This window comes from Pezoporus flaviventris, unplaced genomic scaffold (assembly GCF_033815535.1).
Source record: "Pezoporus flaviventris isolate CSIRO_AGI_PZ_B2104156 unplaced genomic scaffold, CSIRO_AGI_Pfla_v1 ptg000072l, whole genome shotgun sequence".
NCBI lineage: Eukaryota > Metazoa > Chordata > Aves > Psittaciformes > Psittacidae > Pezoporus > Pezoporus flaviventris.
In genome coordinates, this window is record NW_026892620.1 from 7,736,274 (window position 1) to 7,880,452 (window position 144,179).

Here is a 144,179-nt window from a genome sequence, read left to right on the forward strand (position 1 = left end):
ATGTACTTATATTGAGTAGCAGGAGCAGCAGCATGAAGACAAAGTCAGTGGTGACTCAGTTCTGCCTTCTTTCTTACAAAAGTACTTGTTTCCTAAAATGCCGTCCTCCAAAAGACCATAATATCACACAACTCTAGAAATTAAAAATGGAAGAAACACTTGTTTAGAGCAAAATAACAATATGTTGTCTCAGAACTAGAATTTAAGGTTGTTGCTACCCAAAGCTAAAAAATTGCCTAGGAAACCACAGTCATCTCCTCGGCACTTTAGTTCTTTTTTACTCAAAAATTACAAACCACCTTCCCTTAAAGAAAGGCATTTAATCAGCAGTGGCTTGCTCTGATTTTAACAGAAAACATGAAAGACACTAGAAGTAGTGAATCTATCCTCTTAACATTTTACCTATGGAAGTCTGCTAGGCATACACTCATAGCAGTTACACACAGAATCTGTGCAATGTTCAGTAGTTCTGCCTTCTGCCAGTGTATAAGCATAGGATGGGGCCAATTGAAAAAAAAGAAAGCAACAAAATATTTTTAGAAAAAATGTGCAGACCTTTATACAATGTTATTTATTTTTTTTTTAATAGGGAGTTCTGCACTCACAGTAATAAAGCTACCCTAAATAATCAGCAAAGCTGGGGGGGGGGGGGGGGGAACACGACCTCCGCTACAATATTCAGAACCCATTTTTTTCTTTTAGAGATCTGTGTATAATAGCTTCCAAAATATCCTGCCTGAAAGCAGTTTTCTGAAGTCTACTAGTTTCTACTTAAAAATGTTTCACAGAGCTTTAAGAAGCAGCACATAACAGATACCCATTCCAAATTAACTAGCTGCACTTGTATTATACCTGGATGCACAAGTACTCCAGCCCCAGGAAAGGCTGTCTCATGCTGATGGATAAAAATGTTCTGCTGTTGCATGGTCATTTCCCTCTCACAGGTCAAAAGCATATGCACTGTCAAAGGTTAGGCAAAAGGGGAATGAAGACCATGAGGCCACTGATGTGCCTTCCTGTCCCAGCCCATCTGCTGAGAAGAGATGCAAGATTTAGCTGGGGTTATGTCTATTTGCTGTGCTTGTGGCAAAGAAGGAAAAGAAACCGTCAGCACGTATACATAAGTCTGAGTGGTTATAACTTTCAGGTGAAAAGTCAGTAGTCACACAAGATATTCCACTGGTGTGTTTTCATGCAATCCAATGTTACTGGAAGACAAAGGGGTCTTACGTACTAACCCATGGAAAGAGTACACACAGTATACCTTTTTATAGTTCACTTTACTATTTTGTCTACCAAATAACAAAAAATATCTTTCTATTCCATTCTATCTGGCATGCTAAAAAATGCTGTCATGGATAAAAATTATTTGGCACTGAGAATCTTAATTTACCAGCATCAACTCTGCAAGATACTTCTGTCAATGGACCAATTAAAATGACAGCAGGGAATAATTCCACTTCAATTATATATCATTACTGTACTTCACTGTACTGTGTTTCTTTAAATGGTAAAATAAAAACTTCCTCAATGGATCTCCTAACTCACATGCTCTTTTAAGAAACACTTGCGAACATCTAGGCAACAGGATTTACTCAAGATGTCCCATTAGAGCAAGACGTCAGGGTCAGTCATAGCACCTGACTGCTTCCAATGCAGTCCTAGTAACTTTATCCTCAAAACTCCAAACAATGTATCAATTACCAGCTGTCCTGTGGGTTGCTATTATGAAGACTCTTGTTAACCACAGGCCTTGGGAATAGCTATGATGAAACTTCACACTTTCACTTTACAAATTAGCATATGGCTGGAAACATTGGTAGGGATCTTCATAAAATGATTAACATGTTCAGCCTTGTATGACCTGAGAGATTCAGGAAAGCAGGCTAATAGCTATGGATCTGTTGTTTACTGTAGTTTTTAACCATCCCACTCCCACAGCTGACACTCTTTGAATGTTTCCAAACATTATTGTAGTTCATGGTCTCCATCATTATCTCCCTTGTTGTGCTCTGCATATGGACCCAGCTTTACACCTGGACAAATCAGTGTAACTCATGGGAGGCCAACAGATTTAAGCTGATTTAAACCACCTGAGAATCTATTTCTCTCCACAATATCATTTATCTATTTCTAGATGAATGGCATCTTCTCTTGTTTCTACCACTACATCCTACCTTCCTAAAAAAATATAAAATCATCCTAAACCCCCTGACTTTCCAGCATAAGGACCACTTCCTCATTTCACTGTAATTCACATGCAACTATTCAAGACCCTGCAGCAGACTGCACTGTGTGTATAGTTGTTCTAAAATTTTATCATTCTGAACCATATATCCAGTTCTTCCCTCAGTGTATAATAGTACTGGAAAGATTAAATATTGATTTTCCCACATTACTTTAAATTATTTAAGGACAAAATGCATTCTTTTGAAATCATGGCTTTGATATAACATTATAAATTCTATTCATATGTGTTTTGTACTATGCTTTACAGTATGAAAACACTGTGGACACTGAACAGTACAGCCTCAGTACAGGCTTTGCGTTACTGTTGACCATGTAGTAAGAAGAGTCAGAAAAAAATCTGCTAATAAAATTGCATGACTTTCAACCATGGAATTATGTTATTGTGGTTTTTTGTTTTTTGTTTTTTTTTAATTGGATTCTATTGCAAGTTAAAAAAATACTGCACTTAAAGAGCCTAAACGCCCTTCCTTACTAAATGAATCTGTATGACATAGGTTACTCAGTGTAGTCCTACAATGGTCCTTGTGTCCTAGTGTGCTTTAGTTTTATCCAAAGAGTATGCTTTGGAATGAAAGGCTCCTCAACGCTGCAGACCACCACCTCAATTTACCAGTCAGATTTTGGCTGATGCTGACAACAAGGATGTCCATTAATGCCATTTATTATAGAAAATGTATAATGCAGTCAGTCCCACTTCATCATGAGACCATCAAGGAATGAACAACTATACCAGATGGAAACAATTTGCAGATACCTTTGGCCTGGGGTTAGACTGGAAAGGGTTACCTTGAGGTGAAGAGCTCCTGATCCTACTACCCAGCTCTCAGCAACACACTCTTCACGCCCATAATCCAGGACAAATTACAGCCTATGCTGCACTGAGGATTTGCATTCCATAGGATCTATTAATATTTGGTAAGTAGGGTATTTGTCACAAGAACAATCTAAAATAAAATACTGTCACTAATGCTCTATAAAATAAGGCTCAAAGACACAGATACACAATTTAAATCACAAGACAGAACTTCAAATAGCAAAAATACACCCTCAAAATCCCTCTGAATTCTTACCATAAAACTCAGATTTTCCCCCCAAGTAGTTACAGTGACTGTGAAAGGTCCAAAAGGATATTAACTTCCATAAGCAAGGTGTATATTCTATAAATTCATGCAGGTCATGACCTTTAAGATATATTATCACTTTAATGATTTTTTTTCTTCTCCTTTCTTCCAATATTTTATAGGAGTTCTAAATTGCACTACAAAGAATTAAGGGCGAGGTAATGGTGTGTGCTTAAAGTGCTACAAAGAAGAGAGAGGTTGTTAATTTGTAAGATATGGCCATTCCCAAGACCTCCAGCTTTGAGAAAAATAATAGCTATGAAAATCCTGATGGGAGAACTTTTCAGTTATCTGGTTCATTGGGTGCTCAGAGCCACAAACACATGTGTTAAATACACAGTATTTTGGTCACAGCTTTCACAGTCCTTGCTGCTACAGTTCCTGTGCTTACACAGGAAAAGTAAGCATCCATGGCTCTAAAATGAGGAAACCTCTCAGTATAGTGATTGAATGGTTCTCTATTGGAAGGAGAGACATGGGTTCTACCTTACATGTAATGACACCATACAATACTTAAAAAAATTCCAGACTTAATTTGAAATGGTTCTTAAGTACATTTAAATAAGTTTTAATTGTGCTTAAACATGATTCTTTATAAAAGATGATCTAATTAAATATTTAAGTATTCAGAAGACAGTACATCCTTTCCCGCTACAAGGTACTGCATGTTATTCAGTAACATCACCCAGTCAATATTTTCTCATATATAAATTTATTTTCATTCATTTTATTTCTGGAACTTTACTTTTGTACATAAGTACATTGCCTTGTTAGGAAAGGTTTCATTTTTTGTTTTCTTATGGAAATGAGTTATTTTGGTTTTAAATGAATTTTCCAGTACATGATTTAGAATCATAGAATCATAGAATAGTTAGGGTTGGAAAGGACCTTAAGATCATCTAGTTCCAACCCCCCTGCCATGGGCAGGGACACCTCACACTAAACCATGTCACCCAAGACTCCATCCAACCTGGCCTTGTACACTGGCAGGGATGGAGCATTTACAACCTCCCTGGCCAACCCATTCCAGTGCCTCACCACCCTAACAGGAAAGAATTTCCTCCTTATATCCAATCTAAACTTCCCCCGTTTAAGCTTGAACCCGTTACCCCTTGTCCCATCACTACAGTCTCTAATGAACAGTCCCTCTCCAGCATCCCTATAGGCCCCCTTCAGATACTGGAAGGCTGCTCTGAGGTCTCCACACAGACTTCTCTTCTCCAGGCTGAACAGCCCCAACTTTCTCAGCCTGTCTTCCTATGGGAGGTGCTCCAGTCCCCTGATCATCCTCGTGGCCCTTCTCTGGACTTGTTCCAACAGTTCCATGTCCGTTTTATGTTGAGGACACTAGAACTGCACACAATACTCCAGGTAAGGTCTCACAAGAGCAGAGTAGAGGGGCAGGATCACCTCCTTCAATAGGATACGGTTGGCTTTCTGGGCTGCAAGCGCACACTGTCAGCCCATGTTCATTTTCTCATCAGCCAACACCCCCAAGTCCTTCTCCACAGGGCTGCTCTGAATCTCTTCTCTGCCCAACCTGTAACTGTGCCTGGGATTGCTCCAACCCAGGTGTAGGATCTTGCACTTGGCATGGTTAAACTTCATGAGTTTGGCATTAGCCCACCTCACAAGCGTGTAGAGGTCCCTCTGGATGGCATTCCTTCCCTCCAGGGTATCAGCCGAACCACACAGCTTGGTGTCATCAGCAAACTGATTTCCAAGAAGCATGCCTTTCTTCACTTGCTCCCAGTTTCTTCCACTGTACTTTATGTACCCTGCTAAAGTACTTCAATAAAATAATCACTTCAGAGATTTGTCATATTAATTGCAGCAAAATATTCATCATTCACAAAAGGTACCACTCTATTTCCTCTATTTAATTGCAAGGAAAATTTGGGTAATTGTGCTTGTCAGTTCTTAACTCTTAATCCTGCAGTTAAGATGCGTAAAGTTAAGAAAGGTCTACATCTGGCCTTGACAGTTATTTGTAACAGTGCTCACAATGAACTGGGCAGACGCAGGAAGACAAGAGCTGTGTTACTTGTTACTGGAACATCCCTGTGATCACTGCTGAATTGGTCTAGGGCAGTGTAACACAACCACTTTGGATGTCAGGAATGGGAATATCTACAAATCATTTAAACTCTTGGACTCCCAGTAGCCTGACTGCAGCTTTAGGAAAAAGTCTTCAGGATTAAGGAAGGAAAGGGAAATTAAGTTGCTAATAAATGTAGGGAACTGGAAGGAAATAAAAAGTTTAGATTTATTTTGTTTTGTTTTGTTTTTTTATAATTAAAGAAAAGCTAGGTTAGTTAACTTTTTTTTTTTTTTTTTAACTCTGACATGTCTTGACTTTTTGTTTTGGGTCTTCTTTCAGTCAACAGCAGAGTTTTCCATGAAAGTAATTCAGATGTGAAGCAGTATATATATGTAAATAATATGTAAATAAATATGTTCTTAATTTTACATGGCCTGGAAACACCAACAAATATTTTCTGGGTTTTGTTATATACTCTTTTTCATGAGAATAGTTTAATGAAATTTTTTTACAAAACAACTTCAGATTTCATGGCCAGTGTACTGCAATGATCACAACAGAGCTTATTCCTGTGTTAAGCTTGAACAATGCATTGCAAAATATGGCTTAAGTATCTTAACACATCAATACAAATAATAATGAAGAGCAAAGCCACACAACTAGTAGATGGACACATGTCCTAAAGCTGAGGAAACCTTTACTCAGAAGCATGGCAACACTTTTTTTAAAGTTGTCACTTTCTTTTGCTGGTTTGTGGAATCCTTGAAACAATTTCTATTTCAAATGAACTGTGACCAACTACAGGAGTTTAAAATCATAGCGCCTGTCTATTTAAAGTTGTCACAACACTTTAACACCAGGTGCAATATGAGAAACAGTTATTTTTTGTTTGTTTGTTTTTCCCACAGTTACCAGTTCAATTCAGCAAGAATTTAAGCACAGAAGAGATTGCACCAAAAAGGAAGAATTTTGGGCAAAACTGACTAGTGATTAGCTCAGTTAAAATACTTCAAAACAGAAAAAGCTTCTATTTATTAAATATGCTAATTTGAAATTCAGTAACAGAAACACCAGGAGATATAGTTACTGAGCTGTAGAAGCGGCCAAATGAATATTTACATTCTTCACTCTTTCACTGCTACTTTTGCTGCTGAGACCGCAATGTATGGGCTGAACTCTGCCTGGAATACTTTGCAGAAGGGAAACCAACCTCTCCATATCCAGATGGAGCTTTAAAAGATTTATGTCCTCACAGTTTCCAACCTCCCCACCTGTGGGCAAAGCCTCAAAGGCATGAGAGTGTAAATCTGAGTTAGGATTATTAAGATTAAAAAACTGTTTCAATGGAGATGAGGGTGCAACCTCTGAGTGACCCCGAGGAGTGTGAACGCCCTGCATGAGGCTGCTCTGAAGCCACCTTCTCCATAAGCACTCTGTGTACTGGCGATCTATGCACACATGACAGTTCATATGGTCTAACATAATAGTTACTTTTGTTAACTGGAATTATTAGTAAAAGGAAATAAATTTCTCTGATCAACTGATGCCAAGTTCTGAGGTCTTTAAAGGGTCATTGAGGCTAGAACAAGCAAATTTTGCCACACAGTCTAGAGGCCAGGAAGACCTACATTGCTATTGCTTTTAACCCAGGAAAGTATAGGCTACCTATTTTTCTTGTGATCTATTCAGAAAGAACCTGGTTTAGGAGAGAAGACATACAGTTCTGCAGCAACATTAACAGCAGTGTCTACATACTGATATTCGTACCAGTCTGCCAGATTTTATAGGAGCTAATAAAACTGCCTGTCTTCAGGATTTAATTTCCAAATGACATTAGGTTCAGCGATGACATTTTTCATCTTTATTTTTCTTTTGTCTGTCTTCTCATATGCTATTCTGCTTTCATCTTCAAGCACCCGTATTCAAAGTTAGCTTCCATTTCATGGACAAGAGTCTATGAATTCCAGTATTCATCCCTTTTTAGATTCTGTCTTGCAACAGCCATTCCATAGCAACAAACAGGTAAGGAAAAAAGGCCTTATAAAACACCTCATGCCAGTAGATGTCTCCTGTGTCGAAAATGACAGATACATCAATGTCAACATTTCAGACATTAGTATTCACAGGTAAATCTGGGACATTCTACTGAGATTAAGCTTCAGACAAAGTAAAACCAAGGTTTTACAAGACGCTCCTAAGCCAACAGCTCACACTGCCAAAAGAGATAAAGACATAGCAGTTTAGATGGGGCAGAAGGGCAACAGAAGGAACCTTCTAGTGTTTTAATATCCTTTTCAGGAAACAAAAAAAAAAAACAAAAACAAATAAACAAAAAAAAATACCTTAAAAATAAAAAAAAAACAAACATGCCTGCATAAGCCTGAGAAATTCACAGCTGCAATAAGTTTCTAGGGCTTTATGAGCACTGGAAGATCATCTGTATACTCACACACATGCTTGAATAAGGCTAGAGCTTCCCACTGCAGAGGGAGCATTTTAATCCCAGAAAGCAAGGCTGCCTGTGGTACTGTCCTGGGTTCAGCAGTAGCAGTCATGTTTCTCCTCCTTGGTAGCTGGTGCAGTGCAGTGTTTTGACTTTCGGCTCAGGAACAGAGCTGATAGAGATGTTTTGGTTTGGCCAAGGACTTTGTGAGCCTCATGCTCTGCCAGGGGGGAGGGGAAGCCGGGAGGAAGCAGAGACAGGACACCTGACCCAAACTGACCAAAGAGGTATTCCATACCACAGCACGTCATGCCCAGGGATGGAACTGGGAGTTAGCCGGAAGGGCTGGGAGACTGCAGGGTTGGAGGAGGTATCGGTCAGAGCTTGGTCGGGCTGGGGGGGGCGAGTTATCGGTCGGCTGGTGGTGAGATGATGTATTCTCTTCCCTTGTTATTTCCTTTATCATCATTATCATTGGTGGTAGCAGTAGTGATTTGTGTTATACCTTAGTTACTAAACTGTTCTTATCTCAACCCGTGGGAGTTGCATTCTTTTCGATTCTCCTCTCCGTCCCTCCGAGAGCAGGGGGAGGGCAAGAAAAGGGGGGGAAGTGAGCAAACAAATTACCTGACTGGGTTTAAACCACGACAGGTACCCTGAGTGCAGCAATTGACAAGACTTTAGGTGAAAGCAAGCACACAGGAACAACCAATAAATGAGTGCCAAGAGAATGTTAAAATAGAAACTTCTATATAGTTTAAACTCTAGGGAGGTATGGCTGGTAGGAAGAGGTAATATCTTTTATTAAACCAGCTGACATGGTTGAAAAAGCAGGCAAACTTTCAGTCTCAGAGTCCTTTCATCAATCCCTACTGGTCCTCCTATAATTCACAGTTTTTATCATCCACTCACATGAAAACAGTTGAACCTTCTTGAATGTCAATGAGGCATTGTTTTTCCTTTTCACCACGTTCAGGCTTCGGTTTTTAACCTTGAAAGAAAGGAAATTATAAAGTAGAGGAGCACAAAGGGTGTAATCAAAATATACTATAAATGAATTGAAACTTTGAAACTCAAGGTATTTCAGTTTTGCTTTTGGACTATATCCATTGACAGTTATATTTGAAACATACTGACCCAAAGCACACTGGTTAATAACATAGAAAAAGAAAATCAGCACACTGACTTGAGAAATTTTCACAAACATATGTGAGAAATGCATAACTGATTTGGAAAATAAAACTAGGGCAAAAAATGACCTCATCATTTTAACAGGTTTTTCCCAGGATTTATTGTAAGACTTGGCAACTTGTGCTGACAAAAACTTGGAGCACCTATGCATATATATATTCACACATCTATGCCTACTCCTATCAGTATTCAGTACTGCCTGGGAAATGGCTTGTTTTAGTTCACATTTAATCTTTGTTTAGAAACAAAAAGCCCCAGCTGTAACACAAACCAGAAATAATCCCTCTTGCAAAAGTGCCCATTTCAGCAAAAAACTGAAATATGAAAAACTCATTTGCATTTGAAGAAATAGCCAAGATTTAGTTTTTTTTCTACATCTGGGAACTTTAATGAAAGTGCATAGAAAATCAATGAATTTTCCTTATTAAAAGAAAAAGAAGCTTAATTAAAGGTTTGAACTTTTCTGAAGGTTTCTGGATAAGTGGAAAATTTAATGGGTTTTGTTTGTTTTCAAAAACAGACAAGTCACAAAACTGCAAACGATGGAGAACTATCTTGAGAGAGCTGAAGACGGAACATCTCAATGTAGATAGCAGACATGAAGTCAGAAAGACTTGGATAGGTAGCATTGCTGATGTTCACGGCAATTTTGGGGGTAATGATGTGCTTCTTATCAATATCCGCTGCACATAGCTGATTAGCCATTTTCTTATCACATTACTACCACAGCCCTGCTGCGTCATCACCCAAAGACAGCTTGAGAGTAACTGCATATTACTTTGTGTGACAACTGCCTAAGAGACATCAGCAACAGATTTGAACAAAAAAGTCATCTGAGAGGTCTGTTTTTCAGGACATGGCCTGTGTATATGTGTGTGGGGAAGATCTGGGCAAGTATGTGGAAAACACAATCAGTGTTTGTGTAAGCAGACAAATTCTTCAGTCTGAATGAAGGTGGACAGACTTACAGAAGAATTAAGTCCTGAAAAAGATTTCTCAGAACAAGTTTTGGAGAAGTAAGGAAATTTTGTGCAGGAATAAAAATAAATAAATAAATAAATGAAAACCCAAACATGGAAATAAAATAATTCAGCAGGTTACAGCAACTTTTTTCTTGTTCTGATGGAACACCTAGCCCCATCTGAGATGATAGTGAGCAGTGCTGTGCAAACTTTAAAAGGGCTTTGAAAGCTTTTGCTATTCATCCAGCTGCTGCAGGCCAGACCGTTATGATAAGGAAAGCTCAACATAAACGAAGTAGTTCTTCTAACTTAAAAAAAAAAACAAAACAAACTTTTAGAGCTTTAAATAGAATATGAAGGGCATCTTATGACAATTATACATCTGAAAAATGTAAAGAATTCAGAGCTATCTTTATATGGCTAGAAATCACTGCAACCATCTCAAAAGTAATCTTGCCTTACATTTATGTCATAATGGAGACAAAAACATTCTTGCAACGTGGTTGAAAGTCGTTCAAAGAGATATTTAGAATTATCATCCAATTTCATCTGCACCTTCAAAGATCTTTCTCTTTAGCCTACTGATAATAAATGTCATGCATCTTTCACATTCATGTCAGAAAGAAAAAGCATCTCTGCAGCAGACTTAACGTTCTTTCATCCCTTAAAAATGATAGGCATCCACAGCAGGAGACTACAGGATCAACGACAGAAACGTTAATCCATCTGGCTTCGAAAAACTTCTTTTAACACCTGAACAACTACTTCTTGCAAAGAGCAAAGCCATCCATGGACAACTTTTCATAATGTAATAACCATGTGCCTCTACTAAAGACAGCTGTACCAGTTTTCAGCATTGCTTTGGCGATACCCGTGATTCTGTTTAACAATTGTTGGAAATAACTGAGTTTTCTGTTGTTAACTGTATTTTTTTACCCTCAGCGGCTGTGGGGAGAGCTGATATTTTACCATACTCTGCGAGGTTCTCAGGAGAAACCACGGGCCCTCCAGAGGTTGAAAAGCGAAACAACAATTGATTTGATCGTAAACTTCCCTAAAACTGTGCCAGGAGGAACAAAAATCCTTGGCAGAGTCTTGGTCTTCTAAAAGATACGAAGCAGAAGGAGAAAAAGAGAAAGGAAAAAGAAGGAAAGAAAACAGAGAAATAGGCTCACCACCCCGTGCATCCAGAGACGTCTTCTCAGACAGAGTGGAAATCCTTTCAGTTGTTGCCCTTTTTAGTCCTTGTTCTGGGGTCGAGTGTGAATGGTCGCGCACCACACGGCTGAAGGACTGCTGCCTTTTTATGATATTAGGAGCTCTTGGAACCCTCCTACGGGTGCAGACTCATCTGCAGAGGATCTGGTTAGCCCCAGAGCCAGTTCGCGTTGTGCTCTGGCAGGCCCCGCAGTGTCTGCGCTGCTGTCTGTGGGCAGGTTATTGCCGGGGCAGTTGATGTTCGCAGCCTCAGGGCAGACAACAGAGGGAAGCATTTCACATCTTCCCCGAGCACTGTCCCAGCTGTGCCGCCCTGTCTTTTGCGCAAGCGATAACGAGCTGCCAGTTCCTTCTAATGTTTGAGTTGTTTTGAGACAAACACAAAAAAGGGTCTCCATCACAGCACCCATTATACCATGTCAGTCACTTAAGACAGAAAGATCCATCAGGAATTACTCATCAAGGATTCAAACTCTGAAAGATATTTTTAGACAGAAATTGAAAGAAATAAAAGATGCTGTTTATCATCTGCTGTTTCATTCTAACTACACTATTAGCAAAGAAGAAACACTGACACTCACCAGACAGGGTAGGAAGGAAAAACAGACTCAACTTAGTCCTCTGCCCGGTCTCGAGGACATTAAATGGCCGAAACGTGTTTGACTCTTAGTTGAAACAAGAAACTCAACAAGAAAAAGGAAACATAACAGAGGCAAAGTTGTTAACAGAACAGTCAATTTGCACATGCATCTATCTCTCCTGAGACCAAGACCAGTGTCTTCCCATATAACCCGATCGGCAGAGTGTGGGCAATGCTGCCCTGTTTCTCCCTGTCTCCCTGTTTCCAAAGAATCATTTTTTTACCCACCTCTAAGTTCATGAGCCTGTCCTCTGTCTTTTCAACTTGCTAAATTTTTTTAGATCCACAACACCTCCAGAGAATCTGCAAGGGGGACTTGGAGGCCTCACTTCACTAAGGTAAAATTTCCAAATGACTGGGCTTAGAGTGGCTGAAAGCAGAGCAACCTGAACATACTGTCCATCTCCAGGCTGCATGCTGCTTGCACTTTTTAGAATTAGTCCCTTGTACCCACAGAGCAAGCCACAACTAGATGAGTGCATAGTAATCATGACTTATTATAGCCATCGTCTGCATCCTTCTCTGATAGCCACAAAATTAAAGTAGTGTATGATGCTTACAGTCTGGCTGTGGATGTGACTTTCTGTTTACTGGTAGAGAAGAGTGCTGTAAAAATGTACAGCAGAGAGTAAAAAGTACAATAAATTGAAAAGCTAGAATTACACTGAGTTACCTAAGTACTGCTCAGTATCTAAACATTCCACATTCATGATGATTTTACTCTGTGAGCAGATGAGGTGCTCAGAACACTGTGCTTCCAAGCAGAAAAAAAAAATATCTTTTCAGCTCCTTGATACTACATATTATTTTCAAATTTCTTGTTTAGATGATCCTGAGGTTTGGTTTTTATCTCCATCACTTTAACTGAAGCTGAGCACTCCAACTTTTCCCACTGCAGTCACCTTGGCATTTTCTTTCCCCCGGGGACACCTTGGTTGGCAAATCTGTGCAACTTTCCTGCTATTTTAACAAGCTTTTCTATAGTCAAAGCTGTCATATGATCCAGGTTTTGATTTTATTTCTCAGAGTTTCAGAAAACGTCTGCCCTTCCCTGTTTCAGTTTGCAAATGAATACTGAAAACCCAGCCTCACAGAAGATGCTCTCTAGTCTTTGTAAAGGAATAAATTGACCCTCTGACCAGCTGCCTATTACAGGCAGTTTTTTGTCCTCCATCTCCACTCAGTGACCTGATCTATGCTTAGTACTGTGATTCTGCTACACTTCACCAAGCACTCAGGAATTAACACTGGAAAATACAATACTCATTTTTCTGAAACACTCATGGCAGCTTACCTCTGGCATGGCTCCTTCCCCCAACATGTATCAGACTGGCCACAAAATTTATGTTGAATCATCTATTGTTTCCCTATAAAATACCAAAAATTGCATTTTACTTATCTGTAAGAAAAAGAGCTGCTCCTACAGTGGATGCTGGGAGCACAAATTGCTTCAAAAGAAGCTTCCCATTCAGTGCCAGCTCTGTCTTGCTTATGGCAGCCAACTGGAGGAAGTGACATCCTCAATGTCCATTTCACTATTGTTCTTAGTCTGGAAATGAATAACTATAATCCCAGCCCATGACTATTGTTTCTCAATGGTATAATGTATTTAGTTGATTATAACAAATGTTTTTCAGTCTGGGCAAGTTCCTTATTGCATTATCTCTTTTCCTCTTGATCTTGAAAAATTTTGAACAAAAATGGATCATTAAAAAAGGGCAGACTAAAATTAAAATTCTAAATAAGACTGTCACTGATGCTAAAGACTTTCAGTTTGCACGTCTTTGCTTTCTTCTTTCTTTTCTGATGCATTTCAGCTGCTTAGCATTTTGTTATTAATATCCGTAAATGTTTACCTTCAGAGAGCATGCACACTGAGTAGCCTTTTTCGCTGTATTTCTCCCAGTGAAGCTACTGGTACTCCTTGTAGCATAAGCTGCAGCATGACATCCAGCTACAGCTACTCACCTTAGAATCATAGAACCATAGAATGGTGTGGGCTGGAAGAGACCTTTAAAGATCACCTAGTCAACCTTCCTGCCACGGACAGGGATATCTTCCACTAGACCAGGTTGCTCAAAGCCCTGTCCAACCTGACCTTGAACACTTCCAATGACTGAGCATCCACAATTTCTCTGAGCAATCTGTTCAAGTATCTCATCACTCATCATGACAAAATTATTCTTTATGTGCAGTCTAAGTTTCCCCTCTTTCAGCTTAAAGCCATTGTCCCTTGTTCTGTCACTACAGGCCTTGGTAAAAAAAGCCTTTCTCTGTCTTTCTTGTAAGACTTCTTTGTACATCCCAGTGCCTCAAGAAGATATCCCCAGAGCCTCCCTTCTCCAGGCTAAACAACTGCAACTCTCTCAGCCTTTCTCCGTAAGAGAGGTATTCCAGCTCTCTGACCGTTTCCGTGGCCCTGGAATTGCTCTGAGAGGTTTATGTCCTTCTTACACCAGCAACCCCAGAACTGGATGCAGTAGTCAAGGTGGGGTCTTCTGACAGTGGAGTAAACATAAACATACTGCATAAAAATACTGTCTGAATTCCAGATAGCAGGAATTGATCATGTCTATGATGCCCCTAGCAATCTACATTTAGTAGTTGCATGTGTATGATAACATGTGAGAGCAAAACAAGAAAACGGATTTTCTTTTCTGCGTGTATTCTTGTAAGAAATGACCCCAGTTACCAATTAATCTGTTTATTCTGCTTTTTTGAAGTTAGACCATTTATTTAGCACAGAAAATATATATTACTGACTCTCTGCTGTTTGCATGATTAGATTTTAACAGATATGTTCAGCTCTCCGTTTTTTTTTATTAATAGTTTATACAAAGATATTTACTTCTGGGGTTGGCCACAAGCTATCTAACTAATTTGTTGGTTTTCATATTTGCTCTGTGTAAACTTGAGTTTTCAAGTTTTGTTTCAGCCTGCAAACAGCTGTACAGTGGTGAATAGGAAAGTAGGAGTACACATCTCTTTCATAACCTGCCTAGGTCTGAATATTTCATTCTCACTGTATAATAAAATGAGTGTTTATTGCTGCCACCAGTGCAGTCTTCAAAGAAGGGGGAATATTTCAGAATTCAAAGAATAATGGGTCCTTCTTTATGAGCAACCAAGATGCAGTGTACTCTTTGCAGAACTCAATAACAGAAAGTGAATACCCTGAAGACCTATACTGAACTTATGAAAGGAGGCAAGAGAATGCAGTTTCTGTTTCATCCACCTTTCACAATGAATTTCCTGTTAGGCAATATAAAGTTCTTAAGCAACCAGAAATTCAGTATATTTATTATTTGGTATATATATTATTTCAGTATATTTATTATTTATTATTATATTATAATATCAATTTCAGAGTAGAGAAAAAATTATGTACGCTGTTGAGCATTTGTGTAATTAATTAGCTCAATCCAGAATCACAATTGGCATAATTAAGTATGCACCACCTTAGAAACTTACAAAGATATTTTCCCTTTCTTGGCCTTTATACTATGGAAATCTATACAGATTTCTCTTTAATACCTTCATAATTTTGTAAACAGAAGTAGACTGAACAGAGGAAGCATATAGTCTATTTTGCCTACAAAAGAGCTGTAATGTCTTAGAATGTAAAGGTGGTTCAGTGGTTGGTAGTGGTTCAGACAATGCATTATGCAGGTCAGTGTCTAATTCTGGAAAAAACTATACACGTCAAATGTTTCTACTTTTTCTGGGTTTCCTTTCTACTAAATTATTTTTCAGTTGTCAAGGGATATGTTGCATTAGTAGAAACAGAAGAAAAATGGCTTCACAGTAAAGAATTTTTACATCTGATAAGTAAGAAAATTACATTTTAGATCTTTAAAATCTAAATGTTGTCAATTTATATCATAGACAGCAAGTGACAGAAATATTATGCAGCTACAAACATAAAGTTCCCATGAAACTTAAGCAGATACTTCAGATTTAGAGTAAATTTAATTCCTCATGATCATCATCCGTGTTAACATGCATGTAATAGAACTGAAAACGCCTTCAGATCCTCCAAGATTAACTGTTGAAAAGATAGAATTTCCTTGCTCTAGTGAGAGGTGTTTAATGTTTTGCTGACAATGAAGATTCATGCCTCCATCATAACTTTTCAACAGTTAAATATTTAAACTTAATTGAAGAAATAAGGGGGAAAACAAGTTTGTGTAAATCTATTATTAACTGTTATAACTGCTCAATTTTGAGTTTAGATGCGTTAGAAGTCACTAGAATATTTGCATTTGACAGACATTATCTTAGTGGGGTTTCCATTCAGAGCAGTATTTATTACAGATTAGAAATACTTCCCCCTCTAAGAATATTATATAGTACTGGGTATAATCTAGCACAATAATCCCATAAATAAAGTGAATGTATTTTTTTTTTCTTTTACAGCATGATGTTTGGATACAAAGATTTTTGTAACTGGTAATGGAATATCAAATAATTTACAGCTCACCAGTATGAAGAATTTTTTACTTAGTCACATTCATTACCAAGTAGCCAACCAGTAATGCCCTTTTTGTAGGAAAAGTTTGGTGTAGTTCTATGAAATTTTAAGACCACTGTTTCAGACCTTGCAAATGAAAATCAACAAAAGAAAGAAGAAAACAAAAAAGTTTGATTTTTTTTTTCCCCATTGAGAGATGACAAAAACAGATATCTTACAACAAAGCTAGATTCTCTTTCCTTCCCTCATTCTTCAAACTAGTTGCAACCAGTTCAATTTTTAGGTAATCAGAAACTAAATAAACTTACAGTTATGAAATTATTATGGTAGTATCCATAATGTAAGAATCCTCAGAAATTTTGAATAACAGGTGAACAATTTGAACTCTTTATGGATTTCCTACTCTTTCTGAAAGGATATAAGAATAATCCACATAAATTCTTTTGCATTTAAGCATTCTAACCAGAGATTTATTTGAGAAAATCATACAATTTTTTTACTTGCATTAAGTTACTGAAATTGAAAATAAGTAGGGAGGCATTTCTGAGAAATGTTTACAAAACTAACAAGAGCAAAAGAGGGCTTTTTTTTCAGTTCTGGTGACAAAGAGCAGACAGAAAAAGCTTTACAGTTTAAGTACCTAATCACATCTGGAAATACCTAGCAGAATTCTTTCTTTAAAGAAAAGAGGTAATTTTAATAGAACATAGCGCTAATTATCAAATGCACATATGGAACTGATCACTCTATAATAGAAATAAACACACTGCAAATCTCATTTTTCTTTACTTTGGAAAATGCTGCATAGCACTGCTCCCAACTTAAAACTCTGTGAAAGAATTAAATGTTGGACTGGGACAATTGGGACTCAACTCACTAGTGGGTGGTTTTGTCAGGAAATATAACTTCTAAAGATTCATATCATAATCAAAGGGATAACTTTTGCCCTGTGTAATTTATGGTCAGTAAGATTTAATTTATCATTATCACAAAACTCTGTAGACTGCAAGACTTTTTTTCTTTTTTTTTTTAATTATTTCAGACTGTGGAAACAAAAGTTAACATTAGACCCAGGGATTCATTCCTACTTTAAAAATATTATTTATTGCAGCCTTGTTCTTTGGTGAATGTAACATCTATTTCTATAAAAGCAAATTACTTTATCATTAATTAATACTGCTAGAGAATTTAAAGCAGCTTATCCATATAATTTGAGAAGAAACTTGAGAACCTTTTTCATAGGATCAGTATTTGCTGTTCCCTGGTCATGATGGATAATAACTTTCTTCATCTGGTATTGGTTGTGTTGCTGAACACCTATACCTGATTTGTGCGCAGTTGGCATAATAGAAAAGGGACTGCTTGCAATATTTATTAATTTACATGCTGGATTGTTTTTTATGGCTGTCAAGAATTCCCAAAGCCCAGGAGAGCTAATTGAAAAAAATGCTCTTTATAAGTATAAATAAATGCTCAGAACAGTGTTTTGACCTCCCTCTTGGAAGTCTGTGTTGGCATCAACACATGCAGGTTTTGGTGCAGCATTTTTTGGAAGAGCAGAAATGGTAACAGGAGGACTATTGGCATGAATAGACTGTAACGGGTTACTTCTCTTGTGCTGTGAAACCAGTCCGTCTTTCACTCTAATATTCAAGGGGTAGGCCATTTTAAAATTATGATGCTATAAGATCTTCTAAAGTTGCCATCAAATTGAAGGACCTGCAGGTCGGCATATTTAGACAAGTCTTACTACTTATTTAGACTACTTACTACTTATTTAGACAATACTTACTACTATTGCATTGGAGATGAAAAAACAAGAGCTTTTTTGCCCCTATTTGAAATACTTCTGAAGGTATGGTCACAGCTTGGCCACATTTTGACAAGCTGCTACTATGGAATACCATATTTTGAGATCTGTTTATGATGAATGAAAAGTCATCAATCCACTCATCTGGATACACAGTGAAATTGTATGAAAAGAAGGACTCTTTCTCCTACAAAGTTTCTTGGTTTGTTTATTGAAACCAAAAGTAAACGGAAGCTAGGGAACGTTTGATTTGCTAGATATTTTTCTCTCTTTGCATTGTGCTGATCTGGTAGCCTAGGAAAATAAGTAGAAACTAGGTGGAGTAACATCATTACTTATGAATGTTGATGAGGCAGATTCGTATCAATTAGAGATGGTATATATTGTGGTATGGCATTTGTTCTAAGTAGACTGTCTCTCTAGAGTAAACCAAGTAGCATATTTAGAGAGTTACATATGGAAAAAAACAAGCTACTAAATTTTTGTTATTATTAATCATTCTTGCTAATTAACCTAGTTCAGAAAAGCAGCTGAAACAGCACCATTCCCATCTTCCAAACCACATGAATACTTCTTTCTGTTTCAAGGACTTGCATACAGCAGACAAAACAGCAGCGTGTGAATCAGGGGAAGAGCAGGGCAGTGAAAATGATATATACTCAGGCTCCTTGTCTCGCCCTGCAGACTTAACTCGGCAAAGATAATAAACATCAGGACATTGTGTCTTTTAGGGATTGGTCCTGGTGAAAGCTACTGTGACACTTCATAGCAGTTGCCATGGAGCAAACTGACTGCTTAGAGGTTGCTATGGTGGAAACTGGATGTTTAGATTATATTAACTACTTAGGCAGCAATTTGAATATGTGTGTTGGTCACAGGTACAGGAATCTTCATGAGAAGAAAGGCCTAATTCATAATACACCAACTGCTTCTCATGGTTCCTTCTGTTATCACAAAACATTGTTTCCAGGATGAGCACTGTCTGTTGGAAGCTTTAAGAACAAGATTCCCTTAGCAGGTTTGAAATTATTTTTCATTTAATTTTGTAGATTTTTTCCCCAAATAATTTTATTTTCTTCATTGCAGAAAAAAAGGACTGAACTGTATAACTTCAGAAAAAAGAAGCCCTCGTGAGAGTTACAGAGCTGCTAGATTTTTTCTTTCCCTTCAAATTGACACATACAAATGAACTTATTTTTCCTGTCTTTTTCCATTTTTTGCTTCTGCTTTCACTTTCTCCAGAATACAATACCTCCATAAATTAAACTGAAGTCCAAAATAGACTGCAGATGACAGTTAATTCCTTACTCAGCACATGATAAACATGCTTCTGAAAAGCAGTTCCAGAAGATGCTAATGACAGTTATTGAGATGTATGTTTTACAAATGAAAGACAACTTATTTTTTTTAAATCTACCATCAGTCATTTTTCAGTTTTCTAAACGCATGAGGGCAGTGGATAATAAACATCTGATTGGCCTGAGTATTTTAAAGACTGGAAAGACCTTTGATTTAGCTAATCATGTTATGTTCAAGAGGTTACATTTACAGTCTAGACTGCTTCCAAACTAAACAACTGAAAAAAAATGTAGTGGTTCTTTACATTGTTTAACTGTGAGACCAGCCCTCCCATGTCTCAGATTCCACAGTTTGCATGTGAACTCTGTTTTTAAATCCAATCAGCAATGTCAAACAATTATTTATTTGATACATTATAGCACTTATATATAGTTCTGAGTGAAAGAAACATAGGAAAGACAAGGAGTCAGAAGAATATAGTGTGTATTTTTCTACAAAATACACGTATGCAGCAAAATAAACAATCCAGCTTCACTATGTCTTCATTGCAACTGACTCTTTGTACTCTGAATAACTGGAAATAATTGGTGTAGAGGAAAGGAAGAGAGTCCTAAAATTGAGTTGTGAATTAGCAGCATTTGCTTCTATACCTATTTGTGATAACAGGTATCTTTTCCTTGCTTCATGTAAGTGTATATTCATACACAAGAAAATTCTCAAGACAGCAATGGTGCCTTCCTTTGCTTACAAGGAGAGGATGAATTGAAGCGAGAGTCTCTCAAACAGGAACAAAGAACCACAGATTCCTTACTTTTATGGTCTCATTATTTTGTTTCTCTGAAGATAAAAAGAGGCCCTTGAGTGCAGGGCAGCCAGATGAAGTCCTTTGCATAAATAATGGGAAATGAACAGAACAACGCCAGAAGATGGTGTATGAAGAAACCCATGAGATTATATTTGCAAGCTATAGAGGAGTAGCTTAAAGGCAAACATTCTTCCTTACTTTGCACTTTGCTTTTTACATTTATAAGGCACTTTGGAAGTGCATTATACATTGCACTGTACTACTGTCAATGGTTGATTTGTGGTGCTGTATTGAGACTCTTTTGCCTTTAGGATACAAGCCCTCCAAAGCACTGATCTGAACGTCTGGCACAGTTTAACTATCGTAAAAGCATTGTGTACATGTAATGATAAAGTTATAACAAAATAATGTGCTCGTTTACTCCTAGCTCTGAGCTCTAGACTGACTCAATAAAAATGTATTTTACCCACGTTCAAGTGAAAAATACAATAATATACACACTGAACATGTAGTAATACAAGACTACTTAGCCTGATTTCAGGCTTTTCTAGGATACTGAAATACAATTTTAAGAGAGAATTTATTAAGAGTGTGATGTTAATATTTCCACTAAATCACCTGGATATATTCCATTTATACTGAAGAAGTTCCAGAATATAAATCAGAGCATTCTTGGCACTAGAAAAATATTTCTCTTACCTAGATGAGTAGAAGGCATAGGCTGTGATTTTTCATTGCTTTTTGATGGTCCATTAAGAAGCTATTCTATCTATAACAAAGATATGTTGAGGTTCAACCCAAAATTATAGGTACAGTGCAGGAATCATGGTAAGGTGCTTTGATCTATATTGCATCAGAGATCACACTACAGAAATATTACTGGCCTTTTGTCCCAGACACACATAAGGAGCAATGAGATGTGAAGAGATAGCCTAAACCAGTCACAACTCTATGAATTAAACTCATCCTGCAATTTTCAGTCCTTTCTTCATATAACAGAGGCAATCATTTCCTTTTTATCCACCTCTCTGAGAATGACTGATGATAATTCCTCACATCCCTCTCCCCCAAGCCCTGCTTCAGAGCTAGTCCTTTGTCCTCTGCTAGGACTGTTTCTCCCCTCCTTTCTGTGCCAGCCCTCAGGGTCTAGAGCAATATTAACCTTAAAACCTCATCTGAAGTACCAAAATTAGGTGCCTGGGCTCCATGTCTAGCCAAAGGAGAGAAACTCTCACTGTTAAGTCATCTCTTAGAAGAACTGAAAGTGCCACCTAAGATGGCCACACATAAACACCTCAGCTAGAGTTATTGTCTGGAGGTATGAGCCCAAGACCAGGAGCTGTGTTGCATCATATTAATGGGCACCTTTTTATAAGGCTCTTATTCAGGGGGTATCTCAGACTATGAACACACTTGGAAAAAACATTTTCATAAAAAACCAGTCACAGGACCTTATGATTTAGCTTGTGACTCCAATTTTCTTGTCCATTTCTTCCCCTTCCCCATTTCTACCAGCCAGGGAGTGAAACCTTTCCCAATCTTCAAAACGGCATCAGGTGCAGTACCCAAAGCAAAGTAAAACCTGACTTTTATTCAAGCCACAGGTAAGAGATGAGGAACAAGATCATTTGGGTGGAAAAAAACCCAAACAACTACCAAATCTGTATATGCACTCTGGTGTTTGGATACCAATACCTCCTGCAAGGAGGTTTTTGTCCTGTCTCCGCTCCTCATCTGAGCTCATAAGAGAACAAGCCTTGAGGGAAACATAACCTCCCCTATGTACAAGTCATTTTTTTTCACTTTGAACTTTCCAGGTAGTATATTCTGGCTTTCATGCCTCTGAATCCCTCCCTTTCTCTCATTCATCCTATGCTGATTCAGAAGTGATTCAATATAGCATGTATGCAAATAACACACGCATGGAAGTCATATTTGTTAAGCATATAGGTTTTTCATGCATTTGCTTTATCTCAGAAAATTCTGCAATCTAAACTGAGCTCCTCTCCAAAAGATCCCATTTCTGAAAGATCCACCTTTTGATTAGGCCTTCACCACTGGCAACAACAGCACAGACAGTCTACAAAAACTTTAGGATGTGCGTTATGTCTGGTAGTGTTAACGTGATGCTTACAGCCTTCTCATATTCTCCATACCTCATCTTGTCTCCATCGTATAAACCTGCAGGGAAAGGCAGAAAATGTTATCTTTGATCATTTTAGGCATTTCCTGCATCTCTGAAAGCAAAATCTGTTCCTTTCTGTGTAGAGTGTACACCAACAAATTGTTCACTTTTCAGAAAAAAAACGAAGAGTTGATGACAGAAGAAAACCCCAGCTAAAGCACAAATTAAATTATATAGTGAGATTTCAAATATTTTCTTTCAGGCTTTTCAAAATTTGTAAGCAGCAAGGGAAAAAAGATAATATTAGCTCAACAATTTTGCATCCCCAGGACATATTTTCTATTTTCACCAGTTTCATAGAATCACAGAATGGTTTCGGATAGAAGGGACCATGAAGGTCATCTAGCTTCAACTCCCCTGCCATGGGCAGGGACACCTTCTGCTAGACCAGGTTGCTCAAAGCCCCATCCAACCTGGCCTTGAACACTTCCAGGGATGGGGCATCCACGGCTTCTCTGGGCAACCTGTGCCAGTGCCTCTTCTTCCCAATATCTGATATAAATCTCCCCTCTTTCAGTTTAAAGCCATTACCTCCTGTTCCATCACTACATGCCCTTATAAAAAAATCCCTCTTAAGATTTCTTCTGGGCTCCCTTTATGCGCTGGAAGCTGCTCTAAGGTCTTCCCAGAGCCTTCTCTTTTTGAGGGTCAACAAGCCCAGCTCTTTCAGCCAGTTTATTTTTCTCTACTGTTCTTCTATTTTGTGTGGGTTCTGTACTTAATATCATGAACATATCTGTAATATGCATTGTCATTCCAGTCAGGGGGTAAGTACTGTAGCTAACATCCGACACGTATAGTTTGTTCTCCCACCTCCGATTCTCTCAGGTACATCACATTTAAAAGAAAAAAAATGGAAAAATCCACTAGATAGTTTTATGGTTTTACAAAGAATTATAATGTATACATTGACTTCTTTGGATGACGTAGGAAGATTTTGAAATCCATCTTCTGTCTTTTCTTGTTTCCTGAATTTCCATTATGCATGTTATAAAATTTAAAATAGCTTTCTAATCTCAAGATTTGCAACTTCAGGTTAAATAAACCTTGTTAGGCACTAATAGACCAGAAATAGTTTACGCGACATCATGTCAGACATTTGTTTTCATATTGTAATTCATACTGAGTAACATCTAGAGAGACAGGATAGCATTTCATAGGTGAATATCAGTAGCATGCTCAAAGTCCTTTGTTTCTTTAAACATGAACTATTTAAGGAAAATACAAGTCCCAGATATGAATTCCTCTCAAATTGCTTTGGCTTTGAAGCCCACTTATCCATACCTTGGTTTATAATGCATTGCAGTACATCTGTCTACTTAAGGAGGACTGGGAAAACCTATAACCTGCTCAAGTCCCTAAGATGCAAAAAAGGTATGATTTACATGAATAGACTTGTAAAAAATCTTAAAGTCAAAAGCAAAATTTAAAATGATGCATGCGAGGGTTGGTAGACTGCCATAATTTCTCATAGGGATTGCATTTGTCAGCCAAATGATGTAACGCTCTGCATCCCAAAGTTAGAGCACTACTTTGCCATGAAGGAAAAACAGCAAAACCCATAAAATTCCATTCCAGAGCCTGACATAAGGTGCTGTCAAGCACTGAGCTTGCAACTGTGACAATGGCAGCTGTTCCCTTTGGCAAAAAAACATCTGGGAAAACTTTGCAGAATGAGAGTTGTTATCTTTGTCACACACCACGATCTGAATGGAACGATGCCCAAAACATTAGCCATGTGAATGAAAGAAGCTTCTAGAGCTGGTAACCAGTTTAAGTCTGTGCTGTTTGCTCAGCCTGTACTTGTAAAATGGAGAATGTTGTCAATCTGAGAAGGAAAAACAAAATTTTCTATGAGGAAAAATTATCTCCGCATTATTTATTACAAATGCACAAATGTGTTTCATAGACTCAGCTTGCCTAGTACAAGAGCAGCCTGACCTAAGGAGGTTAGATAGGTCTCTGAAAGGGTTTCACTCATATAAGCAATCTGGTGTCTCCTGAAGAAACATCAACTAACATTGGGCTGTAAGAGTTAAAAGGGTTTTTTTTCCACAGGCAAGTACAGTGTCTCTTCAAGACTGGGGGTATTGCATGGGGAGTTAAGCCCCTGAACAGCTCAGCAGTGCAAGCACAGGTGTTACCAGACTGCACTGTGAATAAGCACAGACATCTCTCTGTCAGGATTGGTACTAAAAGTAAAGGGGTTGTTGGATTTCCAAACCAATTGTGGGTTTTTTGTTAAGCTTAGATCTTCTACTCATTTATCACAGCCATCATGGATCTACAGCTTTCAGTCATTACCAGCAGAAATATGATCTGGGGAATTGAAATGAAGGTGAAAGGCTCCATAGCTATATGCTAATTTTTAAGGCATTCATTGTGCCAGATTAAACATCCTCAATTTAGAATTTTCATATTCTTGTTCTTTGACAAAACAATTAAAAATTAATAACCTGAACTCCTGTCTAAAGTTAGTCTCTCTACAAAACTGGCTACTCAGAAATCCTTCAGGATATAATTTAACAGGAAAGTTAAACTGACACTGTTGAAGTTATCAAAAAACTCAGCATCTGTTCCCCTGTTTCATACCCTTACTAGTATCACTTATTTCTGCCCCATGCTAGTCCCTTAGTTAAATAACTACAGACATTTGTTAACTGGACTGCTCTGCAAAAGCATCACAGGCAGCTCAGCCCCACCGCCTGGCTCACTGAACAGCCTGCACTATGCAAAGAAAAACAGAACATGAAGCCAAGGACATTGGAGAAGTGGTGCAGTGCCCCACCTTGCAGTAATAGCACCTTGCAATGTACCTCTAACTAGAGTTTAGCTTTAAAGTTCACCTATGATATAATTCTTTATTGGGGAGGAACAAAACAAGGTAGGGACCAATCATCATGATGTATTCAACATCTTACATAGCATGTCTCTAGTTTGCAAGAGTATTTTGAATTTGTACACAAAATAGGCTCCTCAAAATACCCATCACAACCTAAGGAAAATTCATTTCAGAGCTTAGAGAAAAAAAAAAAGAAAAGTGTACTTTCAGGGCACAGAAAATCAGGGGTAGTAATATAACCTTGGGAAAACACCACCAGAAACTCTGCCCATAACATGCATACATGCAACAAACTGGTTAGCTTGGCGGATTTTTCACAAGAGAACAGGCTGTGCACTTTTGGAAGTGCAACTTTGACTGCCATTTTGTTCTGCCTATTCTGGCTGTTTCTGGTGTGCATGTATATCATAAGATCAATAATGTATGGATCATGTAAAACAAATATGGCAACATAACACTTGGTAATAATAAACAAGTCCAATCAGAGTGTGGGTATAAATAAATCAAATCTATTCTTGATATGTAAAACATTTGCTGTAAGAACTAATGTATGGATATGTTATTTCATTTTTCATGTTTAATATAAATTCTATTGAGTTGAGTTATGGAACTTATGAATATTACAAATTCCAGATGAATTTTAATAATTATCAACTAAAATATTAAAAATTAAAATGTATAGCAAAATAAGTAGAAGGAATAGGGTTTTTTTGACCTTGTAGCTTTCTTTATGCTGGTTGACTGAATGCTCCATCCCTCCCTGCAGTTCCACAAACAGGCTGTGGTCTGTAAATAGCCTTAAACAGTCAGCCAAATGATGCAGCAGTGCAAAGATTAAAGCAGTCCAATTCTCAGTTACTCCATTTATGAAATTCAAGAGTTTTTCACATTAAAACTGCTTAGCCTGATGGAAAGAGAAAAAAGTCTAAAAAGAACATTAAACTGTCATTTATAAATCACCGTTCAGGATAATAATTGCAGAAAGACTAAGAAATAGTTCCAATATCACCAATGTTTGTTTTGATCCTAAAACTGTCATCCCATGATCTTTAAAAAAATACATAGAAAATTAGAAGTACCTGAAAATGGTCACTAAAGTCTAAAACAAATCTACAATTTCAAATGAAGAAATAAATATGTTTGTTATTACAAATACCCTAGATTTGTTGCAATTTAAAAAACAGAAAAAAAAAAAACCAGGATACGAATATACCTAGAGTATGAATAAATTGTCCATCATATCCTCATCTAGAGATTGCCAGGATAGCCTTATAGAAATTTTGGAAAAGGACTGCTTTTAGAAACCTACATCTCTGTTAGCAACTTATACTGGCTGATAAGTTTGTTAGTTTAATAGAAGTAGAAAGATAGGGCAAGCATGTTACACTGGGAGCTATATTCCAATAACTTCTTTCCTGGCAGTTATTTTTAGCCTGCCTTGCAGAAGTCAATGCAATCTGAAAAAAAGAAATAACACACTTTGATTAAAGTTATCAGAAATCAGTTCCCAAATGTTACATCTGAAAAAAAATTGTCATAGAATGGTAAGCAAGTTATCTTTTGACCAGACCTTGGAGAAGCATCTGAGAGACTCTTGCATACACATGTTCAGCTTGTTATGCAAAAAACAGATCCAGAAAAAATATCTGAAAATAAAAAATCTGGAACTATGTTTTATAGTTTAAAACATTCTGTACCCAAAAAGCATCTAACATCAGGATATATTAGAAATTTTTCTTGCAGTCTTTTCAGGGTGTCCTGGGTTCAGCAGTAGCAGTCATGTTTCTCCTCCTTGGTAGCTGGTGCAGTGCAGTGTTTTGACTTTCGGCTCAGGAACAGAGCTGATAGAGATGTTTTGGTTTGGCCAAGGACTTTGTGAGCCTCATGCTCTGCCATGGGGGAGGGGAAGCCAGGAGGAAGCAGAGACAGGACACCTGACCCAAACTGACCAAAGAGGTATTCCATACCAAAGCACGTCATGCCCAGGATGTAACTGGGAGTTAGCCAGAAGGGCTGGGAGACTGCAGGGTTGGAGGAGGTATCGGTCGGAGCTTGGTCGGGCTTGGGGGGCGAGTGATCGGTCGGCTGGTGCTGAGGTGTTGTATTCTCTTCCCTTGTTATTTCCTTTATCATTATTATTATTGGTGGTAGCAGTAGTGATCTGTGTTATACCTTAGTTACTAAACTGTTCTTATCTCAACCCGTGGGAGTTGCATTCTTTTCGATTCTCCTCTCCGTGCCTCCGGGAGTAGGGGGAGGGAAAGAAGGGGGGGGGGGTGAGTGAACGAATTACCTGACTGGGTTTAAACCACGACACAGGGGTTGTCACATTCTTCACAAATTAGAACCAAACAATAATGGCAACAATTAGTGGAAGGAGAAAACCTAGACACTACTTCCATAATGCAAAACAGAACCAGATCCTTCATTTAGATATTGCTTCTTTTTCCAAGATCATGAAGAATTAAAAAAAGCCAATCATAAGATAAAACTATCATAGTAGACCCAGGTCTCTGTAACTCTGGAGTACTGAGAAATCTCTAGCCATCAAGATCAATGAGAGAACAAGGTTAAAGGAAAGAAGAGATACTTTAAATTAATATCCAGATTTAACTTTCACAAAATTTCTATTGACCATAAATTACATATAATCTGCCCTTCAGCGTGTACAGCATTTATCTGAAGAATAAAAAGAGTTGTCAGCCTTAATAAACTATCCCGTGATCCCTTCCAATTTATTTCCACAGTGCTGACTATGTTTACTGCATTGAAAATCATTCCACATTAAAGGCCATACCAAGGGAAAAGTTAACAAGGACTTCTGCACAGTACAAATGACTAGCTCTGTGAAATATTTCTCAGATCATTTCCCTTGGTAGTAGACAAACTAAAATAAGAGACGGGAACAACTGGTTACGTTTTGAAATAAGAAAATGAAGTAAACCTACCCTGTTCAATTATTATCACACCCCAGCTTTTCTTCCTTTTTGTCATTTTTAAAGCCTATTCAAGTAGAAACAATACTAGATTAAGGTGTAGAAACCTCAATCTTTTTATTTCATATATGTTCACATATATGAAGAATCTCCAAGAGTCAAAATTAAACTCAGCCTATCCCAAAAACTGCAAGTTCCAAACCCTGACTTCTTTTTCTTTGGATTTAATTGTTATAAATGCAACATATGCAGCATCAATTTTTCCCTAATTCACACTCCTAAAAATTAGATATTTAACTCTAATCTGAATCCTTCTATAATGGACAAACCAGATAAAGTAAAAAGTGCTTTATCCAAAAATAGACAAAAATAACTCAGATGTTAAACTTAGACTTAGACTTCTGAGTGTTACATGGTGAAAGCTGAGCAAAATACATCCAGCCCAAGGTGACATCAGAAGCCTAATTAGATAAAATGGGTTGCACTTGGGCCTAATCAAATTTGTGGGAATTCTGTGTACACAATAACTAAACCTATTACAAATGCATCTTTCTGTAGAGACCTGATTTTAAAAATGTTTGTTTTAAAGGATATTTCAGTGTCCCTGATGTTCCCAAATGTACTCCATGAGCTGCAGAATTTACCTCCAACTTAGTATTTAGCAATTTCACATGTTTAAAATTTCATCAGGGATGCTGCCAAAGCAGCCAACTTTGGCAGATTTTGACTATAGAGAATCATAAGGAGCAGGGAGTTTCAAACATTTCTCAAGTATGAATTGTGCATTACCAGAAAAGTTAGGTCTTTGAACATATTCATTTGCTTTATTAGCTCAAGAGACTTTCTAAGATTACATCAGGTATAAGATTATGTATATGACATATTTAATTATCTTAAAATGCAGTTTTCCATCTGGAAAAAAGAAGGTAATTTATTACCTAGGCAACATTAAATTTTCTGTGGTCCAGCAGCAAAAATTTCACAAAATTATCAGTGGTAAACAGGTTATAAGTCAAGAGCTATGTAGGTAGTACAAAGCTACTCATCTCAAGGGGTGATTTGGCCCAGTTAAAATCTAAATCACCCTTTGGAGATTTTATTTCTCTCTTCACCATAACGGGAAACTAGAGCAAACAACCTCCTAAAGAATTCTCTTCACCATAATGGTAAATAAGGCAAACAACCTCCTAAAGAATGACCAAGGTTAAAGGCTTGAAGTCTAGGCTCAGAAACTAGTTTTGAAGGAAATGTTTTGATTATGAGATTATTCCTGAAAAAATGATGAATAGCTACTGTTACGTGCAGAGAACTAAATGAGAAGTAAGGAAAATACTGGCAAGATCAAAGAAACCCACCATATCTATTAAACAAGAGACACCAGAAGAAAATGAAGAATCATTCTGTGTGCTGTAGGAATTTTTTAATAACTCAAACCAGTTTGTTATGGTACTGAAAAAATTTATTGCACCATTAGTTTATACAAAATAATAACTTACTCTACAAAAATTGCTTTCATAAAAAATCGTCACCATGAACTAGCAATCAAGGACAAATGAATGCATATATTCACTATGCTCACTAAAATACATTGAAATTGCATTAATATCTTCAAATAGTCTGTCCAAAATATTATTTTTCATTCTGACTAATCCATTAATTTTGCATCAGCTGTAAAACAGAGATTCGCTTTGTTACATTAAAACTGTTCTAAAATATGACACCTCTTTAGAAGTTTTTCCTCAAAAAAGAATACTTTGAATTTTAATGTACTCTTACAAATTGATTTGCACTTTGCTATATTAACAGTTAATCAGAACAAATTAAAAAAAAAATAAAGGCAGTTTATGGCCACCTTAGTCTTGGCAACTTGGTTAAAAGCATAGAATTGTAATTGTATTTTTACAGCTCTTTTCTTAGGTTGTTTTGCTAAATTTTGAATTTTTATTCAAATAAAATTCTACTTACATTTGGTAAGAAATGCTTCTCCATGTTTCCTGGATATGTGAGACAACAGTGTTTCAAGATGTATGTCACTAATAAAATTCACTATTTCAATAGGATCCAACACAACTGACCATGAATATATTACTTTATCCCCTCTACAAAATTTGCTAGACCAAAACCAAATTACTGCTTAGTTTACACAGAGATGGGGGGAATATGTTACCTCTTATTTTGCATATGCTGTATTATATTTAGACAAAGTTCAGACACTCAGTGGGATAAAGACTTTTAGCTAGAAGTGAATTTCCATAGGATTACAATTCATAAAGAAGAATGCCTTTTCCATTCCTGCTCTTCAAGAAATTTGCAAACATAAGTTTGGCATGAAAGAAGAGAGATCACAAGGAATACAACCATTTTATGTCAGAACTACTTCAGAACTACAAGGCAGTGGCACTCCATTTAGCAGGAAGAATAAGCTAAAATATCTCCAGTCACCTCAGTCACAGAATCACAGAATCCTAAGGGTTGGAAGGGACCTCAAAAGATCATCTAGTCCAACCCTCCTGCAAGAGCAGGGTAACCTAGAGAACATCACAGGAACTTGTCCAGGCGGGCCTTGAATATCTCCAGTGTAGGAGACTCCACAACCCCCCTGGGCAACCTGTTCCAGTGCTCTGTCACTCTCACAGTAAAGAAATTTTTCCTGATGCTCACATGGAACCTCCTATGCTCCAGCTTACACCCATTGCCCTTTGTCCTATCACTGGGCATCACTGAAAAAAAACTAGCTCCATCATCCTGACACTCACCCTTTACATATTTGTAAACACTGATGAGGTCACCCTTCAGTCTCCTCTTCTCCAAGCTAAAGAGTGCCAGCTCCCTCAGCCTCTCCTCATAAGAGAGATGTTCCACTCCCTTAATCATCTCTGTGGCTCTGCGCTGGACTCTCTCCAGCAGGTCCCTGTCCTTCTTGAACTGAGGGGCCCAGAACTGGACACAGTATTCCAGATGTGGCCTCACCAAGGCAGAGTAGAGGGGGAGGAGAACCTCTCTCGACCTACTAACCACACCCTTTCTGATGCACCCTAGGATGCCATTGGCCTTCATGGCCACAAGGGCACATTTCTGGCTCATGGTCATCCTCCTATCCACCAGGACCCCCAGGTCCCTTTCCCCTTCACTACTGTCCAGCAGGTCAGCCCCCAACCTGTACTGGTACATGGGGTTGTTCTTCCCCAGATGCAAGACTCTACACTTGCCCTTGTTGAATTTCATCAAGTTCCTCTCCGCCCAACTCTCCAGCCTGTCCAGGTCTCGCTGAATGGCAACACAGCCCTCTGGTGTGTCAGCCACTCCTCCCAGTTTAGTATCATCAGCAAACTTGCTGAGGGTACATTCAGTTCCCTCATCCAGGTTGTTGATGAAAATATTAAACAGCACCTGTCCCAGCACCGACCCCTGAAGGACTCCACTAGTCACAGACCACCAGCTAGATTCTGCCCCATTGACCACAACTCTCTGCCTTCTTCCTTCCAACCATTCTTAATCCACCTCACTACCTGATCAAGCCCACACTTCCTTAGCTTATCTATGAGGATGCTGTGGGAGACAGTATCAAATGCCTTACTGAAATCAAGAAAAACCACATCTACCACTCTACCATCATCCAGCCACCTAGTTACTTGCTCATAGAAGACTATAAGGTTGCTCAAACATGACTTCCCCTTGGTAAAGCCACGTTGGCTGCTCTTAATGACCTTGATATGTCTAGAGATGGTGTCAAGAATAAGTTGTTCCATCACCTTTCCAGGGATCGAGGTAAGGCTGGCCGGTCTATAATTACCCGGGTCCTCCTTCTTGCCCTTCTTATAGACCAGCGTGACATTTGCCATCCTCCAATCCTCAGGCACCTCACCTGTTTCCCACGACTTACCAAAGATGATGGAGAGTGGCTCAGCAATGACCTCCGCCAGCTCCCTCAGCACCCGCGGGTGTATTCCATCTGGACCCATCGATTTATAGATGTCCACATTACTTAACTGATCCCTAACCCAATCCTCATCTACCAAAGCAAACTCCTCCTTTATCCTGACTCCTTCTGGGGTTATAGGAGTCTGGGTCCCCCAGGGAGAGTCTGCAGGAGTAAAGACAGAGGCAAAGAAGGCATTCATCACCTCTGCCTTCTTTATATCCTCTGTCTCCAGGGCACCCACCTCATTCAGCAGCAGGCCTGTACTGCTTCTTGTGTTAGTTTTATTCGCCATGTATTTGAAGAAGCCCTTTCTATTGTCCTTGACCTGACTTGCCAGATTAAGTTCCAAGGAGGCCTTAGTTGTCCTAATTGCTTCCCTACATCCTCTAACAGCTGTCCTATATTCCTCCCAAGTGGTCAGCCCCTCCCTTCCATACTCCATAGATTTTCTTTTTCCGTATGAGTTTGCCCAGCAGTTCCTTGTTTAACCGTGATGGTCTCCTGGCTCCCCTACTTGACTTCCTACTCAGTGGGACACTCTGATCCTGAGCTTTGAAGAAGTGGTCCTTGAATGCTGGCCAACTATCTTGAGCCCCTTTACCACCTAATACCCTTTGCCATGATACTTCCCTTAGCAATTGATTGAAGAGGCCAAAGTTTGCCCTTCGGAAATCCAGAAATGTGGCCTTGCTAGGTATTCTATTCCTCCCACACAAGATCCTAAACTCCACCATCTCATGGTCACTGCAGCCCAGGCTGCCATTGACCGTCACTACTTCAACCAGACCCTCCTTGTTGGTGAGTACCAGATCCAGCAGCGCTCCTCTCCTAGTTGGTTCGTCCACCATTTGCATTAAGAAGTTATCATCAATGCACTGGAGGAACCTCCTAGACTGTGAATGACTGGCTGTGTAAGTCTTCCAGCAAATATCGGGGTGGTTAAAATCCCCCATAAGGACCAAGGCATGTAGTCGTGAGGCTGCTTTCAATTGCCTGTAGAAAGCCTCATCAACTCCTTCGTCCTGATCAGGAGGTCTATAATAGACCCCCACAACTGTGCCACCCGTACCAGCCTGTCCCTTAATTCACACCCACAGACTTTCCACTTGCTCCTCCTCTGCCCCTGCCCCTGGACAGAACTCAATACATTCTAGTTGCTCTTTCACATAAAGAGCACCTCCACCACCTCGCTTTGCTGATCTATCTTTCCTAAAAAGGACATAGCCATCCATAACCACATTCCAGTCATGTGAGCTGTCCCACCATGTCTCTGTAATTGCCACCGGGTCATAACCTTTAGACCGCACACAGACTTCTAACTCCTCCTGTTTATTCCCCATGCTGCGTGCACTGGTGTACAGGCATTTCAGGGAGTGAGCTGAGCACGCTAGTGGCACCCTTGGAAGGCAGGAGGCCTTCTGGTCTTCATTCATACTAGAACATTGCCCCACTAGTTCAAACCCAGCTACAACCCCCTCGCACTTCGAATCTAACCTAGAGCTCTGTGAGTGAGCTCTACTAACTCTTGCCCAGGTACCCTTTTTCCCCTGCAGGACAGGGTTTAAACAACTACCCTTTCCTTCAAATGAAAGAATAGATTGAGAGTTCTCCCTAGTCTGCCATTCTTCAAGCCCTAGCATGTTTCTCTTGGGCTTGTCCCCAACAGGCCCAGTTATCTCCCCTTCCCCCTTCCTACCTAGTTTAAAGCCCTGTCAATGAGCCCTGCTAACTCCTGCCCCAGAAACCTTCTCCCCCTCTGGGACTGATGTATCCCACCTGCCACCAGCAAACCAGGTGTCTCATGTAGCAGCCTATGATTGAAAAACCCAAACCCCTGCCTTTGGCACCAGTCCCGTAGCCATATATTAATCTGCAGTCCCTTCCTATTTATCTCTTCACCTTTGCTTGTAACAGGTATGGAGGCAAACACCACTTGCGCTCCAGACCCTCTAACCAGCCGTCCCAGGGCCCTGAAGTCTCTCTTCATTGCCCTTGCCCTGCTTGTAATAATTTCATCGCTGCCAACCTGAAAAACCAGCAGCGGATAGTAGTCAGTCTCCTGAAAGAGGAATGAAAGAAAGAATGTGAAGCCCTTGCCTAGTGCCTTTTGCATGTGCCATTCACAATTTACACAATGTGCTTAGCAACACCCAGCCCCTACATCTAATAGACTTCCTTTAACAATTGTAGTCAAATAATCAAATAATAACTAACAGCCACCTGCAACAATAAATGAGCAAAATAAATAATGAATAAATAATTATGTAACAATGCATATTAATGAAGAGGAATAACAATACATTACGTGTGGAGACAGTGTTCTCATGGGAGAATGGATAATTGGTACATGAATTCTGAATGTACCCGAAAGATACAGCAAAGCCATGAGAGGCCCGAGGAAGCTTAAGCAAGCAAGATAAGAAGAAGCTGGAATTCACTGAGTTATGAGAACTGTGGACTATTGGCAGGTTTTTGAGGTCAAGTTCTCACACCTGTGTTTAGCCAATTATATGTTAGTCACTAAGGGTCTTCAAGACATGTATCCAATCATAATATGCCACATCACTGTAACTGCATGTAAGAAATAGTATATAAGGAGTTAAAGCTTTGCAATAAATGGCTTTTATCTGATCATATTGATCTCTGAGTCCACATATTTTTTCTGCGGCAATTATGGACTATCACAAATTCAGATGTGACCCAAATAGCTTGATAATTATCTTCACACAATATGAAACATCAGAGTGCTGGTTCATATGAAAATAGGGTTGTAGCTTTATCATCCTGAGGCAGAAAACACAGTCAAAGTATCAAAACATTTATTCAAGCTTACCCATTGTCACATGTCTGTGCTGCTGCATGTATAAATACATACCTGTCATTTAAAAGAAAATTTTATCCCTTTGCACAATGATGCTACTGCTTGTGGGCTGGAACCATCCTGGTTCTTGCCTGGCATAAGAATTTTTTTCTTCTTACGCGCATATGAATAAAACTGTAATGTTCTTGAGCAGTGAAAACTAAAACCTCCAAACTCTGGTTCTTATAACTTCATAGTTAAAGAATAACTTCATAGTACAAGAAATTGTTTGTCCTAGTGTGTGGGACTATAGGTTAGATGTCTGAATTTAGAATAGTCATGTACACCTCCTTGGAATTATTATTACTGTACTTTTTATTACTGGAGGGAAAAAGACACCTCTGGAAAACATTCATTCCCATCTGAAAATAGATATCTAAGATGAGAAAAAACAGTAGACTTCCACTGACTATAGGGAGTTTCAGTGATTGGCTTAGATTTAACAATGAAGTTTAGACAACTAAAATTAGAGAAGATAAATCCCACCTCACTAAATAAGCCTAAATAAACAGTTGAATATTTCCGGATCAAAATGCTTTAAGTAGTCAATATGTAAGCTTTAAGTAACAAAAATGTTCTGAGGTATATATGTATGAAGCCCTGAACCTGCTTCATACATTACCTCTGCAGTCAAGAGGGAAAGTGTAGGTACCATCGAAGGTCTACGGAGGGTTATTCAGGAAACTGTACGGAGACAGAATGATCCTCTGAAGGCCTGAAGAGCCCCAACATGACACCATGCATAGAAGCATGTACTTCCCTTCATAGAGGGCTTCATAAGGAGCTAAATTAGGAAGAGCACCCCAACAGTGCTCAGCTGAGTTAGTCTTCACTTTATTGTATCCACCCTTGATTACACTACTGTGACATAAATATTTTTTAGCTGAATTATCAACCCCTTAAAATCCAATCCCTGTTTTAGTAATGGGATTGGTGACAGCACCTCAACCATAATAGCATAACAGTGACATTATAATTATCATTATAGAAACAGATCTTACAGAGAGGCAGAGTGGTACACTAATTAATTTCATTGCCTGATGCAGCCAAGGATTCAGATACAGCTCCAAGTCTAAAGGTCAGAAGTCATATCAATTAGCTCCATAAATGTTGATTTTAGCAAGATGCAATGTCGTAAGGGGATGGCAACAAAAAGCTTGTGTGTTCATACAGTGACCCTAAAGCAACAAATTGAAAATGTAAATATGTATTTAGATTAACTTTCTATGGCTTTTTTTTTTTTTTTTTGCATAATGGTGATCAAAAACTATGAGGAAAATTCATACATTAACACCAGATTAACAGATTTAGGAGTGGATTTGTTACTGCATTTAGAAAGCTTGTTTGTAGGAGGGTGCCGTAGGTACTAAAACTTGCTATTATTTACAAACCTGGTTATGTTTCGATATCTTAACTTTAGATTTCAGTGTCAATATGCAAGGACCTTGTAAGATTTAACTTGCAATTCCCTTGCTTCAAAGATTTAGGTTTTCTGAAAGCTTTTGAGCAAACTGAGACAGCTCATATGCTTTGGATATCAATGAATTTTTTGCTGGCTGTGTTTCTTAAGCAATGATTATGCACCATAATTTATCTTTCTTTTCTTTTTCTTTTTTTTTTTTTTTATATGATGGTAGCAAATGATGAAACAGCCAAACACCAGCTTCGAATTACAGGATGGTTTGGGCTGGAAGGCACCTAAAAAATCGTCTAGTTCCAAACCTCCTCCCAGGTTGCTCAAAGCCACATCCAACCTGGCCTTGAATTGCCAGGGTTGGGGGGCAGCCACAGCTTCACCGGGCAACCTCTGCCCGGAGTCTCACCACCCTCATTCTGAAGAATTCCTTCCTAATATCTAATCTAAATAGATTCCTTCCCTTATTCCTTCCTAATATCTAATCTAAATCTGTTCCAGTTTAAAACCATTCCCCCTTGTCCTGTCAGTACACACCTTTAGAAATAGTCCCTCTCCAGATTTCCTGTAGGCCTTTTTAGACACTGGGAGCTGCTCTAAGATCTCCCCGGAGCTTTTTCTTCTCCAGCCTGCATAAGCACAGCTTTCTCAGCCTGTTTTCATAGAAGATGTGATATAACATCATACTGTTTGAAGATACACATTGGAAAACTAGTGAAGATTAAACAGCAGTAGGAAACATGACAACCAAACTTCATCCATATATAAATTTAGTTCTTTTTCTTATCTTCTGTGTCTGTGTTTTTTCCAGTTGCCTAGAGCAACTGTAGTTAAATTTTACTAGACCACCACTGTCTAACTAACTAACTAGAGTTCACAAACTTGATTAAGGGTGAAATCCAGTTGAAAGCTGTAGTCATTTATAGAATCATTTATTTATTTATGAAGGCTATTGTTCTTGGGAGAACTGGAAATACCCTTCATTAATTATTCTTGCTTTTCCTGTTCCAGTATGTTTATATCTTAACATACATATAACAGCAATTTATAAAGTTGACTCTAGATGGTCTTTCAGTGATTTCTGTCATCACCTCCTATGTGCTAACAAAGTTTGGAAGTTGAAATGTATATAAATCCACAAAGACCATTCTGGCATGTTTTTTTTACTGGGTCAGGTTTATCTTTTGACAGATGATGTTATATATAAAAGTTTAGTCAGAAAATAACCCAAAACACATAGTGTACACAGACATGAGACTCAATCAGCACAAACCTTAAAGGGTGCTTGAGTATTTTCTTTTAATATATTACTAACAAAGCAACTACTGCTTTCCTACATGAAGCAATGCAATACCCCTGTTCTGCCTCCACTTGTGACCCTGCTCTGCACAGTAAGCCCATTATGCACATCTCAAAAGCTGGAAACCCTTCAGGAGACCTGAAAAACAAAACGCTTTGCTCTGTTTCTCTAGGACAAAACACTGGTGAGATCATGGAAGGGTCACAAGCTGAGAGGTTGATTATTGTTGCCTGTCTTTCAGTGGAAGCTGGATTAGAGGCAGCGTAGATGGTTTTGGCCACTGACTTGAATGACCTTAGACATTAATCATCCCTGGCCCGTGATCCAGCCTAGCTTAGCTGCTTGGATCAGCTCTTGGACAGGTAGCAGGGAGGCAATCAAGACACAGTGAAACATGAAATAATGATCATTACAGAAAATTAATGGGGGAAAGAGAGAATATCCGTCATATGTAAATCTGATAACATCATTAAACGATTAATGTTGGATAGTTTGTTCATTTTGTTTTCTTTCAGAGATGTCAGCACTTGCAACTGGGAACCAAACAATAACAAATCAATCCCATTGTTCCTGAGTGTCATTAGGCACTAATATTTAGAAAAGACTGATATCGTGTTTTCTAAAAATAACACTATTCACTGTCATATTTTCAATACTTTTTGCAGAAAACTCAAGGACCTTAGAATGCAAAGACTGCATATGTCAAATTTAATCTGAAACACACTGAGTACATTGGAGATTAGAAAACAGAAGTGCAGACTTTTTTTTAATTTTTACATGGGCAAAAGCATTCTTCATCTTTCACACTCTCCTTGCTCTCTGAACTGAAAATGTTTTTGATGCTTTTAATTAACAATTAATGGTAAAGAGTCAATCACTATGTACCCATTCCACAGACATAAAACTTCCACCCACAACAGCGATGTCGAAGAGAAGCAACATTGTCATTAGGTAAGTATGTCCTTAAATGTCAGGAATGGAGTCCGGAAAATTAAATTACAGATAAACACTACGAGAAGACAGAATGAAGTCTCTCAGAACAAAGGACAGGAAAAATGTAGAGTCAAATCACTGTAATTAATATCTAGTTCTGCTATAAGAAAAATAAAATAAATTCCATAATTCAGAAGTATTTCATGAGCAGAAAAAGTGTGGTGTGCTTGGTAAGAAATAATAATAATAATAATAAAAAGGCATCTATACTTTAGAAGGATTTCTAGTTGCAAATTCTTTTTCTGGCATTAATGTAAAAATTCTGAAATTGGGTGCCAAGGTCAGTATGGTACTGCTGGTTAATATACAGAGAAATAGAAACTGATTTCCCCATATTAAACACCTCAGAAGAGAAAATTATGAGTTATTATAGAACTGCAATTGTTTTTTCTATTTTTTTGACTAAATTAAATGGGTTGCTGAGATTCCTTCAGTTACAATGAAATGATGTGGAAATTAAAAATCACTTTCTCCATTATGAGTGAAGAATAGCAGATATGAAAGAATGATGACAATACATGCAGACAAACCATGTGTACAAAAGTGAACTGTAGAGTGGTGGTCAAATATTTAAAAAAAAACCAACAAAACTAAACTGTAATATAGCCAGAAAGCACTTAATGAATTAACCACTTCCAAGCAAGAATTTCAACCAGATATCTTCCTATGCAATAAACGGAATAATAATGGCCCCTTAGTTATCCAGTAAAATAACAAAAGTTAAAATAAATTTAACAATTCTTGTTTTAATTATTCCAATTTTATACACTTTTGGCATGGAAAACTTAAATTTTGAAGAACAATTATTTCATCATACCAAACCTTCATTATGATGACCCTTTACTTACATTAAAATATCCAGAACCCAAGTAACACTGAGTCAGCCTGCTGACCATGGTTTTAGCTAGGCTCCATTAAGTTCAAGTAAAGAAAAATGTATTGAGTTTTATGAGTATCTATAACACCTTAAATAAATTCATGCTACACATAGAGTTCTACATTGTTATATGTCTATAGCTATATACATAGATGGAAATATGTCAGACCCCATATGTTCCTAACTGTATAATACCCAACATAACTATATACTTATCTAACAAAAATACTTACTTTGCATTAATGGGAGATTTATAAGATTTTATTTATACACACACTTTATTGCTAATGCATGTGTACCCCTTGGAAGAGAGGTTAATGATTTAAGGCCAGTAGTATACTTTCTGTGCACATGCATGCAAAATCTTTATATTTGGTGGAAAGACTTACGATGGCTCATAGTAACCACACTCCAGTTGCCCACTAGACATGGAACCATGCAAGGCTATAAGGCAGGAATGGATACTGGATTAGCTGTGTGATGTAAATAAAGCCAGCGTGCCTAAGAGAACTCCCATTACTCTCAGATGAGTAGCTTTTTCTCTTTTGACGACCATTTATATGTGCACATCGCAATCAGTGGAGCATTTCAATTGGTGGTGTAACATCAGAATGCCAGAAAAGTAAGCAAAACACCACAGTCCTAGAGGTGGACATTTCACAGAGGACCATGTGATGACCGGACAACATGAATACATGTCTTTATGTTTGTTTCTTGCCTACATTTAGAGCGGCTGCTGTTCCATCATATCCATACAAGGACCAGCTAAACTTAAAAATGTAGCCAAAGCACTGAAAGAAATCTTTTGTTCTTCTTTATCTCAGTTAAGCATCTGAGTAAGCTCTTGGTGTATTGAGGGGCAGGCTTAGGCGACTTTCCTCAGTGTTCTGAATTCTTTGGGGTCCATTCACTGAAGACAATATAAAATAAAAACCTCCGTTTTGACAAGCTCTGTGGAGCCTCTCCTATATGTGACAGAAAAGCAGCCTCCGGTCTTGTTTGCCTCTGTTGGTGTGAAGGAATGGCTCCAAATAAGTGCCTCCTGCACTTTTCGAACAGAAGTTTCTTAGGAAAGGTGTGGCTCTCCGCATCTCTTGGGTAGTTTCTCCTACAGCAGGCGACGCAGTTCACAGTTAGAGCTTTGCAGACCCCTTATTTTTGTTTGCCTTTTTGCCAAAAGCATATCCCAGCTGGGCTGCAGGGGTTGGGAGCCAGTTTGCAAATTTAGTCTCGCTGCAGTCATCATGCAGGTAAGCTCAAACGCTGAAGCACATCAAGCTAAACTAGTCCCCAGATATATTCTTTCCTTAATTATTTTTTTCCTTTATTTTTTTTCCCCTCAAAACTCTCATTGTGCTTCCATTACTTTCAGAGAGTAATACAAAGAGTTCTCTTGTGACCAATTTCGGCCCTATAAAATTTGCTCAATTACTGCAAAGCACCATGTAGGAGAGCGGAAAATGTGTCTATATTCAAAGGCATTTGGTTCAAATCCTACCAAAGTTCTATTATTCATTTAGAAACGCTATAACCTCTCCATCAGTTATATTGCCAGTTCTGCCTTTTTAAGGCAAGAAGCGGATACACAGAAGAAAGAAAAGTCCAGAAAACCTGACTTCTTGGTCAGATTCACCAACTGTATCGTCAACTGTAATCCCCAGAAAATCTTTCTGCTATTGTCACTGCTATTTAAAGATAAATATGGGCTGTGGGAAGGATGTGTTTTCTTCAGACTGATGCAGTCTCCACTAGCTATCTCTGACCCCCAAAGACAAGTTGGACATGAACTGTGAAATGCTAAGAACACTTCAGAATTTTTCTTACAAGGCATTGTTGCATTTAGAACAGACACTACAGCAGACCAGTAATGCATAATTAATTCAAAGTCAGAGGGAAACTTACTGCGTAAGGACAGCAGGATTTGCACATTATGAACCAGATAGCTACAAAACATTTTTTGACGTCTTTGTGACCAAAAATGTGAGAAACAGAAAGAAAGCTCAGAAAATCTGACCAGTGATTAAAAAAATTACAAAAATAAATTGTCTTTAAGTTTGGTTTTGTTGTCTTTAAAAATTGCTTCTATTCTACCTCAAGGCAAATTGTATAGACTGATTATAGAACCAACGGAAATACTGTGCTGACACAATGTCAACTTTAAAGTGATAATTGCACTGCTATAACAATCTGCTTAATTGTTGTTTATTGTAATTAAAATCTCATGGCACACCAGAGTTGTAATTTTCTTTTCCATGTCAGCAAGGTTTTCTTGTATAAAACAGTTTGCCCACAGCAACCGGTGATGTTACTAGACAGTTATTAATCAAAGGACCTTACAAAGCTACACCTGGTCTCCTTGAGGCAAAATGTTCGCCAGCACACAAACCCCACGTAAATTGGCTCACAGTGGTTGTGGCAGCATTGTTATGCTTGAAAGCAAAAATTTTACAATTAATTTTTAAGTATCTATTCCATGATGGAATATTCATGAGCCAATATTATTCACTTAACAACCAAAATACCTCTCATTGAGAAGACTGACAGCTAATTATAATTAACAAGACCAATAATTTTCCCATATCCATTTTCCAGATGTTAATGTAAACTAGATTGACAACACCAATAGACATAACAGAGAAATCTAAGAGAATTCATTTGCACCTGCTCAATACCAAAACATTACAGAGGTCAGCAGAAAACTCAGAGTTAATTTTAAGATTTTGATAAGTTGAAATGACATCTGGCCTCAGTGGAACATTGAGGGCAAACTCAATGAAAATCTATACCACCAAAGAAATCAGGATTAAAAAAAAAAAAGAAAACAAGACCAACAAAACCCAAACAACCTAAAGATAATTAATATCACTTTTACACAGTGCATCAGTAATGCTGAAAGCTTAATGTGAAATGAACACTTGAGTCAAGTTAATCTGATGCTAAGATGATTGGGCAATTTATTACAGCTTAAGAAGGACATTGCTACCAGAACAGGAAATAAAGGGTTTAAAACTTGGGGTAATTATTTTCAATCAAAGCTGCTTTCAAGGTCAAATGTTTAATACTAACCATTATTTTCTCTCTGCTGACTTTGGCAGGTGTTTCACATGTCTCATCCATAAATAATTAAAAGAAGTAACTGCTGTATCAGCTTAACTTTTGGAGAAAAACTTGAGTGTCCAAGGCAAAGATTTTATTCAGTTTTTAGTTTCCCTAAAAGACAGCAGTACACAGTTTATCTGTCCTAACAAATACCATGTACTGCACTCTAATTCAACAATATAAACATTTCCTAATAAGCTTTCTTTGTGATTTATTTTCTCAATTGGACCATACTCAGCTACTTCAGAAATTGAGACAAATAACAAAAGCAAAAGCTATCTGTAAATTCAACCTGCTAACACAAAAGAAATTAAATGGAATTTAAGCTGCTGGCAGGCAAGGATGAAGTAATATTTGATGTGGTTTTTATTCTACTCATAATGTAACTATTTGAAATGAAACAACACTGGGAAGAGAGTCGACGTGCTAAGTTTGCTTTCAATCTGCTCATTGTTATACAAAGGTCTATATCTAGTAATTCTTTCATATTAGTCTGATATTTATATCAGGCTATACACCATAGGCTGAAATATTGATGTCAAAGATCAAAAATAAGTGAGGGAAACAACTAGGTTATAAGACGCTGTACTGTTAAATTCTGAAATGAACACTACTTGCTGAGCATCAGCATCTTACACTAGAGTGTTGATGTCCTTTGTATTAATCATATTGAGCTTTTTAGACCACAATTTAAGTAGAGATTCTACACAACTAAGTACTTTCACTGCAATTCAGTAAATATCGAAGTACATGCTTCGCACTTTCCTTAAAATAAAACAAGAGGGGGGAAAAAAAGAATTATATGCTTGTTCTAACAGTAAGAAAACTTTTAAATCATTTTGGTTTTGGCTTTTGTTTTTTGTGAGTTTACTTGTATTCAAGTAAATTTCTTTGGGGGATAAATATAATTTGCAGGGTTAACCAAGGAATCAGTATTTTAGAAGTGCTTAAATGTAAGTTGAGGCTGATTTTTTACACATCAAAACTTCAACACAAAGAAGTTATAAACCAAAAGGAAGCCTTGGGAATAGTAAAAGAAGTCACCCTAAATTAGAAGAAGAAATCAAGCACAATATTTAGATACATGCATGTAAATAGCGCTTTAAAACAAGAGGGGGTTGGTGTTGGAAAGGAATTCTCTTCAGCATGGGTGAGAATATATGGCATTTAATGACAAAAGAGCAAATTCTGTGAAACTAAATATCCACATCCATTTAAAACATGGGTTTGAAAATTTTGCACAGTAGTGTTTTTACTGAGGCCATGAGCCAGCAAAACAAGTAAACAACTGCCTAATTTAAGCACATGTATTCCTTACTGAAATGTAAGAAAATTACAGCTGAATCTCTCCCAGGAGACCTCAGCCTTAAAATTCTATTCATTCTTTTTCTTTTGATTATTTTAAAATTACCCAGATTTTTAAAAAAATATGCTATTTTTTATACACACAAAAGCGGATATCCAGTCAAAGTCTCCTTGCATTAATTTGAATTGTATATTATTTTCTAATGTTTCTCAAGTTCAGCAATTCTCATTTTAATGCATTTATGTGAGATTTGCCTACTCATAAAGCAACTATATCACTGCCTACAACAATAAAAAAGAATGGAGAAGGTGTATCTAATAAAACATTCCAACCTAAACAAACTTGCCTAAGTGCCTTCTGCTAAAAATAAAGCAGAAAAGTTGTTGAAACCTTTCTCTTGCCTGTGGTCACAAATGAACAATATTCACACTTACAGATGTTCTAATGGACGTAATAGCTTCTTCACTGCACCACAGTAGTCAGTTATTATTAACTATTAAAAAAATTACTGAGTATTGACTTTTGAAACCTAACTCTTATACATGGTACTCTAAAACCAAATGCCTACTGGTTCACATTACAGCAGCCATTGGGGAATACATGTTGGCATACCACTGTCTAGATTTATAAAAAGAAACTCACATTAACATGGTGTCTGTTGAGTAATTTTGTGGGATGCATTACAATTCCAGCCTTCAGGACAGGGTCAAGTGCAGAACCTTATTTTCCCATCTGTCCTCTCTGGGACATGATAATTTAGAAAGCAGCTTGCTTTGCCCCAGGAAAAAAAATCATGCTCAGTTTTCCATATGTCATTCCTTAAAAATGCTTTCTTAGTTTAGAATTAAGTCCTCAAATTAAACTGAAAGCTGTATTTTGGTAGCAACATCTATAAGGATGTGGGCTCCCTGGAGGAACTGCTCCCATGTGAAAGACCTAAATTTTTTCTTCAAATCCTTTAGAATTCCTCTGTAACCTGAAAGCATATAACACTTTCAGCTTTCAAGACTTGCACAATGCAGAGGCAAAATATGCTAAGAAACTTAAGAGAGTAATATTTTATCTTTCTATTGAGGAGTTGATAGTCACAGATGATGTATTTGTTATCTTTTTTTTTGCCGCATCAACAAATAATAGACTAGAAAACATATCAGCCACTATGAACAGACCTACCTATGTAGATCTTAAATTTTGTCGATAAAACACCATATCTCAGCAGACTGGACAGACAGAGAAAGAAGTTCTATCATCAGCTGTATGGCATACCTATTCATTCTCAGGCAAATTCAGTTCCTGAATTCAAGGAATTTCAAATTCCTTGAAAAATAGGATCCTTAGAGCCTCTATTGTGATATATTTGCAATAGTCCATCAAAATAGAAACTACCTGTTTTATTGTAAGCAAAGCAGTGCAAAGCCTCTTGGCTTTCCCTTGCTCACTTGTTTCCAGGCTTTCTTATTCTTCCAGCTCCGCTGGGAAACCACAAGATGAACATCAGTAAACTGCTGAATGCCAGGTAATACGGAATTTCTTGCCCACATAAAAGTCCTAAACTTTTATGTGCATAGACAGGTGATTCCTTTGCCATAAATCTACTTAATAACTACAGTTGATGGTAGAGGGACATTGGAGAATAAGGCTGAACTCAGTGTTTTAACTTTTGAATTAACATTAACTTCAGAAAAAACTTATCTGCAAACAGATAAACCCTAGTTATAGGCCCACCCTCAGTGACAGCTGTTCAGGTCCTCAGAAGAGAAATTTTGTCTGTCCTTCCAGTTTCAAGCTTTATTTTGTCTAATCCCAGATGCCATATCTTTCCAGTGCCGTGGAAGAGCAGAATATTTTTACATAATATTTTAGCAGATGGAATTCATTCCAGCCAAATCTATCACTGCCAGATGGCTGACCCTTATTTACTGATAAAAAGTTAGACACGGAGATAAACTTTAGTCAGTTAAAACATTCAAATTTTCTGCATTAAAATGGCAGGTTAGCTTTTCTTTCATAATTTTAATCAACACAAGCAGATCATCAGCTTCCACCAAGTCAGTCTCCAGCAGTAAATCAATGGACCTTCACGTGAAATTGTAACATCATCTGAATAGAAATGCAAAATTAGCCAGCAAAGGATTAAGACCTTTGATACAAGGAATATTCTAAGCTATCTTTCAATGACACTAATTCTATATTTGAAAAAAATCAATTTTTCAGTGTTTGAGAGATAAAAGCCCCATGTACAACAGGGCAAAGGTGTTCTGGAGGTTCAAAGGGTTTGCAGGTGATAGAAACACAAGTAATACATTACATGCATGATTTGTTGTCTACTTTCTTAGTTGAAGAATAAGAATGTGGAATGAAAATTTCAGTATCCAGGTAAAGATGAAGACCAACAGCGCCTTACCAAAGGATTAAAAAAAAAAAAAGCTAAGCTTGTCTACTGAATTTATAGGCTTTGATTTCACCCCAGAGCAGTTCTATACCATGTTCTGTCTTTTAACATTTTAGTAGTTGGGTTCTGCTTTTGAAAACGGTCTGAAATGGTGCACAGAAAGAGATTTAGAGAAGTAGAAAGGAAAAGGAAAGTTGCAATGCACAAAAGACCCCAGGAAAGTAGGTAACCCTGAGCTGATGATTCATGGGCCTGAATTAGATAGCAAACAGGAACTCCCACAAGAGATGTGATTCTGCAAGCAATTTGTAAACTCTGCTGGGTAGAGCAATGTTGCATTAGAGTTCTCTGAAATAGCTCTGACTGAAAAATAACAAACCAATGACAAAAAAGTTGTTACATCAATGCAAGCATCATTACTCTCTCCATCTTGTGCCTGTAAAAAAAAAGTAGGATCTTCTTTTGCAATTCTTTTCCTGTCTATAGGCAGGAAATACATCCTACCACTCATTCACCTATCATGTGTCCCATTTCACAGAAAGATGTTTCTCTGAATCTCATATTGTATCTAATGTAGTTTTTAGAAAGCCCAGCTCCTCTCCCCAACTAATGAGAGCAAATGCAGATAGTATAATTACTTGTTTGCTGTCATTTTTCATTAATGTATTTTAAATGACAACATAAATTTATCTCCCAGAATGAAACTAGAATCCAGTGTTTCAATTTCCAGTTTGTCAAAAATATGTCTTTATGTTAGAAAGGATTCAGATTTATAGGGGGACTAAACCTTCATGCTTCCACAGTAAAGCACTACTATCTGCCTGGGAGGTAAGAAGCTTCCCCCATGGTCGTAGATATTTAATGGTTGTCCACTGCTGAAACATCTGGCATTGGAAACTGACTGGGACAATGTGCTGGCATAGTGGAACTGGCACAGTATGCAACATCAGTATTACTCATGGCTTAAAAGAGGAGTGTGTTATCCTAAACCACATGGTATGCATCTAGCACAAAGGAAAACAGCACTGTGAGCATTTCATGAGAATTTGATACCTTTTCCAGAAGTTTACTATAACAATCCCTGTCATAATAAAAAAATAATAAAAATTAGGATCAAACACCTGATCTATTAGGGCCGTTTCTACCTTCAAATTGCAAAATCAGAAACAACATGCGATGTTATATATGAAATATATATAAGAGAAAAATGTGTTTCATCTTTGTTGAAATATATATATATTTCATCCTCACTGCAAACAACCAAACCAACCAAAGACTAAACAAAAGGGACAATAAATGAAACATAGTGCAAATCATAATTATTATTATTTGTTTCCAGCATCTTTAACATTTAGCCACTATTTTAAAAGTAAAACATCTCTCTGTTTTCTTTAGCTACATTTTAGTCATTCTTTCTTCTGCAAAATGCCAGTTACAGAATCATAGAATCATAGAATATTTAGGGTTGGAAAGGACCATAAGATCATCTAGTTCCAACCATAGCAGGGACACCTCACACTAAATCATGCCACCCAAGGCTTCATCCAACCTGGCCTTGAACACTACCAGGGATGGAGAATTCACAGCCTCCCTGAGCAACCCATTCCAGTGCCTCACCACCCTGACAGGAAAGAATTTCCTCCTTATATCCAATCTAAACTTCCCCTGTTTAAGTTTTAACCCGTTACCCCTCGTCCTATCACTACAGTGACAAAAAAGAGAAATAAAATTTTACAACATATTATAGGCACACATGCTTCAAATTTAACATGTGTATAGGCAAAAGGTTAAGGTGATACTTTCGGTTCTATTGATAAAGAAGCATTTGCAGTTAAAGATGTAGACCACTGCAGAATTACAGGTATTTCCCTCTTCCTGCACACATTCCCACACCCAATGCATAAAATTTACATGCATGTACTTTCTGCGTAGAAAAAGATCCATCAGAGCAGTCCAGGAGGGAATTCAGCACTATTTCATTGAAGTCTTAATTCAAGTTTTCATTTTACTTGTTTCTCCCTCGATTACCCTCCAACAGATAACAAGCTTTGAACCTGCAGCACCATGAACAGACTTCTGTGATTTAATGTGCAGGGTCAATTTAATTCCTTGGGAAGTTTCCAGGAAAAAGGTGCATCAAATAGGACAGGAGATCTAAGCAAGGTAGCTAGCATATGGAGCCCATCCTTGCTTCCTCCAGACCTTCAGTCACAAATGGTACCTCGGGTATTAGCTCTAGACTGTGTCAAGTAAAGGAAATAATGTCTTCTGTAAAAGCTGCAGAGGTCTCTTATAATGAATAGTATCAGGCTACCTACATATGGTACCACTCTTTGACTTACAGTTATGTCTTAATATATTTTCCCCTATTAAATGGTTCAAGGTTAAATCTGAAAGCTAATATCAGTATCTAATACTTAAACTGGATGGTTCAAGAAATACTTCAGTAAACCTGGATATCCTCGTATGGTGACATAAAGCACACATGATCAGAGACACTGTCTTAAAATTCTGAAAGAATGCCTTCAAGAGAAATTTTCTTGTTCACTTTCCTTTGACTTTAGCAAGTAAAATTAATTCAGCCTAATTCAGCCATATGCTGAAATGTAAGGAATACTGGAATACTAACATACTGGAAGAATGGCGCTTTATGTGTATGATGTTGCATCAGCAGTGTATATTTCTTACCTCAGGTACACAAAAAGGTTGCATTTGCCCCATAACTCTCTCCATATCTGTTTAGCTGGAAGTTCTTCAAGTGAGATAATAAAGAACTGCATAATCAAAACATTCACCTGTGCTACAGACAATGCTTTAATTATCAGACATATTTCAAACCTTGATTTAAAACTGAAGTGGATGTTTAGGGCAGGATTAGACAGTGTAAAATAAACCACTTTAATTTCTATTCTAGGCACAGCTACATAGAACTAAGACATTCAATATTATTCAAAATGAAATGACACGTAATATTCTTTTTTGCTTTCTGCCTATGAAACCCCAAACTGTAAAATTTAAGTAATAACAATGAATCTTTTTTTTTTTTTAATGGTATCTGTAACTGCACTGAGAAATTCAACCCCAACTTTAGCTTAAATAAATACAGGCTTTCAATAAGGAAATGTCTGCTACACACAACAAATAATAGCAGTGAGCTCAAACACAAGCCTAAGGGTAACTTATTTCTTGAAAAAGTAGTTTAAGCTGAAATTTCAATTTCGTTGCTTATTTTATCAGATAGCTTTTTATTACAACACTTTAATGCTCTGCGGAATGCATTTTCACAGTAAAGGATTGCTAGAACAAGCTTATGTTTAACACAGACTTTTCAAGATGCATATTTATCAAAATAAATGTTGAAATAGAATGCATTTACGAACTTTAGTAAACAATTCACTCTGGAAAGAGGGAAAGTACATGCAAAACCACATTCCTAAAATGAAGTCTGCAAGGCCAGAAAGAATTATTTTAAACTGATCATCAAATAAGATTCTGAAAATTGCAAATTGCCCTTACCCATTATTTTTATCTGCATTAGTAAAGGTGTGCCAGTGCTATATAGGCAATTAATACAGCAGCACCGACTTGCAAGAATTTCTTCAGGCAAGCAGGTCTACACTTTTTTCTTTAGTATTTAACCCACACTTTTCCACAGGTTCATTTTCTCCTTCCTATTGAGGAGCCACAGATCGCATAATTTATTCTTCCAGCAAAATAAAAAAGAATACCTTCCTTACAGAGCAGAAGGAGCTCCACAATTCTTCATTCCCCCTTTAAATTACTCTTTGGCTATATCTTCATTAACAAGAGTGTCAAAGTAGGAATTGATCTGTAGAGCAAAATATTTAGTTCTGAGAATCAATATCTTTAATGAACCATTTCTGATTCAAGATTCTTTGTAACTGATATTTCTACTTCTGAGTTACCTATTTCAGTGTACTTTCTTCTCAAGTTCTCTCTCCTAAAGATTCTAGACTAACTCCCCATTTTATGATATTAATCTCCCTAGAATATACAGTGCTCCCCACATCCTTCCTCCATTACTCCACGGTATGTCCATCACAGTTCACTCCCACATTCTTAACAGAACATTTAATATTTAAGCATTCATTCTTCCTGCAAACTATACTATCCTCACTGTTTTTCAAAGCTGAGATCAAGAGCAATATAGCATCCTGCCATACTAACTTACCATTTCCAGATATGTAGTTCTTCAGGGAAAAACTTCAGAACTACACCATTTCTATCAGATTTTGGCTTTGCTCAAATTCAGTGAAAATGTCATGCTTGCTGTGGGGTACTTCACACATGCATGCATACAGAAGAGATAATTCACTCTTAAAATCTACACAATTTTAAAGTCACTTCTACATATACTTATTATATTTCTATTGAATTTTATAGGTTAAATCCTTATTATGAAATCCCACTGTGGTCTTGTGTTCTAGGCAATAAAGCATAATGCATGGCATGTGTAAGTTTTGTGTTTATTAGCCTGAAAGAAACAGAACTGCTTGTAGAAATCTTTAACACAACTTCCGCATCTTTCCATCTTTCTTCCTACTATAACAACAGGCTGCTAAATTATGGCACACTATAACAAAAATCAAACAAACAAACAAAAAAAAAAAACCCAAACATGAAATGCATAAATTCTCTAGCCATCCACCACTCTTTGTTTCCCAATCTTCTTCTGCGCTAGTCAGTTTTGTCCAGTCACTACCAGTCACAGGCTTTTGCCAGCGACTGCTAAGCTGCCTCTGCTTTGGGCATCCTTGTCCACTGAGGTGTCATGCTTTTAAAGCATACTCAAATTTTTTAACATTAACTCTTCAGTTCACATGGGAACAATCATGTTGAGCATGTTAGAGACCCTACAGAATCTTTAAAGCATACGAATGCAAAATTGTAATCTCCTTCTCCTTTTAACAGAGGCAGTGTTGGACTGTCTATATTCTTACAATATGTACCACAGTGCTGAATACCTGCTTAAATTCATTAGACTAGCATATTTCTGATAGTATGACAGAAAAGAAAACATGCAGGTTTTTTTTTAAAAGTTACAGCCATATCTGCCCACAGCAGAAAACTGAATCTAATTGATTTTGTCATGAAAGATCTTCTAAGGAGAAAGGAATCAAAGAGTTAAAAATAAGGATGTTTTCTGTCAAAAGCATAAACACTGATTCATATTTCCAAAAGTAACATGTGGTGGAGAAAAACATAAATCTTGGAAAAAATAAAACCATGTAGAAAAAATAAATACTTCAGCACATTTTAGATCATGTGCGTGATAAAGCTGTTTTCCTAGACAGACAAAGTGTGAAATTCTCGTCACGGTTCTTAGTCTAAATAATTTCAGTAGGTCACCATTCAGCATGTAGCCTGGAGCAGAGCTCTTACTGAAGTGTTTACCATGTTCTACTACACAGAAAATGTTTCCTGTTGTCCAGCATTTTCCCCTGATGAAGCAAAAGATTAATAGGATTAGATGTCTTCCCTTGGATCAGTTTGGCAGTTGTTCAACCTCTTTGCAGCTTGTGAGCATTTTACTGTTTTTCAAACATTTCTCCTTTCATTATCCCACATTTGATTGGCTTTATGTCTCTCAGTGGACCTCCCCCATCTTTGCCCCTTTAAAGAATGACATTGCTTTGAAAACACCTCAAGACATTCTGAATGCTGTATGTCTCACACTGGCTTCTGCTTGAGGGCAAAAGCTTAAATACCTACTCAAATGACAACTCCCTCTCTGTAAAAACATATTTTAAGAGAGTTCTCTCACAGATATGACATTTTTCCATATTTCTGATTTCTTCCTACATTATTTCCGTTCCTCAGTTAATGCATGAGTACACATAAGAATTCATTTTCATAGTGCAATGCTAGGGCACGTCAAATAAAGATAAAATATAAGACCACTTTCACTTACAAAGCATATAACAATTTTACTGACTATAAGGAGACTACCTCATTAAGACTACCAAGTATATAGAACAGGCACCAAGTTTTCTGGACTGTGCTCCTGGAGACTGAAGATAAGGGAGCCAGCTCCTACCAATCAGTCTCACAGCTGTGAGAGCACAACCCTGTAACTTAACTAATATTCTCTTTTCCTGGAAGCAAAGGTAGAGCTAACACCCATGTTCACAGACACACTTTGAGTGTTCTGAACTTCTAACCTGGAATAGACTCTCTCAGACACAATTGCTTCAAAACAAAGAGACATGATCTCCAGGCTTAACTATAGATGTACTGTGCAAAGTCTTGCCTGACCTATGTGGACTCAGGCAACCATTAATCCTCACTCCTCTTATGTAGCCTGTACCATGTAGGTACAGTGTGTGTCCTGCAGTCATGGGCAACCAGAACATTCACCAGTCCAGTCTGCACTCTTTTGTGGGCATCTAATCTAAATTCCAAAATGCCCAGATGAAGCCCTGACCTCTGGTAAGACCAACTATGTAACCTTGACAGTGCCTAACTGTAGTTCATACTCCCATGTCCAACCATGCACAATGTCAGGATGATTTCAGGCATTTCTATTACCCAGATTTTGTATGGGTCTTGAAGGTATTCAGATGAAGAGTGCTGTGCCACGCAGTGCTTCACACAGTGAAAGTACTGTGCAAATAACAATTAAAAGTATGTTTTTATTTCATTTGGCCATGCTGTTGTCTATTTGAATTGGATTTACTTAGGAGAGCTAATTGCTTTTATGCATGGGAGGACATACATACACATTTATAAAATGTAAGTAATTGAAACTGTCTTCTCTCTATTTCTCCTTTCTATCTACATACTGTGCTCTTCTGTGTGATTAATGGTATAAAAGAAAGTGTTTCTCTGTGTGTAAATTCCCTGCTATTGTACCTGAATCATAATGCTGTTGTAGCCTTGCATCTTGTCTCTACTGTACCATAGAGACATGTTGTGGGCAAGCCCAGTTTTACAAAGGCACTCTTACGTTTGAATCCAGTTCAAAATGAAAATAATAAGTTGTAAAATTTTCAGTGAAAAGAGGACTGAGTCCTAATTATAGAGTCCTAATTCATCATCTGGGTCATCTGTCCAGCAGCCAGGAAGGCTCTGCAAATTCCAGCCCTCCACTGGCCACCCACCATGCTGGTTGGGCAGGGAAGAAGTTGAGATCTCTGCTTCCAGACAAACTATGATCTCTCAGCAAAGTGTTTGCAGTTATGATTTTGCGCTTTTAAACCACCAAAGGATATTGCGTCAGCATCATTAAAAAATCTTCTCATTGGTTAGACTTTATCTTGGTCTGACAGCTAGGTCCATATGCTAAGAATAGTCTGTTGGTAACAATAAGAAACCTGTAGTGACCATTTCCCAGAACAAACACTCCAGAGACAGATAACCTAAAACTTTTCCAACCTTTTCTCTGTATTTCATGTATGAGTGTAGCCCACGATGGACAGTTTCCCTGTGTATTCCTGCTGGCACGTGGTTCATTTAACCAGCTCTGGTGCACACCATAGCCCCAGTAAATTTGGTTCCTGTAGTATGATTCACATCCATAAGATTGTGCCAGAGCCTAATTCCTTTTAAATGATTTATTTCAGCAGCCTCTTAGGTGTCTGTATTAGAGCTAATGACCAAGAGGGCTTAATGTATGTGTTGTTTAATGTCTTTTTTTTCATCAGACACAAGCATGAACCTGACTGTAATCAGTGAGGTAGGAAACCACTGTACTCTCTTACTTGCACATTGTGAGAAGGCATCACATACTGCCAGATATCAAAGGTATGAAAAAAGCAGTTTTACAAATGAGACTATTGGTTACACATGCAGAACCTTTTCTGCTACCTGGCTAGGCAGGAATAGCCAGTCTCTAGCTTAGTTCCTTTATCTTCATTTGCACAAATAGCAGCCATTAACCAAGGAGTGAATTCAATCAGCTTGTCTCCAATGGGAGATAAAGTTGAAACCATCTGCTAGTTCTTAAAAGCAATGAGGCAAATTTTATTACTGAGTGATTTGGTTACTGATGCCTTTCTTTCAGCTTGCACATTGAAGGCTTTCTCTTCTGAGAATTCCTGCCAAAGGTCCAGAATGAGACTGGGTTGTCCAATGTACTGATTGTAAATACCAGAAAAAAAGCCCAACATGGAACTACTGGAAGTTGCTGTTCAAAAGTGGAATACCAGTCTTGTGGGTCAGGATTAACATTTATGAATAAAGTCTCCAGAAGAGTCTTATGATGTATGCATTTTCTTTAGAATGTTTTACTCCTGTTATTGTTCCATCTTGTTTCTATGCCAATTTTCTTGAAGTATAAGAAGTTTTTTTAACTAAAAATTGACATGAAAATTGCAAATGGTCTTCTAGGCTGGATTCTATTACAAAAACCACAGCATAGTCAATGTTATGTATAACAGGATTTAGACATCTTCACTGCATTCACCAAAGCTAATTATATTTTAAATAAATCCACATGTTGATACTAACTCAAAACTCCCAGACATTGATACTGGCATCAGTATGAACATCCTTATTAATTCTGCATTTTGAAATAGTCCAAAGTGGTCTGGACTTCCTTATTTCAGCAGTAAATATATGGGCAGAGCCATATGCTCTCTGAATTCTCATAAAAATCTTCAAATTCATTTCCAAATCACACTTCAAATGATTGGATGTACATAGTCTGTTAACTATGGTAGATATACAACATCTATGTGTAGTGTATATATGGTATGATATATACAGAAAATACATACCTTATATGATGATGATATACAAAACCTTCATTGCTCTTAGGCAGATTAGATAATGAAAGTTTATCAAATTGGAAATAATGCAAAAAAATCACATTATCATTCACATCCTCATTCAATAACGGGTTAGAGAGGTTGGAGTAGAAGTGGTGTTTCTACTTGAGTGTCAAGAGGTCTACAGTTCCTTCTTCTCTTTAATGTGAAATTGAAATTTCAGATTATTCTTCCCAGAGCTACCAAAACTGCAAGTTTTTAAGCAGTTTTCCAGTTCCTGGCTTCATGGGCTGGAAAGGACTGAGGGGTGACAAGTAGATGAGCTATACTGAAGATAAACATTTGAACTAGACTAAGCAAGAATCACACCTGAAAGAATTAGAAACCTGAATGTACTGCATGGACTTGAAAACTGCCACCTTGTTCTGCTAAAATCCTCTGACATAAACTGAAGAGTGAGCACACCGCTGGTGCTTAAATGCCTTCTGCTTATAACTATGTACTTCTTTCTCTTTTAGGATTTTCTTCAGCAACAGATAAGATTAAGCCTAAGATCAAACATTTAATTTGTTTCACCTCCTTTATTCTCCCTGTCAAACTCAGGTGGGAAATAAAAGATGCTTTTGTATTAAACTCACTGAGCACAACATCTGTTCACTCTCTTTTCTGAGTGACGTTGTGTTAGATCATGATCAATTCTTATTTTTCACAGTGACACTACTGTGATAGGAAGCATTACTGCCTATTTAGAAATTTTGTCCTAATGATACCAGCAAAGAAACATATTTCAAACTCCTATCTGCTACCTCTACTGTAATGTTATGACATTTAGATATACAGAAACTGTCTGCATACAGTAATTAGCTGGACATCTTAGGGCGGTGTTCTTCTTTCTTTTCAATGTATACATGCTGTAAGTAATTACAATTTTGAGGCAACTGCTCTTGAGAACAGATTTCTTAGTCTGAACCTCATTTACATTTTACATCATACTATTTTCTTTTTCTCTATCTTCACCAGTTCTGAGGTTAAGAAGTAATAAAAGTCTACTGAAAAAAAAGGCAGAGTAAATTTAAGCAGTTTAAGAAGTTATTTGATAGTAATGGAACATTTCCATCCTTTTTTTTTTTTTCTGGACCAAGTGAAAATAAGAGCAATGCAGTTACATTTGTTAGACTGAATCAAAATTACTGGGATTTTAAATAATATAGCAATGCCTATACAAATTAAAAAAATAAAAACTTCAAATTTATTCATGGGAAGAGAATCTCCTGGGTAAAGAATTAAGCAATTTGGGGAGGATGGAGCTTATAGAGTAAAGTCAGGTCCAAAATAAGCATCTCCTGTAATAAAATGGCATCTGTTTTATAGATGAAAATATGGCTCCAATACACTGTTGGCAAAATGTTGAATGCCTATAAAATATGGGAGGTAGAATAAACTTGTTATTTAAATATGGATTAACAAAGGCCCCCAGTTTTGAATGTTTATAGAACAATTTGATATTTCTAATAATCAAAGAAGATTGCATACAGCAGTCTCAATCTAGGCAAAAAAAAAATAGTCAACAATTACTATTTCACTTGAGAAGCACGAAATGCTCTGTTTTGTTTCCTCAGGAGTGATGGGCAAAAGAAGGAGGCACACATGTAGTGCTGAGTAAAAAAAAGAGCTAAGAATAAAGTTTTAGTCATTCAAAAACTATGAAATCAGAGGAAGTTAATTTTATGTAGAACAGGAATTCAACAGATGTGGCCGTTAAGAATACATAAAGGGGTGAATGTATATTTTAAGATTCCGGGATAGCACATTTTGGAAGGCAAATTAATCATTCTACCCTGAGGGATGAATTAGGTGCTTAATAATCTTAGCAACCTCTGACTACATGGTGCATGTAGGGCACAAAGGTAGTGATAATGTCTATGGAGCCAGAAGCCTCTTCAGGTTTCAAGTTTAAATAAACAATTCCAGGCAATCATCTGTAGTAAAAAAGTCTTGAGTTATTACCGAGCACTGCATTAGCGTGTCTGGCTGATGTTGCAGCAATATCAAATATCTTTCAAGAAATGCTTGTCTGGAATAGTTTTTCCTCCCTACTAATGAAAAAAAAAATCAAAGTTGAGCTAAAATACCCCACTGACTTCTGCGATCTTTCATTCCCACTGACAAATATTTGTCATACATTGCATGCTATTGTGCCATAAAGGTTGTGGATCATCTGTAAAGATGTGGAGTGTAGCTAGGGACCGATGTTTTTCACTCTGCATTTGCAGAATAGTTCCTGTACATGAGTGGATTCTAACTTCAGATTTTTCCACACCTAAAGAACAGTGCATATTATGAATTGATTTTTAGACAGTATTTATTATATGTACTTTTAATGATTTCAGACCTTTCTTAATATGCAGGTTCCATTACAAGTATTCTGATTTTTGAAAGAGAATCGCAAGATCACAATTAAAGAGGAAATACTTACAAGAAAAGTTGCGTTAAAGGATACTGTGTGTATATTATACACTTAACTCTTTAGCAAAACAACACATTTCCACTTTACTTCCCTGCTTCTGAAGTTTATGTACTTATGCCATTTTTTTAAATCCCATTACATTCCTCATTGCCCACAGAATGGAGCCTTAACCTCCATTTAGTACATCTAAGCCTGCTGCTCTACTAAATTCCAGTGTCACCAGTAGTTTGTTTTACAGCTACTTCAGGCGAGATTATTAGAGAGAAAAACAGAAATGGGACAAGCCTGGCTTCCACCTAGACCACACATGGGCTTTCTGTCTGTGCCCATGGTATGTCTTTATCTGCCAAGAGTTTAACGTATTCCCCCAACCCCCTCGGCTATCAGGCTAGCTCAGAAATGTTTAAGGAGTCTAAATACCACAGCTAGAATTTCTGGAGTTGTATATGATAAATAATCAAATAATTTCAAACATTTATGAGGAACTCAAATAGCCATGTTCAAAACACTGAGTTATGGCAGTAACAGCAGCCTAAATTAATGCTAACAGAAACTGTGTTAGACCCATAGGAATAAACAGGACCTTAAAAGTCAGCTTATCCCTTCTGATACAAAAATGTAGGATTAGTTATGCATGTCATATTTATGGAAGACGTGTGGCTAAGCCATCCTAAAGAAATCCCTTAAATTGTCATAGTAATGTTTTTTTATCTTTCTTAATTACAGAAATCTAAACCGAGGAGACAATAATCTTACTGTTACCACTGAGAATGAAACCTTGGTCTAAATTTTTGAGACAGGAACAGCCCAACTCACTTTACAGGGAAAGAAATCTTTCCCTTTTCTGTCAAACATCTGCCACAAAACCACTTTGCAAAAGCTTTGCAGAAGCTTAAGGAAACATCACTTAAATGAATATGGAGACTCAAAGAGAAGATGCATCAAGGTGAGCAAAATGTTTGGAAGCAGCAGATCTTGTGGGTTTGCTGGAATTATATAGTGCTCAAGCACTGTTCTCTTCCAGCTGCTCAATTACCTCCCCAAGAAGCAGCTACCTATTGCTTGAATGAATAATCAGGATTTCTCCTCTGAAAAAACAGTATTTTTAGAATGCAACAAGGTAGGAACTGCATGTGATAGACTAATTCTTGAAATAAACCCTTAGCACCTGCATCAGAAAACCATTATTCAATCCTCCGTTCATTAAACTGTACTAATGATATATGCAAAGAAACATTAAACCAGGTCTTTCCACATACCTGCTGAATACAAATTAGTTTTCCTGAAATGGCAATACTTATTTGTATAATACATTACTTCAACTTTCTATACAGAGTAACTTCAGGTGAGGTTCATTACAAAGCTAAATCCCACCCAGTCACCTCAGGCTCTTTCTAAAGACAGTGAATCAACAGATACCTCATTTTGAAAGTCATTCAAGATCCCTCATCAGAGTTGTTCATTTGATCTACTTCTTTCTAAGCGCCATATAGAGAGCTCACCATGCTTTGCTCACATTTAGACCCATAGATGCCTAAAGTGACAGTAGAAGCAATCTGATCAACTGAGTAGGTAACTTAGAAGTTGGGCTTGCATGTGGCCAGCGTCTTACTAGGAGAGGTGAGTGCAGTCTTCCAGCATTCACACTGTCCAAGTCAGGCAGGCCCCAGAACTCATGGCAGGGGCTTAAGCATCAGGAGATGATAGGTATATCATGTAACACATGACAAAGTAAACAAGCACTGGCTCAATGCAGTAATCACCCTGCATACAAACTCCTTAGCTTTTGGGTGGGTACAGGTACTATCAAGAAGAATGAGAATTTTTCTGGTGTAGACTTTGTAAATTCTTTTTGTAGGATTTTGCAGGGTTTTTTTTCTAGGATTTTACCTTCCATGAATTGATATAGTTACTGTTACACTACTAAAATCAAACTGCTGGTGACACAGTCAGCAGTTTATGATTTGTAACTGAGTAGGCTGTTGCATTTTAACACTAACTAAAATTCCTACCAACTGAAAGCCTGGCATCTTTATTGCAGGACAGATGTGTAGGCTAATAGGAAAAAAGGAAGTTTTTTCTTCACATCAAACAGAAATTTATTTGGCTATCAGAGAAGCAAAATATCACAAAGCTGCAGATTGTTACAATATGTGCTATCTGAATGTTTTAACGTGGCAAAATTCTGAAACTGTGATGCTAACGTAGAAGTAATTTCTAGTGTGTAATTGCTCTTACATTATTCCTAAGTAGTTTCATTTCTGAGAACCTATATCTGTATATATTCTACAGAAAACTTTAAGAAGTGAATTATGAAGGAAAGCAACTTTACAAAGAAGCCTGATATCATTCTAATTTTTTTACCTTTATCCAGTAAATTAAATAGATGTATCACAAAACAAACTTTGTAAGGTCTAGCCCTCCAAAATCTTTCTGCTAAACACAAGAGGGGAAAAAACTGCAAAAGACAGACAGCATCCAGGCTAACAATAACCAATCAGATTCTCATAATGGATGTCAATTACTTGAAAATCCTTTTGATTTTTATTAACTATTACTTCAACTTACTACATAAAGTCCTGATGCCAAGACTAAGTAAGTGCTTGCCAATTTGCAATCACTGGCCTGTGTGCAGCACATGACTGAAGTCCAGTATGTGCATATTTACTACATCATAGACTTATATGAACCACTGATGCCAGAAACTAGTTCAGAAAGCTGATGCACTTAATGCTTGAGGATTCTTTTTTACTTGTTGATGAACTTTTGAGAAGAGAGAAGTTACAATACATGTCAATGTAAAAAAGACTCTGGAATGAAAATCACTTGAATTATGGTCTTCATTGAAAACAAAACAAAAAGCTTGTTAATAAGCGTTTAGGAAGGTTCTCGTCCCCAAACAGCACAAGTGAAATTAAACAATCCTCCCAAGAAAAGATATGCCATCACAGGAATCTTTGTATTACTGCATAGGCTCTGTGAGCCTTTTCAAGTGTGCAATGAACAGATGGAGATTGTTACAAGCTTTTCAAACCAGTGTTTACTGCAAACTTTCAGCAATCTGTCATGGTTTTTGTATTCCCAGGGACTTTTTAAGTTCTTGAAAGGGGACCAAAATCATAAGTGGTCCTTACTAATCCATATGTACCTAATTCACAAGCAAACTTTCATCCTCTGTATCAAAAACATGTATAAAAGGTGAAGGAAATTATATGATTTTCTCAAACACATCATATCACTTTTGAAGATGCAGCTATATTCATTGTTGTGGTCAGAGAAAGAAGACATTGTATAATAAAAAGACGGTCTCTTCTCCTAGAGAATGAGCTATATTTTTTCTTCCAATTAATGACAAGACAATGCAGCAGTTGAATCCTATAAGAAACTACGTTTGGTTCTCTGCTCTTCAGTCAGTGGAGAGTGTATTCTGAAACAGCTGAGACCTGCATTAGTTTTAAATTGTTCAAGCTAAAGAGCAAAAATTGTTGTGCACTTATTACCAATATATTCATCTTAACTCTACCTAACCTTTCCTACGGGGTTAGATAGTAGCCTTTCATCTGCATATCCATGCAATTTTTCTCCTGACGTTCTTCATAGCTACCAACAAGCAAGAAATTCAGTATCTTCCTTGGATGCACTCACAGAAATGTATATTCTTCTAACCCTTATTATTTCCTGCAAATAAAAAGAACTGCCACACTTTTTTTTTTTAATATTAAAAAATATGTTCATAAATTATATCACTTCTATAGAATTAGATCGTGATGCAAAAGCTGGAAAAGTATGGCGTGAACACTAACAGATTTGTCTTCCAAATTTCATAAAAAGGAGAAAATACAGCTTAAACTTATGTTCAGATGACAGTTGTGAAATTTGTGAATTTTTTTTCTCCAAATGATTTTACTAATGAATCACTACATCTGCCAGCACACAGTGCCAGTTGTAAATTGCTGACAAGCAACTAAGACAATTTGAGAGGATTCTGTCACAGGGTTTCCTACTCTTACCATCATCATTGATATTCCCAATTGTCTCTTGCACCTGAAAGGAGAAAAGGGTCATCAGTTGAATATTTTAATTTGTCTAATCAGCAACAAAGAGAAACCACCTAATGGCTAAGGGTACCCTGACAGATAACTTTAAAAAACACAATTGGTAGATTATAATTCATAAAAACAACAGAAGTGCCCATGACACACTTGAGGCCAGTACCTTCAATCAACAGAATGGTTTGACAAATGAAAGCAAGAGCTGCCAACCTTGAAACCCACAGTAATATGTTATTAACTGCGTATCTCATGAAGTCAGAAAAACATTTATGAGCTTAAGATCGCTGCTGTAAGTTACCTGGTGTCTCACAAATTGGAAATCCTGGGGTTTTTTATTAATTCATACTTACATGACCATTTAAAACCCCCCAACCTATGTTTCTTTTCATCATACTCCATCTTATGCCCAAGGACAATCTAATCTGGTTTGTGAAGCTGCAAAATAAAAATAGAGCCAGCTCACACACAGAGCAGGTGATGAAAGTCAAACTTCCTCATCAATTATTTCTAATGCTCACAGTGATACAGTGGGCTTTGTTGCTAGTGACAGAATGTCATCTGGCCAAATCTGTCCTACTGGCCCAAGGGTAAACTCACTAAAATAGCCAAGCAACCAAAAACATAAGAAAACAACATGTGTGGTCTTGACAGTCTTTCAATTCACCAGTCCCAAATGGCTAAGTGATTGACTACCCAAAATCTTTGAAATTTCCCAGGTAATTCAACATGAATGATGCAGCTCAGCCTCAGAAATCATACTGATTCATCCTGGGAAGCAACTAACAGATATTCAGAGCACTCTCACACTGAGACGGCATGACTGCAGCGAGGAGTAAGGAGCAGTGATAGCTGTCCAGCAAGACCTGCAGAGCTTACTTCAGAGATTTTGCTTTTTCATGGGATCAATAAAAATCACTAATAATGCAGTAAGTTATACAGTAAATTGATAGAATTCATATTTTAATGTACGGCTTTTATAGGTCTAGGAGTATTAACCGATCTAGCATGTAAAGGCCAGGGAAAAGGTTGGCAGCCTGATAGTATTTCTGTTGGCATTACACTGTTAAGGGGGTTTTAAACTTCAGTGCAACTATATTGTTACCCGAAGCATGTAAACCTATTTAGAAATAATTTCAAAAGTCAACCATCTGTAGACTTTGCAGCTATGAGAGTGCCATAGGCAGCTGAGGATTTCTAGTGCTTGTTAATGTGCATCATGATAAATTTCAAAGGGACACTTCCAAATGGTAAAAAGCACAAGTATGGTTAAAGTTATCAAATACCTGGTGCCTCACAAGGTTATTACAGCCATTTGGTGACCAAAGAGTCTTTTCTGGAGCTGAGGTTCACAACACAATTAGCTACCTGACCAAATAAAATCTCTCAGCTGCCTCACAGCGTCTGCCTGAGATGGTCCAACTAAAGCTCTGTGTGTAGGCTGGTAACACTGCAAAGAGGCTGCAGAAGCTCACCAGTGACTGCTTGTGCCAACAGAAGCAGCAGAGCATTACTTGCCTGCAGGCACTCAGCACAGCAGACGGAGAGTACAAAGCATGCAGAGCATTTCAGCCAGGCCATCTTCGGGTATATATAGGCATTACACACACGCCTATCCGTTACGGCATTTATATCCATAATTTGTGGAGCAACAGGTACCTCTAGCTGTATTTCAGATGCTGTTTCTGCTGAATATCTTCTTAGGTATTACAGCAGTTTGTTCACTTAAGTTACTCATTTATTATAAAACCCTTTCTGATGCTATCTATTAACCACAGAGTACTCCAGTCAGAAATAATCTACCTAGCCACTCCACAGAGCATCAATAAAGAGGCGCATTGTAAAGAATATTTAAGAGTTAGGCATTGACAAAAAAAAAAAGGAAATAATAAAGCTATAATGTATTTTAACACATTAATAAAAAGGCATTTGGTTCTGGCCATATACTAAAGACTCAATAAAGAAGAAAAAAAATCACCTTTCAGTGTACTGCATGACTATGGTTTTATACTCTTTCATCAGTTTAGGCTTAATTTTCAAATACCATGCAATGACTCATGGAAACAAAGTGCCCACAAAAAACCCACAGAGAGGTTATGGAAGACTTTTTCTACTAGCTACTTAGGAATATCAGTACCCAGTCCTGCAAAAGCAATCTCAACCAGAAGCTAGCAGAAACATCTGCATTGATCCAAAATTGAAATGGTTTATTCAGAAAAAAAAGAAATATGGTAATATGACAGCAGTTCTGATACATAAGCCTACTATGTGCACAATTTTCACAGCAAAGATCATGTCTAGGGAAGCATAGAGCTGTTCTGGAATCACTACACTTGAAAATTCCTAAAAATAACCCAGTCAACAGAAAATATAAATAATAAGGCTTTTAGGCTTTTAACACTAGTACAGTCATACCGAGTCATTTTATATACAACATATATTTACATCCTCCTTCAGCTAGTGTGTGAACCTTCTTTAGGAAGCCTTAGATATTTAGTCATTTTATACATTCATCTTTTCTCTTCTCAGTTCCACAATAGCTGAATTCTCTTGACTCATTTACTATTTATTGGAATAAATCAATTTGTTATCTCTTGATGAGGCTTTATATTCACTCTATTGTTTTACAGTTAAATATATACACTAGTTTTTCTCTGTAAGGTGATTTCAAGCATTACAGTTAAGGTCAGAATGTAAATAAAGAAATTGATTAAATGTCAGTTTACCTATATTAGCTAGGCCTTAAAGGATTCTTAAGATATTGAAAAAAGTTTTCATGCATCCTAAAAATAAATAAAAGTAACACCTTTAGAAGAGTGAGTAGAAATAATACAGTGTATGAGGTTTAAACTGAAATCTCCATTTGATATACAAATATAAAGAAAGTATAAGGGATGTTCAAAGAATTTGGGTATCTGGGAAGTAAAAACAACCCACTTACAAAACTGGAAAATTTAAACTATTCAAGTTTGGGGTTTGACATGAAATAATTTTCCTCATGACAAAGCCATCTTTTTTTGCAACATTATTCTCAAACAAAAGGGGGATCTGGAGTAGAGCAAAATCAAATGTTGGGGAAAATAATTTGTGCTACAGTGTAATAAGTCAGATCTTTCTACATGCAAAAATCAAGGAGACCAATTTGAAACACGCCTCTGTATTAAGAGCGTATTTTCTACAAGGTAGAAGAGAAGTCACCTACCACATTTGTTTCTGTGCAGAAATAATAGGTCCATTAGAAACTTTCTCTGGTTAAGCACCATTGTGAAGGAAGAGAGAGGTGATTAGCAAATACAGTTTAGAGATATCTGGCATTTTTGAAATGACACAGGTCCTGAGAAGCACGAAAATCGCAACCTGACTTGTTTTCAGAACAAGACTCTGTTTTGCCTTAATTGATTAACCACTCATAGCTACAAAAATTACATAGATTTTTAGCAAAAATACCTTCTACAATTCATGCCAAACATTGTTTAGAAGGAATGAGAGAGTTAACCACAGCCTGACCACTGAAAAACAGATCTCTGCTTATATTATGAATGCTGCTTGAATAATAACAGGAGCTGGAAAGAAGCATGAAGGATTGTCTACTTCATACCCATCAACATGCTAATAAAACCAAGAAAAACTAATTGATGTATGTATTGTTTGTAAATGCATATGTATGTTATTAATGTTGCTTGTCTGGAATTTTTAGCAAGGCCTGGGAGACAGGGCACAGCTGATCAAATGTGCAGGAAGACAAACTGAGCACACTTTTAATTGGTGGAAATATGGGAACTATAAATGAACAGTCCTTTCCCTGTCAAGGACACTTGAATTCATGCGGCAAACATCAGAACAAGATTCTGCTTGGTAATGTACATTCTAAAACAATAAAACTCAAAACAAATATCTTTGTGTTATTAAATGAAGCATAAGCACTCTTGACAGTGTCATGGCAGGACTAGTCAATTATCTCTGTAGTGCTAACCCAAAAAGCTAAAAGACTTACAGGATAAAAACAATGAAAGTAAAACTACTCAAATTCCAACTATCCCTACTTCTTTAAATATCTGTAGTTTATGACCATCTGAATAATTACACCTCTTTCTACCTCTTCCATCTGCTTGGAATAGATATTGCATCTACCTTATATGACAGTCAACCATATGAACATTATTAACTGTAGTCTTATAAACCAGTTCTTTTTTCTTCTTTACACTGTGGAAATGAAAGAAAAAAAAAAGAAGAAACTTGGCAACAGACACAAAGTCTTGTGCCATAAGATATTTTTAACACAAAACTATTTACCATTGAACTGCATTACAAAAGTAAAGCAGTCAGAGATTTGTAGTACCTAATTATGTAACAGGAAAATGTGCACCATGACCTTACAAGAAGTGCCCAGAAACAGGTAGTTTTACATTAAGTTTAGAACTTAATCCCTGAATGTGCTACTTATCTGCCCACGTAGTTCCTAAGAAGATATTCCCACTGGGACTTGTTAAACAAGTTGAAATTATTTGTATAAATTATGGTAGCAAAATCAGGCTCTTGGGGAGCAATATAATACCGATTGCTGTTAGTACGGCTTTTGACGTGATGAAAGGGAAAAGAAATAAAATCCCCTCCAAAAAAGGACATAAATAAAGATCTAACAAAGAAGACTTTCCTGAATCTTGAATCAGGAGCTTTCAGCCGCTGCACATAAAGTAAGCACCTTCACCCAACAGAAACACATGAATAGCATGTGATTCTCACATCAGTACCCCATTTGGGGTTTACACCAAAGCTGTATTTTACAGTACTGTTTTCCAGCAGCAATCGAATTACTCATCTCAAGGTAGTTCTAACCCATATGCCACATTACTGCTTCTTATAGGAGCTGCTTCATATTGTAGTTGAGCTGATCAAGCACTTACACCTACACTGACCCCATTGTGAGCCAGCCAAGTATTCCAAACCAACACAGAAGGCTGTGCTTTGCGCTGGTTGTTTAGGGTGTTATTTTTCGTGCTGGTCTGTCTTCCAGAATCAGTTATTTGGTCTTCACAAATGCAAAAGTAGAGGCAAACCAACAAGTTCATTTGTTTAGCAGTAGGTTTAGTTAGGCTGGACAGTAGCAAGCAACCTAATCCTTCATCATGGGATTTAATTTGTTGTGGGGTATGCTGTCAACCAGATCAGTGAAAAAGGATTTAGGATTAAAACCAGGAAGAGGGTATGAGCTCTAGTTAATTTGAGTCATACTTCTCAGAGAAAAAAACCCTGTATGAACAGTTGCATTGGCACAACAAAGGAGACAGTGATTTATGAGAGGAAAGCAGCTGCAAACAGAAGGGACTAAGACCTTCTTAAACTATGTTTGCGATCAGAGAAATCATAATGTGAAGCATCAATTAAATGTTTTTTCAAGTGTTATCTTTCCGTTACTTATTACAGAAGTGTCATATATACCATTCTGAGCCTTTTTATCAGGAGATTTGCCTCATGTTCATGCTTGCCTTACACACACACACATCAAGTGAAAAACAGGATTTTCAGTGAAAATTTGTATGCACATAGAAGGTCTGATTGCCTGTTATCTCCAAGTCTATACTTTTCTCTCCTTCTCCTTGTGCCCAAAGTGCTGTAAGCTAATAGCTTGCTGTCACTACCAATGCTTTGTGCAAGGGCACAGTTCTGAGCTGACTAGTTAATAGCAGAGAGTGAACAACAACAAAAAAATCTGTACAGCTGCATCACATTTTTTCCTGCTCTCACCACCTGGATGGAGCTCAGAATTGAAGCTTCCACTTCACCCTAAGTTTTAAACTAATGTAAGAAAAGGGGAATTTAGGATTAATACCATACCTTCCCAGAAACATAAATAAGGACACCATGAATATATGATATACTGTTTTTGAATCTGCACTGAAGCTATAGCATATTTCAGCATTGCACTGAGACCTGGTAAAAAACTATTCTCCCACTGCCCTCTGTCTCTTTTGTGCATCCCTGTATTTTCTTGGAGAAGAGTCCACCTGTACTCTGAAAGGTCCCTGAGAGCAGATAATGTAGGAGATAGAACAGTGGTTTACACCATTGAGTGCACCCACCTGAAGCACAAACACAGCCATCTGGTGTCAGTAGACTTTAAGCTGGGTGTTTTCTAAACCATTTCCTTGTATACCTACCAGTTCCAACAAAAGGAATAGAACTGAACCTAGTCTGCATTTACATTGGAAGTACAGGAAAGACCATCCCAGCAATATTCCCTATGTTCATAAGAAAATAAGCACAAGCAAATTGTATACAAGAAGGCAATGTCAAACATGAAAAGGGCTTTTCTCTTGAATTATGTTCCTATTAAGAACCTGGGCATTAGTGGAAATTACAGCTGCAGAAATGCCATCATAGGTGTTTAGACCTGTTCCAAGTTTTGTAATTAATTGCAGAATGTTTTACCCTACAGAATCCTCCTATGATTTTTAAGGTCTTTCAAGGATTTTTCTTAATTTCCTGTATCACTTAAAGTATTTCTACTTTACAAATCATGAGGGGAAAAGAAGATGAGAAGTCTCTGTTTCAGTGTAGCTGGGATTCCTATGTGAGCTTCCAAAAAGCCCATTATGTCTCTGAAACTTCACAATAATTATTTATTGTTTTGCTTGTTAAGTATGCAAAAACCCTGGAAATAAATCAGGAGGAAGAGTGTCATAGCAATATTAATTCCTCATAAGAAATCTGTACAGATTTAAATACAGTGGTTCTAGTCCTAACATTTGCTTCCCCTCCACTGCTTAAGCCCTTGTAAACTAGGGGTTTTAAATGCATCAGTTTCTAGTATCATCATAAGAGCGGGGTAAACTTTTTGAAAGATCTCTAGAGGGAGAACCCCTCCATCTCACTTGGGAGAACTGGCTTTGTATGCAGGAAGAGTTCAGAATGAGCAGGATCTCAACCTACCTCCTACTGCCAAACTAAGATGGAGTAGCCCTAAACCTCTTTAGCACACACACTCTCAAAATTCAGCATAGCAAATTGATGACATGTTTGCATATATCTAAGCAGACCTAAAAGCTCACTGCTACTGGAAAAAAAGTCTTTCTGCTCTCACGTCTTCCAGTCTGCAGGGTCAGAAAATTACCTGATCCTTCAGTGAGTCACTTTAGCTCACTAAGCAGGCAAAAGTATCTTTACATTTTTATAGGTCAATCTCCTATAGTTTAATATTTTGCTCAAATTTGGGCTGTTCTCTCTCCCAGGGTTTTTCTTTCTTTCTAATGTATATATTTACAGTTTTAATTTCAAAAGTAGAGTCAATTTAATTATAGAAATCCTGACATCGTTATTTGTAAATGTTGGTTGTGCAGCACCAATGACTTCTATATTTGTATATAAATATGCTGTTAAAAAAAAGTAAGTCTGTCTTCTGTGTGGCTGATTTAGTTCTACAAAGTAGTGTTTTCTAGTCAAATATCTGGCCAGATACATTCATAACCTGCTAAGTCATTAGATATTCTTCAGGGATTTGTCCTGATTCCCAGCTCAAGCAAACCTTTTCAGTGTCATTTTGTGCTTGTTGTTTCTTTGCAGACAAAGAACCAAACCAAACCAAATAACAACAACAACAAAAACCTGTTTTTTTTCTAGGGCAACACTAAACCTAATACTTAAGTGTCATTTTTCAAACCATGCAGGTTACGTAAACACACAGCAACTCATATGTCACACAGACCAATACAAAATGTCAGCTACTTAATACCCCAAAGCTTTGAAATTGATAACAGCAATTATATACACATTGAAAAGAACTGTTCTCCTTTGATAACTGATATCTTCTATAAGCAGGTACTTCACGCTTCCTAAGCAAAGCTAAATGCCTACCTTCACCACTGATACTGGTTAGAGCCTGTCTATGAACACATAACTAAATATCAAGTCATTAGCAGAGCTGTGTTTTGGGAGGACTTCATTTTTATGTGCATTTAACTGCTTTCTTTGAGTCCACTAATTTACAACTACATTCCCTCCAGATGGAAACATTTAAGCTAATCTATGCCCCATTTTCTACACTGCTCATGACAAGTCTTTCAAGGCATTTAAGAGAGAGGAGGGGGGAAAAAGCATTCTGGAAGAGTTTGGGAATGATTAAAGTCTCTGCAACTCCAGAAGGAGCAGGGGGATGTTTGGCATGCTACTTACGCTTTTTATTACAAAGTAAACAGTAGAAATAAGCTCCTTTCTTTTGCACTAGTGTGAGTCCAGGAGTGTTCACACGAAAGCCCTGTGGGCAGTGACAGCAGGGATATGCTCAATACCTTGTGCGCTGTGTTTGCAAGTCTCTGCTCTTTTGCCCTGTGTTCCACCACCAAGACCAGAGCACACAAACTGAAACAACAGGGTTACCTCCCTCCCCTTTGTTTGACTACAGGTTCGCAGGTTGAAAAGGAGATCCTTGTGTCATCTACCATCATCAGCGTTTTTAGGGAGAAAGGAGCTTGGAACAATCTGGGAATATAGGGAGGAAATACCAAAATGCCAGTTCTGGCTTCAAGATATTGATCTAATCCATAAAGACTCTATCTTCCTTCACTTGTACCTTCTGCTGGTGAAGTGTCAGTATGCTGCCTATTGCAAACCTCATTTTGAGGCACCCACACCTTGCTACGTACTACACAGGTTGATAAGCACCTGTGTCTGGTGTTCAGCTTGGGACTCAGGCTCCCAGGCAAGGGCTAGGTGTAGTAGTGTTAAGTATCCCTGTGCTTGACTTCCAGGGCACCTTGCTGGTCAAAGAATAATGCAGCTTTTAAAAAAATTATTGTTTTCAAAGCACAGTTTTAAGTGACCTAATCATTAGCATAACATTATCCCAGTCACGCTCAAGAAAATCCATACTTTGAACTACCAGAATCCTATATAGAAGATTAAATCAATAGTTAAGAACTGAGGATTAAATCAGTTAACCGTTACTATGGGCAGTTTCAGCCTCCACATCTCTGATAGGACTGTTGTTGCAAAGGGCACAGAGAAGTACAACAAAAATGATTGCGGAGATGGAGCAGCTGTTTTGTGCGAAAAGGTTAAGCAGGTTTGAGTTAGAGGAGAGATGCCTGAGGGGAGACCACAAAAAGATTTATGAAATCCTGAAGAGGGCAGGTAAGGTGGGTGAAGGACTATTCTTCCCCAATTCTTATATATAGGGAACTTCTACAACCACTTTGAGATGCAGGGCTCCTTCCAAAAAACAGCTAAAGCCTGAAAATCGACGCATTCACAGAGAGAAAAGGTGGGATCAGAAGCATGTGACATCTCTGAAAAAAACTGTAAGTCGAAATATAGTCAGATATCTAAAAAAACATTTTTGCTTTAAAATCCAATGTAAAAAAAGGCATGTTACAAAGAAAAGCAATGCTTACCAAAAGCAATATTGTGTTTTGATAACTAAGGTATAATGCATGAATTACAAAGTAAGCATTACCCAAAAGAAAGATCATTTGAGGCTACTGGGAAGTTCACAGCTTCTTGGTGGTTGCAAAAAAGAGTAAGAAAACTGAGCTAAGAAAAGGCAAAAGGAAAAAAATACTGATACCTGCTCTTTTTTTAAGCAGTCAGTGACTTTTCTGATCTTTCATTTCTGAAGGTTTTCACTTTGATCCTAACAAAGAGAATAATCAGTACTCTAACCTGACAGGTAATGTACTAAGCTGTGCATTTAGTTCTTCTCTTTCCTGTTAGCCAAACCCTACAGAAGCCAATTATATTGTCTATAGCAGCATCAAAGACAACATGGCCCATGGTTTGGTGTGCTAGCGATTATAAACACCAATCTATACTTTGAATAAGGACTGTGCTGTGAAGTTACGTTTCCACTTTACTTGAACTGGTTTAGAGTAGAAACACATTGTAACTTGCAATGTAGGTACTTTCTCAGGAGTATTACTGCTAACTACTAAAAGACACCTGTGTTGTGCTTCCTTCTCTAATTACAAAAGGTCAAATACTTCACCATATATGAGTTTTTTTTATTTCTTGTCCTTTTTTGACATCATGATTAAGTATGATCCATGGTTCATTCATTAAAACCATTATATAAATAATAAATATAGCACTTTGTCAATGTTTGGTAAAGCTGCTTAAAAATTCTGTTTGGAAAAATTAAAAACAGAGCACACTGCTCTTGGGCAAAATATATTGACTTTACATCCATATTTGAAAACTTTATAATCATACTGTTTAACAAATGCATTTCAGGCAATTTCAATGTTAAAACGAATTCAGTTTTTGAGCAAAGACAGAAGCACCACAAGAACAGAGAACAGGAAATTGAATGCTTCAGTGAAGAACAATTAAGGTTAAAGAGACATCCTTGATAGCATATTAGGGGTAGTGATAAATGAACAGTCTTATATTTTTTACACATGACATTTCTTTTCATAGTAAGAGAGTTATAGAAATTAAAGCAATGTTTTAAAATTAACCCACTTGACTTTTATTGTACTAGTTATTGTTAGTTTTTTTCATGAAATACGCATGACATTTTAAAAATGAGACTGAAGGTTAAAGTCTTTCAATAAGAAAAGGAGGGTATTTCTAAGAATATTTTAAATGCTAGCTGAGCTAAATTGTTTTGGAAAACTTTTGTTTATCTGAACTTCCTTACTTGACTCATTCCTAAAAAACCATAGATATCAAAATTGGTTTAATGCAGCATGTTTGTGTAACAGTGGACAGGGAATTTGGAAACTGTCTTTAGGAAGAGTGACTGGTAAAGCCTGAGCAAATAAAAGCCTATGTGCTCTACAGTTCCCAATGAGAGAAATTTTCCCCTAGTGTACAACTGGAATCTCCCTGTGAGTAACTTGTACCCATTACCTCTCATCTTTTCCATGCCACTTCTTGTAGAAAGGGAATCTTCATTTTCTTTGTAAGGTAAACAATGTCCCTTCAATTGCTAAAATGAATACTGTAAAATTTTATTTCATGTTTGGAGGTACACAAGAGGGGCTGGGGGGCCCAGAAGCCTTGCAGTGCTGAAGGTTTCAAAGTGACTAGCTAAAAATGCTCAAGTGCCATGTTCAATGGAAAAATTCACCCTTGTAGCAGTGCAGATGCATTTGCTAACATTTTGAGTCCAGCCTAGAAAACAAGCCTTTGTGCAAACACTCCTCTTTCCCCTTGTCCAAAAGCAAAATAGCTAATGTCACCCTGTGCTAAAAATATACAAGAAATGGTAAAAAACTTTGAATTACTTTAGCCAGCCTAGTATGAAAAGACTTTCACAATGGAAGGATGCTGTGAGTCCTGCTTTCTGCTTTTGTCTTTATTCATGTCCTTAAACAACAAAAGATAATTAAATACTGAACACAAGGTGCAAGAGAGTGAAGCATCTACCAACTGGGTTGAAAGATTTATTACAAGGACTTGCAGAGAAAGATCTTTGATTACAGTCATCCTTGAGAATCCTTGCAGAGTGCAAAAGGGCAAGATGCTAAGCCATAAATCCCAAATGACTATTATATTCTGCTAAAAGGGACACTTACTAACATAGTTTGACTAAAGTAAGCTTTTGGTGGCCTTCACAAAGATAAGCAACCCAATCAAGGATTGTCTGTAAACACACTTGCAATTTCTTTATGGAGATTGTCACGTTGAGAGAAACGGAAATTTGTAGATAAAGGCAGGTGAGCACAGTCAAGCAGGAGCCCTCTTGTCCTGCCCAAGTTGCTCTGGAAGATAACAGTGTGAATTCAGACTTTGTGACTCCTGGGCAAGGATTTCTTCATACTTTGTGTCCCATAGATGTACGAATTCACTACATAAAGCATGTAATTGTAATTGACCCACACATATGCAGTAGGTTTTCAGACACACTGCAGATCAGGCACTTGCAGTGCTCTCCCCAGAAGGGTCACACCCAGTGTCTGTGGCAGATTAAGACCAATAAAAGACCAGCTCAGCAATGGGAAAAGAGCTGTGGCAAACAGTTCTCGAGCACTTTCATCTGTGTCTCATCGCTGCATTGCATTGCACTTAGTTATGGGATTTCTGGGTCCCCAATTACTTTCAGTTCCAGTCCTTCTTTTATTTCAATTCACTGAGCTCTTGCCTTTCATCCTTCCTCCTTTCCCTGAGCTGTTTTCCCTTTGATATGCCTTCAACATCTACCCTTCTTCACCACAGGAGGTGTTCTCAGAATGAGCTGGGTCTGATTATGTGACACTTAGATCTCTCCTTGCTCCCACCAGCTCTTAAAAAGATAGGTGGTTAATTGCAGCCAGCTGCTTGGTGTTTTTTCTACCTATGTGGTAGTTCAGTCTGTCACAATGGGAGATGACAGTGGGAATAGGCCATAAAAATCCTTGGAAGTGAAGACAAGCAGCTTACATTTGATATACAGAAGCGAAAGCATGTGGGGGGAATCAAAAAGAGGGGCTGCATGGTCAGTGCAAGAGATGCAGAGAAAAATCTTTGCTGCAGTGCTGGGGCAAGACTGCTTTTGTCAAGGGAAGAGGAGGCTGCAGCAATTGAGAGGGGAGGTGATCAAGGCCCTGTGATGTGGTTTAGCTCTGGAATGAATAAGAAAACCCAAAGCTGAGAAACATTATTTAGGAAGGATCAGCAAAATTTAAAGAGCGTGTTGGCGTTAAGGACCAAAAAAAAGGGTATTAATGTGCATTTGCCAAATATGACTAAAAATTTAGCAGAAATAATAATAATACTGCTTATCCACAGACTGATGGTGTTGTGAACATAAAGGATCAATCTTTTTCTCCTCCCTTTTTTTATCCACCTGTTTAACACCCTCTCTTCATTTTATTCTCTGTTTCTAAAGTCTACAGTCTGTAGTCAAGCAGTAAGATCAAAATGAGAAATAGACTTATTCTTTATTTTAGGTATAAAAATCCATTACTTAACACTGCGGATTCATCAGTCTTTCTTTAGAGTTTCAATAATAAATGTTAGATCAAAAGTACATACACATCCTATCTTTTTTACAATTTTGCTTATGCAAAGGGTATACTTTATCATATTAGAATAGCATGACAATGTACAGTCAAAGTGCTTTATTTTTGATAACTATAGTATAAAATCATGTATGCTTCTTGTCAATCCAGCATTATCATAATACAGTTTTCAAACGAAAGAGAAAGAGAAAGTAAAAGAAAAAGAAAAGAAATAAAAGAAGAAAATAGAAGGAGAAGGGGAAGAGGGAAAAGAAACAGGAAAAGGAAAGAGAAAGCTCTTCCCAGTCAGCTATATGTGGGAGGTTTCATATGTTCAGATGTTACTGCATCTTATTTACTGAGGGTAAGTAGTACAGCCCATACAGAAATTTGTTTTTACTGCTACATAATAAGTTTTTTTTTTCAGAGTTGGATGTAGCTTAATCAAATTACAGTCACTGCATTAAAGTATCAGTTTTTATGCATCCTGTTTATTGTACACTTGCCAATTAGAGACTTGCCTAGTAGAGACAAGTGAGATTCAAATGAATAACTCATAGAGTTAAAATAGGAATCACTCAAATTAGCAAAACTGTGGCCAGATCACGATGCCAAAGATGTCAAATGGAGCTTTGTTTAATAAGCCAGTGTGTTTAAGATTGAGCAAATGAATGTTTCCTAAATAAAAGCGGAAATCACTAAGGAGCTTATTTAAATCTTGGTTTTGTTTAAGTCAAAAGGATTTTCTGTCTTTTCACCACAGCAAGCCCAGGTTGCTACACATCTGGTTTTTGTTTTTCTCTGAATATATCTGAAATGCGTAACACATTCTGTAACTTTGCATCTTGTCTGGAAGAATACACACAATGTACATGTAAATACACCCATGTGTTTCCCTGGGCCACCTGGCCTGGAGCTTTCTGAGATTTTACAAAGTGAGCGAGATTTAGGCAAGGTCAGTGAGCTTCCTCAGTTGGATCACCTCAAGATCCGTGGGTTATTTTTGCAGCACTAGTATCCCTCCCAGATGAAATAGGAACCTAGAATGTTCCTGATACTTATTAAAATTTCTGTAGCACTTCTCCTTAGATTAGGATTGTTAACTTCAGCATTAATTCTTATCTCCTGGCTAAAGTCCCATTAAAGTGAGATGGCTTTTTAGATTCCTTTTCCACTTCATGGTGCAAATTGCTGAGCAAGCTGCTTTGCACCACTAAGCAGCTGCTGAGATTCATTTATGGTGGCTGCACGTTAATGTCAATAGAAGTCCTTTTACATACTACTAATCTCTGCCACAGTTTCCCTGTTCAGGGGCTTAATAAAGGTATGTAGATTTTTTACTTGTTTGGGAAGGAAGATAAGGAAACATATGAAAAGCATTTGGACCCCACTGAAAGTCAACAAGGCTGAAGTTCCAACCTGTGCTTCATTTTGATGCTTTCAAACATATCAGCAACCTACTAGTGTAAATTTAAAGCTATGTGTGTATTAGCAAGTAATACAGAACAATACAGGAGAAGTAGTATATGAGGAATGGGTAACAGCTCAGGAGTGTTACTATACAACAGGTATAACCCAGCTGCTCAGGCTGAGCAGCCTAGTGCACACACAGCATAATGCTGTCTACCAGAACAGCCATCAGGTTGGATGTTGGGACGTCATTGAGGTTTGGAGGTTGTTCTGGGTTCAGCAGTAGCAGTAATTTTTCTCCTTCTTAGTAGCTGGTGCAGCGCTGTGTTTTTTGACTTTTGGCCTGGGAACAGAGTTGATAACACCAATGTTTTTGGTTGTTGTTCAGTAATGTTTAGTCTGACCAAGGACTTTCTGAGCCTCATGCTCTGCCAGAGAGGAGGGGAAGCCAGGAGGAAGCAGAGACAGAACACCTGCCTCAAACTGACCAAAGAGGTATTCCATACCACAGCACGTCATGCCCAGGACATAGAACTGAAGTTACCTGGAAGGGCTAGATCACTGCTCCGGTCGGGCTGGGTATCGGTCGGCGGGTGGTGTGCAGTTGTATTCTCTTCCCCTGTTATTTCCCTTATCATTATTATTATTGGTGGCAGCAGCAGTGGTTTGTGCTATACCTTAGTTACGGGACTGTTCTTATCTCAAACTGTGGGAGTTATTCTTTCAATTCTTCTCCCCATCCCTCCTGGGGGGGAAGGGGGGGGGGGGGAGGGAAGGGGAAGGAAGAGAGGGCAGTGAGCAAGCAGCTGCAGCCCTGACTGAGCTTAAACCAGGACAGAGGCACTTAGCACACAATGGGGTGGCAACTTCCAGTGTAGCCTCTCCAGAAAGAATGTTGCTAACTCAAACCTCCCTGAAAACCAAACCAAAGCATGTTAAAATGGGACATCTGGGGGATCCACTTCAACAGTGCATGTTTGGCCCAAACCCAAATGCCAGAGTACCTGCAGCCTGTCAGCCAGGACTCTGCATTCACAGAACTAATACAGCCTGTCTTCTTTTTTTGTTGGATGTAAAAAGGTACTGAGCTCCATTTCTATTTCTGTCTCTCTGTGGTGATGCCTTGGCAAATGCCTTTGTGTAAAGTTCTTAATTACAATAAGTCTTAAGTTAGTTACATTAAGTCTCTGGCTTTCAAATAACTTATTCTGTTTTGAGCGAGATGAGAATGGGATTTTTTAAAGTAGGTGTTCTATTTTCTGTAGTGTTACAAACTGTTATGAGATTTAGCTACTATTATACCAGAATTATGAAGTATAATTACAGAAACTATTTGATCCCATCGCTCTATAGATATATCAAAGGCTGACAGCTCAAGCTGAAAAGCATACTGATTTCTGGTAACTATTACTTCAGCCAAAAGTTTCAGCCAAACATAAATATTCCTCATTCTTTTCATTATTTCTGTCACAGTTTAATATCTAAAAGCAGAACTATAAATAGCAAGTAAGAATGTCTTTGTAAAAGTGCCTTAAAAAATGAATATCGATTTCTTACTCTTTTCCATCTGTGAAGATATGGAATAGAAATTCTGAACTTTATTATATGGTGTAAGTCCAGAGTAATTCTGTTAAAGGAACTCCCTTAGAGTAATTCTGCTTTGACACTAATATAATGAAGACTCTCTCTTTGATTGTTAATGAAATCAGAAAAATTAGGAACTGGTATAAAAAGCAGAGTGCAGCACTCTGTTTCTGCAGGCAAGCATGCATTTACACAAGCACTTGCATCTACGCATTTAACCTTTTAATCTACTTTAAAAATTCTAGGAATAAAAATCCACTGCGCATCAAGGCGGGTAAAAAGCTGATGTTGACTTCTTAATAAGGAAAATATCTGAGTGAAAGACAGGTAAGTATCTCTGTGAAGAAGCAAAAGGACTCCAGAAACCACAAAAGTGAGCTTTTATTCTTCAGGTCAGAAAAGGAGTTAATATATCCATGGGAGAAAAGCACCACAGTTTGTGTCAGTCAGAGGGGAAGAACTGAAAGGCAGAGCATGCAACAGGGCCAGGGTCCTATTTGGAAGTGTTGTGCCTCACTGATTTTATCCAAGGACTATGGGTGCTGATCAGCTTGGCGAGTCTCACACTGTTCACTGGTAAAAAGTTTTTGCCTCCAAATCAGAGTAAACAGCTGAATGGCTTTTAGCATCCTGTAAAATGGGCAACACCTGAACTGTTTCCTCTAAACACCACTGAGTTAAAAAACTTGCTGGCAGCTTGCTGCATATAGATGTTATGACAGAATAAAATACATTTTAAAATGTATTGTTTATAAACAACACTACAGTCATTTCTTAACAAGTTCATATTTGTATTTTTTATAGCTGGTTTAGTGATAAGTTATTGCTTTCTTTTACTGGCACAATACCTAGTCCTGATTTCAAGCCGTGTAAATGTGCCATTAGCTTCTGCGATAATCAGGTGACTCCAGTGTCCTACAGAGATACCAAATCAAGTAATTAAAGCAGCTAGTTTTAAAAAAGAGAAATAATAATAATAATACAGTTGTAATATCTCTGATAACAGATTTTTTCTTGTTATTTTTATTATAGGTATCTTTTCAAAGCAACCCATTACATTTAAAAATCCTTTAAAACAAAGTGTGAATGCATTCATGAAAATGAAAAGCTTTTTAGTAATTTTTACAATAATTTTGTTCTAACCAAGAAATACTACACCACTATCGAGCTTCTGTCATTTCAAGGAGAGAAATTAAATTCTGCTGCGTGCAAGGCTTCTTTCATATAAATACTTCAGCTTTTGAGTAGCTTTTTATGTATACCTTTACAGGATAATGTATACCAGATCATGTTTCATTTTAATAGAACCCTGCAATTTAGCTGTTATTAAATTCTACAAGCTCTTTCCATTCAGGGAAGAAAAACAGCAGCTCTTGAGACTTTCAGTTCATTAGCAGCCCAATTAAAACCAAGTAAGGTCAGTCCTGACCCCCTAAGTTTCTATATGAGGGAATCTGTTGGAGCCCACAAAGGCATTCTTTGTGCTGGTGATTCTGGGCATTCTCCTGCAGGCAGACCTGGCACAGGGAGCGTGGCAGGAGAAGGTAAGAACCCAGATGGAATGGGTCTCACAGTTTAGACAGTCTGGTAAGAACTTCACTCCATGGTCAGGCAACCACAGTGAAGGCAACATGGCCATGTTGCCTTCTTTGCAGCACATGCCCAGACATTTACTTTGAATAGCAGGGACAAGCTCACAATCTGAAGAAAGCAGAGACACTGCAGTTAGGATTGCCTTCAGTCATGGCCCACAAAGGCAGTTCAATAATTTTTGGACTCCCCCACCCTTGAAAAGCCATGAAAATCATAAATATATTATGGCTTAAGATCTCTTTTAATGTGCCTTCCCTAGAAAAGTATAGGTAGGATTATCCCAGTTTTCCAAAGCTTACTTAAAATAATGGGCTCCTTTCTACCCAGAAAGCTACCATGTCCCATCCAGAGACAAGGAATGGCATAATAATTATATTCACATGTGAAAAGCTGGATGATCAGCAAAAGTACAAAATGAGGCCATGCTTAAAAAGAGAAGGACATATTCTGCCAGAAATCCTGGATAGACTGCTGTGAGTTTCCCCAGTCATGTGTTACCCTCCAGAGCATTTATTGGCTTGTTACAGCACAGCTCCAGGACATCCCTCTTTCCCTACATGAGCTTCTCTGGTGGAATCTCATCTCTGCTCTCCTGCTCTCTTTCTGCCTTTCTGCTAAATCAGTGATCATGTCTTTCACCTTATTCCTAGGGAAGAAGCTCACATTCCCGCTCCAAATGTGAATCATTATTTTCCCTACTTCCATTTCATAAGTGTTGCCACTTTCAGAGTGACAAACCTGCCAGGATGAGGCCATGCCCAACTCAGCAAACCTGAGACCTAGCCTTTTAAGAAACACCTTGACCATTTTGCATCTCCCTCACAAACTTAAACTTCTGGACTATGCCATCATATTTCATTGCCAAAAAACCAAAATATAGTCTATGAGCTAAAATGACTTTCCAGTTTGCACAGACCACATAAGGATTATACCTTTTGAGCTATTTCTGGAAATAAATAAACATTAAAATGATAAAATTAATAAAATGTCAAACACAACAAATTCAGAAGCAGCCAAGACCAGATGCAGACCATCATGGCACTGATACTGAATGCACCCACCCGACCAACAGCTCTGCCTTGCAGGTGCTGTGTACCTTTTCTGACAGCCTTGACACACATCATCTCAAAGCTGACATGAAACCAGAATGCAGCTGAGCTCTAAAAGAAACAGGGAGAAAAATCTGTAATAATAGTATTTTCATTTTATTGCCTAGCAGTTAAAATAACCACCTTCTCTGTTTGGTACCCCATTGCCAACAGAGCAGTAAAGATTCAGTGTAACTGCATGCTGTAAAATCTAATTGACTGTTGTCCAAACACTGGATGTAAAGTGACATGTTACAGACTTGTCTCTTGTCCATTTACTGCAGTGCTTGGGAAGTGCTGTAGTGATTTACTGAACAAGATGCTCTGCTTATTGTCTATGATTTACCCTGCAGTCATGCAGAAAATGGCAGGACTGACAGATTTCAGGAAAAGTTTGTCATCCGTTACCCACATGGGTTAGTCAGCAAAATCTTCTGGTTAGTGATAAGCTATTTTGTTTTTATTCTCTATTTTATTATTTTCCAGTGCTTCTAAAAATGTTCTTCTTAAGATTTTGAATGAAATCTTTATTGGCTGACATGGTGTGTAATTCACATTCTCCATAAAAATGCTGAATGCTATCCAGAAGTATTAGATAAGAATTTTAAAAAGCTATATTTAAAATAACCTACTGAGGCATTCAGGAACACAGCAAAAGAATGAATACTGAGAAAAGCAAAAAAAAACCGACGGCAAATATATAGTGTGCTATAAATGTCAGCTTTTAGTGGTGCTGCTCAAAAACTTAATTGTCATTTGCATAGAATTACAGAATTATCTACTGCAGGGGAACAAAGTAAAATATTATTATTTGGCTTTGAGCTAAGCTGCTTTCCCACACAAGGGCAAGGTTAGTATGACATTACTTTATCACTCAGGTGCAAGGATTAACTGGGGTCTCTATATGAGCTCTTCTGGAGACTGTAGTTGGTAGCACCCATTTTCAGGAAAGAGATGAGAAAAGCATTTAAAAGTTGTCAGTGCTTCAAGCTCAATGACCTAAAGAGCCAGCATACCATGTCAGATCCAAGGTCTGTCTACAGACCAGTGTCATGAATCAGACAGGGATATGTATATGATAGGGCAATATATCATGATCACCACAATACAGGTTTCCAGCTTCTCATAAGCACTATTTTAAGAAGACATCATTGCCCAGGATTCTTACAGAAATGTATCTACTATATTTCCATAAGAAACAGACTACCAAAGTCGCAACTTTGTCCTTTGTTAGAATAGTAATAGCAATTCACCTTTCAGGCGTTCTCAGAAATGCTAGACCCCTTGGGCTATGCACTGCCCAGGAGATGCAACTGTTGCCCAAAAGAGTCTCCAGCCCCTACAGGAAGGTGAAACCCATATGGGAGAACACTATGTACTAGCAGCACTCTCTGAAAGGCATACAGATACCACAATTATAAAACAATATTGTTATGTAGATATTAGAATATTCAGCTTTATTAGATCTTACATTGTATTACATTAAATACAAAATAAGGACAAAGCCTGGGGAAGAAAAAAAGCATTAGGGAAAACCCATCATAAAGAAAGAAAAGAAAAGCAAAGAAACTAAAGCTTGAGCAAAGCTGTAGGAAGACACCAAAGAACAGGATGTGCTCACAGACCTGTGAAGTCTTAAGTCTGAAAATGAATTAAAATGAGCTTTAATAAGACAAGTTCCAAGTGGATTCCAACAGTTCACAAAATGTTAGCTTAGAACAATCTATCTAGGCAGAGAAGAAGAGCTGGAGAGCTTGGATTTATTAGAAACTGATAGCTGTGGAAATTTGAAATGCAAATCCTCAGATTTACAAACATTAGGACTGAGGCAGCAGTAATGCTGAAAGTGACCCACCAGCACTAGGTGACAAAAATAAGAGAAATAAGTCAGCTCTGTGATACAGCCAGACATAAATCTATGGAGAGCATAAAGATATTCTGCCAGTTATAAGTTAATTGTTTATAACTTCATTTTTTCTGCCTTGCGTTATGCTGTTTATGAAGAAGCAGTGAATTCAGGCCACGTCTAGGGTTGAGGGACATGGCGAATAAAGAACTCTGATTCTTTGCCTTTCATAGCCATTCAGAAATAAAGGAGGCAATCCACACAAGTGAGGCATGAAACCCAGGGGAAGAAAGATATATCCCTCAGCTGTGGACTTCTAACAGTGAACCTCTCCCAAATATGCATCAAAGTCACAATGCCACCAAAAATTTGTTATGAGACACAAAGTGATGAAATAAGAAAGGAATTTCAGGTAATGTTAGTCATGTAAAGGCTAAGATGCCACAGCAATCAGAGTTTATTCAGAGATGGTGCCTGAAGTAACTGGAATAACTTTAAGTCAGTAAGAGTACATAAACTGAAAAAAATTTGAGGAGGTCAAGTCTGGGAAAGACACGAACACTTTATTTTTTTTTAATAGTTTTATTCTAATTGCTACCATTACTTTCTAAAAGGAAAGGAGATATGAACAAGAATGGAAAATAATGACTTAATAATTATCTGAGCAAAATATTTCAGAACTGTATTTCAACATCTTCTAAGAATACTAATACTGGAAAAGATTCTGTGAGGGTGGCATATTCAGGGAAAAAGGGAAAAAAGAAACAAGTCCAGGAACAATTTTGATTAAAACTAAAGTACAGGTGAATCTAAGTATGAAAGGTTTAAGTTAATCAGGAATTATTATTTTAATTTCTACTCATTGTTTTCCAATTGCCCTTCCAGAAATAATACTTTTTTTGAAGGACTGAAGGTAAAGGAAGCCAGAAAGACCATGTCTTTTACTGGAATGATTTTACTGGAATGATTTCTTTAGAAAATTTTAAGTCATGTTTATGGAAAAATCATAAAAGAGGGCTGAATATGAAAAGTAGGAAACAATATTTATTTTAAAATATAACATTAGCAACAATGGAATAAAGAATGTTGGAATTACTGGGAGTATTTTAGGCAGAACTGAACTCATCAGGTGTAGAGAGATACATTTGCAAGTGCCTGACACTGAGAAACACAAGCTGAATAAACCCAACAAGAAATATATCTGTTTAAGGCTACTCTCTTAATTGAAAATGTAAATTATTTGCAGCTACCTCTGTCTGCAGCTGCTGCTGCCTTACTCATTTCATTGGTAGCCACTGCATATAAAAAAAAAATTAAAAAAAAAATCAAAAAAAAAAAAACCACAAAGAAAAAATACAAACAAAAAGCACCCCAAAACCAGAATAAAACATGTTATGTGTTTGTTAAAAATAGATTATGACTGGTTAGATCATGTTATGTGATAATTCAGGGCAAACAATGTGGATTCCAACTGCTGAAAGATTTCTCCAGATCTTCTTCTGCACATTTTACTGCTTCTTACTAACAGGTCAGGTTTTATAAACTGCTTTCTGTTTATATACTTCTCTCAGTGCTGTTACCGATGTGAGCACACCTTATTACCTTTTATTGTGCCATTTAAGGGCCACTTTTCCCTTTTCCCTTCTTATGCTCAATATAGGTATAGGTACCCACCTAGAGATAGTAATAGTCCCAAATGACCAGAGACTTATGAATAAAGTGCAGTTTGTGAATAACTTCTGATAAGTCAAGAACTAATTTATAAAATTATCTGGATACAGCAATTAGAAATCATATGACAGAGAAGCTGGAATTATATTTTCAAAACTTCCTACCTACCTAGAATGACAATCACACAAATTGTACATTTTGCCTATGCAGATGTGTAGGGATAAATTGAAGGGCGGGAGGAACCATTAATTTTCTGGGCCACTCCTACTGTAGTGCAGCAATGCCCCTGGCCTGCACCAAACTACACACATATATATATATATATATATATATATATATATTAATTATAAAAGTGAAATATAACAGGAAATTTCAAAATGCATGGCCAGGAAAATCCATCTTTACATATTTTGATTCCTGGATTTAATGTTAGTACTTTATTTTATTTTGCTCAGATTATATTAAACTCACACAGCCAAAGTGACTTCAGATGATGTAGATCAATTGTATTTTCACTTCTACAGTTTTGTAGGAAAATGATTTCCTATTTGGTAAGAAAAATATTTTTTAAAATAAATCCTGTAATTCAGAAGCAGAACAAGAGGTGGCTTCACAGGTTCTTGAAGTCAATGTAAAATAACTTGTTGATTTTGCAGGAGTTAGGATTTCGGATAAAAATTTTTAACTGAAGGACTAATATTTTATCTCTCATCTCTCAGTTTCAAGTATTTTGCAGTACTGTATCAATCAGACATCAGTGAGTGCCACCATGTTTGCTGGAGCTTGTCCCTGGTCCTGTGTTTTTCCATATCAGAAGAATATGCTATTGCTCCTCCTCAGACCACATGCCTGGGTGCCACAGGTGATGGAGGAAAGAGAATTACGTGTGCATAGCTAAACTGTGCCTCGGAATAGTATTGGGGTATTGCTAGAATGGTCACCAGGACATTGGCCTTCAAAGTTCTCCAGGACTTGTCAATGTATGCAAGTCCACTAGAACTATGTGTGCTAAAACACCAGTCTGCAAGAACAAGGGCATCTGACCTTACAGGACAGTGACCTTGCCCAGAGTTATGCCTACTAGAATACCGTATTTTTTCTATGTTAGCCAGGCTGACATTTTTCTCCCTGCTTCTTTACTTCCTATTTGAAAAATTCTTCTCAGCAAATCAGTCAAAAGGGGCTTAAGAAGGGGACTGACCTCCAACAAATCAATTAGATCTTAAATGAAAGCCCTTTTGCAATCTTCTTTTAAAAAAAAAAAAAAACCTGAATAGGGTTTACCTTTAATAAAACTACCACAAAGTAATTGTATTGTATAACAAAGGCTATATCAATGACCATAGTTACGGATTTTCTATAACACCTAAAGTCACAATGATCCATGTGCTTTCACCCAGGTTAGTTATTTCCTATTTTAGAAGAATAAAAAGAATAATTTAAATTTAATTACCCTTTTAAACTGTCATAAAATAGGGGTTTAGCCTTCCAAGAAATCATCTTTAAACTCACCTATGAACAGGGTGATAACGCTGCTACAAGACAGGAAAATATTTCAGAGCATGGTATCTAGTATGGGATAGTGTGTTCAGTAATTAGCCCATCAATGTGTAGAGCTTATGGAGTTAGACCCATTTGAGGGACATATGCCTGTGTATTAAATCCCTACCTCCACTATTGCCAGTCATAGCTGCTGGTTCACTCTGTACCGAGTTCCAGGTTATGAATTCCCAGACTCTAATTACTAAACAACCTTCAGGATGAACCACTAACAAGTAGTGTGGATAAGGAAGTTCAAATAAAATGAGATCCACTAAGAGCATTTGCTCCAAATCCAAACTAAACTTATACAACAGCCCGAGGGTTCAAAGCCTTTGGCTAGCTTTGCTTTGAATTATTTTGGTATGTTTCAGCTCTTTGAGCACTGGAGATGAAAGTGTCAAAATATCCCGAGTCAGCTTCATCATATGAGATTTTCCATGAAATTCTGCAGACACAGGAGGTTCACAAAGTTTAGGAAAGTGCAATTAAGAGTCCATACCTTGCCTGTACTCGCCCTACAGCACTTGTTATACATGAACAATGCACACATGCACACACATAGGCACACACAGACACCTACACAGACTTGTTAGGTATTTAGTGACACCAAAGATGTTCCTTGTCTCAGTTCAATGAGAAATGGAGATTTACACTACCTGAAAGAAAAAAAAATCAGCACCAACAATGGTCAATATCTGAAGAAAACAGTTAAATAGAATCTGGTCTAAAATGCATTGCGATACATTCCTTTGGTTTCTTTAAGCCCCAGTTTGAGAAAGCAAAATGTCCTTGTGCTAAAGATCTGTCTAACTAGAATGAAAATATAATGTAGTATGAATGTCAAGAACCCTTTTCTAACACAAAGCTGACAGAACATATGGTTCCCTCAGTGATAAGACAAAGAAATAATTGAATAAATATAAATACCTGAACAGAGGCCCATTAAATAACTTACATTGAAAAAACCTTTATAATGGTTAAGAATTCACTTGGAAGTAATGAATAATTGCTTGGCTTCAGCACAATGACAAAATCTTCAGTAAAGCCAGAATTTAAAATTTAAATATATATCTAGTGAGTATAATTAAGGCCTGTACTCCTCTTGCTTTTCCTACCTCAAAACTGGCTTATTCATTTGTAGTTCACCGATACCCTGGCTTCAGTTGTCCCCTCCTTAAGCCAAAAAACATGTTCCTGGGTTTTAACCCAACTATTGCTAATACTTTTCACATACTAAAATGTCACTGGATTGATTATGAAAAGGATGGTATGAAGTGCCTGCCTGAAATACGGGTGGGCTGCATTTGATGATTAGGGAGCTCCCTGTCAGTTGCTAGTAGTTAATGAAACAGGTATTCATCATCCAGAGACAATAAATCATACATTTTATAGATTTCTGTACTTTTCCATATTTCCAGCACAGTAAGTAGAGTAAGACTGCTGAAATTATTTTTTTCCCATTCTTTTAAAGAGGATGGTCAAGCTTTTAGATTATGCAGGTGCATGTAGACACATTCATGTATAATTTCTGGTTTGCTGTTGCAGCTTAGTCACAACCTTTCTCTGTGAATGTCCTTCTACCTTGGTTGTCCACCTGTAAAATGGAAATAACAATTCCTTACTTAATAAAGCTACTGAAAATATCAATTAGTGTCTGAAATGCATGATGCTACGATGATTACAATTGTATGGAAAGTAGAGAGGAAATGTTTTTACAGTTCTTTCAGTTGATATTGCAGGCAGAAAGACTAATGGAGAACGAAAAGTTAAATCTAAATTCTCTGGTCTATACATCACTTTTAGCTATGAACTTAGGGTCCACAAACAAAGGGACCATAGCAGGAGATACCTGTATCTTGCAAGATATAAGCCCTCCTGGCTATCAGAGCAGTCCTTGTGTCTGAAGTGCTGTCTTCAGTGTCAGTGCAGATTTGTGGGATTACGCATCTGTTTTCAGAGCTATTTCTTTCTCTGAAACTGAGTTCTAAACCACCAAGTGTTATGCAAGAGAATTTTTCCTACATTAGTTTACTAATACACTCCTAAGTACTAAACAGTCTGGAAAGACAAAGCAAGAAAGCTGGAGGACTTTTTACAATAGAATGCAGTGACAGGATGTGGTTAATGCTTTAAACTGAAATAAGGTAAATTTAGATATAAGGAAGAAAGTCTTTATTTTGAGGGTGGAGAGAAGCTGCAACAGGTTACCCAAAGAAGTTGGGGATGCCGCATCCCTGGCAGTGTTCAAGGATGTGTCTTTGAGTAACCTAGTCTAGTGTGAGGGTTTTTTCAGACATTTTTAATTCTTCTATTTTCTAAGCATAAAATGTGACTTTCCCATAAGGATGCCTTAGAATTGTCCTAGCAAATTATAAAGTCTCATTTTAGGGATTCTGCCACTGTTAAAGGTCACAAAGCATTCACAGAAATGTAATTTGAAAAACAAAAATTTTCTTTTAAAGTAAACTAAAAGCAACAGCTAAAAGAAAACAGCATTATGGAATATTTTCAGCCAGCTCCTGCCAACACCTGTTTACATATCTGAGTTACATGTCTGTATGTACTGGCAAAATTAAACGGACTGCAGGTAGAATACTTTCATTTCCAGTTACAATGGCATACTGATATGAACTTCTATGGCATCATGTACGGTCTCAGTGGAAAGGTAGTAATAAGTTGTATATAGTTAAAACTTTTGGCTTTCCATGTATATATTAAAGTAACAGTTGATAATAAAGTCTAGAAAAATTATTTGTTGAAGAATTAAAAGTACTCATCAAAGGAAAGAAGACAGTTATACACTTCATTGAAGCAAATTGCTGTTTACTAGTCAATTAGGAGCAGAGGATGAGTCCCAGTAGACAAAAAAAAAATAAAAATGTAAAACCATGGAAAGGAAATAATCTGTCTTTTTTTTTGCTCTTAAATTTGGTGGGAAGCCAGACCATCTCTCCTAGAAGGATAAAACAGAAGTCGCTGCAGAGGGAAAAAACAAAACAAAACAAAACCAAAAATACTTTGTCTGGACCCCTGGAACATTTGATAGAAAAAATGGATAAAAAAGCTTCAATATTCCACCACAGGAGAGGGGTTGCAGCATAAAGCCTGAAACTCTAACATGATTTTAACAAGAGGAAAAACAATTCTGTTTAGAGAGGGAAAGGGAGACCTTTCTGACCTAATCTTAGTGAAATAAGCTAAACATAGCTTTTCTTTTTATTTCTTGAACTATTTCTGCTATGAACATCTGTGACTGTGCTGTTTCTGACATTTATTTATAATTTATAAATAATTGCCTATTTTTTAACCTGTTTTGAATTAAGTATAATTAAAAAAAAAAAAAAAAAGAAAACCTGGATAAAAACGACTCAGTTCTCAATAAGTTTCACAGGTCTGTAGCAAATTTTATCCAAATGGTGACAAATTAGGTTCTTATGTGAGCTTCAAAAGCAGAGTAGAGAATAGGCAACAGAGGTGTCAGGAGGTTCCCAGCCATCTTCAGGTGATGGCCGGTGGGAGGCTGCAAGGTCTCTAGCAATCAGTAAGATACTGAGATACATGCTTGAATGTTAAAGCTCAATGGGAAAATGTGACAAAACACCAATCCTAAATACTCTAACATCAATACATCCAAGGTTTAAGATGCAGATACTAAACAATGTCTGACAGGCAGAAATAAGAACAAATATGTTTTTTCAAGCATGTAACAGCAGTGGCAATTTTGTGCGTGTTAATTACAGATTTCAATTAGTTCCTAGAAAAAGAAGACATTGGATTTTCCATTATAACACATGGCTTTTGAACTGAAGAATTTTAAGACCAGGGAAAAAAAATAGAAGAAGAAAAAGATACCATAGCCAGGAGATTTCGGGGAGAAAGATTTCATGGAGAAACTGCATTTGCTGCAATTCTAGTACATGTTTCTTAGCTTGCTTCCCTTCAGATGCTAGAGAACTACAGAAATATTTTGTTTTATAGTGCTAACAACCCCAAGGATTCAAGAATCATAAATTATGAGTTTGACTTAAAAAACACTGAGATTTTTTTAAAACATTTGAGTATCTTTATTTGCTTTTTCTTTATGAAGGCATTAAGCTTCACCTGGGCCATACAAACTCTTTGGCACGCCCAGAAGGCATGTTGCTTTGTGAGGTGAAATCCGAGCATTTCAAATAAACACAGGAGCTGGCTTTCCACAGATTCCACCAAGCATCACAAGACACATTGTGAAAATCACAGGCACAGCAACTGTGGTTTTTAAAGCAGTTGTTTTTCACAAAGACTCCAAGGAATGATGAATTCCCTCCTTCCCTTGATAGTCTGTTCCAGTGGCTAATTGCTCTTGTAAAAATTGGATTTTCTTTCCACTTTTCATCTCAGTTCTTTTCCTAACTTAGCTGCCAGCCAAGGAGGGTCTTGTTATTGCTCCATCACATTAAGTCCCTAAAATATTGAAAACAACTTCTATTTTGAAGACAAAAGGCCCAGACTTTACAAATGTGCTTTGTGGTTTTGTGAGGTTTTTACTTCTGTTTGCCAGACTAGCTTTTCTTGTAACAGACTGGGAGATGCTGTGTGCAGACCCTGAGGCAGCCTTGCCAATTCTTTTCTCCTGGTGAATCACACAGGTGCAGAGCACAAGTCTGACCGCAGTGCACCCAAAAGAAGTCATCAAAAGAAGTCACCCACATGCATAAGCAACATCTGCACCTCTGAACTGCAAGTCTTCTGAGCGCTGAGTAGACATTATTCAGCATGATTTGCGATATGTATAACAAAAGCAGTTGCAATAATTTCTGTTTCATATAAATGAGAATTTAACCTAACACTTCTGGAAAGCAAGACACACAACCCTCAGAAAACCAAATATGGCTATCCCAGTTTACATGACATTCAGAGATTAACATAAAATGTAAGTCAACCAACCATAAACCAAGTTGCTATCATGCAAATCTGATTTTGAAATAACTTATTAGTATAATTTCTTCCATATGTCGAGAGGATATAGAGGAAGACAGTAGAACAGACAAAAAATCCTCTATGACTCACCCAAATGATTGTATAAAATAGTTATTCTCATTTTTCACTCTGTTCCAACACATAGGAACAGGTTCAGAGGACTGTCTTGCCTGAAAGCATTTAGAAAGGATGGGGGTGTTATTATTATTATTATTATTATTATTATTATTATTATTAGCCCAGACATCTGCTTAAGGATTTAGAAAATACCATGGTGTATTTTGGGTTGAACTCTTTTCTATCACTATTCCTTCAGGACTTCAAATATGCCAATGAAAGACAAAGTTATTTGTCAAGAAGGCTGAAGGAACAGCATGAACAGGAACCCAATAAAAGTCTATTACTAGCACATTCTGTTTCATCCAGGAAAAAATATCTGAACACCAAATATTCCAGTTTGTTTATTGGAAGGATAACAGTTTTGCAGCTATGGATCCTCAAAAGGCACATGCAGTTCCTAAAATATTTGCAGCATACAAAGTAAGAAGATTGATTAATGCAGAGGATAGTGTTTGAGTTTCAGTTTTTGGTTTTTGAGGGGCTTCTTTTGCCAAAAAGTCTTCATATAAGGAGGTCTTAAAAGCTCAAAGACATTTTGATGCTTACATGTCAGGAATATAAAGTCTGACCTACAAGAACAACAAAACAAAAAATCCCCAACTTTCAGTGCTTATGATAAATTTTAGGAGAAAAGGAAAAGCCATGAATCTGAGAAAAAAACTAAATGTGTTTACAATAGCTTTTCCTTTGCTTTTCAGAGGTAGAAATATACTATAGAACTAAGACAAACATTTTACAGGGGATTAAACAGTAACTAGTAAAAAAGCAAGCCAATTATAATAAATAATACAAAGAATCTTGAAAATATAATTCAGCATATAATCAGCTAAGTAGAAATATTTTCTGGGATAAATAAATTTAACTACTGCTTTGGTCTCTTTCATCTGCCACATTTGTTATTTGGAACATTGAGATTAAAGGACAAAATTTCTAACACAGTTTGTAGAGAATAAGTTTGTTGCTTCTGGTTCTATTTTAATTAGGTCATAGATGTATAGCGTTTATGACCATGATACGTTTTTCCACAAAGCCACAAAAACCAAAGCCATAAAAAGTAAAGGAGTTGAATCCTTTGATCCATTAAAATCTAGCACATTGACATTTGTCATCTTGAATAGTTAATGTCTTATGAAACCGGCTAATTTTTATCTCAGCTACTATATTCAGATTTGTCAGGTTCATCAGTCTATTAAACTGTCTGCTCAAGAGATATCTAATATGGAAGTTCAGCTCCTGAGCAGGAGTTGTGTGCTCATCAGTGGGCCCCAATGACACAAAGTTTAAATATAGCTAAATGAACAACTCATCCAGTAGCAGATAAAAAAGAATAGAATGAAAAGGAACTGGTAACATCACAGTTAAGTATAAACAGATCATTCAGTGTCACCAGTTTCAGCTTTCTTTCCACAGGCCACCACACATTCTTCTATAATTATGAAAACATTATTATGGCAGGTTTAAATTCTGTATGATTTGGCAGTGATACTGTTTATTTACTATTGTGGCAGTTCATAACACTGTCATTACATGTACAAACATCTGACAATACAAAAAGGAATTCCAAAATTTGTTTTCCTTCAATGCAGTGACCCCTTCAAGCCTTTCAAAAAGTTACTGTAGACTGCATTCTCTGGAGAAACATACAATAATTACTTCACAGATAGGAAATAAACTATTATTCTCTTCCTTCAACTGCTATTTTGGCAATACCTCTCCTTTTTAAAAAGGCATATATTAGAAATTAAATTCAAAAGAAAACTTGCCATGTTTAGATTTTACAGGAGGAAAGAACATGCTGATGATCTCTGGATATTTTTATGCATTTTAACTCAAAACTGTTGAAAAATCTAATTTTGTGAAACTTTTATTTAACATTCTTGCCTCAGAAAATGTAACATGAAAAAACAGAGAGGCTTACATAACATGTTATATACGGCTATCTGTCCTTTTTTTTGCTGTATCTTTTCTAGATTGTGGTCAAACAGCCCATCAGGCTTGCACTTCTGAGATCTATATTAGCTTGTAATCTTAATAGCTGTCAGGAATTTGTGCACTGTTGAGCTGTTTTACTATTACAAAGGCTACATACGTCTTCATATGGATAACTTATTGGGATATAGCAAAATGTGCAAAGACATACTTATATTTCATCCTACAGGAACACTGAAAAAATTATCTAATTGGGGCATATAACCAGTCTCCCTGTCCTTTTTAAGGGCTTTATTTTGGACTAGGACACAATCACTCAGGCAATGTAGTGACAGGACAAGGGGTAATGGGTTAAAACTTAAAACAGGGGAAGCTGAGATTGGATATAAGGAGGAAATTCTTTCCTGTCAGGGTGGTGAGGCACTGGAATGGGTTGCCCAGGGAGGTTGTGAATGCTCCTGGTAGTGTTCAAGGCCAGGTTGGACGAAGACTTGGGTGACAGGGTTTAGTGTGAGGTGTCCCTGCCCATGGCAGGGGGGTTGGAATTAGATGATCTTAAGGTCCTTTCCAACCCTAACTATTCTATGATTCTATAATTGGGTATATTTCTGTCTATATAAACAGTCATAATGGCTACATGTACAGGGAAAGGGGATAAGTCTGTATTCTTCAGTGCAGCCCTATGTGAAGCTACCAAAACCTGCTTTGAAAATACTGGCATGTCTACACCAGGCTGGCTTACTGTGAATTCTTCTCTGCCAGCTAAAGGCATGGACCAGTTCAAGGAGAAGCCAGATGAGGTTGTATTGCAATGTAAAAAGGTTATGATGACACCACAAAAACACCACTAGAAATACACTTTGCCAGTTCTGTTGCCGTTTCACTCAAACCAATGCCAGACAAACTTGAATGTTACTTACTGCTCTTGTCTGTAAAGGTCTTGAGCTTCTCTGCCTCCTCTCAAGAATTCTTCTGGTGCATTGATCAATTTCTTTCTATTTTGTAATTGGGGTGGTAGTGTCTCTGATGGCATCTTTAGTATTCAGTGTGGTCAGTACTGGTTCTGCCCAACCATAAATCCTGTTTGGTTCAGGCAGCAGCATGCCGTTCATAGTGAAGAAACCTCTAGGTTTCAAGAAGGTAAAAATACCACAATGTGCTTTTTGTAGGTATGTCACTGTTCTCTTTCTGGCCACTGCATTATTGACCACAATAAGGTACCTAGAAAACCCCACACATTGCTTAATCAAACTTTTTTAGTTCAGTAGCGACTCCATTTTATTGAGCCTGAAATTTGCCTGGAAAGTAAGATCTGTAATAGATCTCACTATTTGTGCCCTCCCTTCACTGATTATGATTTGGGACTGACTTGAATCACAGCAAAGCTGGCAATCACCCTGGGCAGTTGAACAGGACAGCAAAATCATGACACCTGAGGCATGGTGAGGGTAGGCTCCCACACTTTGGCTGTCAGTTTTGTGCCCAGCTCCTTCTGCTGGTTGCTAGGACCCAGCAGAGGCCCATGAGCCCAGTTTCAGTACTCCAACAACACACATTGTCTAGGGAAAGACAGACAAACCCCTCAACCCAAAGCCTCCACTGTTACATGAGCAATCATACAGAGAAGGCAGATCATTGAGGTGGCCCTAGAGGAGAAGGTCTTCCTCCTAACTCTGTGGCTGACTGGGCTATCAGAGGCTGGCACAGGCACAGGAGGTCACAGACTGGAGTGAGGTGCAGAGGCAGGGCAATAAATATCCCCTAGCAGGGCTGAGCTACTCATTTAATACTTGCACATGGAGTGACAAGGGAATATTGTCTCACAGTGCAACTACAGGCTGGACACGGAGCCATGTTTTATAGATCTCTGCTATAAACCTGAATCTTATTTAAAAATCCCCAATGACACTATTATTTTACCTCATCCTAAGAGCGACAAAATTGAATTTCATTATACTCCGGCAATGTCTTAGGCTGATCTTGGCTGGTCATATCTGGATTAACTGATCACAACCAGATTTATCCCACTTAACTTCAAGCACTCCACTGTGGCATGTAATTTGAGGGTAGTATGACCCCACTAAATTTCCTCCATATCAATAGAAAGAAAAATGGGCTAAAATTGCCTTCTGGAAGCAATGCTATCTTTGCTGACTGCAAATTGAGTTTGACCCCAAATTATACACCCTCATCTTGTATCTGAAGTTAAGGGAGAATGAATCACTCAGGTTTGATTGAGACTGTAGTCCTAAAATCTTAACATTTATCCAAGGTAGGTGCTGCATCAGTGCTGCATTGAACAAAGTCTGGAGTTTACTGCATGGGTTGATCTGCTGCTGCAAGCTGGGAGAGTTTCATAAAGGTCATGTAATTAATTCCTATTACCACAGGCAGATTCACAGAGTGGGTTTCAATTCATATATGCCTCCATCTCTTGAGTGAGTGCCATCAAACTCTCTTTTAGAAACTCACAGCAATTCTGATGGAAAAGTACTTCCTGAAAACCTGTTTCTGCCCTTCAACTCCCATAGCTCTATTCCCTGGGGAACTTTCCCTTTCGATACTCTATACTATATTTGTATTCAGAGCTTTTGCTGTACACCCAGCAGAATGAATATATTCACAATTCCTTTTTGCATCAGTGGAACTCTGAGCAGAAAGTGCTTTTCAGGCTGGTTAGGAAAATCATCACTTCTGTTTGCTATGCTGCTTTAGTGTGGGGCATACAGCTTCTCTTCATCCCAGAGTGGTAATACCCAGAGTAAACAGATGATAAAGAAAAATCACTGAGTTGGAGTAAAGCACAAGATAGAACAAATTACATCAACTGGTTCAAATCCAAGGGTTGATTCTGTGTATCAATGTAATTCTACTCATTTGTTAGTACTGCAATGCAAAGGAGCTTGGTTATCCACAAAGTAGTATTAAATAAACCTTATTTTTCTCATTGCTTCCTAGTACCCGACTTCCCAATATGTGCAGTAGGGGCTTGCAATACAAGAGTCATAATTCTTAAATATGAAGACAAATAATGTACTTTAACTACAAGTTCTGATGTATATTTTACATACTAGTTCTGATGTATACATGCTTTTGGCAGGAATATAACCTTCTGAGATAAGTAAAATATTATGTAAAGAAGAATTCATAATTATATTCTTTCAGGAAAACAAAATTTTACCTTGTTTTACTGGCTTATCCAATCACTGATAGCAATTTTTTTTAAGAACAGATTGCTCAAAAGGTATGAAGAATATGTTTGAAAGCATGTTGTCAACCTTGGATAAACACAACTCATGCCTCAGGTAGAATTTTATTAAAATGGGAGGGTGAAGGGAGGGGTGGAGGCTGGGGAAATGAGCTTACCTTGGGTTTCCTTGCCACTTATAAAGGACTGTTTCTAAAAGGCTTGCTTGATCCTAAGCTAAAGAAAATGTGAACTTAATGCAGGAAAAGAATGAAGTTCTATAGTCCGAATAATCCAGAAGGTCAGGTTAGTTGATAAGAAAGGTTCTTTATTGATCTATTTAAGTAGATTATCAGTAGTGATCACCAGTGATTAAATCTAGTTTTGTTCTTTATCTTAGAGACAAATTTGCTGGTTTTGGCTAAAAGCTTAAGATACCTCTTAAAGAAAAAGCAGCTTCTGTGAATTAACTCTGACGTATTTCCGTTTCTCTGGAGCTTCCAATCCACGTATCACCTTCTTTAGCTCATGTACAATTCCTAGATCTTTTCCATCTTCTAATAATACTATCTATAGTGGAAAACATCCATCTTTCTCCAACGTAGATAAATGACTCAGATATTGCATTTAGAAAATGTACCAATTTTCATGTAACACAAATACAGGATATGATTCTAGTTTAATTTGCAGGGAGCCAATAAATGTATTCTCTCCATCTGTAGCCCAGACATAAAATTTAGAAAGATGAAAGTCTGTGGCAAGAAGAAATGATTTCTGAAAATGCTGTGGTTACATATCAGAAATAGTATGCAATTTAAGGGAATATGGTATAAATAGGAAGCAAGCTTATATGCATTATTACTGTTCCGTAATTAAAAATTTATGTGATAGCGTGGTGGTGAGACTTTTAGTATATTGGAACAATAAATTTAACAATTTCAGGTATTGATCATTAAATTCTACCTAGGACACTGCTTGCAATCTTACAAACTGTGAAAGCAATAAAACCAGTCTTGCTATCTTACCCCAAGACACAGTCAGATGGCATCTTGTCAGACTTCAGTTGAAAAGCCATTAACAATGGCAGGCACTTTCTTCTTCACAATGTTTGTCACAACACATTTATATCTGGAAAGAGATGGATAATGTTTCTTCTGGAGCTATTCAAAGTATTCTGCCGAATTCACTCCAACATAATTCCAAAAAAACATATTTAAGGTTTGTCAAAGATAAATTCTGTGTAATAGGAAGCATAATATTTTATCTATTTAAAGGTCTCTGTTCAGAAACATTTACAGTTCACTAAAAAAAAATAAAGATCACATTAAACACAAGCTTCACCTTCCACAATTTCAGATCAATACTACTCAGAAGTCACACATTAAAAACTTCCTTATTAGCATTGTGAGATTTGAGGAAAAAGATTCTGCAGTGAGAGGTACCTATTTCTATATTAGAAATTGTCATGTTATTAACCCATAGGAGGAAGAAGGCAGGCACATGCTACTTTAAAACTCAGTGTTTTGTTATTAACTGTTAAATATGGGAAATTTTAGCATTTTTCTTTTAAATACACTTGTTGTCAAGCTGTGACAAAACTCCCTATGCACTCTGCCTACACAGCTTTCACAATTTACTGGTAGAATATATTTAGGTTAGCTAGTTTAAATGCAGGAAGAGCAAATTGCATGGCTCTTTCTGGGATAATATCTATATCATTTACTTGTGGACATGTTCTCCTCTTCAGCCACACAAAAAAAAATGCTTAAGCTACAAGAAGAAAACATTCAAAACTGTATAAACAACTTTGAAGGTCTAACTTGCAATTTTTAAATAATTCAGGCTCTAGGACTCTTAAGTTCTATGGTGGCACCACTGACTTTGGCTTTTCTGCAGCTGGGTGGTTTCTACATACAATATAGTATCTTTTAAAAGATACAGTGTAGTAAACTTTAAAACATAGGAGGTAGCAGGTCAGAAAGCAACTTCAGGCAGAAGTTTAGTGCCATCATTTAACAACTGAGCATTTTGTGTGAGTGCCAATTAGGATTATGCAGTTGAAACCCAAAATAAACAATTCTAAAATCAAAACAGTTGCAGCAAACTTATATGCTATAGATTTTAGATACCATACCCTACCCTGTCTTCTACATCTGGGTGTCCAAGTTATAAAGTGATCAAAACTAGTCTACTTTTAAGGGCATATGATCAAAAACTAGCCTATTTTTAAAGGCATGTATAGCACAGATATAGAGACAGAGTCAGGAGGAAGTATTTTACTTGCTGATCCTTTTGGCTATATGACTTTCTACCCAGATACAGGTTTCTGGTTGTGATGGGTTTACCCAGGCTGCGAAGGCAACTGCCTGGTGTAAAACATGGACTCTGAGTCATATAAGATGGTATTGGCAAACGATGTGTTTCCACACTCTTGGCAATCCTACCTCCTTCTCACTAGAGTGAATCAGGGGCCCTGACCTCAGAGCTGGGCTTGCTATGAAGATCACAGAGAACTTGCTGTTGTGGGTTATGGTCCAGACATGTTGAGAACAGAACAAACCATATTGAAAGCTGATGGGTCTATGTTACACAGTCCACAGAAAGTGGCTCTAAAAAATATATATCCGTAATCTGAAATCTTTATGTATTTTCCCTTATTAAACTTATTGATTCTGCTCAGAGTTCAGGATGTGAAATGTGAGTAAATATGCCCAAATATCCTATATAGATGAACATTTTATGCCATGGGAACAGCTTATGGTTTTGTTTGAGAGCAAACTATATTTTGTATGAGAGCTGCTGTACATATTTATTATGAATGCCTAGAACTGGAATTCTTACCCCAAGACTACAACCTACATGTCACAGGATCACAGAATGGCTGAGGTTTCAAGTCACCTTGGAGGTCATCTGGTCCTACCATTCTGCTCCAGTAGGACCACCTAAACCTGGTTGCCTAGGACCATGTCCAGGTGGCTTTTGAATATCTGCAAAGATGGAGAGTCCACAACCTCCCTGAGTAACCTGTGCTAGTGACTGGTCATCTTCACAGTAAAAAAGTGTTTCCTGATGTTCAGAGGAAACATCCTGAGATTCTGTCTGCAGCCATTGCCTCTTGTCCCGTCACTAGGCACCACTGAAAAGCTCCAGATTTTCCCCCTGGTCTCTGGGAACTGTGATTCCAGAAGGCTGGTCCTGCTATTAAAGATTAAGGCAAAGAAGGCATTCAGTACCTCAGCCTTTTCCAAGTCCTGTGTAACCAGGTCACCCATCTCATTGAGCAGTGGGCCCACATTTTGCTTAGTTCCTTTTGTCACCTTCATACTTACAGAAGCTCTTGTGTTTTTTAACACCTCTTGCCAGGTTCAGTTTCATTTGGGCTTTGACTTTTCTTAACCTTTTCACTGTGTGCTCAGTTCCTCCCAGGTTATCCATCTTTGCTTCCACCTTCTGTATGCCTCCTTTTTGTCTGAGTTTGGCCAGGAGCAACTTATTCATCTGCAAAGGGCTCTTGACATTTCTGCCTGACTTCCTACTGGTTACTTGAAGAGGGAATTCCTTAAATACTAACCAGCTTTCTTGAATCCATCTTTCCTCCAGATCCTTATCCAATGGGACTCTTCCAAGCAGATCTTTGAAGAGTCCGAGGTCTGCTATCCTGAAATCCAGAGATTTCATTTTTACTTTCTTTGCTCCCCTCAGGATCCTGAACTCAAGCATCTTTTGGTCACGGCAATCAGAGTAGCCTTTGACATTCACATCAACAAGCTTCTTTTTGTTGGTGAATCTGAGGTTCAGTAGATCACCTGTCCTTGTTGGCTTCTCTATCACTTGGGTCAGGAATTGCTCACTGGACTAACTTTGCTTTACTACCTTTCATTGTTGATACATCTTCCCAGCATATATGACAACTGAAAAGGAAAGAATTGTTCTGAACGAATAAACATTTACTATAATGATGAGGTCACCACGCAGCCTGGAGTACAGAAGGTTTTCTAATACCTGAAAGGGGGCCTACAGGGATGCCAAAGAGGGACTCTTCATCAGGAACCATAGCAATAGGAAAAGAGGAAATGGGTTTAGGTTTAAACAGGGGAAGATCGGGTTGGATAGAAGGAAGATGTTCTTTACTGTAAGGGTGGTGAGGCAGTGGAATGGGTTGCCCAAAGAAGTGGTAAGTGCTCCACCCCTGACAGTGTTCAAGGCCAGGCTGGACAGAGTCTGTTGTGAGGCCTCCTTGCCCATGGCAGGGGGTTGGAACTAGATGATCTTAAGGTCCCTTCCAATCCTAACCATCCTACGATTCTATGATTCTGTGATAGTATTTCACAAGTTGGAGAAGAAACATCCAGCTTTTGTGGCCCACAAGAAAGCTTTATAATAGTAAGTGGGGAAGAAAAGGACAATGAAGACCAAGTGTTACCAAAGGAAATTTACTAGCAAGTAAAAGAAAAAATTATCAGAGGAGTAACACCACTCCAAACTGTAAATGAAGAGTAAAACTTAAGCAGAATTCCTTCAAGAGATGAGCTCTGAAATGTTTACCATACAGTGTGACAGTTACAATACACTATTTTTTCTGAAATGTGCAGGCATTAATTGCTATAGAAAGGGCCTGTAAAGGCTCATGCTTCTATACATTATTTTAAAATCAAGGTTTCAGATTTTAACATGATTCTTCTCAAAACGCCATCGTTCATAAAAGAGATATCTGCTTTCAGCACTTAGTTTTCATTTCCTTACAGCTAATGCCAGCAATAACTAGTGCTTCAGCAGCTTATTATTCATTAAATACTTATTTAAAACACCTTTGCTTCTGTATACTTTGGATTCTAAATAATGTTTTGATACCTAGAGCCTTTTACAGTATAAGGTGGAGTGTTTTTTTCCCCAAATACAATCTAGCTTGATTTTTTTAAACAAGATTTTTTTATATACTTTATTTTATTTGTCAAATTTCCAGGCTGAGTTTTAGTTAAAACACTTAATGGAAAATATAAAAATACTGCTCCCAAATCTAACAAAAGTAGGGAACAAAATGATCCTATAAAACCAACCTTATAAATATAGTATTCCAGTACATTTTTACTAGGCACTCCAAGTCTGCCAGAAATAAAACCCAAAACATTTCTGATTTGAAGTTGTAAATCTGAGTCCCTAAAATCTTGCAGATGAACCCGATGTATGATCACACTACCTTTAAAAATAAAATATCAGTTCACTTTCATAATCTGCTTCATTTCAACATGATACAAAGTTGGATTCATCAACCACCCGGCTTTAAGCATCTATCTGCATTGTCAGTGTTAAGTAGAGTTTCTGCTCAACATTTCTTTATACTGGAGAGGCTTTTCCAAAGGATAATTCAGAGCAGGTTCCTCTCTCTAGAAAGACAGTGAAAATTCTGCCTGCATAATTAGCTCACAGACTTACTTACCTAAACATGAAATCCAAATTCCACTTTTTCCTCTCACTATGTTTTTCTACCACAGACAGAAAAATAAACAGAAGTACATTTTACTCCTGAGAATCCTGGTGGACAGCAGGTTGAACATGAACCAGCAAAGCACCCTTTGCAGCAGCAAAGGGCCACAGTCTTCTAGGCTGCATTAGCAGTTGTGTATTGTTGTATGCCACTACCTGATGGGAGTATACGAAGAGACAGACTCTTCCAGGAAATGCGCAGTGACATGACATGGGGCAGCAGACGCAAGCTGCAACCACAGAAATTCTTATTAGCTGTTAGAAAAAAAATTCACCCCCTGAGAATGATGAAGCCCTGGAACAGGTTGCATAGAGATGCTCTGGGACCTCCATCCTTGAAAATATTTAAATTTTGCCTAGACAAAAGCCCTGAGCAGCCTGATCTAACTTCAGAATCAGCCCTGTTTTCACAAGGAGGTTAGACTAGTTTACTTTCAGAGGCTATTTCCATTTAAATTATTCCATGATTCTGTCAAAACAACAAAAATCGTAAATCAAACAATTGCTGCATCAGCTGCATTTTCTTGTCAAGCTACTACCAAAGCAGAAGCTAAAAACATTCATAGAAAAAAAAAAAAACCTTAAACAAAACACTACTAAATTCTTCTTTTTCTAAAATTCTTTTGATCACAAAAAAGAAAGAATTCTACTCAGTTTAGGGAATAATAATGGTTCTAAGAACTGGTCAAAGCTGCCTAGAGACCTGTTGCTGTTCCTTTTTTAATTTTTAGCCATGTTACATTGCCAACCAAAACTCCAATGTGTGTATTAGACAAATATGAGACAAACTGAACAGACCAGTAAAGGTTTCCCAGTGAATACATTCTTGTGGCCAGGGGAATGTGTCTCTGGGTGTGGTACATCATCAGTTAAATCAGTCTTGCTTTAACTTGTTTAAAAAGTGTCTTAGTCACTAACTCACTTCAGAATGATAGGCATAACATGCTAATTTGTACCCTGTAACACATGTTGCTGGTGATTAAAAAACATAGTACAGCAACTAATGTTAATGAATTTTGCATACCATAAATAGTGAATTACCCTTGCCAGTACAAACATCCACAGAGGCAAACCTCGATAGAAAAGAACATCAAAGAGAAACAATTAGGATCTCCTTTCTAAAGGGGCATTACAAAAGGTTGCTCACACAAATCTGTCAGCTACTCTTGACTTTTAATGGCACTCCATTATACCAGTCGGTGTTTGAGATACCAGCTCCTGTCCATAGTCTGAAATTTACAGCACTCAGGGAAGGATCACCAGTTTTAGATGAATGATGCCTTCCACACGCTTGTTCATTTGTGTGGGCTCATAACCTGAAGCACTCCAGACATGGTTTGGATTCCTAAGGCTTGAATCTGTCATTCAAATCTTCTAAAAAGCATTCAACCTTTCATCAATGTAACACCCCCTAATGCAACAGATGAGCCTTCAGCATTTAAGTGTTTGCAGCCATTTTGTTGCATGCAGAACGCAGCAAAACTACCGTTCTCCTTGAAAACATTTATATATTCAATCACCTTAATTTGTGTATTGTTACTGACTTCACTAAGCCTGTAACTGCAAAATAAGGGACTTGGGGTTTTTTTAATGCATTTAACCACAGTCCCACGTTTAGAAGATCCTGTTGAAGTTTGACTGTTGCTGCTATCCATTCAAACTTTTTGAATGTTTGTATCAACATTTGAAAACATAAATATTCCTTTTTTTTTTTTCATTTTAATTAAATGATCACAAAGGCTGGGATTTTCAAAGAAAATTCAAAGGAACTTGGTGCCCAGCATTAACTGAAGAACATTTTGGTGAGACATATGTTTAAATTCTTCTGCTTTTCATCAAAATGCAGACAAAATATGAGAAATATCTGAACAGGTTCTTAACATCACATCTAAAATTATATGCTCAAGAGCAAAAGAGTAAGGTTAGTGTTACATATCCACTATACAGACCTAATTACAGTACTAAAATCTCACTACAAATGCGATGACAGACTTCTCCAAAGTTCATGCATCCTGGATACTTAAACATCAGCTATATATGATGACTTGTGATCTGTACACACTCTGATTTTAGCAAAATTGTCAAGAAAGAAAAAACAACCCTGGGAAGCGGTTCTAAATAGTGCATAAAGTTCTGTTTAAAACAACCCAAAACACTAAGAATCATTTTAATTGCATTTGGAGGATCTTTATGCTGTCACAAGACATAGCATCCTTTACAGACATCTCAGACAAGTGTTGGCATAAAAGAGCTAGGGAATAATATGCATATGTTCTCATAATGTATTTACAAAAATGTAGGGAAAACATATGGTACACACTATCACATTACAGGAAAAAAAAGGGCTGTGTACCCCATTCTCCATTCCTGATGAGAACTGCAAATCATAGCAACACGGAAAGTGTAATGCTCTAAGTGACAAACCAGGTATTGACAGATCAGAAAATGGCAAGACACCTACCATTCACCAAGTTGTTTTTGAGAACTATTATTATACGATGGTTATGAAAGACAAAATGGACCTCAGCTACTGCAATTTTTACAGAGAAACCTTTATCTATTTTACGCAAGCAGAATAATAACTTTTTTAAAAATAGACATTTGGCTGAGTTAAGAATATCTGTCCTTTATTCCATCGTACTTCAAGAAACAGAAATTAAAAACTATTTTCATTGCTCTTTAATTTTAATTACATCCTCAGTTTCAATGAGAAAATTCAATGACATTATTCCAGCTCTATGCAATGCTCAATGGGAACAAAATTTGACTGCACATTTTTAGTTATTAATTATCCACTAAACACTGGACATAATTACGAGTGTAGTGTAAATATATTAGTATTGCAATTTTTGCCATTAATTTTTTCAAGAGTTTTCATTAGGAGAAATCTGAGGTGATTACATGAAGATTTCTTTCCATTTTTTCAACCAAAATATTTAAACAAAAAAAAAAATTACATGTATTTTCTTTGTGTTAAAAGTGAAATTTTGACAAGAAACATTCAGTTTAAAATTATTTTGGATATTGAATGTCAGGGAAGAGAAAACCAGGAGTTTTGACCAAAAAAAAGACACAGCTTTGATTCTTGGACACAGTAGTCTGGATTTAGAGGAGGAAGGAGGACAGGACTGCAAGAGACGATGGGAGAAAAGTCCTTGTCTTTTTCCCTGACAGAATCCTAAAAGAGTTTTAAGTGCATTTTAAGAAAAAGAAGCTTTTTTCCTTTTGCTGTGATTGTTCATGGGTGTACATTTTACAATTTTTTCATTGTAAGTGCTGCAAGAACTGGATTTCACATGAGTTTTCATAAACCTCTACTTAGAAGACACTCTGGAAATTAAATTCTAGCTAAAAGGCAAAAATGGTGTACAAGAGTATTCTAGCAGAAAAATGGATGGAGGAAAATAGTTTTTTAAGACTACTGCTATAAACCCAATATAAAGGATTTTATAGCACATGGTCTGAGAGAGTCAGTCTATTAAGAGTCTCCTAGAGTGGGATTCATTTGATTCATCACAGAGGTCTGAAACAGGACTGCAAAAATGTGAAGGTGACAAAGGCTGCCTAGTTACTGGAGAGAACAGTCATTCTCAGGCACAATCCATCTCATCCTAATTTCAGCACATAAAATACAAATGCCTCAGCTGGTAGTGGGAGGTGCTGCTGAGGATCCTCTGCCAGAGCTATCAAACAGCTGCCTACGGTTTATACATTTTCAGCATCTCAAATGCTCATTGCAGTTTCCAGGATGCTCCTCTTCCTACAAGCCACCCTCTGCAACCTTCTAAAAAGACTGGTGGCTGAGGTTAGAGAGAGCAGTTTCCACTTCTGGTGGTTCACCGATAACTGACAGCAAAGTGAGTTGACTTTTCTGCTCACTACAGGTCACCATGGCCACTACTGACAGCCCTGCATGGTTCCAAATTAAGAATTGTGTCCTTTATATCAGGAATATGTGAAATACCTGATTTATTGTACATCAGAAAAACATCTCTGCAGCTCAATGAATTTCTGTATGAAAAATCTCTCTTATAAGCGGCTGGTCATGTATTATGACATTTAAAAATGTGGGTTTTTATCATCTAAGCTACAATAACTTGGAAAAGAACAGCATTGGGTGCAACCATTACACAGTGTAAGGATAATATTTTATACGATACTTTTCCTGTCCATAGCCACTTTTTAAAATACCGGCGCCTTTTTTCATGCTAAAAATTTAACAAGCCTTTTTCCGTAAATTAATTATTTTATCTTACTAGGATAAACAAATCAAAAGTACTTGAGACAGCACATGAACCAAAAGAAAATAAAACTCAAACTACAGATCTTGACATTTTTAATGTGAAATATGACTGTTCCATATTGAAGAAAAGAAAAACAACCATTAAACAATTACACAGTCTTTTAGGTTGACCAGAGCTACAAAACTACATGTACTGTTATGTCAGCCTTATTGTGAAATATGTATTTCTGCCTATATGAACAGAATCTGCTTTTAGAAACCTTTGAATGTAGTATAGTCATAACTAACAACCACACAAAATTATGTATGTCTTTCCCCTAGGGAAATACTTCTTGGTCCAGTTTTTTAAGAGGCTGCACAGGGTACTGATCAACTGTGATAACCAAGGCTCGTTTTATTCCTTAGGATTCTGTTTCCATTGTCATATGAAATAAAATTATTTGCCCCATTGGTGACAGCAAAATAAAGGTATGAGATTATCTGTTTATAAGCAATATAATTTACTACAATGAAATTAGGAAAATGCAAAGGGGGAGAACAAACAGATGCACTTTTTTGTCCAAATCAGATGCTTTTGATTCCAAAGAAGCCATTCTCACCAGACAACAGCATCACAAGCAAAGCTTGGACCTTAACAGAAGGGTTGCATCAGAAACTGAGGTTTTTCTAGTTGAGAGATATGTTATATAGCATTTTTTTACCTCATTGCAAGAGTATGAAGAAAGTTAAGAAATACCTTCGTAAATACACACTGCTGCAGAATAAATGAAGTCTGCAGTCTTAAATTTAATATACTGCAAACTCATTCATTGGAACAGTTGAACTAAATGGATGTTTCCATGTGTGTCTCTTTAACACACACATGCTCAGCACAACAAAACATATATGGCAATAAGCAAACCTTATTCATGTTGGATGCAAAGTCCCAGATGTTTATTCCTGAGCATCAGCTCAAGCTTCTAACATTTGAGGCCAACTAGAGTTTTGTTTGCCCCTTGGAGAGGCATCTAGCCTGCTTCACAGGCTTGAACTCAAAGCCAAAGTGACTGTGAAGGATAGGAGCCATGCATCAGACAGGCAGCTGTGTGCCTTCTCATCCTACAGCTAGTCTAAACATCGAGTGAGGATCTGTATGTCAATGCAGACACTGGTTTGAAAAGATACCATGTGCAGCTTTCCCTCAAATGCCCCAGAAATCAGATCTCAGCGGAAGGAGCTTGCGCTGATGAAGCAACACACACCAATTGGCATCTCTGGTGGTCTCTTCTACCTTGTCTTTCTATGGCTATCTTTGAAGAATAAAAGGCTGTTTAAAAGCCATTATGACCTAAAAAGGGGATGGTTATTAGCTTTCACATTCCCTCCTCAGGCTATCCTGCTCAACATTTCCGCTGTGGCTGTCCAGGAAAATAGCACCGTTTTCATCTGTTATACTTTCTTGCCCTCTGCTGGAAGAACTATCACCTGAATGTGCCGAACTGAACCTTTTAAAATTGATCCTCCAAACGATCATGAAAATAACTTTCTTCAAACAGTGTTCACCCACATCCTCACAAGAAATGCTAAAAAATGAAAATTCCAACCAAACCACCTGATTCTTAACAACTAACCCTGACCCTACTTCAGAATCAGACCAATGCACTGAAAGTATCATTTTGTCTCTAAAATGTACTTGCTTCAAAATACAAGGTGAAACTGGGGAGAAGTAGAGGCCAAACATACAAGACAAAGTTGGGGAATTAGCAACATGCTTGCATTTTTTTTTTGGAAACACAAATGAAATGCAGGTGATGGTGTTATTTAGGAATACAGGGGAAAAGTTATTTTAATAAATCATAATGGGCTTGTGATGTTTTAAGGGAATAAGTGGGTAGAAAGTGTTATTCCACTGTCAATAAATAACATGAATATGTTTTTTTCTACTCACAACCAAAGAAGAATTATCCATAACAGGAAAAAAATTGTGTCTCTGCTACTATACTATTATTATGTGGACAGATTTGGGAACATTTTGGAACTTCTGGGAGAGAATTTTACCTCTGGGCTTTATGCCTTCAAAACCTCGGGCCTCTGACTTTCTCCAGACACATGCAGTTTCTCCTGAATAGCAGTTGGAAAAGCATTCACTATTCTCCTTTGCATCAAAGAGCAGTTATGGTGGATTAAAGAAGTGAAGTCACCATGTCACAAAGAAGGAAGGATAGCTCTTTGTTAAGTATGCCACTGGGAAGGACCTCTCTGACTTTTAATGCCTCTTCAGGCCTTTCAGGCAATTGGTAGTTCCCTCCTGTGAGCCATGAACCTTTGCAGAAAGTCTTTCTGTCATAAGTAACCTGCTTTCTATTTAGTGACCTTAATCTTCAAAATGACACAGTATTTCCATGGCATGGAGAGTGGCCCTTACACATCCTTACCGAGTATGGAATGCTTTACATGAATAAGCGTATCATATTTAGGAAAATGGAAATTTTCTTTCAGCTATTCTTTTTTCAGTGAGTACTTTCAAAGACCAGGTCTTAGCTTAGTAGTGAAAAAAGTAGTAATCTCTGCTGGGATAAAACAGATGGAAAATGGATGTGAGCAGGAGTCATGCTTTTCTTTACAGCTGCAGTCAGGTTCCTTTTCAGATAGTTGTTCTACAGTGACTGCTTCCATTCATCATGCTATATTACCATAATATTCACAAGTTCCCATATTTGTTTGTAATGTGAACAAGATTTTAAAGGAATTTACCATGTTTCCACGGACATTACAGAAATCATCTTCACTCCTGTTGCTGACCACCTAAGAACATTTCTGTAACCACAGCATCTTTTTACTCATAGTAAGGTCAAGTTCTTTTAACTTTCTAAAGCATTGTAACAGCTGGAAACAAAACATATATCCAGAAAAAATCAAGCAGCAAGTCTGAAGCAGACTGTTGGAGGACTCCAGACTAGAGATTGAGATAAATTGATCCAAACTGCATTTATATAGATATATGTAAGGATATATATAAATATCTACAGAAAGCTATATATAGCTATAGAAAAGCTACATCTATGACGTCAGCTTCTGTCAGTGTTAGCTTCCACCCAGAGTTGCAGAAATACAGTTTCCTTTTGCTAAATTTCTTTCAGAAGCCAAAATAAGCAGAGATGTTGTATTAGCAACATGGTATGGCTCAGGGAATAAGTAACGGTATGCAGAGCTTTTCATTTCAAGAACCTAAATTCAGGTTCAAGCCATTAGAGGCCTGAAAGTCCTGTTGTTATACCTCTAACAACACTGAGAACATTCAATATACTGAACATAAGTCCAGTTTTCAAATCCAATTACTTTTATTTTCCAAATATGAGCAATTTGTTCACATCACAAATATCAGCATAGAAGATAATCTTAAAGTTTTTAGCAGAATGGTCAATGATTAGATGAGATTAGAACTGATGTATTCCCATTTACTTCAGGTTTTCCTCCTCTATCCTCTTTCTGCCAACTCAGAAAGGTTCTCCCAGCCACTTCCTCCAGTGGTACCTGGAGGTACCCTGTTATGGGTTCTCATAACCAAAAGAGGGACAAATCAAGGCACTCAGTGAGAGGTCAGGAGCTGAATTTCTGGATCAGTTCAGAAAGAAGACATTTTGAATCAGAGCTCTGTCACAACAAATGCTTCTGACTTCAGAAGACAGAGCTTCCATGCATTCCTGTCATACTGCTTTCTTTTTTCCATACTTTGGCTGTACACAGTATTGTACACATTTCAGTATATGGGTAAGGGTTCCTGTGCTATATGTTTAATACAGCTTATACCACAAATGATCTAAAGTCATTTTAAGGAGGAAACGTTATTACAGTGCTCAACAACATTTACTTGCTATCTCTTAACAGAAAAGAGGAGCAGAAACTCTTGAAATATAGCTTTAAATTGAAAAGTTGACCCCCATTTCTCAGCTCTATTATTTCACAAAAAAATTTAATTAAATTGACCAGTTTACATGCAAAGTGATTTACATGAGCATACTCTTCTGCCAAGACCAGTAATGACTATGGAGCAAAATACGGCACTTCAGAACCAGCATGCAAACTGAAATTCAAAAGTACTGGTGCATGTCAACACCATTAGTAACAATTTTATTCCAGTACTTTTTCCAGAAAGAATTAAACTCCTCTGCCAGCTTATTCATTTTAACAGGCATTTTTTACAAGTAAAAACTGGATGCTGAATGTCATAGATTTTTCAACAATGAAGAGTTTTATGCTGACTTTGCTGCAGTTCTCCCTATCCTGTCCTGTACGTAACTGACAAGTCACAGTACAATACAGTCAGATCCGTAGTTGGTGCCTGAAGCTGCTCCTGGATTTGAACAGTGTGACTGATCTACATTTTCTTTGGTGCTTCTGTTGTTTCTTCAACAAGCGCATGCTCTTGACATTGCTACTGTTTTTCACTATGCCACCCAGTAGCACCTTGCAAGTTCCCTGCACATTCATGTTCTGGTTTTGGCAAGTAAGTGATATTTTCTCAGTTAGATAGGGGTGGGTACCATTAGATATTACAGTTTTACTATATATAGAAGGAATGGAAAATGGTCATTTACAGGTGTCTTCCAAATTCCACAGCGATTTATGATTTTAGGTATGTCTACAATGCAGAAAAAATACGGTCACAAACTGCTTTATTTAAATCAAGAGGGTAACACAGATGAATTCAGTTTTAATAGAAATTGGTAACTCTCTTCAAAGCATTATTTCAGGAGTTAAATGTCATGACTGGAGTTTAAAGTCAAGTGAAGAAGGAGCCTTTTCTTGCAATGCAAGGTACGCTCACATTCTCAGAATGATTCTTCCTTAATGCATTTTTTCCCTTAAGGTCAGATGAAAGAAAAGGGGAGAATTTTCCCGTTAAAAGCATCTCACAAAGATGGCCTGAAAGCATCACCTGAAATTCACCTCCTTTTTGTAAGGACATTCTGGAACACCAAGGACCTTTAAGGTATCAAAAGAGAGTGCTTTCACCCACATTATACAATGAGTAGCTCTTCAGATATTGTTTCTATCTTGGATCTTTAATTTTATTTTAGTTATTTTTAATGGACAAGTCATAAAGTTTGTCAAAATATGCTCTACAGAAAGATCTGTTCTACAGACATTTCTCCAGGAAAGCTCCTTCAGTCAGCACACAGCAGCATTAGCCAAAACACAATTTCAAGTTCTTCAGTGAAACCCTGTCCTGGGTTCAGCAGTAGCAGTCATTTTTCTCCTTCTTAGTAGCTGGTGCAATGCTGTGTTTTGACTTTCGGCTCGGGAACAGAGCTGATAACAATGATGTTTTGGTTTGGCCAAGGACTTTGTGAGCCTCATGCTCTGCCAGGGAGGAGGGGAAGCCGGGAGGAAGCAGAGACAGGACACCTGACCCAAACTGACCAAAGAGGTATTCCATACCACAGCACGTCATGCCCAGGAGGTAACGGAGAGTTACCCAGAAGAGCTGAGAGTCTGCAGGGTTGGAGGAGGTATGGGTCTGTGCTTGGTCTGGTGGGGTGGGGCGAGTTATCAGTCGGCTGGTGCTGAGGTGTTGTATTCTCTTCCCTTGTTATTTCCTTTATCATTATTATCACTGGTGGTAGCAGTAGTGATTTGTGTTATACCTTAGTTACTAAACTGTTCTTATCTCAACCCGTGGGAGTTGCATTCTTTTCGATTCTCCTCTCCATCCCTCCAGGAGTAGGGGGAGGGAAAAAAGGGGGGGAGTGAGTGAACGAGCTGTCTGACTGGGTTTAAACCACGACAAACCCTTATCTTTTGCAATTAGTTTCACCACTGCCACCAAGTAACTGAAGTTTTGTGTCCATTCTGTTCTCCTGGGATAGACAGAGATGTTCCACCTACACCATCAGGGAGAAGCTGGAACGGATCTGGGGAAACAAGCAGGGATTTGAGGCACTGGACCTCACATAGGCATGGCAGTGTCCCCTGGCAGGGGACAGTCTCAAACACCTGCGCAGTGCCAGGACAGCAATGACAAAGGCTCAGCTGAGTGTCCTGGATGAGGCTGTAGTGAGTCAGCTCCCTGAGTCCACTCAATAAATCAAGACACAGGACAGCAGCCTGCCCCACCTAATGTTCCATGGCAGAACAGGATTTGTGGATTGTATAGATCCATGGGTGTTAGAAATATGTAATAACTGTGCTTGCCACTGAAATAACAATGTATACACACTGACTTTGGAAAGGCCAGAATACACTAAGGATAAAAGTCAATGCTGAGTAATGGAGACGGAACCATGGTAGTCCTACCAGAAGACAAAAGAACATAGGTTCAAGGCTGGCATCTCTCATTGTAGTCCACATAACATGCGGGTACAACATTATCCAGAAGAGTTATAAACACCTTTTAACCTTCAATGGAGAGAAATCCAGTACTGAAAAGAAGAGTGATCACTGAATATGAGGACACTGACTCAGACTAATCTATGCTATGAATTTCCAAACATTTGAATACCCATTTAATTTTTGTATTTTTCTTCCATTCAGAATCACACCAACTTCATCTGTGTTACACTCCAATTCTAATTCGACCCTCAGCAGTACAACCCTGATGTAAGATCCTTATCGGTAAAGTAAATGCAGCAGAACTGCGCCCACACAGGCTTTCAGCTGCTGTGTTTCTAATCCCAGCCTGCAGCAAATTATTCACTGCCACACCAGGGAAATTCCAGGGCAGGCACTCAGACTGAGAGCAGGGTTATGGAAGGAGGCAAAAGTGGATGGAAAACTATCCCATATTCTGAAATGAAGGGCTGATCTGGTGTGGAAATACATTTAATCTTTCTGACATGTCTGTTCTAAACCAAGCCAGCCAGTGTCACCTCTATGGTGGTTCATGGTATAAGAAAGCAACTTTTTTTGCTGAGACCTTTGTGGACATGGTTATTTTTATTGGAAACAAGGACTTTGAACATGGATCATTTTGACTTATGTTTAAAATAGAATGAATGTTATTCGAGTCACTTCCAAATTAACATGATTGTTTAAAAATATATGAAGTGCTTCACTGAATTTTAATTTTGCTACTGCAAAAACAATTTTAAAAGATTACAGCCTTGCACATTTTTAGGATGTAATCATGCTAGCTAAAACATAAATTTCATACACCACAAGAATATTTAATCATTCTGCACTGCACATACGCAGCATTGAAATGTCTCTTTCAAATGTCAAAATAAAATTAATATTTATTACCACATCTCTGCACTAGCACATTTACAAAACTGAAGCTCAGGACATTTTCTATTAAGCCATCCAAGCCATTTTGTACATCCTCAGCTAAATGCATTTTCTAGAGCTATTGCTCTGCCTCAGGGACTCCCAGAATTTCTGAAGTACTTTATGGCTTATTTCACTATATTCCTGAGGAAAAATCACTCAGGTCATGTCAAGAAGGGTATCCCAGCTCCAGAGGTGTCTTTTCTATGTTGCCAACTTGCTGCGAATAAAGCTATAAAAATTGACATTGCTGAACCTTACATGCACAAAAGGTGACACCTGAGCAAATGCATAAAATTATTGGCTTTGACATCTCCAGAGCACAGGAGAAGTTTGTAGGAGCAGGGTAGGATCCATAACAAAAGCAGCTCCCCAGCAGGGCAGAATAAAGGCCGGGTCCTCAACACCTTCCTGTCTGTGGGAAAAAAATCTCTAGATGAGAACTTCATGGGCTCAAGGGAAAGAACATTGTGCTCCCAGTCCCTGCTGTAAACTAAACAATAGAGAGTTTCAAACTTGGATCTCTGATTTCCCTGACATAGAGTTTGGAGAGGGAGGAGGTCCCTATACATTTCTCTTTGCACCTCTTTTGGGTGATACCACCCTTGTTACACAGGTTGTAACGGGTCAGGTGTCTCCAAAGGCGTGAAAAGTATTTTGTGTATCCTGTGTGCTGAATTTCTTAGACCTTCAGGGTTTTATTTTGACTGCATTCACACTCTGCAGCAAAACCTCAGGCACATAGGAGACTTCAGCATGGGAAACCAAAAATCATGCCTAAATGCATTTATGATACTAGCTCTGTGTTATTTGGAAGCAAAAAATGAGCAGACCTACTAGCATCTGTGTTCTTAAATTACTTCACTGCCTTTGAAAAATCCCACCCTTCCCATAAAAGCACTAGCTGACAAAGTTCATATTGTTAAGCAGCCTGCACCAAACAAAAATCCAGACAGATTAGTATAATTGTTACTGCCCAAAAACAATTAATCTGGCTTTAGATCTCAGGGACAGAAACAATTCATTCAAAGAGTGAAAGGTACTCCTGATGTGGTGCACCAGGGAGGAGGAGGAGAAAGAAGTTCCTTTTACTGTGTTGAATTTAGAAGACTGGCAGCTGCTATTTGGTTGATCTGTACAGAGCACCGCCAGCAACTTTTACTGGCCAGTGTTTTACAACAGGATGCCTCATAGTACAATACTAGAGGGTGGTGGCTGTCTTTTTATATATGTAGCAAGACCACAGTACTTATTGCATTCCTGTACATTGTGCTGCTGAGGTTGTTGTTCTTAGTTTGGTCAGGGAGGCAGACAAAGTCTGCATAAAAATTTGTGAATTAATAATCTAACTGAACTTGTGGTCATTCTGAGTTTATCTTCTGTGAACAGTTTAAACAACTGAGTGTGACTGGAGAGATTGTTATCAGAAACCATGATGCCCATAAATACTGGCTGTCCCACCAGAAGCACAGCTACTGCTCATCTAGTGTGGCAGCAGAAACAAATAACATTGCTTGATACGCCAGGCTGGGCTGGAAAGAGCTCTACTGTCCCTCCATAAATGCTCATAACTTAATGCTTGTAAATGCTTCCAGGAGAATATTCCTCTGAAATCACTCTGGCAATGATTTATTATAGCTAAGATGCTCAAGAAAGTCCCTCTCCATCTGCGGACAAGGTACACAGCTAGCTCTGTTGTCATGGCGTGACCTTGCTCGTGCAGCTCCTGGCAAACAAGCAGCACTGACACACTGTAATTATACAAGTACGCAATAACAGCGTACCTAACTTCCCAGAAATCTCAGCTGCTTCGCTGATGTCAGCACAAGGAGCCAAAAGCTGTAATTAACTTTTCATTGAACTTTGATCAATTTGAATGGATACAGCCTGTGGGCAGTGCCTGGGCTGGGAACTCTGCCAAGCCTGCAAGTTCCTGCGGGGAAGAGAAGCATCGCTTAATGGTTGTCCCTGTTCTCATGCCCTCTCCCTAGGTATTTGCTGCCCTCCCCTATCAAGGGCAGGAGGCTGAGCTAGTCTTTGGCCTTGCTCAGCATAGTTTCTCTTTCTTTCTAGGTATGTTAATAAGAATTTCTTAAAAATCCCAGCAACATCTAAGCAAGGTAGCTCAAAGCATTGGCAGGTCACAGAACAGAAGGGGAAATTCCTCTCCTCAAAACTGATCACTAATTAAAATTCTCCTGTTCTGGTTTAACTCCAGTAGAGTTTGGGCTCCCATGACATGAACGCAAGCTCCCTCAAGACAGACAGAGGCTGGGAGCCACTGCTCCAAATCTAGCACACTAACCCCAGTAAGAAACTGGACTAGAAGCTTGGCAGAGAAAGCTGCATCTTGTATTTCTTCTGTTAAACGTGGTATAGTATTAGCATTATGCTAATTTGGGTCATCTAAATGGGCTCGATGTAATTTAATAAATTTAATGAATTACTTAATAAAAGATTGAATTTGGCTGAGCGTCAGAGAGCCAGTTAAACTGTGATTGACTGATATCCAGGGAAACAACATACTCTAAAATGGAGGGACCCCATTACGGGGTTATGATGCCAAAGTAGCTTTGTTAGACAAAGATGAGGCTTTTGGCAGTAGACATTCATGGTTTCAGATTTAATGTCCCAAGTTCAGGTTCTGCTCTCAGTGATCTTCCCAGGGGTGCTCTGTTACACACAGACAAAGAAAAACATGAGCTGAATAAATTATTAATTAAAAAACATTTATTCAGCGCTCTTCAGACTCAGTGCCTCTCTCCCCAAGGGCAAATGTCTTACTCTCAAATCAGCCCAAAGCCAGGAGAAACGGATGACAGTTTCACTTACCTCTGGTCTGCTACAACAGTCAGTACGGCTAATTAAATGTCCAGTGCCTCCAGTGTCACTGGCATTTGCAGGAGTACTGTTTATTTTCAGCATTCAGAGGTGCAACTTGTCTACATCTGTTCTTTTTTTTTCATTTGCCTATATGGACACCTTCTCCTTGAGGAGAAGTTATGACAAATGTATACCAGAGTACAACTTTTCATCATTTTTATAACGAACTTCCTTGCAAAATCATGTAGAAAAAGAGCAGTTATTTCACCTGTAACTTCCTTCTTCAAGACGTCTTGTAAATTCTTCTCTCTGCATTCACAGGCTTTTATATTAAAAAAGAATAGAGTTCATGGACAATGTTTGCTGCCAGTACAATGTCAGCAGTCAATGTTCATCAAATATTGTCATTACTGTAAAGTAATAACTGGCTTTTATCCCTCAACACCACTTCTGGGATGGTTTCTTTCAACCAGATGTAAACATTTTCATCTGAGCTGGTCATCTCAGACTCTGTTAAAACTTATGAGACAGGAAAAGGCATTTTCAGGGTACAACTTCTTTTAGATCCATTTACTAAACATGTAGGCCTTAAAGTCAGTGGAGAGATGTACCTTCATAAGAGGAATAATGCCACCTAATGCCTGGATCACACTTCAGCAATTCCTCTTCCTCCCTATTGATTAGAGTGGGAAATGATAGCTGTGTCTATATTGTACTTCCCATACTTTTAGTGTTTGACAATGTTTGCAAGATAATTGCCAGATCCTTCACCCAAAAGAATAAGGGTTTGCTCCTGAATAGTTTTGTCCTTTTAGCAGGAGAATGCCTTACGATTAAGAAAAGTATCCTATTTACAATAGGAAATTTGAAAATGTATTTTTTTTATTTTGATTTGTAAAAAATGTTGAGCTTGCTGTAAAATAAATTCTCTAACTTGTTTGGTTTTAAAAACTGTGTGTGTTTGTTCCTGAAATTCCATTTGAATTTTATTTTAATTTCTCTCTAATGTTTTCACTATTCTATGTGAGGTCATCCCATGTCAACAGAAGTTCATGCCAGCAGCACCAAGGCTGAACTAGGTAATTTCCAGATGTCTCTTCTAACACAACTTTTTCTACTACCAGTGTACACTAGTAATTATTATATTTTAATATCTCAAACCCTGAAAGCTGTATCAATTTGAACTGATCAACATTAAAGTTTTGTTAATATTACAAGTTTTAAACAGTATTTTGTGAATGCCTAGAGAGACACAAGTGTCACACATGAGCAAATTTAAAATTCAGGGCCCTCTGTGTTCTCTTGTCATTCTATCATACTCAATAGGGAGGTGAGCAATTAAGTATTTGACTAATTGAAAAGTTTTATTTGCCTCTCTGTGTTCATGCTTGACTTCCTTCTTTGCTATTCCTGCTTTCTACTCATGTTCTTGCTTGTTGCATTTGAAATGGACTGAGGATCCTCATGGACAGTCACTTAAAGAGGAATGCCTCCTCACTAAGCAATCACTTCTAAAGTCCCCATTGCTTTTGAGCAGGTAACCTTAGCTTCTTTTTTTTCTGGATGAAACCTTAAACTTCAAAGGACTCTTTCATATACAGCAACTGACCTACATGGTGTTAGCTTGTTTTACTATGAGCTAAAATCTTTAAACCTGTAAAATCATTTGAGAGTATATTGAAGAGAAATGTGCCTGCTCTTTAGCTTTGTCAATGCTACTTGCACACCCTTCTAGAAAACATTCAAGGATGTTCATAAAATAGTATATTATAATCAACAGCTGTACAACAATTGTGGGAAGAAATTTTCTATTGTATACTTTTGTTATATGCATCTAACCTATGCACAGCCTGCCAGGACTGCAAAACACAGGACACCCAAACAAAATTAGCACCACCTTGAACATCAATGATCATACCAAACTTTTCACATACATTGGAGTCCGAAAGCACTGAAATGAAAGGAAAACTGTGTTGTTGTTTAAAGTAGATATGAAAAGCAAATTGCCAGGGAAAAAGATACAGAAAGATTTAAAAAAAAAAATAAAAAAAATGTAGCTGGAAGTCAGACGTGCCTCTTTTCTAAACTGATAATTTTGCTGTCTCTTATTTTTATATTGGATTCCTGTCTAGATCTCATACAAGAGGCTTGCTGATTACCCAGTCTGGGACAAATTAGGAGATAAAGTCCGTTGTGCTACACAAAATATTATAATTGTGGGCATGAAGCTGACTAAGAGAAAACTAGCCAGAGACATCCCACCTTCCTGAAATTTCAGTCCATAGTAAGTGCTATTTTCCCAGGAAGTTTCTAGTTTTCAGTTCAAGCTACAAAACATGTAATAAAGCATAAATGAACTTTCATGTCATCTGAAAGTTTTTTCCTGTTGTCTGAAGAATTTTTTTCCTTCATGGAACACTATGCAACAATATTTTAAATCCACAGATCTTTAGGAACTAAAATACCATTGCAAACTATTTCCTGAAAGTCTACAGGCTTGCTCACTCTTCAAATGAGAAACTATACTAAAATCTGTCTGGTGACATTTGCTGGTAAATTCTACCAGTTTTCCCTGGGTCTTTTTTCACCTGCCAGTAATAAGAATATGATAATACCTACATTATTGAACAAAAGCCTGAATTTAAAAGGAAGAGACACTGGAATACAACATATAATCATTTTTACACACATTCTATATCATGACAAACAGGAGTGTGTATTTTAAATGCAATAATCAGAACTGTTTAAGATAATTAAGGATACTCTCTGGTGATACTCCTAAATACAATTGCTCCTTGTATAAGCTGTTCAGCAAATTCATTAGACTGTTTAAGCAACACCTGAATTATGTAAGTGGATGACATGTTTTTATATGCATCCTTATCACCAATAATATACAGCTAATGCATCATATTCACTAAACTGACTTTAAGTGATAACAGGTGTTTAGCATAATGGAAACTGCTGCTAGTTGGTCAACATGTAAATTAATTTTGTTATTTACAGAACCAGATGGTCAAATCTGGAGCACTAGCATGAGTAAAATTAATAAGCTTCCTTGCTGCAGAACATGATGTCTCATCTGTAACTTCACTAGTTTCTAATTCTAGCTACTATGTCAGTTGCAGGAGTACCCCTCTGACAGAAAGATTAACTGACTTACTCTCTGCCCAAGAATACTACACCATAGATCATCAAGTAGAAATGGCTAAAGGTCATACAAATGATTTTCATGGGAGATTAAAAGAAGTGGTAAGAAACGACAATGTGCTGTTTCATTCTTGTGCTCTGTGCTGCTTAGCACATCAGTATGATTTGCTATTATTTTCTTCCTGCTTTCTTTTTTGTAGCAATGGCTTGATATTGCAGAAAATGCAATTTAGGTACAGAGCTCAACTGTTAAGCTATTTACATTCTAAGGCAGAGATTGTTTTATTATGATACAATGTTAAGTTTTCCTTCAAAAACACTGTTTGAGAAACTCATGGTCTGATTTAATCTGTGATTCAGATGAAACTTTTTTTTCCATCCACAATCAAAGCTCATTCAGATGAGATCAGGCAGTTACACATACATGCAGGACTAAGAAATCCTACTTGTTTGGATTTCCTGAACTAAAAGGGATGGTGAAGACCTCTGGCACTATAGCCACATTCCTAAGGGTAGCATGCTGTGCCCAGTGTGTAACTTGCTGCCTAGGATGTGCACAGCAAGTACGGTGCACATCACACCCAGCACACTTCAGCTGTAAAACTCATGCATGCGCACATTACAAACACCCAATAGTATCCCCTGCCACATTGCTAGGCACTTGGAAATCCTGAGCAGCCACCCCCTTATCCTAAAATTGCCATGCAATAGCCCTGCACATGCTGACAACGAGACACATCTTGCTGCAGAAAGCACTGTTTCTTTGTGACTCCTTTGGGCACCTCTCTCTTCATCTGTGACACCCTCCCAGTGCGCCACATGGCACTGGTCTGTTTGCCCAAGGATGGAGTGACAAGATGCCAGAGGGGAAGTCTGAGAGTGCTCACAGCCCCTGCAAACTGCAGAGATCTTCAGCCAGTGCCTACCTCTGCAGGACCTTGGTTCCCATGTGCCTTATGCACTCCTATTACATACTTTAAAGTTATATTAATTTCTGCATATTAGAAAGAAATCATAATTGATAATATTTGTGCCTCAGGTTTTCACTGGAGCATTTTTTTTTAGAATGAACGCAGACAAAAGCACAATGACTGCACACTGCATTTTTTACACTCTTCCTATCCAATTTAGCTGTCTTAAATTGAAGGAAAATATAGAGTATAAATATAGATTGCATTCTAATCTATAACTATAAACTTTCAGACCTTATACAGAACTCACATCTCCTGTTTCCTTTTCTGTGTGCATCAATTATGCTTTTTTTTTTTTTACTCTCCTCCACTGGTTGGAGGTTATGTTTTAAAAATGTAAAACCCTCAGTGACTTACTGAGAATTATTGGACATATATGAATTAGTTTTAGAATTCAAGTTGCTTAACTGGAAGCTACATGTACATTGAATTATTCAAGTAATGAGTACCATTAAAATGGGCAAAATCCAGTGAGTCTTGCCTGCTATTTTAAGAAATCCTGTCTATTTTAGAAATATTCTGGTGTGTTACAAATATAAAAGCATGCGGCAAGGTGAAGTAACAGACATTCCTATGAACACCTTAGATCAGTCATACCACATACTTCAGTCCTCATGGATACAGTGCCTCTAAATACATTAGACCATACGCTACCTGTGTTACAAAAAACATTTTGTTGTTAGCATGCTGTGCAGTGTGTGAAACAAGAAAAATAAGTCATGGAGGAGTATTAAACTGTTTTTAAATATGTATGTACCTTCAGGCACACTTACCAGATACTTTGTCTACTCACAATAGCAAGTCCACCAGGCATGAACTGGCCATCTTGGAAGTGGAAATTATAGAAATAACCAGGTAATTCAAATATATTTGGCTCCTTAGCATACAAGTGAAAGCTAGTCACCAAATTCAAATTAATAACGTGTACAGAAACTACCACGGTTCTTAACCCGCAAAACAGTAGCATGCATCTGCAGAACAGAAATGCTTCCATCCTTCGGCTTGAGTGATTTGACTGAGGCCTCACAAATCAGGGGCAAGAGCAGAATTAGTGTTCCAGGCTTGCATTTATGGTGTTGGCATTTTCCAGTAGTCATTTACAGCAGGTTTCTGTTGCCCTGCTAAATCAGTTGTGCATTATATGACCATAGGATGCTAAGGCATTTACAAAGTTCAGTCTAAGTATAAAGATCATTCCTTCCCAGGAGAGTGAGGCATATTGCCTGACATCTGCAGGGCTGTATTCTGACACCCTACTGAAGAAACAGAAACACAAGTGCTGCAAACACAAGATACCTTTTTTCACTGGGTATCTTCATCCCACAGCTGTACCAACTACACTGGAGAGAATTCTTCCTCCCAGTGTCAAAACACTGCTGTGTATTTGCAGCGAATCAGTACAAATTTGCATCAGTAACGCTGCATAGCTTCCTTCAAAACATGTCCCTGACTTTTGTCCTGCAGCTGGCAATTTGTTTCTATTATTTAATACCAACAGTGATATGCTTGAATAAGGCTGTAGAATAGTTTAATTACAGCATTCGATAAACAAAAAAAAAAAAAATGCTTCTCTCTTGGAAACCAAACAAAACAGTCAGAGAATAAAAATCAAGAAAGGAGAAAAAAAAAACAAACAACCAAACCAAGAAACAATTGACACACACCAAACCTCGGATGAACCATTCAAGCAAAACAAGCTTCTTCCAAATCATAATGACAGCTCATTATAGAAAAATCTAATGCTGCACAAACCACAGGGCTTTCAGTAATTGCTGTCATCTTACTTACCTGCAACTCAGTGACAAGTGAACAACAAGAAGGTGAAACTGTTTAATAAATTGGGTAAAACGTGCTGTTCTCCATCATTTATAGCAAATGTACAGTCAAATTTTCTCCAGCTGAAATGCCCAGCTAAAGTGAATGGGCCATGCTCAAAGTTCAAGACTGATGGAGGGGGGTTGGCAGCATTGAGTGCAAGCAGAGCTCCCAGGCAGCTCTCTGGTGGTTGTGCTTGTGATGCAAAGCTGAGCTCAGGATCCCAAGCAGACTGCACACATGAGCCCCAACAGCAAAGCTTGCAAAAACAGGGTTAAGGGAGGTACAGTAATGTCAGGGCATAGAGCAACAGCTGGGCAGAGGAATATCTTAACATAAAGATGACTTCTAAACACTCAGTAGGGGTTAGATCAAGTACCTGCATGCAGCACTGCATCACAGAGAAGCAAGCTTGCAAAGTATTTAAAATATTTCTAATGAAAATTAAGCACTTTTTCCATCACTGCTTCAGGACTGAATGATGTTTAGTGTAAAGAACAGGAAAGAAAGGGGATCGTACTTAGTTCACTTAGGAGCACATAAAAGACAATTGTTATTTTAAAAATTAAGCTGTATAAATAGTTTAAATTGTGTTTAGGTAATCAGAATTTAACAGTCCTACCATCCCAGTGTCTCAGCCACAGTGAGATATGAAATCCCCTCAGCTGTTAGAAGCGGAGAATTCAGCGTCTTTCTTTTCCGTCTCAGAAACCATCAATTCAGATAAAAACAGGAAGACCCATAAGCTTGTAGAACATGTACTAAAATGTGACAGAAGGTCAAAGTTAATTACAAAGAGGGTGCATAGCATTCCCGTGAAGACCTACATTTTTAAATGTTGCCACAGCTCGAAAGATATGAAAAAACTTCTGTGATATATAAGGAGGTTTAGTCCTCAGTAGCTGTCTGGACAAAAACTGTTGCTCCAGTGTGCAAAGTAGTTCTACCAACAGGCAATTGTATTAGAAAGAACAGAGGATGGAAGCCAAACATGAAATTAGGTGATAGTGATGGACAATGCAAGAGGAAAATTTGAGGAAAGAAGTCTCTATGTGCTTCGTAAGAATGACCTATATTCTTATTGCACTTTTCCTGTAAGACTTCAAAGCACTCTACAAGCAAGGTTTCATGCAGTCGCACCTTGGCAGGACACCAAGACCTTACTCCTAATTCTATAGATTCAGTTTTTTTCTTAAAAAGAAAACCCTAAACTTTCTGTCCTTTAAGACTGTCATGTAAATTGGTGAAATAATATCTAGTTGAAACAGACAGTCAAGCACCAAAATTAATTACCTCTACTTTGTAGACTCTTCACTATCAAATTATGGCAATATTTCTAACACAAATCTGATATCTGTACAAACTGTGCACTGCAAATTTCAACTCCTCAAGGACTTTTAACCAAGAACTCCAAGAGGAGCCACAAAAGAAAACAAGGAAACCACACCTTCATGCCTTGGTAGAATTCTGTCCACTTTTTAGCTAAAGATCTGTGAGAGCAGTCCTGAGGAGGAGACGATATCGGTTGATGAGAAGTTCAACATGACCTGGAAATGAGCACTTGCAAGCCAGAAAGCCAACCATATCCAGGGCTGCATGAAAGAGTGTGACCAGCAAGTTGAGGGAGGTGATTCTTCTCCTCTACTCTGCTCTCATGAGACTCCGCCTGCCGTACTGTGGCCAGCTCTGGGGCCCCAACACAAAAAGGATGTGAACCTGTTGAAGTGAGTCCAGAGGAGGGCCACAAAGGTGACCAGATGGCTGGAGCACCCCTCCTAAGAAGGCAGCCAGAGAGAGATGGGCTTGTTCAACCTGGAGACAAGAAGGCTCTGGGGAAACCTCGTAGCAGTCTTTCAGTACCTTTTTACAAGGGCATGTGGTGATCGGACAAGGGGGAATGGCTTTAAACTAAAAAGGGGAGATTTAGATTAGATATTGAGAAGAAATTCTTTGCTGTGAGGGTGGTGAGACACTGGAACAGGTTTCCCAGAGAAGCTGTGGCTGCTCCATCCCTGAAAGTATTCAAGGCTAGGTGGGACTGGGCTTTAAGTAACCTGGTCTAGTGGAAGGTAGGAAGGATGGAATGGCAAGTTTGGAAATAGATGATCTTTATGGTGCCTTCCAACCCAAATCATTCTATGATTCTATAAATGAGCTAAAATGGGAGACTTGTGTTCCAACTTAATTCTCAGCTAAGATGTCTTGAACCCTTATCTGAAGAGGATGTCCTAGACTTGGAGCTGTAAATGCATCTGGACCACAACAACCCCACTCTTTGTGTTGCATCTAGAAGACACAATTCTTAGGTCCAGAGGAGATATTTTCTAAAAAATCTTTCATAACTTTGAACAGACGGCATTTGTAAGGGAATGTTTAGGAAAAAAAGCATCCTTCCAAAAGTGGTTTCAGAGTTTAAGTCTAACTTCACATGTAGTTTAGAAACTAAGGACTGGATGATCAGGTAGTGAGGTGGACTGCGAACTGGCTGAAGGAGAGAAGCCAGAGAGTTGTAGTCTATAGGGCTGAGTCTAGTTGGAGGCCTGTAACTAGTGGAGTGCCTCAAGGGTCAGTACTGGGACCTGTATTATTTAATATATTCATCAATGATTTAGATGAGGGAATTGAGTGTACTATCAGCAAGTTTGCTGATGACACTAAGCTGGGAGGAGTGGCTGATACACCAGAAGGCTGTGCTGCCACCCAGCGAGACCTGGATAGGCTGGAGAGTTGGGCAGGGAGTAACTTGATGAAATATAACAAGGGAAAGTGTAGAGTCCTGCATCTGGGCAGGAACAACCCCAGGTTCCAGTATAGGTTGGGGAACGACCTGTTAGAGAGCAGTGTAGGGGAGAGGGACCTGGGGGTCCTAGTGGACAACAGGATGACCATGAGCCAACACTGTGCCCTTGTGGCTAAGAAGGCCAATGGCATCCTGGGGTGTATTAGAAGGGCGGTGGTTAGTAGGTCGAGAGAGGTCCTCCTTCCCCTCTACTCTGCCCTGGTGAGACCGCATCTGGAGTATTGTGTCCAGTTCTGGGCCCCTCAGTTCAAGAAGGACAGGGAGCTGCTGGAGAGAGTCCAGCGCAGGGCAACAAAGATGATTAAGGGAGTGGAACATCTCCCTTATGAGGAAAGACTGAGGGAGCTGGGTCTCTATAGTTTGGAGAAGAGGAGACTGAGGGGTGACCTTATCAGTGTCTATAAATATATAAAGGGGGAGTGTCACGAGGACGGAGCCAGGCTCTACTCAGTGGCAAACAATGATAGGACAAGGGGTAATGGGTACAAACTGGAACACAAGAGGTTCCACTTAAACTTGAGAAGAAACTTCTTCTCAGTGAGGGTGACGGAACACTGGAACAGGCTGCCCAGGGAGGTTGTGGAGTCTCCTTCCCTGGAGACATTCAAAACCCGCCTGGACGCATTCCTGTGTAACATTATCTAGGTGTTCCTGCTCTGGCAGGGGGATTGGACTAGATGATCTTTCGAGGTCCCTTCCAATCTCTAACATACTGTGATATTGTGATACTGTGACAGCTCCTCTTCATGGGTTTCTATTCATATAGTTAGGTTAATGCAGGGTACTAAGAGTTTCTATGTCTGACCGACATGCTACTTCAGCAGAGTTCCTAGCATTAATGCTGCTTGACCACTATATGTGGAATTTGACCAATTTAGCTTGTTCCACTCAGAGGGTCATTTAATGGACTGGTACTGGCTTAATAGGCATCACTTTACAGTTCCTACTGAATTTCCTCTTGGAGCACTTATCTGCATTACAATATCGATATTTCTATACCAGGAAAGCACTACCAGTGCACATATAGTCTGCGTGTCATTTAAATTTAATGGGACTTGATTTCTCAGAGCTGCATTTTAGAGATATTTAGGGTACCTAAGGATGAAATTAGGGGCTGAAGTACTTTTGAAAAATTCAGTATTACACACATGCATCCCAAGACATCTGATTTCTTTCCAAATAAAGATCTACATGAGTTACTTATGGGTATGGTTATCAAATTAATTCAGAATTTCTCTAGATGCTGTGGAAAATTGGTAGCATAACCAGAAGTGGAATCCAGGAAGAGTAACTCGGAAGTCTGTACAGTAACCACAGAAAAACCTTTCTTCCCTTTAACTACTTACCTCACTCTTCAAATACCAATCAAGAACTACCATACTTTAAAAGTAAAATTGTCTTAAAACGGCAAAGCCATCTCTTAAGATTGATTGGATGGGAAATACCAACCTTTTATCTTTATAATCTTTATAACATTAATTATATTTTAACAAGTCCAGTTTGGGTCAGTATTCTAAAAACTGCAGGTGGTAATTGTTGACTGAATGTGCATGCATGTTTATTTCCATTCATAAAACAGTTGTCTTAACTTTTTGTAATGCAAGATGCTTCCATTTAACATTTTGGAATGAGAATCTCTTTCTTTTAATGGATAAGAAATTTGAAGAATATCATAATATACACTCCTAAAGGACAAGCGCCGTTTTCATAACACACCAAGGGAGATAGAGTAATTCCTTACACAAACTACATTTTGCCCACAAATCTATATTTTGTTCAATATTTTAAATCAGTAGCATTATTTAGTGCCTTTTCTAAAGATAATTACACTACTCAGGATTCATTAAACCGCAAAAAAAAAAAAACTACGAAGATACAGCAAATTAAATTTCAGGAGCACTTTTCTTTCTTAATTGATCAAAAGAATTCTGGATTGCTGTACAGCTGTAACAGCCGTAGGTCTAATGGACATGTCAACTCATCTGGTCTGCAAATGGCAGGAAAGTCACTGCATTAAACAAACCAGTGGGCTAAATTCTGCCATCGCTATACTGAAATAGATGGGGTTGGGCAACCATGTTTAAGAGCAGTTTGACCCATTGATGGTAGTGTGTATAAAAGAAGAAATGGATCCTTTTATCTTAACTATAGTAGATTGAGGGCCAGGATTATTATTTCATTTACACTAACAGGATCCATTTGAAGTATTAACTATTAACTTAATGCAAACTGACATTCTTTCTGTCTTCCCAGCAATCTTATCAGTCTGCTTCCATGTATATCATGTATAATGTGTATTGTTTTAGTGAGTAAAAGGTGTTTATTTTAAATACATAATGCCATGCATCTGTCTTTATTACAGCCACAACAATGAAATTCTATCATCTTGTTCTACAATCAAACCTCTATATTTTATTGAAGACAATTCCATTATTCTTCAATAAGGGGCCTATTATGTGTCCTTATCTTGGTGAAGTTACTAATGGAGATTGAGTTTCTTAGAAGAATTACTGAACTTTTATACTTTTTGAGATTCTAACTTAATTCATGCACTTATTATGACAATGTGCTTTATTATTTGTTATACCAAGCTGATGAAAAACTTCCTTAGGCAATGTATAATTATTAGACAATGCCTGTTACAAGAACACTGAAAATGGATGTTATACAGTGACTCCATGCAGTTTAGACCATCCTTTCTCTATTTCATGTCCTGACTCAGAGTCATCACTGGGATCTGTGCATGTTAATTCAAGGACAAAAGTTCTATTAGATTTTCAAATTATCTAATTATGCTGCCAAATTCCCATTAAGATATAGGGAATAAAATAAGAAGACTTGACATTATTTTATCAATGTAACATTCTTTAGGTATGGGAGGATACTATCCCAGATCCAATCCACTAAATGTAGTTTAGCCAATAGCAAAAGTTTTAGGAAGCCTTCAGTAAAACTGAGTCAAGACGTTTCTACAGAAGAATAGCAAAAATGGCAACTGTGGGTATCACTTTCCTGTTCAGATCAACTAATACATGTCTTGCAATCTTCATCCTAACAAAAGCCAGTAGGTCCGTACGTTAGAGAATCCCAAGTTTAATTGGCTGGGTATTTCACCATTGTCATTTTTCACCTTACTTGTTGTTTTATTCAACTTGATCTATACAGTTTTATAATGCCAAAACATTTCTGCTACAATTAAAAAGTTAGAGTCTTACCTCATAAAAATACAGATAAAAGCTTAAAGACCATAAACAAGAACCCCAAAAGAGGTCAGCAGAAAAGAGACCCCCACTTTTCCACTTATATTTAATTTTCAGTACTTAATATTTTCTTATAAATTTGTAAGCCTCATTTTAAGTGTTCTGTGCCATCAATGAGTAAACATTGACGCATACTGAACCAGTCAGACACCAGAAGCTTCCAGCACCCGAGGAATGACAGAAGTGATCCAGTGCAGTCCTGGACCACCTTCCCCATTCTAGCTAGCTCATCTGGTCACAGAAATAGTGGTCTTTCAGCAGCACAAAACCATATTCATATCATGGTTGCACTTATACTATGCTGATTTACAGTTCAGCCAGCTTCAAAGTCACCATTTCCCAAGTGTTGGAAGATTTCTTCCTGGCATTTTTAATCAAAACCAAAACACTTGACAGTAATCAAAATGTTTACAGAACTAACTGAAGTCTTCCACTTAAAATCACCTCAATATCAACCTACATTTTAGGCATTTTGTGCTTCATGGATTCTGAAGGTAGATAGTGCATGGAGCCCAGAATACTGAACCTGCTTTGCCCTCTGTTCTGTTTCATGGAGGAAGTTCTCAGCAGTGGGAGAGTGCAGAAACATTCCACAAATAAAGCATTCTTCCTGGTCATGAGGGAAATTGTATTTAATCTTTAGGAAAAAGCAGAGTTAATAAGTTCATTACACTGAATTTCCCCTGTTAAGATTTATTCCAACCAGTTTGTGGAAGCCATAAGAGTGAATTAGTCGAAGCAAAACAAATGGGTGCTGTATTTACTGCATCACTAAGCTTAGAAAAGAACTTCTAGGACCTCACAGGTCACCATGAATATGTATATCCCATAGGTGCTATGGGGATGTGGATCTGGTTTTGTTTTTCACCAACAGAGGAAGATATTTCTTCAGCGTACGCTTGTGCTAATGTCGAGGAATTTCAGTTTACATTTCAGTGATGAGGCACATAAGCAGCAGCAGATGGTATCTGGAGCTCAGCGAAGATACAAAGATATCAGGGGAGCTGGAAGAGAGGATCTAAGCATAACAAGCTGCTTTATAAACCCTCCCCAAAGAAAGTAGGCACTTCTAAACATGTTTACTTTCTAACATTGTTTTCAGGTACTCTCTATAAAAGGATAACAATAAAATACGCTAAATATTTCTTCAGAATGCTGCAATAGAACCCCAAAAGAAACCCCAAAACATGCTTATGTTTTCAGTCCTTTCTAATTTCCTCCCTGTCCTGGGTTCAGCAGTAGCAGTCATTTTTCTCCTTCTTGGTAGCTGGTGCAGTGCTGTGTTTTGACTTTCGGCTCGGGAACAGAGCTGATAACAATGATGTTTTGGTTTGGCCAAGGACTTTGTGAGCCTCATGCTCTGCCAGGGAGGAGGGGAAGCCAGGAGGAAGCAGAGACAGGACACCTGACCCAAACTGACCAAAGAGGTATTTCACACCACAGCATGTCATGCCAGGGATGGAACTGGGAGTTAGCCGGAAGGGCTGGGGCACTGCAGGGTTGGAGGAGGTATCGGTCAGAGCTTAGTTGGGGGGGGGGGGGCGAGTTATTGGTTGGCTGGTGGTGAGATGTTGTATTCTCTTCCCTTGTTATTTCCTTTATTATTATTATTATTGGTGGTAGCAGTAGTGATTTGTGTTATACCTTAGTTACTAAACTGTTCTTATCTCAACCCGTGGGAGTTGCATTCTTTTCGATTCTCCTCTCTGTCCCTCTGGGAGTAGGGAGTGAGTGAACGAGTTACCTGACTGGGTTTAAACCACGACACTCCCTTATATGTACTGCAGTCCTTTAACAGAAGAGTGTTACACAGGTTTGGCAAGGGTGTAACTGAGTTTCAGAGAGACAGGGTGAGCCCGACTGGAAGTCAGTACTACTGCTAAAAATTCATCAGAAGTCTCAAACCTCAAGCTATAACACATTAACTGTGGTTCTGCCTGTATCAGAAACTAATGAAAGGTATTTAAATGTGGAGAAAATCAGGAAATAAGCAGTAAACAAGATATGGTGGGTATTTAGCTCATTGTCTTTGGAACATGCTACAAGATTATTAGTTTAGGCTTTACAGTTCAGTTAAGAGACCTCAAGAGGTGTCCAAAGTGAGCCACGTGGTGTAGGTGTCACCTGTGATATGCAATTGGAATCCTGGATCACCCCTGAAAGCTCAGTTTTCTTGGGATTTATGTGTTGATGATGCTTCTCTCATGGCACATCACCCAAGTGAGGAGGTAAAATGTATGCAGGGTAAAGAATTAAAAAAAAAAAATAGCTCAAATTGTGAATGTAAACAAGTGGCAGATGATTGGGTTGGGAGAGGAGGGGGATTGTCCCAAGCTGGACTAAGCTCTCATGCAGAAATCTGCTACTTTCTGTCTGCAATCTGTACAGGTAGCCTGTAAACCTTGATAATACCAGGGCTAAATAAAAGTGACATATCTTGAATCCTCCAGTTAATAAAGAGGCGTGAACCAAAACCAACACTTAGGAGACTGACTATGCAGCATTCTTTCTCCACATAGACTGTTTAGGCTGGAAAAACTGAGGGCTTGGGGGAGCTGAAAAAGTGAAGATCTTGACTAAAGAGTGGGAGAAGTTCCTGGAGACGAGAGTTGTATGGAGATGAATGGAGGGGGATGCCAATTGACCTTGGCCCCTGAGACCCCTAACAGTTGACCAGCAGCGCGGTAGAAACCAAACCCTGTTTTCTGACCAACCGTCCTAGGCTAACAGTGACCTTCCTGTCAGGAAAGAATGGCAAGATATAGTGACCATAGCCCTGGGGGCAGCAAGGGAGTGGATGACTCAGATAATCACACAGTGTAAAACTCTCATGTCAGTAGTTCTTAAATAAACTTAGAATCTAAATTCACTGTGGGTTTTCATTCACTCTGTCTCGCCTGTGGCACCAGAGTCTAGGAAGTAGTCTCACATTCCATCTAGACACATCCATGCTCACTTAGGCAAAGGAAGTCAATTTTTTACATTTTCTCTAGGCTCAGACTGAAGGGAGGTGACAAGGTGCTCACACTAGAGAAGCTGAGACATGCAGGTACTTAAGAGATTACAATAAAGACTTTAAATAAGATTTTTTTTCTTTTTTCCTTTATACACTTCAGTTCTAAATCTTATATTCACCTCCCAGATTCTTCACGTAGTGTTGCTGTGTGAGGAAAATTCATGAAGGGATCCTAGAGTTTGTGAGACACGCAACTGCGAAAGACTTTCAAAAAGCAGGACTCTCTTGACCTCCCACCTGCCATTACAGGTTTCAAAAGGAAGCAATTTCTCTCTGCCTGGGCCTGGGATGAAACAGATTGATGGTTTTAGCCTTGTTATTCTTTGCTCAGGAGCAAGAATTATGAGACAGCTTATTTTAAACTGCTAGCTTGTCATTAAATAAACAGGCAACGCTAATTGTGATTAGCAATAGACAAGGATTGCCTGAAGGAAAGCTTGGAATTGATGAAAAAGGGTTTTAAGCTTTTATAAATCTCACAATGAAAACAGAAGAATCATTTTAACTGAGTAATGGGCTGCATATTTGGAAAAATCCTTTATTCAAATAGAAGAAGCAAACAGGATTTTGCTTTAATCCACATGAAGTGATCAGAGTAGTTCACCCTCCTATAGTCCTGTATCTGAAATGTTATGAAATAAAGACTCTGATTGACAGAAGGAGATATTATTACCATCTCCTTTGCATGCCATACCTAGAGGATGTTCCCACACACAAGAAGCTCACTGTACCACTGCAGAGATAACCTAGCTGCTACAGAAACAAACAGGTATTGCTAATAGCTAGTTTACATTTCAAGATACAAACTTACACCACTAACAGGCTAAAAAATCGCTGAACTGTTCAGTCTGGAAATGCTGTGATTACTTTAAACATCTTGGGGTGGGTGGAGACTTCTGTGAGAGGAGTAGGACAAATATTTGGGGGAGCTGGACCCAATATAACCTCTCTGTTTATGAGCAGCAGTCTGGAGATAATGGGTATTTCAAGAACATATGTAGTGAGCAAAGATTAACTTTTAAAGTCCAGAATTTTACCAGCATTATTTTTTCTTTTGTAGAATTTGTTTGCATTATTTTAGCACTCAGGAAACATAACCAAGATGAGGATCCCAACGCCTACACATGAACATTTGGGGAAACAGATGGAGCAGATGAACATTTATCACTTGTTTAACAGTTAATGCACTGCGGTACTTCAATCATTGGGGTTGTCCTCTAATTCCTCAACAGCCATCACGTGGTTAACTCTTGATAGGATCTGACTTCTTAATGGCACCCTGTGAGGTCCCTCAGCCTCTGGAGGAATAAACATATACAAAAATTACAGCATTGGGTTTCAATTCATAATTTCCAGTATGACTGCCCAGAACACTAAAAATCTGATTATACTATTGCTTTAAATATATGCTTGTAGCATAAGCAAAGTTGTTATTAACAGATGAACCTGCAGTTTATATAGTGTATAAAAAACCTCTATTTTTATTAGCTCAGAATGTTATTAAAAACATGCTGCCTGCAAATATGAGCTTGCAAATAACAGATGTTGTTTCCATAATTTTGTTTTTTTTAAGCATGAAATGAATTCTTATTTTGACTTTTTATATTATTAATCAGGAAATTCAAAGCATTTGAACCACAGATTTTCTAATGTCGTGCTATTACTTTATATGTTCCAGGTGATATGCATATATATTGCAACTGCTTGGTTTACAATATATATATGTAAACAATATTTAGACAAATTAATGCATGGTCTAATGCTAATTAAATCAAGAAAGTTAGAACAAGAATGAATTAAGCCCTTTTGTTCTTATTTGTACATATGAAACTGAGGTGACTTTCATTACAGTCTATATCATAGGTTTAGAAAATTCAGGATTGTATATATTCATATTTCTATAATTTTTTTATTAAAGACAGTTTGACAAAAATACCTTCTGTTCCAGTGTAGTCTACAGTCATTCGGCAAATACTTCTATCTCTGTCATAGGCAGAACGACAGGTTTCCACATGGTCTGTGACCAGCCACCAACATTTCCTTTCTGTCCTCCAAAGGCTCCAGATTCTGTCTAAGGGTATTGAAATAAGAAGGAAAAATCTGGAGGGGATACAAAGTCCGCAATAGGGAGAAGAAAGGAAAGGCATCTTTATGAAAGTATGACTCAACTGAAACCTCTGTTGTCTATATTGCTAACCTTTCTCTCAAATCCCATCAAATTAAAGGCTGGAATTCCTCACAGCCATGCTGATATGTACGTTATGCTTTATTCTTCTGAATGTTTAACTAGTCAGGAAAATGCCATTATTTAAAAAATAAACATAGTACACAATATAGGCATATATGCTTACATACACATACCTGGACCAAAACTGTAACCTATACAGTGGATGTCCTGAATTTCTAGTGCAGGTCTCAAATCATAGCTTCCCCAGCAGCTTTCAAAGTTGTTGATCTTGCAGGTCTCCAAGATTTATAAGAATAAAAACCTACCAAACTTTGATATTAATGTCTTAAACATAAAATTGTAATCTTAAATGTGGGAATAATAACAAAGGAAACACACTCCCTCTTATATACTTACTCAGTGAATTTTATCTGCTGGTTGGGCTAGACAACAATTTCCTGATAGGAAGCAGAGCATATTCATTTCTGCCCAACAATGTAAACTGACTTTACCTTAAAAATGAATATATTCCTTTTATTAATGTTAACATTCTAGGACCTTATCTTTGTAGTACTCATTTGCAATAATATTTTTTTTTTATACTAAGAGACACAATAGAAAAAGACCAAATGAGGGTCAGCTCCTACTACCTCAAATCACTGTGAATTTCTAATTCTGTACGTAACAGCTCGTGGTAGCACTTGTCAAAGGGAAGGTTTTAGGAGTAAGATGCCAGTCATTCCAAAATGGAGATGAGGTGGTCTCATTCAGCATTCAAAGGCATTAGTCTTATGTACCTGTTTGTATAGTTATTAATGCATTGACAGGTAACAGTAGTCATATATTTATGTGAAACAATAAAGAACAATTTATGTGAATGCTTCATACAGAAATGGTTCATTACCTTCCCAGACATGGAAAATATCCCTGGAGAAACAATGGTTCTTCATTTTGCAAGCATGGGAGTTACCTGCATCTCTCCTGCCTTAATCCTAACAACTTTAAAGCAAATCAGGAGTAGAAAGGGACAGCTGATACTCCAAAAAGAGGAAGTTAAATATCCCTGAACAAATAAAAATCACAGAATCATAGGATAGTATGGGTTGGAAGGGACCTACAATCTTGACAGGCTCAATTTAGGGTTGAAACAATAGTCAAAATCTCAGACAATGTGAGTATCCCACCCAGATTCAGCATCTTTTCTGTGGGTCCACCCAAGGCGCTGAGCTGTCAGCCACTTGCTCAAAACTGTCCTGCAAGCCAACAAGCTATAGACATTGAGGCAAACAGAAAAGTTTTCAGCTCATATCTTGGAATTTGTAGATTAAGCTGTTCTTTTCCCCCTGCATCTTTATAAACAGTCATAATTCTCTCATGCATGTCAGATATGTAACTCCTGTTCCTTACAACTGACTTTGATTTGTATAGAATATGCTTTCAATGTCATTAGCTAACATCAGATTATTCCCTCCCTACAGTATGGTAATCTTTAAATAAAACAGGCTACTAGAATAATTTGGTGGTTACAAACATAGTAATGCATGCACTCCAAAGAAGTAGCCTAAACATTTAGGGTGCTTTGAGAGGTGGTACTTCAAGGATGACAAAGAAGTGTCTTCCAGGGACCTGCATTAGTCAGAAAACCACATATGGCAGTAGAGATCATGTCTGGGAGACAAGGGAATTTTTAACATTTCTTCTTTGATGATTCAGAGAGCCTTGGTTGGCATATAGTTTGATCCCATCAGCACATAATCTACCAGTGAGAATAATTGCATGCCTGTGTTCAAATCATCAGCTTTACATTTTTCTCGCCAATCTCCTCATTGTGGCTGACTAAGTATTAACCTTTCAAACACCAAAGGTTAATTATGCTTTTCACAAGTCCATGTGTTGTTGTTTTGATAGCAACCTTTGGAAATATTACTACATAATCTTATGCATTTGCATATCAATGTGTTTTATGAGGATCAGCATTTGATTTCAGTATTTATTGCAGCAGAATATGGATTTATTACATTGTAAGACTTGAGAATGTTAAAAAAATAAGAAAAAAAATTACTTAGTTCAGCTCTGTAAACTGAACTTCACCTGTTTGTGTATGAGTAGAAGACTAATTTAATGAAAAGATTCAGAAGAAACAAACAATTAGAAAGTATTTTTACAACTTTCAAAAGTGACTAGTAGCAAGTCTATCATTAAGTCTTCAAGACACACTTATTTTCTTCTTACACTATTTTAGTAGGTCCAAATTCAGATATTATTGTTGTGAGAAATCTCACCAGAAAAAAAAAGATGCACTGCCAAATATGCTGCTACTGAAAAAGAAAGATCTGGAGCAAAAAGCTATTATAGGTTTATTTAATGAACTACAGAAACAAAAATAATTATTAGAAAATGTTTTCATAATACTTAATATGATTCATTTTAGCTATTGTTTATTTAATCAGGACTATGCTGATAAAAGTTCTATGAACAAGAAAGGCAATAGAATTCCAGAATTAAAAATGGATTTACATTCAAATCTACATTTCAATTAACTGTTTATTCCTCACATAGGCCTTGAATTTGTAAGCAGTTATGAGTACCCTGCTTCTAATATGCAAAATTTTTGTAAACATTCAAATCCTTGCAGAACTGCAATCTTGCTGTACTTGGAAGGGATTCTTTCTTATAGAGTTGTGGGTTTTTTCCCTAAATTGTACAGTTATAGGCTGTCTGAGGCATTTGTATATCAATGTTGAGCTCATAAAAATAAGTTAATAAAAAAGTTTTATATATATACATATTTTTAGAAAGTAATAAATCCCCTGAAAATGAAAAATTGAATCTTTTTATTCACCCCCCCACAAAGACTTTAGATTCCTGTTAAAACCAGAGGTGTCTTTCAGTCTCTCTATTCCTTTGCTCTTTGAATAAACTTCTTGGGTTTAGTTCATCCAGCAAACTGAAAATATTCTCTTTACAAGGGGGAAACTTCTGTTAGCTTTGCAAATATCTAGGTTTGAGTACAGGAAAGATGTACCTTTTGATATTGTATGTACATTTATTGAGTTAAAGTACTGAACTGAATTCTAGCAAAGATTTACCTTCATTGTGGGACACAGGCTAAAACCATTTAACATCCAAGTACCTCATATAGTCTTTGTCCTCTGTTTCTGCAAAGGAAAGAAAAAGAGAGAGTATCACAGCTAACACTTGGTCCAAAAAAATCTCTCAAGTGTTGTTTAGCATAGGCTCAAAAAATATATTTTTATCATAAGCATATGTTAAAAGCTTCAAAGGCTTATGGAATGATTATAGTGTTTATATATTTTGCAGCATTTAGTAGTCTTGCATATCTGGTATGTGTTTGTTTTAACAAGAAATATCAATCACAGCACCATGTCTCGCCTTTGTCCTCTCTGTCACTTCTACAGGTACAAACAGCAAAAGATATTAAAAACAATCTTTCTTGATTTTCCAGCGCTTTATTCTCTTTTCTTGTCACGAACCAACCATACCTTCTGCTAGATCATTCAAACTTTGTTGTTCTGAACCTTATGTTGCAATAGAGACAAAGTTAGCAAAACAAAATTAAAAATCCCCAGAATCTGCAGTTTTAACTTTTAATTTCTATTTTAATTGGTTTGACATAATACTCTGTACTTCAATGACTGGCCTTGGAATGTTTGCAAACACTATTTATAGTGACAGTGAGTTAGTCATCACCTTTACTAAGCATCAGTGGCCATTCATTTCCATCATGTTTCTCATCCATTGTAAGAGACAAGAAAAAAACTATGCTCCCAGATGAGAAAATTGTAAATCTGTAACATTCAAATGTTTCCCCAGACCTTGAAAACTGTATTTTATAGAAGTGCTAGCAATTCTGAATCACATCTAGATAATTAGGGACTCAGTGTACTCCTTTTTTTTTTTCAATTCAGAAAGAAAAAACTTCACTGATTTATTTGGACTCTGAACATCAGTTTTAACAACTGCCTTTAGGCAAAATATATCTAAAACTTGAAGAGCAAAGTGCTTAAGGAACAATTTTTGCCCAGGAGTTATGCACTGCTTTAATGATTCTGTTCTCCAGTGAGAACTGAAAAGCACAATTAGGTCATTGAAGAAGTAGGATGACCACTTGTATAAAAGCCAAGACCTTCTTTTCACATAATAAAAGCTCAGACTATTTGCTGCTCCTCAAGAGCATTTTAAGTTAATTAATCCTTCAATTTCCCTGCTAATCACTCATTAAACCTGTCCTGATAATATAATAATAATTTATGAAGTTTGTTATATAACTCACCTTGAATGATTCCAGAAAATGAAACTCACATAAGATTTCATGCCACAGTGACCACTGATAGAATTTGTAACATCTGGACTGTCTTGGATCCTCACTACTTAATTTTTTGAACAGGCTGCTAACAGAAGACACATATGCCTACGAGCATGCTTCACATCTGCAATTGATGTCCTGCTGTCTACTGGAACACTTTTTTGTACCCAGAAGATATTAAGATGAATGTTGTAATCATCTCTTGGGAAAAAAATAAAAATCAGAAGTCTGTGATTTCTTCAGCACCAAGCAAGCACTTAATAATGTTATGCACTCACTTGCACAATCTGACAAACCGCAGTTTTAGTTAAAACATTATATTTAGGTAGAAAAGAGAGCCATTGAAAACATATCAGAAATGGTGGTGTCCTTAAGGACAAAATAAAGACTAAGTAAAGGATAGTTAAGAAATTCTTAACCAGAAATCCCTGGTTTTCTGTATATGGAAAGCTTTTTATTTCCATACAAGTCTCTGCCAGTCCCAATAGCACTGCACTTTCCAATAACAAAGAAAACTGCAACCTAAATTGACTTCAAAGGGTCTAAGCTCTTGGCCTTCCACCAAGGTCAAAAACTGATCCTATAGTGACAAAACAGATTTGCACACACAGTCTCCACAGTTTATGGATGCTGTGGCATAAAAAGAACCCATTTTTTACAGGTATGATTTGGAACTGAAGGTTATCTTCATTGTTTTTATTTCCTAGAAAATAGTTGTCAGAATTATTTAATTAAAATTTGGCATTCATTTCCATAAAAATATATTATGGCATGAGTCGTGAAATACAGGGTTTTTTTCAAAACTTTTGTGGAAACACTTAATTTGTAGTATATATGCCATTCTTCCCCTGCAGGTACATCAAGAAACATTTACAGGTCTCCTGCTATGCATGACTAAGTAGTAAAATACAGGGAACAAAAGTAAACAGAGTATAGATTCAAACTTATGAAGGGCATATGTGAACATCACTGAACTTTGTTTAAGACAGGGCTGAAAGGGAGGACAGTTGCTTTATTTTACAAATGAAATTAATCTTAGAAAGCTATTAAACTTGAATTCTGAACCCATAACTATGAGAACAAAGAACATCAAGAGGAATCTGCAGTGTAATGGCCCTCTGATTTCATGGGCAGTGTATACAAGCACTTTCATCCACTATGGTACATACCAAACAACAAAACAAATTATTGCCTTTCTGCATGTGAATTTTTCTGTTTTGTTTAACATTGCTAATGGAAGCCTAATGAAAGCTATTAGACTTTTTTAAAGCCATGGAGGGCATTAAGCCCCAGACATCACAGATAGTCTAACAGATTCATCTAAAAATTAACATTAAAGATGCTTTAATCAAATGATGCCAAGGTCTATCCATCTAATTTTACATATCCAACTTTGGAGGCTGTTTTAGTGGCCATCAGACCCAGGCTTTTAAAGAACCCTTTTAAAATTTCAGCAGCCTGTGGCAGTCACTCCATCCAACTTCAGACTCCTGAGTGATGCATCAAAGTTGGAAAAGCAGATATTTTATGTTTGTTCTAGCATCCACAGTGAAAGTTGGGCTCTTCCAAATGGCTACTCAGATATTCTAGGCCCTGGATATTTTGCCTTTCTCCTTACCAACAAGAAAATACTAGTAATTTTGAAAAGCCTTTATGACTGCAGCAATGTGGGAAGCCCACTTGTGTTCCCAAGAGTTGACATTCTGAATTTTTTGTATCACTGAGCACTTTTTAAAGATAAATTATCTCCTAAGATGGGGATGAGATGCAATTACTAAACCTATCGCTTCAGTTATAAAAACATGCTAATTCAGACCACTAATAGAATCACAAGTAGAATAAGAATAGGAAAAAGAAAATAATAAACCCATATAACTTTGCCCATAGGTAGGGCACTTGGAGCAGCATAGTTTTCCCTAGGAGCAGAAGAAGGAAGTGAGGCATACAGCTGGGTCTTTGAAACTACAGAGGTTATGGAAACGAACACAGAAGTAAAGCTTGAAGCAAAAAGCCTGAAGCAAATCGTACTGTGACAGCTGCATCTAAACTGCACCTTGCACTTCTGAGAGCATGGGAGATCATGCTGTGCATCAAGAGGAAGGGTACTTTCAAGCATGACAAATGTAGCTGCTATTTGTTCAGGAGTCCATTGGCTCCTGCTGCAGCAAGATTAAAATACAGCTGGAGGTGTCCCCACGTCTTTAAAACAAGATCAGTTGTACTTGCTGGGGATTAACTCATGATGTGTGTATATCTATTTGAAAGCTTGAGGGGTAGGTCAAAAAGCTCAAAGGCAAGTAGTACAGGCACAAAAGGTGGGTGAAACGCTTTTCTGGCAGAGGAATCCCATTTTGCTTCTGCAGGTAGAGGCTGGAGTAAACAGCACCAAGACTCAGAGGTCACATATGAGAAAATCAAAACCACTCAAAAAGAAAAATGAAGGGAAAAAGAAAAAAACCTTTTTTTAAGCCCTTAAAAGGATGGGAGACGAGCACTCAATAAGTAACACTACTGCAAAGTGCTCATGAGGCTGAGGCTCTAGATGAGACGCAGCCTACCAGGGTTTCTGAAAAGGCAGAATTGGACCTGAAGGCAAAGGCTTTTAGATGACAGGTGCCATTTTCATATCACGTAATGCTCAAATCCTCCATGCCCAAGTGGTCAGGGCTGCCTGGAGCAGCTGGTGAAAGGGAAAGTTAATGCAGCCACCTGATTAGCTTCGAAGTAAGCATGTCCTCCAGGCTGCATATGAAAAATAATCAAATCTAAATATACTTGATCTAATTATAAAGATGCAGAAAACAAGCAGAGAAATAAACAAAACCCAACAGATACCAAACAGGTGATCCAGAACTAAAGATGAATGACTTCTCTTTCTTAAAGGCACAAAATCTGAGCATAAAAATATAGTTATATGAGCACAAACACTCCCTGCAATTTAAAAGTTTTTGTAGCCTTCCAGACTCCTATATGCCTAGAATTTTTCCAAAAGAAGAGCCACAGAAAAGCATTAAATGTACATCTATTTTGAAAGGCTTTAATTGCTTTATCAAGTTCACTGCTGAAAGTGCCTGAAGGAATTTGGTTGAAGTTAAAAAACAGCTTTCAGGCAAGACAGAATATAAAGGAAAAAAGTAGGTTCACATAGCTATCATTTCAGATAATTAGTAGTAACTGGAAAATCTCTTTAAAAAGAGAGCTCTTAGGTAGCTTTAACTATGTATGTTGCTCCACACTCCACAGAAATAATTGCTCTAAAATGCTTGAGCCTAAGACTAACAACCTAGAAAAACATTCAAAGTATGCGAGCTTTTAGAACAAATAGTTTCAACATTGCCCCTTAAAGGCTGTTTGTTCAGTGATGCTTCTCCATCAGTAAAAGGGAAAAATATCTGCAAGAAATCACTCAACAGGCTTGTGACAGAAGGCTTGCCTCTGGTCCAAACCAAATACTGCAGTCAAATGAAATCAGCAAGACAACAACAAGAAATAAATATTAATACTGCAATATAATGACCTTATCATTTATACTTACTGTTAAGGGTGCAGATTATAATTAATTAATCTGCCTTAATCCAACAGCCACAACAATTCATAGAACTTCCAGTAGACAAATCATGTTTCATACAAATCCATGTAAATTATATAAAATTGCATAGTTACTAATAGTTGTACATTTAATTCAATAAAAGCCCTGAGCTAGGAAGAATTATGTAACTGCCTTCAGCAAGTGAATTAAAAAAAAAATATGCGCTATGAATGAATGAGCTACAATCAAACATGAAACATCTTTCAGATTCAATATTCAAGTACTCTCTTCCCCTGTAAACAAGCCTTTACTTAAATCTGTAGCCTTTACGAATAAGGCACATAGTAGAGCATCAATAATCTTATAAGTATCTTGAGCAAGAGCAGGCTGGGTAGCATCTTTTCTTTCCTTTTTTTTTTTTTATTTCCCTTAAATAGTATTTACAGTGCCATTGTATTCATGATTTAGTTTAAAATATATTAACCTTATTGGCTATGGTTAGAATGCTTCTCCACATTTATGTGAGGAGTACACATTTAGAGTGCTTTCTGCCTATCGATTATCTCCTCAAGTTAGGAAAAAAAATAATTAAGCAAAACAAAAAATCAACATGTTCCTGCAAGTTAGAAAAGATGCAAAAGCAAAAAGTCTGTTTGATGGTTACAGTCAAAACCACAACACAGGGTAAAAGGGCTAGAGCAAGGTCAGGTGTCCTGGAGGACACATTTTCTGCAGGGGATGCACAAGTCAGCAGTTCATCTTCCACCAGAGGAAGCACTTTGCAAGCCCCAGTATAGTAGCAATATTCTTGGGAAAACTGCGGGACGCAGGGCAACCCAGGGAGACCTACCATTTTTGTTATGCCTGGGGATTTTTCAAGTTTATGTTAAAGATATCAGCAGCCTCTAAAATAACTACAGTTAGAGATAACAAGAGACTAAATAAATCAGTATTTAATAAATCACTATTTTAGGATGTAGTAACTGACAGGTTCCTACAGATGTAGAGTTCCTTCCTGGGGTAACCACCTCCCACAACCCCTCTAAAACAGAGCAGTGATGTGCTGATTCTACCCCCAGTTACCACCCCAGCAGCTCTGGAGCTAAGATTTCAGCAAGACACTGCAAATGATAAATTTACAATAAAGTATTGGACTTCTCTCACTTTTGTCACAGTTAGCTTAATCTGCAAGCCATATATGACAGAAAGAACAAAAACAGTCATAGTAGTTAATGTGATTAATTGCTATTTAAATCAGCAGGCCACTTTTAGTGGTCCTCCCAGTACTGCGCTAGTAATGGGTCAGAATCTTGTAGCTGGAATGCAGCTAATGAACGTGATTAATGGCAGGAGGGAGTGACATACTAGGCATTCATTTTTCCTTAACTTTACAATGTTAAGCAATTTTACCCACATCCTCAAAATGATAGATACACTTAATCAGTAGTAGTAGAAATCCCATTAAGTTCTCATTAAACTTCTATATCCTGTGTATAACCTTGAACAATACATTAGACATTAATGAGTATATTCTCCTTTCACTGGGCACACAACTCTCATTAAAGCACTCCACTACGATGGCGATGAGTGGTGTAAATACCCAGAAGAAGCTTGTTGGAGGGTTTTTTCTCTGTAAGCCTTGGAATAATCTCTTTCCACTACTGGAAGAGAGACATCCTTAACACTAGCTGTACAGAGAGTCTGTGTGCATTTATTTGCATTGCACTTGAGTCCTAAAGGCAGCCAAGGACCTCGCTATATTACATGCTGTACAAACACACAGGGGCTAGGCAGGATCTAAAAATAGCAATGCTATAATACTCAAACTCCAACTCCATTGTTCTTTGATTAATAGGCTAGGTGCAAAGTTAAAAGATGGCATGCAGGTGTTTTTTATACTATTCTTCTTAAATAATAAGGCTATAATTAGTTCTACAGTGCAATTTTAACTAGCAACACACCAGCAGGCAAATAAAAATAAGTATTTCACAAGTTGCTTCTCATCCAAAAATGTTAGTGTTAATGTTATAAAGTACCAAGAAGACTGAGAAATCTCAGGGCTTTCCAAAATAATGAGGTCAAGCGATAGTATAGGGATTTCAGCTGTGATCAGATGAGTTATGTGCTCAAGAGCCCAAGTAAAGCCTTATTTGTTTCATTAAGCCATTGAGCTGGGTTTCATTAAGCCACTGAGAGCCTGAGAAAAAAAGTAACATAGCTTTCCTGCTTTATTCAATGCAGAATTTCATTTTCATGTTGGCAGGAAGAGACTGATTTTCTTTTATTTTCTTTTTCTTTGAAAATTTATCTCACAGTTTAAATAACATCAACAAGGAAGAAGTAACACCTATCAGTTAACTCAGTTCGACAAAGTGTTAAGTATATTCTTATCCAAATTTATCCTGTTTAGAGAAACAGTTTAAATTCTAATCAAAGACTAGCAACCTGCACTCTTTTCAGACAATCCAGAAGCATGTGGTAATTCATAAAATGTACTGAGTAACCTTTTTCTTTCTGGGGGATAAAAGAGAACTAAGACCAATGAGAATTTGAGAAAACTGAAAAACTGCTTCAACATAGATCTGGAAAGATCTGGAAAACAGTTGAGGGAAGATCCCAAAATGTGAAGTGCTTAAATCAAAAGGTGCTACTTTAGATTAGGGAAGTGCCATTTTTCACATTTCAATGCCCCCAACTGGAATATGAGAACTAGTTGTATTCACCTTGTAGCACCACAGGTCAGAGCTTTAGAAAGTGAGGGTGACTTCTACAATAAAGTTTTACTTGAAATATTTTGAATACTTTCGATAAGACATTTAGCATTGGAAGATGAAAGCTATATATAGCATATAGAACAGCACAAGAAGACAGCGACACAGAGAAGCCAAAACCACCACTGCAGTGTTAAAAAAGTGAACAAAAGAACAGCATCATATGGGATTATAGCGTTATCTGCATTTCTTTTTCTGAAATAGCTTTATTCCAGTTTGTCTTGAAACCTTATCTTCTACAAGAGTCTTTCCTTCCTTCTTCTAAAAAGACTCCTTCAGAAGATGTCTTAAAAAAAACTCTCTTCTGTGACTTTTCACACATTTATGTCTCTTGAAGATGACCCTTGTATATCACAGATAAAAACAGCCTATTACTTTTTCAAAGCTAAGGACACGATATGTTGTCTAAACAGTACATTTTAATGCAACTTACCTGATTTTCACAGTCAACCATATGTACATTTTGACAACAAAGAATTATGATTATGATTTTCAATTTAATATAGCTATTCTGTAAGATAACCTGCATTGAGCTCACAGAGAGCTAGGGGTAATTTCAGTTTGTGTAATTTGATTTTCAATTCAGATTAAGAACTGAGAGGCTGCATGGTTTGTATTTTTCTGAAGATCCTGTTTTTCTACCTCCACCGTAAATGTATTTTCGCTTCTACCACAGATTCAATTTGATACTTGAAACTATGCATAATTACGAAGTGTCATAATGAAGCAGCAGATCTAAAACATATTGATATTTTCATGCCAATTTTTAAACATTTTCAGCATTCTCAGTAGTCCCATAGTACTTATGGGATAGCTTCTCATCTTCAACATTCTTAGATAAATGTTTGTTCACACTCTTCTATAGTTTATTGGAGAAATAGCATAATTGTGCTTCTACAGAAAACATTGTCCTAATCAGTTCTGAATTAAGCTTCATTCTGTGCTGGTAGCTTCTGTGGCCTTAAACAGTCTGAATGCATTATAGAGATATACACATTTCACAAGAATTATTTCAGTCCAGAGCTAACCCTCTGAGACCACAGGCTGAGTCGTATAAGTTGTTTTGCTTAAGCTTTGCCATTCCCCAGGTACTAAGCTGTGGCGTGTACAAGC